The sequence below is a fragment of the Apteryx mantelli genome, chromosome 2 (genome assembly GCF_036417845.1).
Source record: "Apteryx mantelli isolate bAptMan1 chromosome 2, bAptMan1.hap1, whole genome shotgun sequence".
Classification (NCBI taxonomy): Eukaryota; Metazoa; Chordata; class Aves; order Apterygiformes; family Apterygidae; genus Apteryx; species Apteryx mantelli.
Window position 1 is genome coordinate 156,783,568 of NC_089979.1, and position 122,393 is coordinate 156,905,960.

Consider the following 122,393-nt stretch of genomic DNA (forward strand, 5'->3'; position numbering starts at 1 on the left):
AAAATGAATAGGAATTGGCTAATCCCTCTGCACTACTTTGCAAATCCAAACTTCCCTTTCCTCCCACCTTTAAATGCTTATAATTTCATAAATCAAAGAAGCATCTTCCTTGAAACTTTCTTTTTAATCCACAGTGACTAGATTTTTGGATTTGGTCATATCCTTTAAAGTTGTTCATAATCTGTATTACACCAGAATATTTCTGTGAGGTACTCTAGTTTAGGCTCTACATTTCCTTCTTTCTCCTTCAAAGGTGCTTAATTAAATCTACCAAAAGCCCCAAGATCACGGGTCACTTCCCACATCAGTTATAAACAATCACAGCCGCCGGGAGAGGGAGGCGTAAAGGCTCAGCCCCTTAGTGTGCATTTCTTGTCGAGTCCCTCGGCAGGCAGGAACAAGTATTAGGTGTAGAGGTAAGGGGGCTGCCCCTGCCTCGTACCAGCCTGCAGTCTCAGTCCATGGGCTCTATAAAATGACCACTTGATATTTCTATATTAAGCTCCTCCTGAGAAATGCAAGGAAACACTTCCGACTTCAATACTGTAAGTGAAGACCACTTCTCCTCATAGGAACATCAGAACTGCTGTGACCTTTTTGCAGTCTTTTGCAGTCCTTTTCCAGGGAATCACGAAATGTAGATGCTTCACATGACATATGAGAAACATTATAATCCCTGTCACACAGAGTCCACAGTCATGACAGACAGAGATTGTTATAAACCCATGCCATGAAGTTTATTAAATCTTTCACAGTGTATATTAGCATTCACTATTGTAAATGGAGATTTTCTTGGGAACTATATAAACATCCAGCTACCTTTTAATCTCACTAGGTCTTCAGCCTTAACAACACCCTTTGCCAGAAGTTTTAATATTTACCTGTTCTGTAACAACAATATATTTCTTTTTATCTGTTTTGAATTTGCTACCTTTTAATTTCATCAAAAGTCTCCATATTCTTGTGTTATGAGACAGGGAGAACAGATGCTCCTGATCTACCTCTTCTATACTGTTTATTATTTTGCATATTTTTATCACATTCTCCTATTTGTCTTTTTTATCCCAGTGTTTTCAATTTCTCTTATATGAGTTTTTCCATTGCTCTATTCATTGTATACCAGAAGGTGAAAAATTAAATAATTTTAAAATAGTTAAATCAGATAAAATGGCTAAGGCTTACAAAAAAATAAAATGAAAAAGTTAAAAAAAACCCCACTGCAGTGAGGCCAAGAATAGAAAATATTAGTAACAAAATATATTATTTGAGAAAGGCTCCAGTAAAGAAAATGAATAGCTAAAAAATATGAGTAGCTAAAAAAACCCTTATTATATACATTTATATTTATATATATACAGATAAAAATGCAAATACTCACATATGCAGACCTATATATATACCCACATACATGCACATACAATAATGACTTATTTTGGGATATTCTGAGTCCTATGGCCATAGGTCACTGAAACAGTTAAGTTAGAAATGTAGCTACAAAGATTTGACAATTCATGGTAGCATCTCAGCACGTTCTAGAAACCAAAATTGATTTGCCATATTGTTTTAATAGAGTGAGCATTACTTAAAATAAAGTTTTCACAGTATAGAACAAGCAAGATGGTGCCTATATGTCTGTTCTGTTACCAAGGAAATTAAGGATAGGTCTTACACCAACTGCTGAACCCAGTCTTGCAAATATACACAAATAAGTAACTTTACTCAAGTGCATACATTTTGGCTACGTTAGCTCTCTCATCTTTAATCTAGATTCTGCTTCATCTGATTTATTGCAATAGTTTCCCTCTTAAATCACAGCCTGAAAAGCCTTTTTGAGTTGAAATAGATAAATATTCTAGTTTCTTACAAGTAATGCCATATATTTAGTTATTTTTTTACTCTGGAGTTGTCCTTTTACATTATAAACGACAGTGAATGCACTGTATTTGAACAGTGAAACTGTAATTCAGCAGAGACAGCTTCCATACAAAACATGGATCTACGTTTTATGGATATATGATTTACGTATGTATATCTGTCTATATTTGATCAACATAAGCAAAACATGATAGCTGAGATACAACAACTATTTGCTGAAACTTTCTATAAGCATGTCCAGTTCATTCTGCACTTCAAACAGACAGAAGCGAAACTGGGAGTGAGAAACATAATCTCACATCTGTTGATCTCAGTTTCGATTACCTTTCAGCAACACACTCGGTGTCAGAGCACCCACCGAGTTTTACCAAGGTCTCGTTGGCTGGAGCAGAAAGGAGCTGAGGCACTGCAGCGAGCACACAACCCGGGACCGACTGCGGTGTTTGGACACAACCCGGGGAGCGAGCGTTCAGGAGGAACAGAGGAACAAGGAACTTCCTTAAGGAAGACAAGGGAAGACCATATTTGTCCTATCTAAACTGAAGGATGGGCTAAAAGCTTCTGCCTGTTTTGAGCCATTTGGCCATTCCTCCCTCCAGCCAGGGCATGAATACTGTATGTAATCTGCTGAAGTCAGGGCATCGTCTGCCGGAGAAGGAACACTCTTTCATCTCATGCTCTATTCACCTCTGCTTGAATCAGCGCAGTCTGACTACCTGTCAGTGTCTATCCAGGGGCTGTCCACATAATAACCCACCACAATAGCTTTGACTGGGAAAAGACGCATATGATCCTCCTACGGCCAATGCCACTGGGGATAGGGCAATTTCTTAAAACCACTAGCAAAGAACAATGCAAAACTGGTGCCTTTCTATCCTTGCATTGCAGCAACATTTCCTTGGCACATACAGCTTATTCTCCAAAGTCTGCTGTAATGCGTACGGAGTTCCTGTCCATAGTTATACAAGACCTAAGAAATAACAGAGCTGCAAGGCAAAAAAACTGACAGTACTATACAAATTCTGAAGATTTCCAGTTTAGATCTGAAAATTTTTCTTTCCATTACAGGGCAGAAAGTCAAAATTTTGGCAATTCTTAGGAATAAAGCAGCTGGACAAATTTAATTATTTAAGTTTAATTATTTAAACAACTGAAACAATTGTTTCATTTAGTTTTAAAAATGTTACAGCAGGATATTTAAACATTTTTAAAAGTTCATATTTCTTCAAAATGGGAAATACCCTCAAAGTGATTCTTTCTGCTATTTCAGTTTTAAATAAAAAAATGATGAAAATTTCACTTCGAGTTCTAGAGATGAGAAGAGTGACCTTTAAGAGAGTATTGGTGACATTTTTGAAATCCAGTGCAATGTTTCAAATAAACCTTTGTATCACATTAGCCTTAACTGATAAGAATTCTTGAAATTACAGGTCTAGCCTATAGTTATATTTACCTTTTCACTGTTCTTTTAGTGCCAAATACTTCTACTTGTGCAAGGAAAGTAGCTGTTTGATTGTGTGCAAGGAAACGGTGTATGCATATTCCCCAAAGACCAATTTTCACACGAAGCCAAGTTGTGACTAATACAGTTCAGTATGGGAGAAGCTGTAGATACAGTCAAATATATCTTTCCTTGCAGATTTGTGGGCTGCAAGCTCAAATTATGTTCAGACCCACTGGCAAGGGTCTTGCCAACTGCAGTAGCAGAAAGTTTGTTTTTGCATATATGACATAACGAAGAAAGCACTGCTCTTAAAAGACGGTATTTGTGTAGTCATTTCAGAGGAACTTCTCACATTGAGAATCTGCAGCAAAATAGCCTCGTAGCGAGGAGTTAATTCTAATTTGACTCACCCACTCCCTTCCACAGAAGCTCAGCAGAAGGACTATTTGAAGGTCTGCTGGAAGCTCAGGGTCTGATCCAGAGCCCATTAAAGTCAGCAGGCCTTCAGGCCCCCAAATCAGAATGAAACATCCATCCTGCAGCATTTTCACACTTACGAGTTTGCTCAGCTGGTATCAACTAATCAAGACAAGAAGCTAAATATTTATCACACGTAATTCCACCCAGACTGACTGCTTGGTTCAGTAATATGTCTGTGCTGCATAAAGAAAATGCTAAACCCCGAAAAATTATTCAAATTCAGGTTTTCTCTAATTCTAAGCTAAAACTGTTGGCAACTGTTATAATAAAACCTGACAAGATGTCACTCTGTCTACAACGAAGAGCGGAAAGCTGGGGTTTTATGTAAGGACCTGTTTGAAACAAAGAAAACAAATATTGAAAGTGCATATTTAAGAGGTTGCAACAAAGACCGAGTCGGTAATTAAAAGAAATATCTCAATTCAACAAATGATATCACTTTGAGCTTTGTTGTCAGCTGTTAAAATTCCTGAGAGAGACATTTTTAATAGTGAATTTTAGTGCTTTTTTAAGTGGCAGAGACCAAAGCACATGAACAGCACAAGCAACATCAGTGCTTGTTTCCTTTAATGCCCTGCTCTCTCTTGACCAGGGCAGACAGAGGACTAGAGACGAGAGCCTCCATGCCTATCCCACTCCTGGTCTCACTGTCTGCTGACATTGCCAGAGGGTCATTTTCAGATAGAGACAAGGGTGCAACACAAATGCATAAACATGTCAAAACTAGACTGTTTAAAACTCTGTTTTATTACACTGGAGCTTGCAGCAGTGATCTGGAATGAGTGATGAGTCTGGGTTTCGGTTTGAGGATGGCCAAGTTTCCATTAATTTACATCATTTCTGGCCTTGACCATTTACTGGTGTGTTTTTTAACTTTTTTGCTGGCACAGCCCTGATTGGTTCCCATCCAACTACCAATCTCAAAATAGGTTTACCTCATGCTTTTTAGGAGAGTTTTTATTAGCATTGCCTAGTAGTCAGAGAGAAAAGCTCAAAGAGTCCAGTTTAGCTTTTAGTCAGAGAATGCCATGTCTCTGATGTATTAAAAATTGCTGCAGTAAGTCAACAGAACAAAATGGGAGGAAAATAAGAAATAATAGTGATAAAAATAAGGCATGAAGGAGTATATTCTTTGATAATTAATAGATTACAGAGCTCTTCACTATTAATTCAGTTCAGATACCTCTGTATTCTGGACCTTCTTATTCTATGTTTGCAATTGTTTTTCATTGTTAGCTGCTCCATCGTATCTTTATTTAGATGCTTTCTGTCATGGACCTGTCTTACTCTGTGTCCTATATGAAACACTTGCACATTTTAGGTGCTGAACAGTTAATGAAGTGAAGTCACCCATTAAGGAAGTGAAGTCATCCATTAAGGGTTTCGGGTCCACTCTGACATAAAGGTACTCAGTATTTAGCACAGAAGTGGCTCAAGGACATAGATGCCACATTACTGAAGCCCTTCCAGTAGGATATACAGTCCTGACTGGCTACATTTTTGATAATAAACTGCATTTTCCCATCTGCTTTGTGAAAGTCGCATTCCTGCAGGTACCTCTTTGTGTTGCCTATAGGCTGCCTGTGCTCCCTGCCAACTTAGGCAAATTCCACAGACAATCTGAAAAACAGTCCCTTAATCAGGATTTATTTCATAGCCAAAAGGGAAGAAAGCAACTTGACCTTTTACAAAGAAAGAAACCTGTTCCTTTCCTCAGGCTGATGGTTCAGCATTTTGGGTCCTCTTCTGCTAATGTCATTCTAAGGCGTTTTTCCAGAGTGCTATGCCCTTAACCCTTTTTCCTCCTCCTGGTCTGGACCCTTTTTAAGCTAATCAGCTGGAAAGTTTGTTTTGTCATAGAGCCAGCTGCTCTCCAGAGTCCTTAAAAGACCCATATGCTGTGTTACAAACTCCAGACAGAAAGCTCAGCTATGCAGGAAAATGGGAAAAGGAGATTCCAGAACCACTACCCTTTCATTGGCAGATGCATTTTAATGTTTAACATCAAATCAAATATTTCAGCAAACTGAATGGACTTATTTTCACTTGGGAATGTCAAGATTTATACTTTAGACTACTGAGAGATGTTGTATTCTGCGGAAAATTTTAACTATAATTATGATCACAATTTCAGATTAAAAAAAGGTTGAAACACAGGAGTTTCCCAGAAGAAGGTATGTCTAATCTTCATTTAATTCTAACTCCAAGGTTCACAATTAAACATCAAGAGATTTCTATCTGGCATCTGAGTCTTTGTAAAGTCTTATTACCGGATCATGTATTGTTGGCTTTTAACTGATTACAAGAATTAAAAACAGCTGACACTATTGCTAGGCTAGTGGCTCTTTGCTTTATAACAGAAACAGTGTATATCACTGTAGACTGAGAACATGATTGAAGAAAGAAAGTAAATGTACTTAGAATTTCAATTCATATTCAGAAAAACACTTAAGTATGTGCCTAGCTTTCAGCAGGATAAGGCATGAATTTTAAGCTAAATTTTGCTAATATGCTTTCCCAAACAGAGATAACTTTCTGTATCAGGTTGTTATCGAACAAACAGTAAGTGAGACATTTTTTTCCTACAAGTACGAATGTATGATGATAATTTCAGAGCAGCGTGTAATAAAACTAAGAAAATCTACTATGAAATGTTATACAAAAATAACAGATTGTTCTGCATTTGATTCTCCAAATGATCTCATTTAAATGTAAATTTTAACTAAGTTATGCTTCCCTCGGTGGTATTACTGTTTAAACTAATTGCTAGCTGTTAGAACTCAAAATCATGTGTGTATGCAGCTGTGAATAATGAATTTCCATCATCTCACTAAAAAGCACAGGTTTTTCTCTCTTGATATCTCTTTGTCTTCATGGTATCTATCAGAACTACTTTTTACCCCAAAAGAAGTTAGAAAAAAAAGTAACCTTCTAAGAAATCTTTAAAATAGATTTTGTAAGAGATTAGGTGGATCTCTTCTGAGGGAAACATTGGTAAACTTGCAAAATTTGACTTAAAAGTCAATATAAGATCATTTAGTTCTTTCAGCACAGAACGACCTCCTACTAATCTTTGCTGCCTTGCTTTAATTTCTGTATCCTTTTTTCAATCTCTCATCATTGCTGTTCATTTTTGTAATAGCAGGCACAATTTGTACTGTGAGGTGCAGAATCAAACCTATAGATTATTGATAAATGGTATTATTATGATATATTTCATGACCATGACTTTTTCTCACAGATTCCCTTTAATTTGTAGATGGGGAATACTGCACATTCATGGCCTCATTCAGATCCTTAGTTGTGTTTGTGTCTTACAGATGTGGCCACGTGCTAAAGAAAGTATGTAACCCCAGACTAATACCCAGGTAGGCACACTCCCTTTTGTGGCTCCCAGAACCGCGTGTTCCACTTTTCCTCAGGGCTTCACTTTCTCTCCCAAATATCTACACAATGGTTCAGTAAGATGGCTACAGTCTACAGCCTTCTCTCCTCTTTCCTTCTTGGAGCCACCTAGATGGTCAGATGAGTATAGCCTCAGCCCAGTGTCAGATCCAGATTCATCTGCTGTCTGCACATTAAGACATGAGGTTAACTGGATGATCTAATAGGATGGGAAAAGCGTGAATACACATGGTACACCAAGCTTCCTCTAGGCAGTTTGAATGGATCAAGCAGAGATGCAGCTAAGCATGATGGAGAAATCATGGTCTCATTTTTTTCAACAGCACAGTGATTTTTTTCCAAAGAAAACAGTATCTATTACCAGGCAGTAGATTTGACTGGACAGGGCGGTTGATCGAAATAACAGTTTGGATCCACTAAATGGGGCCTTCACCCCATACTTGTCCTTCTGTGTACCAAAAACATGCTGCTGTCCAGATTGACCTTGGAAGCTCTTCTGAGCATCTGGGCATGAGACTGATTCCCCATTGTCTGCCCTCCAGTCCTTTCCCTTTTACCGTGCATTTGAAACTTACCTTGATGTTACAGTCCTCTGAGCTCAGAAAACCTCTCAGCAATAATCTTCGTTCCTCATATTTGACTATTCTGCCCTCATTTTCTCTCTTCTGCTTATAAATAAATACAGCCTGGAAGGACCAGCTGTTTGTCCATCACTAACTTCTAAAAGGGTTCCTGTTGTATTGGAGAAAGAAAAAAAGAAGAATCAAATTCAATAAATCATTTGATGTAGGCAATGACATATGATATAGGCAGTGGGTGGCAGACGATATAATCTTTTTTAAATCTATGGTTTCACAATAGATTGCATGGGTGACCTTGGAGATTTTTTTCTTTATATTCCAATATTCTACTTGCAAAATTCAGAAAATATTTCTAATAGTTGTGCTGTAAGTATAAAATTAAACTTGTGAGATGATTAGATACTATGGTCATACACACATACACACACACACACACACACAAAACTCTAGTATGGAAATGCAGACAGATAAAGCTTCAACAAGAGTACAGTCAGAAGGCAAAATGTGAATTCAGGCTACTTCTGAGAAGCAGAACATTTCGCAAAAACCTTGTCACTTCCAAAACCAGATGAATGAACTGGAACCCAATGTACAGTTTGCATGCATTATTTAAAAGCCAGGCTACTTAAAAACACAGCCTTCTTTGAAGAGTCTCCTGCCAGCAAAACTGAAATATTTTACTTTGTCCAGTTCCCATTTTTCTGCCAAGGCTACAAAATAAATTAATTCATTCCTCCTGCTGCCACTTGGCTTTAAATTAAGTTTCTAAATATTCATTTAACTTAAAATATAAGCTGATGATGATATGTATAACACAGAGGTGGGAACTTTAATAATTTAGGAAAACAGTAACTGGGCAGAATCTTTCAACTTCGATTACCAGTTCAAACCTAATCAAATTGTAACCACTTATGGGCTGGTTATGAAATCCATTGGCACCCTGTGCCTCATTTCTTGAACAGGAAACGCCTTTGTAAGGGGCACTTACTGGCAGACGTGTTGGCAATCTGAACAGGAGGAGTTCAGACTTAAGAGGTTTGGAAACCGAGCAGCCCTCTAATCCTGTCGAAGTGTCGAAGAGCGCAGGAGGTCCCACGGCTGCTGTGTTTGATGGGCTCAGCCTACAAGCTGGAAACTCTGGGAGCTTTTCCGCTTCCCATGTGGGCTTCGGCTCACAAGCAAAAGCTTAACTTTAACTTCTCTTGGCAGCTGCTCTGGGACTGTTAACAACAATAGCATTATTACCTTATCACCGTAGTTGGTAGCTGGCTGTAGGTGTGTTTTAAGACTCCTGCACATAGTGCTAGGATAATACTAACATGTAGTAAAAACGGACCCTCCCTCAAATGGTATGAGCTTTATGGCTGCCAGGCTCAAAACACCCACAGATGGCCAAGTTATGCTCCAGTATTTCCCAGGTCACCATTTAGCTTCAACAAACTTAAATTACTACATCCTTTTTGATATAAGCCCATGTTCCCCCACACTCAGAGAACAAAAAAAGCATAATATTCTGCAGTAACATTTGGAAAACAGTGATTTCTAATAGCTGCTGCTGGAACTTGAATTACAATCTTGTAATCAATAAAGCTATATTTGAGTTAAAGCATGATTTTATGCTCAAAACAAATCAGAACACTTCAATAACCATACATTTCTCTCTGTCTTCTAGTCTTCTAAAACAAATGGAAATGACATGAAAATATATCACAAAGATATAATAAGAGTTTGGAAATGAATCAGGAAACATAAAATTATGGTTCTGACCATAGCTATTATATTTTCCACACTGCATAACGTTGTTGCAACATAACTTATATTACTCATTTTAAATCAGGGTTAAGGCAGCTTAGACTGAAATTCTATGTATGTTAAATTAAAAGATTCCATTGACTTGAGTGGCCTGGGAGACCTGTAAGACCTAGGGCTTGGGACCTACAAGAGATTTTACTTTTTTGTTCTTTCTTGTCCTTCTCTGGAAGTGAAATTCAATAATTCTGATTAAAATATAGGCTCTATCTTTGTCTAAGGAGAAAGATAGCATTTGATACTTTGCAGTATTGTCTCCATTGAATCAGATTTATCAGGAGAGCCAATAATCTTTATTTTGTAAAATTAGAAAAAAAACATAGAAAATTTTTTGAAGAACATAAAGCAGAATATGTAGTGGGGAAACTGTAAACCTCAGCCATCCTTTGGAGAATTGCTTGAACACTCTCCATAAATTCTGGCTGAATATCTTTTTTATTTGCTGTCATGGACTGCCTATGCAGCTATGGAACATTAGTTAAATTGAACCAATATAGATATATCATTTTGTATTATTGAAGGCAATTTTCTTTAATTAGCATAACAAGAGGAAAATTACATGTCTTAAGTAAGGGCCACTTGTGTCATTTCCCTGTATATGCAGGTCTTTCTGACTGCTTGTTTTCAATCAGCTTGGAAAGCACTATGAACAAAGCTGCTGGAAGGCAGCAGTCCTGGTTCCAGCATTATTCATTTCATACATGACATATTTTCAAACATGGTTTCTGAGATCCAGACCACATGAAAGGCTTTTTTCTGACTGTTGCAAAAAGTTTGTGGTTTATCTTATGATGACTTACAGTCATCATGGAAAGACTTATTCAACGACTGTATTTTTTTAGTGTTTTTTTTTTCTTTTCCATCTTGTGAGTGAAGATGAAAGAAGAATGTAATTACTCTAGGATTAATCTTCTTTATATGAAGGACATTTCTCTGTGACTTTGAACATTAATATCGCTAGAAAATAGAGACAATAATTCTCATTTACTGTACAGGTTCAGATGATGCAATGTGCTGAATGAAAGGGTGTGAAACTATAATTATATATGTACGGCTTGTCAGAAAGTAAAAGGAATTTTATAATAGGTGCTAATTAACCATTACAGTGTGAGCAAAGTTGGTTAGCTATTTTGAATTATGAGAAAGTGAAAAACTATACATTTTCTGAACTGCCAAAAAAAAAAAAAAAAGATATGAGCCCTTTTACCCAGAGAGATCATTCAAAAAACTGTTGTATCTGAAACTTGGCATGTCAGTTATGACTAGTGATCATGTTCTTTGATGTACTGTAAAAGATTTGGTTGTCAAATACCATACAGCAAGCATCAGCTATGGAGGCATAGCTCTGAACTTTTAAAAATGTACATATTGTCGCATATACACAGTAAAAGTAAATCTCCTGAGGATCTGTCATTGAAAATGTTTTTGACAGTATTGGCTTTCAATTATTATGGAATTTTGGGGGGTTTCAACAAAAAACTTCATTTTTATTAAACATGAGAGAGCAAACAGCTTAAAGAAAATAAAATCATTTTTAAAAGAATCTAGAAATTGTAAAAATGAAAGTTTGCTTGAAAATATTTTCAGTTTATCAAAAGACTGTTTTGCAAAAAAATGTTTTTCATTTCCATAGTTCCTTTCCTTTTGTGTAATTGAAAATAAATTATATTTCTCAATCAATTGCATAGAAAATAGAGGAACTTCTGACTTATACATTTTTAACATACATTCACTGTTGACCAGTCATGATTCACATGTTTTCAACAGTAGAAACATAGGACAACCACATGAAGACAAGTAGCCATGTAACTCTATCTTTGGCTAAAAACTCTCCTGTAGACAAGCCCTAATTATTCACCAAGAGCCAGACAGATATTTTTATCTATGGTGACCAGCAAACACCCAGTTTCACAAGAATTCTTATGAAGACACTGGAGGAGAGCTGACTGAAAAGAAAAATAATGTTCCTTGGAATATGAATTCAATCAAAACCTGTATGTATTACAGTGTGCATTCATTTTGAGGAATCTTAAATTAGAAGAAAACTGAAAGAAAAGTCCTATCTATATCAGAAAGTATTGCCCAATGTTTCAAAGCAAAATACTGATTTTTATTTTACACTGACCTTTAATAATAATAAATATAATAATAAATAAGTAAATATTAACAAGTAAATATATAAGTAAATCATAATAAAAATTAAAAATTAAAAAGACAGATTGTCATTAAAAAAATCTTGATCCAGTGAAATTTCCATTTCCAGAGAATTTTATCAATTAAAATTTTTCATCTGTTCTCAAATGAAGCCAAATTTTCAAAACTCAAAACCCTTTTTTCATTCTTGATCCTTCCTGCTTTCACATAAAGGAGATCACTCGTTGAGACTGGCATCACGGGGTCTTCTAATTTTCCACAGTTCAAGCAAAGTAGTTTTCCTCTTGGCACAAAAACATGCAGGATGCATCATGGCTTTGCCCTGTACTAAAGCAGTCATGACACAAAGCCCAGCATATATATGTTAACCATACTGCTTATGTACGTGTAATTCTGAAGTATGATGTCTGCACTGCATTTGAGCCAAGTCTTTCTGATTATTCAGTATTTGGCTTTCCGTTCAAACCAGCACAAATGTAAGGTTTTAGCATTTGAGGTGACAGATGTTATTTGCTTTTTATAATAACCAATATCAACATCATCTCAAAATTGTATCCTTGACATAAGAGGCTTGCAAGGAACAAATAAATATCACGTTATGCTTCATAAATTAGCATTTCTTTTGCCATGACCAAAGGCAAGGTCATGAGGAATCTGAAGGAAGCTGTTTTTGTAAGTTGTGCAAACTCAGTGCCAGTACTTTTCCAAGCAAATCAAACCCAAACTGTTTTTCACCCAGATTTTTTAAATGTGAATTACTCAAAAAAGGCTTCTGTAGCTTTGATTCACCATTTGGATTACCTACAATTGCTTGCAAGTACTTGGATGCAAATACGTACCATTTGCTTTCAAGATCAAAGATTTATTGGACGTCAGATTTTATCTCTGACAATCAGCACGCTATATGCATAAGCCTAATGCTGTATGTTCTTACATTCAGATTCTCATGTTCACTGTGTTAAACAGAAAGTAGGTCATTGCCACATAGCAAGTGAATGAGCATAACAGTATAAGAAATCTATAATTCTCTCTTGAGGGTTCAACAAGGGAAGTAGGGAAAGAGATTGGATTAATTCTACTGAAACAGTGTGGTTAGTCATTATTCTTTATGTGGATCAATATGAATTGAGTCTGGGCTATTCTAAAACATACTGTTACTTTCCAGAAGGCAGTGAGCTATTTTGGTGGTGTGCTCAAACCATAATAGTTACATTGTCAGATTATCCATTATACCTCACATCTCCATAAAAATTCTCAGCACTCAGATGTCCTGTTGAAATCATCCTGGGTACTTTTACTTGGAGGTAAGATAATATATTTGGCCTATTTTGGGTCATTTTTTAATGATCAACCCTTCTTAAAAAAAAAAAAAAAAAGTGAGGACAATCTGGTCATAATTATCCCTAGCCATTTTGGTTATTTAAAAAATTCATTTACTGTCTAATCTAACAAAGTGCTGAATGACTTCAATGTGAGAGGAGAACATCAGAATATGGCAGGATTAGACCTTTAAATATTAGATGCCATTTTATTATTATTAAAAAAGTAGTTGCAGCTCAGGTTTTTCTCCCTCCTGAAATTACACAGATTTATTTATTAGCACCAGAATTCCTACAGATAACCAAGTTTTAAGAAATCCCAGCTGTCCATTGGGAATACACTTCATGGTGCTGTCGATGTCTATGGATTCAATCCTGTAAAGGGCTGGACAACTTCTGGAAGTGTTGAGTTCCTTCTTCTGAAGGACTAGGACTTTTGTTGGTGTAAACTGTCACTGAAGTAAACAGAACGACTCCAGTGGAGCTATGATAATTTAAATCACCTAATGTTTTGTTCCCACTTTCATGATTTCAGAAGGAGTTGAGGCCTTTCAGCACCTTATTACAGGATGGAGCCATGAAGAATAGAAGATAAAAATCCCCTTACAATCTCTAGCATAAGAACTATGTGCTCAGAATGTATATTCAAGAAACGTTTTAGAGCTGCATAATGTATGTCATGTAAATGTCCTTCCTCCTCTTGACATTGGCACAGTTTGTCTCAACTCTTTGCAGAATTCTTCCTGCTTATAGCTAACTTCCTTATGTCTAACCTCACTGCATATAACGGTCCCGGGTGCAATGTGCAGCCATTCGGACCAAAGCAGTGCGCGTATATGCATTGCCACTGAATGGTGTCAGGGAATGAAACAAGGATGTCCAGAAGCAAAGGAGAAGGACTGCAATAAAGACATGGAGAACACTGAAAAGTCAGCTTTTTAAAGGGAATGAGCAAGGAGATTATTGTAATAATCTTTACACAAAGATAGAGAGTTTGACCTTTATTTTCATTGCAGAATTTAAAGGGCAGATGAAATGTTTTGTTTTTTAATTCAAAAGACAAGAAATACAATGTGTAAAAAAAATACCTATTTTCAGTCCTAGGACCTATATCAGGAAAGTAAAATCTATTTTTTCATACAATGTTTAGTAGGATCTGCTGCTCAGTAGCTGTCAGTCAAAATGAGTGAAGAGTTGTGAACAGTGGCTAAAAATCCTTTCTTTTCTCATTTGTTCAGATTTCAGCCTTTTTTCTCTTGAGATGTCATAATTTCATTGTATCTCCAGTTACCATAGAGTCTTTCAAGATGGACAAGAGCTGAATGCACATAAAAAAAGAACAAATGAATGAATGAGCAAAAGAAAAGCCAGGTTTCCTCTTTTTCAAGATCACAGTTAAATGAGATTTTTGTTCCTCAGAAAATAAACACAACGGATTAAGTTAAAGCAATGTTGACATTGTGACATGAAAATACAAGGTCATTATTCATTTATTATACCCTGTTGAGTCATAGAATTTTGAGAAACATGCACTATCTCAGAGCATATTACCTGTAGTCCTCGATCCTGCTAACATGCACATTAAACACGGAAGTAATTTCATGTGACTATGATGGAAAAACTGGCATGCTTAAAGTCAAGCAGCTGCACAACCCTTTATGGGATGGAAACCTAGACACACAAGTCAGCTGATTTGAACAGAGAAATTAATCTGAATTTTCATATATTAACCATGGAGAGATAAACATAAAGTTTTCTTCCACTAGAATGATAGCTTAATTTTCCCTTGTGGCTATTATTACACAACAGGAATACAAGGAGATTAAAACAATTTGAGAAGTCAAGCCTTTTGAAGTAAAGAAATTCGAGGAATAATGTTGCCTAAGTGTAGTGTTACAGACTTCCTCAAAGTATTTGCACTAAATCAACAGGGAGTTGATTTAGCAACCACACAAAATTTCTGTGAATCAGGTCAGTCATTTAGGTGACTAAACGTGGATTTGGGATTAGGATTTTCAAACAAATGAAAAGGAGTCGGAGCACTCTTCTGCAATACTGTCTTCAAACCTAAGTGACTAAATGATTTAATTGCCTGAATCTTATTGTCCTTTCCTTCGGCCTTCTGAAAATTCCAGCCTAGCACTGAAATCCTGGTCCCACTGAAGTCAGTAACTAAACATCCATTTGATTTCAACAATGTCAGGATTTCATCTGGGCTTTCTAGCTTTGCCCACTCAAGAATGAGCGTTCTCTAGATTTGGAGCTTGTTTCTGCCCCCACGAATGATTTTAATTGGAGCTAGATCAGGCCACAGGAGATTAGCATGACTTCAATCCAATTTAAAGGGAACAACCACATGACCAGACTGTGGCCTGAACAAAATAGCCACCGATAAAAATTGCAAATTTCTGCAAGGAGGTCATGGGACTTTTATTATTTCTTCAATGGGCAGAAGCCAGTATTGCTGATCTAGGCTGCCACCCTGTGTCATCCAGCACTCCAACTGTCTCGCTGTTTCAGTTGCTTGCACATGGAATATTTGCTGTGCAGCTCAAAATTGCTTACAATATTGGCTCCTTCTCCCCTTCCTTTGTATTGAACTTATCCCATAGCAAACACTTCACACTAGATTTCCATTCAATGAGCGTAATATATATTCTGATTGAAAGTATTCGGTATCAGTCTGATTCCAAACACGCCTATGTCTCAATGGCAAAGTTGGGGGGGGGGGGAGGAGAAAAAGCTTTCATCATAACAAAGTCAAACTGATATTTATTTACCACTAGGGACAGACATCATTGCATGCTAATTATCAAATAGGTTATGCCCTGATTTAATTGGAAAACCACAATTGAAAATGATGGATAATGTTTTCATTATGTTTATTTCAAAGCACTGCTTAATCATACTTATAGTTCATGATGGGGAAATATTTTAACTGGATTTCACTTGGCCAGTCCAGGGACATAGACTCTCCTTTCATTTTCATGTGAAGTCCTTCAGGCAAGAAGATTCTGATCTTTGATCATGGCCTTTAAACACAAGTATATATAATAAATATATAGTTTACATATATATTTATTACTGTAAATGATAACTTTTAATTCTGTACAGATGTGCAAGAGCTTGAATGGACATGGGAAAACCTAGCTGGCTCTTCTTCATAGAAGAATTAGTGTTTCCCTCTGCTGAAAAGCCCAAGGGTCCAAAGGGTAGAAGCATTCTTTCCTTTCAACCACAAGGCTCCATTTCTTCAAGAAAATATTGTAACAGACTGTTTGTTAAAATAAGCTACCAGCCCAACCGTATTGTGCCTTCTCACTCGCCAGACAGGAAGAATTTTAACTAAAGTTTCATTTTTGCACTGGGCAGTATTCGCTGATCAGTGAACTCCTAAATTATGTTTTTTTACATCTGAACTTGTGAGCTTTCTGATTGCTTCTGGTTGTGGTTCCCTTCAGATCTGTAGAAGCCAAAGCAGGTGGCTTTTCAGAGCCCCTGCAACTTTGCCTTTGACTCTTCAAGTCATTTCTTCTTAATCCAGTTAGCTTCCTTGTGAATTGCCTCTTTCTCAGATTTCAGAATAGCATTTCTCATAGGTCCTGTCTCCATTAGAGAAATATTCACTAACTATCTATCTTTACATTATATTCCAAAAAAACTAATTTAAGAGATTGTTAATTGTTACACAAAATCAAACACACAAAAATTAGAAAATAGGAGACTTTAAGTTTTGTTAGCTATGTCTTAATCAAGAACCCAGTGCATAGGAATTAATGAATACTGTCTTTGATCACATATTATTTTTTCCACAGTATTGTTCAGTGTGGAGAATAGATAGTACTCAGTAAACTGGTATTCCTAGTAATCCTGGTTTTGTTTACTGCATGCCATTTAAACCCTTGAGGGTACACAGGATTCTTAATCTCTTCATAGGCTTTTCTGTGCTACTCTTCATATTAATAGCTCAGTTTTTCACAGATATTAACTCTGGGTATATCTGCACCAAGCACTACAGTGCTGGACAAGCTAGTCAAAAAACTAGAAACAATATAGATGCAACAGTGTCACATTGCAACTAGTCTTAGTGAGGGTTTTCTGCTATGGTAAGGTGATCACATTTTTTCTGTAAGTCAAACTAGTATCTCTGAATGGTAACACACTCCGCTTTTTAGCCATACTAAATTACTTGAAGCTAGCAGAGGAATCTGGAACACGGTATTGTCTTATATCACAAACACATGTCCTTATCTTCACTATCCTGTGAAAAGGTAGATACTGCTCTTCTTGTTTTAGGAAAGAGACTATCCATTTTCATTCCTATCTTGAAATACCTTCAGCCCAATTTTTCTGTGTAGTCAGCATTTTATGGCATTTTAAAGCGTAGTTCCTTTGGCCCCATTTGCAAACCCACCACATTTTGCTTTAAGTTTCAAGTTAAGATAATCTCACTTCAAAGCTCTGTCATAGTATAGCTAGTTTTGTGGAAAGGTAAACAACAAAAACCCAACCTAGACCGCATATTATGAATTTTGCATGATTTTAGTGGAAATCCATGTCTCAACCCAGATCCTTTAAAAAGCATTATAAAATGCACATGCCACAACTGTACTCAGTTTTCAGCAAAGACAGTGAATAATATTGGAGAAGTTATATCATTTTGCAGTGTCAAATTTTAGCTTAACAATATAATCCTACCTACCTAATGAGACATAGGTGTGCAGCTTGTCTCACCTCCAACTATGTGAACAGAAATTTCCCTTTGGTCAGAAGCAGAGCCAACAAGGTGATCTGAACGGTAAAATGAAGGAAGCTAAAACCAGCAGTGTGACCAACAAGGAAGCAATGGTTAAGCTGAGGCTTTGCCATAAGAAGGGGTAATAGCATCAGTTTGAAATGAGACAAGGGTAAAAGCTATACTGTAATATAGAACAAAATACCGCTTCTATGATGACACTTTATGATACAACGGGGAGCACTCGCCCTCTAGAGGATTAGTGACCAACAGCTAGCTCTGCTCTTTCAAACTAAAACAGATCCTTAGTGTAGCTTGTGGATGGTGCTAAACAGCTCAAGTTATTGAAATTCCCTCTGTCGCCCTTTCTCTTTCCTGACTTGAATCCTGCTATGCTCCCATGACTGTGGAAAAGTCAGAGTAGTAGGTGGCTAAACACTATTTGCTTTCCCAGAAGCTGTCGTAGATAAAACTATCAGTCTAAACAGCAGAGCTGTCTGGAAAATGATTCATCCATTTCTGGAGCTATAAGCCCGAAAATTGCGACTTTACTGGAAAAAAAAATAGACGGTAGGCGTCACTTCTCAATATAGTTCCTTGAATAAAAATTCTGTCATTCTCCTTCTCCTTGTTTAAAACTGATGTTATCATCCTTTCTCATGACATTGCCTCAGCTTACCTTATTCTCCTGTCCATTATTTGGCTGGCTTTAACTTCCTCAGCATAACTCTAAGCATTAATATTCACATCTGTTCTTTTCCCCACAGCCCAAGCAAGGATCCCTGATGGGCACTGCAGAACTCTAGATGGACAGATTATTTCTCATGCAGTACCACAGGAGAGCTTCTTTGCTGCCAGAAATTTAACCTCAATGTCCTTCCCACAGGTGGAACAGGTCTCCACCTGCTTTCTGTTGCATTCTGTAGTTTTCCTTCTACCCTCTCCACTTAGGAAATCTCAAAGGACCTGGAAGCTGGAGGAATTTATGAATCTTTCATTAATCCAACATCTGCCATCATGCAGACTTGAAATTCTCCACTGCCAATATCAGCTCCCTAAAAGGTGAGACATTCACACATGTGAAGAAAGCAAAATTTGCCATCTGAGGAGTATTCAACCAGCCATTTCCCACAGTTTTTTCCCGGCATGTGCTGCGCATAATAAAACCTAAGTCTGGTTGTGTAGAACAAAGCATTCTTTGATAATTCAAAGGTCAATAATCTAAAACAGTATTCCTAAGATCCTGAAGTAAGGCTAAACTGATCATTTAAGAGAAAACACTTCAAAAAATGCCTGGCATGTAATGGCAGTTCAGATCTAGTTACTATTTTTATTTTTGAAATACAAGTAAATTTGACCAGGGCCCTCTAAGGCCTAACTTTAAGACTCAGTTGAATTTTAATTGCTTACTAACCAAATTATGCAATTTTCTTACTAATCTTCTCTCAAAACAAGCTTTCCTATGAGATATTATTCCAAAGCCTCTTTGTGTAAAATTGATATTTTTGGGAAAAAAAACAAACAAACATGATTTGGTTCCTGGAGTAACCTCTTCTGTCCTGAACGATGCGTTAAATGGATTTGGAAAAGGTTCCTGTCAAATTCTGCAAACAAATGTAGCCCTTCTTGTGATTTCAAGCCTCCCTCTGAAAATTGTCACTATACCAAAAGAAGGTTTGGGGCCAACATTAGCATCTATAACCTAAAACAGGATGTGTTCTTTGCAGTTTGGGTATTTTTTTTAAGTTGTTTAGACAAAGATGGGTGCTTGAAACATTACATAACACACAAGTAACTATTTTTTCTTAGATAAACACAATTAACTGATGGCAAATGTGTGTTTGGTGAGCTGTATCACCACTAGATAAACTGTTAAACAAAGAAAAGGGATCTGTGAGTATACCTGGAGCATATACAGAGAGCAATTTTTGTATGTACAGTGATTTTCTAATGTTCATATGTGACATTCAGTGTATGCATCATTCTGGTTATTGAAAGCTTTGCTGGTTCTTTTTGAATGGCAAAATGCATATGCTTGAATTACCACAATGAAAGAGCTCATAACAATAACGTAACACGAAGTGCAAGAAGGCAAGCGCTTCGGCCCCAGCAGCTCTTCAGGTCCTTTCGCCAAGGTTAGACATTGTCTCATCTGAGTGCAATGGCACCCTCCAGTAAAACTTATGTTTAAGAGTTGAATAAGTCAAAGTTATTATTATGCTCACTTTTATGCTCAGCTGTCACTCTAGGGATATGGCCTCCTGTCACTTACATGCTGCCTGGCTCTAGTTTTTGTATAATGTATCCTTTTTATAGGGTCAATTAGAAAATGGTATTTGCCACTCTGGAAACAGAGTGCCTCTTTCAGACCTTGCTAAGCACAGAAAGGTGAAATATGGGGAAAATGAAAAATATTATATGTATTTTATTGACAATAAGTGATGGAGCTAACCTGAGGCATCCAGGATCCAACATCCAAAGCTACACATTTTCAATTACAGTCTTTTAATTTCCTTTTAATTCCCGTTTGTCATAGACTCACAGCTACATGCTGGAATTTTTCTAAGTTTTCTATTTGTGACTACATGTCATTTAGTCATGATGTTATCCAGTTCTAGGTATGATTTCTTCTGCTAAAATGAGAGGAAATGCCAGCATACAAGTCCTACTTACAGAATGGTCCTTCAAGCACACTTGATCATCCACTTTCACATCCTCTTCATTTTCCTTCTGTTTGTGAAATGACCTTCCAGATAAAAAGCTGAGCGACCTACAGATTTCCCATATATGGATAGAAGCCATAGCAAAATAGGACATTTTTTGTTGTGTTTTAACGATGTACAAGACAGAAGCTAAAATGTTAATTTCATGAACTCCTTGTACAAAATTTTTACTATGATTTTCATCAAAAATCAACAAAAATCTTTTTTTTTTTTTTTGTATTCCCTATGCAGGTCATCTAGCTTGAGAAGTGGTGATAATGGAAAATGTAAAGAATTTGCTGATCCTGTGACAGAGTTACCACTTAGTTAGCTTTCACACTCCCAGAAAACTAAGTTAAAAAAAGCGTTCAGGTGTGTAACACCACCCAGGTGAACACTTCTGAATGAGAAGAGGCCTTCATTCAAACCTAGATCTATTTGCTCAGAAAACCCATTTATCCAAAATAAATATTTTTGTGGAAATTATCTTGTTTTGAAATTCATAATGAAGGATTAAAAGAAACATATATTTGAATTTCAAATACATACAAATAAATTTGCATTTCAGTAAAATGCATCTCAATTCTACATGAGTTTCAGAAGAGGTTTCACCCAGATATGTCAGGGGAGGATTCATCACACAAATGCTAAGTGATTCTTACAAAGAAAGGAAACTTGTTACAGCATCCCATTGATTAATCAACGGAGTTCTGTTAACTTATCTGTAAAATACATAATAATAGCAATCTTAACTCATGAATTCTTCATGAAACTGAAAGACCTGATGACTGAAGTAGAGATTATAGCGACAGAGAAGTTATCGTTAACCTTAGCAAGGCCAGGTTTTCTTTTTGTAAATCAGTGGCAGAGCTAGAGCATTCTCGGAGTCATGACATAACTGTCTTCAGTTTTAATAACAACTAAAGCCATCAGAAATAATAACTTGATTCTTTTTCATATTATTGGTGCGGGCAGCAGTCCAACACTAAGCTTCTGCAGTAGACTGCCTTCAATTATTAAGCAGTAAAAGGTGGCAGGTCCTTATCAGGAACAGAGATGAAAGAGAATACTTCGCTTTAATGCAAGATGGGAAGGACATGTTGCTGAACATAATGAACTGTATACTATGTGGAATACATCATAATGCCTCTTTATTTGGGTTACATGTGGAAGATGAAACAAATACGTTCATACATTCCGGAGACATCTTTTCAAAACTTCAAACCATCTCATTTCATTCACTTTGGATAATATTTTACATCTGACAAAGCTTAAGATCATTCAGCAGAGTAGGTCACATTGTCTATTTGAAAACTTTATGGATTATTCAAAGGAGAGTGTCTTATATTTCCTGAAAATTCTAAGTAAAAGCAAAATGTGCATGATAAAAATTCTGGCTCTGTTCTGCAATCTTACTTAGGTAAATTTCCCAGTGACAAGGAGCAGAAAGCCACCACTGCAAGACGGAAAGCTATATATATCCTTCCAGAAATGCAAGGTTTACACAAGATGCAACTGTCCTTAAGCAGGTATGCTTTTCTGCCTTTCTGTGAGTACAGAGTGGCGTTAATGGCATTTGTGCACCTCCCTTTCCAGACAGGTATCATTATAACTATAGCTAAGTAAAAGACACCAAAAAAAGGAAAAGCTTCGGGCAATTAGTCACTGAAGTTTACTTCTTCCAATGCTATATACTTCAATATGGCTGACTACACCATATGCAAATTAGCAGACTTTTTTTTGGCCCATGACAGGCCAAAGATTAACCAAAAACAAGGTTATTCATCAAATGAAGATTTATGTACTGTCTTCAAAATTACTGAAGTGTTTTGATTTTCAATCTTCAAAACAATGGCCTTCATTTTAAAGTTTAACTTCATTGATACAAAATGATGGCACAAAATGCAGATATCTAACAAGTCTAACAATTGCATTTCATGTCTAGAATGTGATTATAAGAGTTGACCAACTGCAGCAACAGATAGACATTAACAGTGTAAGATACAGATGGTTTCTGCTTAACATTTGTTTATAATAATGAAGTGTAAGTCAAGTTGCATTTTGTGCTGCATTTTAAACAGCTGTGAAGAGCCAGTAAAAAATCTAAAACCAAGTATGACTTAAAACAGAACACTGCTTTGCTTTTCTCAAAAACAGCAAGTGGAGAATGTTTTGATTACATCATTTGTACATTTTTTTTATCTTGGTTTTCTAAGAAAATTAGCCTTACAGCTTATGTTTTTCATGTCTATCATTTAGTTCCCCTCTCCTCCACCAATTAATTAATGGCAATGGAATCTGACAACATCTCAGGGATATTCCACGTTTTGTTAAAAGAAGCAGATGAGCAGAAGAAAAAGACTTAACCAGTGCCCAGATGGGAGAAAAGCAGGAAAAGCTCATCCATTTTGTGTTCAGTTTGCTGAACAACCTGTCCATGCATCGCTCCAGATCAGCTACAGCATACGGTTTTACACTGCCACCACAGAAAATAGAAAGTGAGAGTAGGCACGAGGGGTTCCTGAGGGCATTGCAATAAGGGAACAGATAATGGGGAGCTGGGTTACTGCAATGTAAGGAATGTAGCCTACAAGAAACAAGATTTGGTATATCTGCTGCTCACAGAACAACTTGTCTAAATAAACATCTGCCCCTTCACATTCCAACCTTCCAGTTCCTGAACTGGCCGCAGATGCAAATATGGCATTTTTACTCTCACTGCTCTTTGAGCATGTCAGAATATATCCACTTGAGTACACTAAGTGTTAAAAAAAAGCATTCAAATAAGGAAAGACAAAGATTAATAAAGAATAGCCTCTCTGGCAATGGGACTACAGACCCTGGCTACACACACATCATCCTATACCTGAACTTCCACTCACAGGTTCTGTTCCCCTAATGGTTCACGTAAATATTAGTTCACTCTCAAGCTCTCTTTTGGAGTGAGCAAACTAGTCCTGAAACAGAATCTGAGTGAGATTTGGGGGATAGTTTGCTCAAAGACACCTCCCAAAAGGCAGAGGGGGACAAGCCTTTACCAGGTTAGGCTGCAACACAGCCTAACCTTTCACAATCCTCATACTTTGTCCTGGGGTTTTGCACCCTCAGATATCTTCAGTGCCGTAATCCCACACACTGGGGGATGCAGTACAGTTTCAGGTTAGAAAAACACTATTCCAGTCAGCTGTATTACAGCCTCTCACTACTTCAGGCAATTTAAACTGAAATTCCTCCCCCCACAGCTACGTCTTAGGCGACACAGGGACCACATGGCCAAGCGTGGCACTTAAATTTTTATGAACCTGCTCTGACATTACATTTAGAAGATAGAGGTGCCCTGCTATTCTGAAAATTAACTATGTAAAAAATGCAGTAAATCTGAAGGTTAATATTTATTCTCTCCCTTTCCTCACCTCCCCCCCCCCAAAAAAAAAGAGAAATATGAAGAAGAAATATTTCTAGCATGTGGCAGCTGAAACGTAAATAGATCTGGAGTGATTTTCCAACAGCATCAGATAATAAATGAGGTACCACCTCCTCCAAAAACATGTTTCACTTGTACCACATCAAGGCATACATTTCATTTTTTCCATTACTGCAGCCCTACAGGATCTGGCATGTGGTTTTGCAGATCCAGGCAGTGAGTTCACTTAAATGAACTCTTTAACTTTGCATAAGGCCCGCAACTCCTTTATGCAGATGTTCTCTTCCCCACACACGGACTACAATTTGGCCCTGTCTGCACTATATGTTTATCTGCACTGTTAATGACTTAATAAAGGCTCCCTGCAAACAGGGTGACAGAGTAGCAAGACTGAGGTACCTTGATGGAGCTGTGTGAGAGACTATATCTGCACAGTATTAATATCTATTCTGGCTTGTCTCACTCTGGTGCAACAAAGAAGAAAGGAAACAGAATCCAACCAGGCCTAAAACAAATTTCATAAAACATGGATCACTCCACAGTATCAAGAACAGGGAAGATGGCAGAGTTTTCAGATTGTTTATCCTCTTCTTGGTGTTGCAGATTATAGTTTATGATTGGGTCTAAGAGGACAGCAGTGGAATTTATCAGTAATGAGGCTTTTGCTTCTCTTCTAGTGGCAAAGATGGTCTCTATAATGTAATTCATGATTATCTCTGTTACTGCTGTCTTCCTACAGCAAGTACCTTTACTAATGGTTAAAGTGGAGCTATAACCAAAGTGCTTGTAAAAGGATAAATGAAAAGATTGATAAAAAGGTGTAAGCCACACAGCTGAGTATTTCTGGGTGTTATAAGCAACCAGTAAAGGAAGGTCCTTCCAGACAGACTCACCCTTAGAAAACAAAAGTCCTTGTAAGTTACTCATTTTTAAACCATACTCTTTAAGGAGTAAAATGCTGCCACTTTGCTAATTCATTGCTATTTTTTATTATCCCTAAGATTCATATCCTCCAGCTGTCACTGTTAATAAGTAACTTATGCAGAGTTTGAATATAGCGTTAAATTGCAATTTGGGCACAGCACAGAGTTAAGTTGGGCATGAAGTTCTGCTCAAACCCTGAGAAACTGAGTTGTTGAGCAACTTTCTACTCCTACATTTTTGATATTCTATATTAAAGCTTTTCACAGTCAGTGATAATCCTTTGTAATATCTTTTTTTCTACAAATAATGATGCTGGTGTGACTCTATCTTTTCCCACTTAGGTGTATGCATAATGATATAGATGGTACATGATACTATTGAACATAATTTTTGTCAGCCTTGCCCTAACCTGCACCTAACCTCTGTCTCCCTCCTCTAACTTAACTCCTCTGTCATGCTGCCTATTTGTCATCAGGAGAAGCAATTAAAATATTTCAATACACACAGAAGCACTTCTGACATACTGTATTACCCCAGATTTTGACAAGATACTTTCCTTCTCTCAAATCATTGTTTGGGAACTCGTCTGTCCCTAACGCTGTAGCAATGGGAGGTATTCTGTCCTCTGGCAGCACCACACCAAGTGGTTACTGCAAGTTCCAGCCTCAGTCCTGCACAGTATTTGCCCCCCTTGGAATTCTCATGAAAGTGAGACATGGAATCAATTATTCACTTAAAGCCTAATAATTGCATCGCATTAATTTGAAAAATGGACGGAATAAAAGCCTAGGCATGGGAGCACAATGACTTTACTAGTGGGCACAATGCTGTCCAGTGACTCTTCGCTGGGGTCCCTGTTACGACACTAACCAGGACAAGCACATCCACGCTTCTGCCGGCTTCTTTATCTAAAAAGTGCCATTGCCACATGGCGTGCCCTGTGCAATGGATAAGAGTGTGCACGCACAGGCACCAATGCAGCATTAACACCTGGTTTAGTTTCCTGCTTGGTAGTTTTGCCCGTTTTCCTCACAAAAAACGCTTCATAAAAATATTAAGACATACTGGCAAGAAGAGATGCAGTCCTTGACACACAATTACATTTACCTCTGCCTTCTTCTAATTTGAAGAAGCGAACAGCAAGCTCTGCTCAAAAGCCATTCCCTTGACAACGAGCACAGCCTTGGAGCTTCTTGAGAACTTCCTGAACACATGAAAACATTTTCAAGAGTTTTTTTTTTTTGTCCAAATTCAACCCTTGCCAAGAAGACACAGCAATTTTATTCCTCCCCCCCCAGCTGATAACTGGAAAAGCAGAGTGAGGTGGAAACAGGAGTGAAATACTTCTGGGCGTCCCTGCCGCGGCTGGCTCCCAAGCGCAGCCTCACACCAACCCCAGCGTCACACGAAGGTAGCCAGAAAGCGCCCGCCGCCATTTGAGCTAGGGGGGACCCCGCCGCCATTTGAGCGAAGGCCGCCCCGCCCCGCCCCGCCCCGCCTCGCCCCGCCCCGCCTCGCCTCGCCCCGCCCCGCCTGACCGCGGCCCCGGCCTTGGGCTCCACCCGCCAGAGCCGCGGCAGCACCGGGTGACCCCGAGGCGGCCCCAGGCCCCCTCCCGCCGCCGCGGCGCGGGGCGGAGCCTCCCGCCGCCAATGCGGACGGTAGCCGCGGCGCGGCGCCTGCGTCGGCGCGGCCGGGTATTGCGTCGCCTCCCGTTCCCGTTGCGTCCCGTCCTGTCCCGCTGCGGAGGCGCCGAGCCATGTGGAGCCGCTACCGGACAGCGGGGCGGCTGCTGAGCATCAGCCGGTGAGGAGGAGGGGGCGGCGGGGCTCGGGCTCCCGCCTCTCTCTGAGACCTTCCGCGGCGCGGCCCGCTCCTCCGGCCCTGGTCGCTCCTCTCCCTGCGGCGGCTCCCGCTCCGCTGCCCTGGGCCGGGCCCCGCGCGGCGGCGGCGGCCTCCCCCGCCGCGGGCCTCCCCCGCCGCGGGCCTGGCGCGGCGGCCGCGAGCCGGCAGGAGCCCGGCTGGGTGGGTGCCCGCCGCCGGCGTCCGGCCCCGGCCCAGGTGTGTGCGGCACGAGGCGGAAAGCGGGGCTGACCCCTGGCCTTTTGCCTGGATACCCTGGACGGGCGGAAAGGCTTTTATGAGAGTTTGAGAGAAATGTTGTTTCAGGTCCTTGAATCGGAAGTCATGGCGGTGGACGAGCGTTTCCGCTCACGAAAGAGCGCTGCGGTGCACGGTAGGGGAGCAGATCCACGGCTTCACGGTCACTCAGGTAGGCAGGGGCTTCGCACCCGCCTTTTTTGGGCGCTTGTACGGATAAGATGCATTTCGCCTTGGTGGGAAAGCTCGTGCGAGAAAGTCAGTGGAAGTCTACACACTGTGTAAGCATTTACACAGCAAATTCAAGCAAGTTGCTTGTAGTTATCCTTCTTCAAAGAATATTAATGCATGTTCTTAAAGGGTGTTAATTCTTCCAGAATAAATGACACGCCATGGGAGTTTGTGCATCTGCTGTAGACACTGAGTATTCAGTTCAGTCTTCTTAAAAGTACGGACTGAGAGTTGGACCATGTGCTGTTTTCTGCTAAGCTGCTTTTAATAGGTTTGTTAAGAACTTGCAGTGGGAATTACATGCAGAATTTCTTTACTTTTTTAAAGAAAGCAGAAGCAGAGAGCTCAGGAAACTTGCAAAAATGGTTACTAGTGACAGAGCCAGTACTAGAACCGGGTTCCGAGCTTTTTTCCCTTCTGCCGCCCTAACTGCTGATACTTGAATGTGTGCCTTCTCTTTGAATTTGTTATCAAACTTTTCTGGTGTCGTTATCTGTAACAGAAGAGTACAGTTTTCTGGTTATAGTATAGTGTTTTGGTTTTTTTTTAACTGTTATTGTGTGTAACTGGAAAATAAACATTCTGTTTGTACAAAACATAGGAATGAATAACGTATTTAGGACGGCCTCTTTTTGTGCAGGAAAGGCAAACTGATTATTGTCATATCATTCTTAGTTTATGTGACCTAGTAACAGTCACATTGTAATACAGATGTTTTCTTCCAATGCAGGTGACAGCTGTTCCTGAGCTGTTCCTGACTGCAGTGAAGCTTAGTCATGATAATACAGGAGCCAGATATTTACATGTGGCTCGAGAGGACTCCAATAATCTCTTCAGGTAAAATGTTAATGTGTGTATAGCACATTCCATCTCAGCATCAACTTGTGGTTTCTAAATTGTAATCCAGATTCATAACAGGATTTTTCTGTGTTATCAAAGACGGATTGCTACTTAGTAGAACTTGCATAGAATAAATCAGGTTGGAAGAGACATCATGAGGGCTCTTGTTCAAATTGCTGCTCAAAACAAGGTCAACGCTGAATTCAGATGAGATTGCTTAGAGATTTATTGAGTCAGCCTTTGAAAACTTCCAAAGACAGAGATTCTACAACCTCTCTGGGCAACCTGTTCCCAATGCTTGACTGTCTGTATGGTGAATTTTTTTTTTTTCTTTAATGTCAAGTTAGAAACCTCCCTTGCTTCAATTTATGACCATTGTCTCTTGTCCTTCCATCATGTGTGCCCATGCAAAGGGCTCATCTCCGTCCATAACCTCCTTTAAGGTATTGGAAGGCAGCTACTGGGTCCCCCTATGGCTTTTCTTCTCCAGGCTAAATAAGCCCAGTTTGCTCAGGCTTTTTTCACAGGACATGTGCTCCAGCCCCTGGCTATCTTTATAGTTCTCCACTGAACTAATTGAAGTTTATCATTGCCTCTCCTGTATTGGTGGGCCCAAAACTGGGCTTTCTGATAAAGTGCCTTATGGTTGCAAAATGTAAAACTTTTTTTTTTTAACCGTAAGTCTTCATAAACTTCTTTCTGAGCCATTTTTGTTATAAAAGAAAAATCTGTTTTTTTCAGTTAATGAACTGAATAGTAGCGGGGAAAGGATTCTATTGCCCAGTAAGATGTAAATTTGAACGTTGATACTAGCTACTGTTGCAGTTTTATCAATCGCTTTAGTTACACAGGTTGTCAGCTGAGCCGTCTCTGATGCTAGTGCTTAGTGCTAGACGCACTGAAAAATTCTATACCTTCTCCAAAACCAGAAGTCCTTCCATTAGAGGTGGCTGAGCAGTCAACTAAGAGTCTTTCTTATGAACTTGATAGCTCTGCGTCCTGCTGTATCTTGGCAGTTATTGGACAGTCATACTGTTCCTATAAAGCTAAGCTACATTTAGCAGGTGGGCTTACTTCTGGTCCCAAATAAGCGTGTTGCTTTCTCTGCTGTCTGTCTTACAGTATACAATTCCGTACCACTCCAATGGACAGCACTGGAGTCCCACATATCCTTGAACACACTGTGTTGTGTGGTTCTCAAAAGTATCCTTGCAGAGATCCGTTCTTTAAAATGTTAAACAGATCTCTGTCCACTTTCATGAATGCATTCACAGGTGAGTACAAAGCAAATAATACCACTTAAAATGCATGAGACTTTATTGCAATAAAGCTTGCTGTTAGATCTCCTTGATTTCCCTTTAGAAATCTATTAAGTGTGAATGTTGTGACTCAGATTAAAAAGCTAACCAAATATATCTTGCTTATTTGGCACTTACAGATTAATGTTCCAATAGAGGTGGATCTTCATGGTATACAAGACATTTAATTATTTACGTATTTGGCAAAAGAAAAGTTTTCATGATAAAATAATTGCAGTGTTAAATTTCCATGTATTTCTCAGTGAAAATATATGTCAATTAGTAAATTTCTTTTCTTCCAGGTACTCATATAGATGAGAGATTAAAAATAAATATATATCATAGATCTTCTAAAATTCTTATTTATTTTACATTTATTTATATGCAGCTAGTGATTACACACTCTATCCATTTTCAACACAAAATCCCAAGGATTTTCAGAATCTCCTTTCAGTGTACTTGGATGCAGTGTTCTTTCCATGCTTGCGGCAACTAGATTTCTGGTAAGATGCAGACAGCTGAGAAATACGCAAACTTAAAAACAAACAAACAAACAAAACCTCCCTCCCCCAAGAAACACTTCCTGTTATTAATTTTCCCAGGCAAGAAGGTTGGAGGTTAGAACATGAGAACCCAACAGATCCTGAGACACCTCTAGTCTTCAAAGGAGTTGTTTTTAATGAAATGAAAGGGGCATTTGTAAGTTTTGTGGATTTTTATTTTAAGATCTTACACAATGTGAATTATTGAAGTGGTTTAAGTTGCAGATTAACAATGGTATTGCACCAGAGATTTCCATTCCTCCTTTGTGAAATTTAAGTTCTCAGTAAAGTCAGCGAGCTGTTACACAGTTATTCTTTATGTTAGCCTGTTAGAAAGTTTGCTTACATAGGAAAGAGCAGCTTGTTAACGGATTTTATTGTAGGACTTTTCTTGAAAATTGATGTGATAACATAGCTAGTTTTATAAAAGTAGGTGGAGACTACAGAAAAAATGCTTATTTGAGGCAGAGTTCTTGTGTAAATTAGAATTCTAAGGTCTTATTATTGAGTATTTTTTTAATTTTAAAATGTTTTTGTCACTTTTACTGAAACAGTGTTTTTTTCTTAAGACAGATAATGAGAGGCTATTTGCACAGCACCTGCAGAATAAACTCCTTCCTGATCACACTTATGGTGTAATATCTGGTGGAGATCCATTAAGTATTCCTGATCTTACATGGGAGCAGCTTAGACAGTTCCATGCCACACATTATCATCCAAGCAATTCCAGGTATCTAAAATCTGTGACTAACTTCCTAGGGTATATAATGAGTTATCGCTGTGTTCATATTTCTGTGGGGGAAAAATGGAGATACTTGCACTATTTCCATACATGTGGCCAGCAGTGTAGATGACCTGTACCTTCCAGCAGCTAGCACACCATCAAATCAAGGAAGCTGTTTTAGGGAGAGAAGCACAGGGTGAACTGGAGGAAGGGGCTACTGAAAGAGCTGGCTGATGGAAGGGAGTTCCTAGAGTACATGTGCCTGCTTGATTATAAGGATTTGAGGTTTTTTGGTGCTTTTCTTTTCCTTGTTTGTTTACAGATCATTCACCATGAACTCACATGGGTGAGGCAAATAGAACATGCAAGTGTTTAGCGGTAACATTAGGAAGATATGGTAAAAGTAGTTCAAATGATTCTGGGGGTTCCTGTCCTCCTTCAGGTCAGTCCAGATTAAAGTTTCCCCAAAAAGTTACAAATTAATGGCTCTTCAGTCACTCCTTAGTCACACATTACTGTATTGAATTCTAAATAATGGATATTCATTTTAGTCAAATACTAGCCCTGTTGGTACTGATAAGGTCTTTAAGCTAAAAGTCAAATTCAAAAGTGATATGAAGGAAATACGCAGTGTTATTGTTTCTTCTGTACTAATTTTGTGGTCAATCTGATTAGCTCATTGATGGAAAATCAGCTTTTGTCATGATGGTGACTTCGCCATCCTTTGTTTCTTTCATCATCCTAAGTATTCTAACATACCTGAGTTTAGATTTTAATCAAGGAATATCATTTACCTAAGAATTGCCTCATGCTCATGTTTAATTCACTGGAAATCATCAGTGTTTCTGATAGGTGTGGATGTCTGCTTCAGTAGACTGACCTGTAAAACCTAGTTATGTTTTATGGATAAGTTGAGACACGGATCATTGTGTTGCCTACATTGCGTATGAGAATCATAAAAATCTTATTTGCCTTCTCAAACTGGGGTTCTGGCTTCAAGTACTATGGTTTTTTTTCCTTAGAATATTGCATAATGCTGGAACAAACTGAATTGCAGGTTTTTTGTTTATTTCAAAACATAAAACAGGAGATGAAAAATGATGTGAAATTTTATTTCAAATACCCCTTAAATATTTCTGTGGATTTTGTATGTGGAAACTGTGGTGGGTCTTGAATCTAGGGGCTTACGAAACATTCATTTCTAGATGCAACTAAATCACTGGAAATGACATGATATTCAGAATATAAAAAAGCTGGCTACTGCAAGTTTCACGTAACTAAAATCTAAAGCGTAAAATCTAACAACTCAAAATCTGAAAGTTAATTCCCAGCTTTTGTTTAAAATGCAGGTTTTTCACTTATGGTAATTTTCCACTGGAGCAACATTTGAAACAAATTCATGAGGAAGCACTGGTAAAATTTCAAAGAATTGAATCAAATACTGACATCCCAAAACAGAAACTCTGGAAAAATCCTGTAAGTAAAAGAACAAACAAACAAACAAAAATACCAGTGCACATCCAATCTTGCAATTGCAGTAACTAAGTACAGCAGGTTCTAATATTTTAGTCCAGGCTGCTGGGGTTATTTTGTTTGTTTAGGTGTGTGTTTGTGTGTAAATGACATGATGCTTTTTTTTTTCTTCTGTTTTTTGGTTAAAGGTTGGGGGTGAAAAACTATGTTTGTTTGAGTTTCACTATTATAATGATTGCATGCAGTGTTTTTTTTTTTGTTCCCCCCCCCCCCCCTTTCAATTTTCAAGTCCCTTAGCATCTGGAGAACTGAAGTGTTGTTGTAAAGCATCTAGAGCTACCAATGTAAATATTGATAATCGGGAGGTACCAGTTTAGTTAGTGTCAGGAAAGGTACCTAAACTTTCAGACATTGGTGTCAAAATACCTTTTCAGGTCCTGGGTTTTTTTTGGTTTGTGGGTGTTTTTTTTTTTTTTTTTTTCTTTTTTTTCCCTCCCTGGCTTGTCCATAATTTTAAGCTTTTCTTTTAAACCCAATTTTGAATGTAAATTATGGCAAACTGTCTTAATTCTCTCCTCTTCTAAAAATGGTAATACCAGTCATCTTTCAAGAGATACTAAGTAAATATACTGTGTTTGTGAATTTAGTCATGAATATTGGATTTACTCAAGAGTATCTGTAAAATTCTTTGAAATCTTTGAAAGGAAGATGTTATAAAGATGCAAACAGTTTTTTGTTATTTGTAACTCTGCTTTGAATTTAGTCTAAATTGTATGTTTTTAATTACACATTACAGAGAGAACACTGTATAAAATGTGGCTTAGACTCATTTGCTGCAGATCCTTCTAAGCAGACAACTGTCAGTGTCAGCTACCTGTTGACAGAGTGAGTGTATCATAATGAAATTCTGAACTAAAGACTCATGTTAGAACTTTAAGCAAGATGTGGAGTTTTTTTCATTTAAAAAAAATCCTTTTTCGTACACATCATCTTTAAGTTAAATAATGCCATGAGAGAACTAGAAAAATCCTCCTTACATTAAATGAAAATTTAAGTACTAATTGGAATTTTTCCTGTCTTTCTCTTTAGCAGACAGAAGTAAGGAAAAGTGCCACTGTCTTACAGAAATACTTAGTGGATAGGCTTTTGGGAACATTGGCTGCCTTGTGCAAGCTCCTCTGTATGACCCCACTAACTTCATCTACGCTTAGAGCCTAATTTGACCTGCAGACATTTACTGCTGGTTATAATGAATGAAAGACCAAGAACTCTCTTAGTTCCCAGAGTTTGGGGGCAGTGTGCATAGCTGACAATTATTTCTCCCTTAGCCCTCCTGAATTCTTTTACAGAAGTAATTCTGAAAAAACTCGGTGATATTGGGTGTCACATATACGTAGCTTAATGATATATGAATATAAGGCTATAAGACCTATTCCTTTTTCTTCAGTATTACAGATACTTTTGAAACCTTCACACTAAGTCTGTTGTCTTCCCTGTTGGTTGATGGGCCTAATTCTCCTTTTTATAAAGCCTTAATTGAGTCTGGTGTTGGTACAGACTTTTCTCCTGATGTTGGGTAAGTGTTACAGTTTATACTTCATCACTATAAGCAATATTATTAAAGTTTAATTTAGAAAAGTTATAAACCGATAACAAGTTGGGAAAAGTCATCTCTTATACAAGCAGCTAATGCTGAAAGACTCTTACTGTAATTTTAAAATATCTTAGAGTTTGTACTGATGAACTATAAAGCATCTTCAAGTGTACCTTTTGGCTTGTCAAAATATGTGATAGAAGCTGTATTTGGTGAGATTAAGTTGTATTGTTTAATGCTTATCAACAAGAAAAATACATACGTAAGAACATGATATACCTTCAGTATCCTAATTTACTGGGGTGGGGGTTCATCTTGTGTGTTTTATCATCACTCAAGAAGAGGTAGCAAACTAGCTTTGGTATTCTTCTATTTACTCTGTTACTTTTTCTTTTTTTTTTTTTCTTTGCATTAGTCCTGTGATTTAGTAGTAGGCAGGTTTGGCACAAATGTGCTTTTGTATGATTAGGTGCCATCAGCTTGCCATAGCCACAATATGAAAGTATGTGTCTGCCAACACTTACTTATTCAAGCTGTAGCTTGTACTGCTAGTCTTCTGAACTAGCTCTGCATGGCAGACTGGGTGGGATTCTTCTCACCTAACTATGGGCATCTGTATGGTAGATGCTGTTGTCTCAGCTGCTCATCATAGATTCCCCTTATTGTCAGCAGAGGAAAAGGCATTTTTAGAGCATGATTCTTTTGACTGATTTAGACTTTAGGATCACAAAAGTCATGCCTCTGTCTCCACTGATTAGCTCAGATGTTCGTGTGGGACACTTAAACATACTAATCTAATACCATTTTAATGCCCTAAAGCCAGTACTCTGCCTGGCTTAAATTGTTACTACCTGAAGGCAGTGAGTCCAGTGTCATGAATGCTACTGCTATGTGGATGTTTTGAGTATCATGGGGTCTGGTGCTGAATACCTGTGTTTAGACACCAAAGGCGTGATTCTGTGTCTGTGTTTTTCCAGCTAAGCCCTTTCTCTTGTAACTGTTTTAATTTGGTGTTGAATCATAGGGCAGTGTTGCTTTTGGTGTGCCTTAGTCACTGTGCTGACAAATCAAATCTAGAAGAGTAGCTGAGTGCAGAGATCAGTATGCCAGTTTTTCCACCTGAGTGTGCCATCAAATTCTTTCTGTGGTCTTTAGCCGTGGAGTAATGGGTGTTTAGAGTTGATGAACACCTATCACTTTTCACTTTTTTGCCTTAGATTCGAACTGCTAAGCGTTTCTTATTTCTGCAAGTATGAATTTACGTCTCTAAAATGTTCTTACGGTTTACTATGCCTAACAGCTTAGATTTTTCGTATTTTTACCTTTTTTTTTTTTTTAACTAATATTGACAATAACCGCAACAAACACAGAACACTTCACCTTCACCACTTGCTTTACAAAGACAGCAGTCTTGCTGTAAAAGAACTAATTTGAAGTACTGTTCCACTCACTAGCATTAGTAGAATGTATGTGTTTGGCTTTACAGCCAGCTTAAATTTTCATCTTAACTAAAGAGACTTTTTTTACCTGAAAATATTTACAGATGAATTGAAAAATGAACAAAAAAGACACAGCTTTGATTCTGTATTTGTTTTTCCTTCTCTGATATCAGCTATGCCATATACTTTCTTAACAGTATGCTACTACTACTGAAACTGAACAAAAAATGATTTTAAATTCTATTTCTTGCCTCCTTGGTAATTATTTTTCTTCTTTCTTCCTGTCTAGCTTTTAAAATCCTGTGTGTATGTATGTGGAGGTGGTGGTTTGGTTTTCTTTTTTTCCTTTTCTGCCTTTGCTGGCAGGCTTCACGCTTAAGTTCTTATACTTGTCACTGAGTTGAATATGTTTTATTCTAGGTTTAATGGCTCAACAAGAGAAGCTTATTTCAGTGTGGGTCTACAGGGTATTGCTGAGAGAGATGTTGATGCTGTGAAACAGATTATTGCTAGAACAGTTGATGAAGTTATTGCGTGAGTAATGTTAAAATTTTGAGAATATTGGAGCCTTTCCTTCCTACCTTAAGAATTTAGTTTTATAAAAAACTGCACCAAAGAAGTAGTTTTAAGACTATTGAACAATAAAACTGCTACAGAACAATAAAAAAAATGCTACTTTCTCTGTTGTAGCTTACTCATCAGCATAACATTCAAACATTTAATATTAGTGCTGTTTCACTAAATGACACAGTATAATAAGCTTATATCATTTTTAAATCACTCTGGAAGATGTTGTGTTCTTTTGCTTGCTTTATCAATGTTAATAATTCATTTTCATAGCTTCACTGAGAGTGATTAGTGTTAATGGATATGATTTCCTTCTCTCCTCACCCCTTCCCAAAGGAAAGGGTTTGAAGAAGATAGGATTGAAGCTCTGCTTCACAAAATTGAAATCCAGCTGAAGCATCAGTCTACAAGTTTTGGACTTGCTCTGACATCTGTAAGTGTGCATGTGTGTGGACATATGTGGTGGTATTTCCCACATCTTCCCAAAATATCATTTTGTAGACTTTTCATATGTAAATTTTTCACTAAAAGACTTTTCCTTTGTTGTCTCGTGTATATCTTTTTTTCCTTGTTTTCAGTAGCCTTCTAACTACGACTGTACTTCACACTATATGACTTTGTATCAGGTGGTGAGCCGTTTACCTTTCTCTGAATAGTAGCTTTGATTTCAGCAGAACTGCTGAGCTGTGGGGGAGGAATACTGTATTGGCTTCTGGAATCGTATGTTTTGGCCAGGGGCCTATATGCTTGTAAATATGAAATAGAAAAACTGTATTTTTCTATTTAATTTAATTGTGCTGCTATAACTAAATTGCAAGATTCACATATGAAAATTTACACTAATTTAATCTTTGGCTTAAAATTTTGCTACCAAAGCTATTACAGAAAGGGGTTTCCATAGTGGAATGTGGTGTCTGCAAGTCCCTGTGAACTTGAGAACCAGTGAGCTGTAGTATTTACAGTCGCTTTGCAAATTGAGACCTCTGCTGCCTCCTGTTTTCCCGTATCCTCTGTTTTTTCTGAACTGCACCAACCTCATTTGCTTAATCTCCTACCTCTCTTTTGCATTCTGTTTCACAAGTGTTGCATCTTCTTCAGGAATACTCCTCCTCCCCTTTCCCTATGGGAAGTTAGGACAAGAAGCAAATCCCTGGATTAGCATGAATCTTGTCAGTGGGAAAACAGCACCAAAAGTTGTTTCAGATCAGACTGCCATACAGCAAAATAGACAAATTGTGGGTATTTAATTTACTGGCATGTTTCGTAGTAGGATCTGGCAACATGTGCCTGACTTTGGTAACGAGTACTTTCTAGCATGTCTTCGAAAGGTGTGAATACTTCTGTCTGAAATATTTGTGCAATTATTTTCTCTTTCAATTTCTGAGACTCAAAGTTGATTCAAGTATTAGGATTTAATTTTGGAAGAGAATATTCTTAAGATTCTTGCTTTAAAAGCTCACAAGGTCATGCAACATTTGGTGTTAATCCCTCCATAGAGAAGAATTGTATTTCAGCTCACTTGCCCAAGGTCATGTTTTAGAGGTAGACCTAGAAAAGAGGGCTGGAAGGGACCCCATTATAACTAAAATAATGTGTGATAGATGACAGTCTCTGTGACCTGAAATGTCCTGTGGTGAAGATTCTCTAATTTCCATGCTGTATTCTAGTGCTTTGCTAGCCTTACCGTTTGGAGGACTTTGCTCTGTGTGGTTTAGTTGTTTAAAATTCAGATAAGAGAATTCAGTAACTAACTAATCAGCTTTTCTTTGTATCCTGTAGGTTTCTATTTGTTTCTAAAGTGATTAAAACAGCAGAAGTTATGTTCTAGGATCATGGTCTGTGACAGCTTGCTTAATTTTTTTCTGTACAACTGTTTAAAAACAACCAAACGGCCTCTCCCTCCCTATACCAGAGCCTCCTCTTTTCTCTTCCAGTGCTTAATTTTTCAGATAGGCTCTTTTCTGTGAAGAGCTTAGTGAGAATCAGCACTGACTTGTTATGATGACACATTAAAAGCCTCAAATAGGGAGTGACTATCTTTATTTCAAGAGAATTAACTTGAGCTTATTCTTTAAACATACCAGGAAATTTTCACAAAAATATTAGATATTACTGAAAAAGTTTGATAGGTTTATGATACCTACTTGTAATTAAAGGGTTAAGATGGTTTTGGCACTTCTCAGACATTTGTTTTCTATGTGCTTTTAAAGGCTGTTTCTTTCAAATATCTTGGGATTGTTTCGTTTTGTTTTTTTCACCATTCACACAAAACAGAAATAAGGAGAAGGCTTTAATAACTAGCTGTGTGGTGTGTTTGAAGAACTTTCAGTAGCATCTCACAACAATTCATGTGAGCAAACTTAATAGTCTCAAACTCTAAGGAGTAGAAATCTTTCCAAAAGAAATGCCCTGGGAGTATTTCTCGTTATCCAACATCTTCTTTCTACAGTGTCCCATCTATATTACATGCTTAAGTTTCTTTATTATAAATCACTTCAACTGACAGAATAACATAAATGAGGAGAATGTAATACTACTGTACTGCTTTGTTTCCATCTCCTGTTCCTTTCTTCCTTCTTTATTGGGTTGATAAATCCATTTATTTTAAATGGGGGAAAGAGAGAATTTTACAGTAGATTTCCAGAATACAGACATAAACACCACACAAAAAGGAAGAAAAAAATAGTGAACTACTCATTAGGTATTATATGTTTGTATTCCATTAAATTATAAATAATAAGGTGGTTTTGGACCACAGATGCTGCTAGTTGTATATATACATATAGATTGTCCTGCCTACCTGATTATTCTTACCCATTCAGTATATAGCATCCTGCTGGAATCAAGATGGGGATCCAGTGGAGCTTCTGAAGATTGCAGATAAAGTCTCTCGGTTCAGGCAGTGCCTTAAAGAGAATCCCAGATTTCTTCAGGAAAAAGTTGAAACTTATTTTAAGGTAGGAAAACTTACAGAAAAATATCTGATATTTATTTTTAAATCAGTTTTGGATTTAAAATTAAATTCAAGGCTTATTTCTCATAACTGTATTATCCATGTAGATGAACAGCAGCACATTTGAATGGAACATACTAGTTTAAAATGGTTGAAGTGAAATCTTTTCAAAACTGAAAAAATCAGCTGCTTAGACATTTGGAAATACATGTTTTAGAGTGTTGATAAAATGCTGATGTTTTACTGAACTGTGATATCTGATGCTATAGCTAGGGAGAGAGTGTTTGCTCAGGGCAGCAGAAGCTGCAGGAACAGTGCTCTCTGCAGTGCTGTTTACCATCCGTTCATCACTTGGAATGGGGAACCTGTGTGGCATGTGCAGGGCTCCTTTCTGAACTTCGTACTCAGGTTTCCTTCACGTGGAAACTGGGAAGTAGAAGAGGAGGAAGGGCAGATGGGCGATGGCATTTTCCCAGAAAGAAGCTAAGGCATGGCCAGAGAATTATGGACCTAGTTATAGGTTTCTTAGTGTAGACATAACAAGATGTATCTCATAGCAAGATGTATCTGTTATCCTTTGAGAAGAATTTGGTTATGAGTAAGATTGCGCTGGTGCTTTACCTGTTCATTGAACTGCTGTCTGAATTTTGCCATCAGTGCTCGTTGCTTTCTGTTCATTTTGGTTTCCTCTCTATTCCTTACACTGGAGTGCTTGAAGATTTGAGAACATTTAAGGCGTTGTGACACTGAATAGTTTTGAAGCCCTGTGTTAGCTAATGCCAGAAAAAAAGTAGTATCCAGTGATAGCAGTGTGAAAGTGGTTTGTGGTTTGTTTTTTGTTTGTTTTTTAATTGAACTGTTAATGCTGTTTTGAAGGGCAGATCTATTGTAGGTGACTGTCAACCTGATTTAATAATGGGTAAATGTTGGTTCTCAAAGGCAACAGGAGACTCTTAGGTCAGTTGAACTTTGCTTTCCTAAAGGTGTTATTAGTGTCTGAAAGTGGTAGGGTGCTATTAAGCTTTTGGCTTTTGTAGTGAAGAAATATAGTACAGTGTTTTTGAGAATGTCCTTAACAACGTAGTTCTGCTGAGGAGGTTAAGACAAAAACACAACTCGGGATAAAAAGTGATGAGAATAGTTGGATGTTCTTATATCAGAAAATTATCTATCATTGTACATTGTGCCTGGAGGTTAATAAAGCAGAAAGGCTAGAAGCAAGGGAGAGAATGCTGTTTACTCTGTCTGTTCAACTGTGCTTTGCTAATAGTGGGTTTCACTCCTCACTCTGTAGTCAGCTGGATTTTTGTAGCCTTTCCGTATAACCACAGGGGGGAGAAACTCTTTAAAATAGGGAATTCAATTTCTTCATCCCGAATTATAGGCAGTCTCTCTGTGACAGGTGTTGCTGAAACTCTTTTTGACTCCTACTTTGAAATGGGCAACTATCACTGTCCTTAGCCTCTCAGTATTATAAAAAAATGGAAGCTGCTTGAGTAATTTTGTGATTAAAATTCCATGGTGCAGTCTAAACAGAGAAATTTAACAGCTGTTGCAGCACTTGCATAATGCATGGAGCTCTCTGGCAGCAAAACTGGTGTAAAGTGTTTCTGAGCAGGATAAGGCACGCACACTTTACATCACATGGGATATCTGTGCACTCAAGCTTGGGCAAGTTGAGAGAGTTGTTTAATGAATTCCTCCTGCATTTTACCAGAATCCCCATCTTAGAACATTATCCAGATAAAAATTCTGGCATGCTGCTCTACAGCCTTATACGCAATTGTTTAACTTTGATTTAATTAAACTAATGAGTGCTGTGTTCTGTTAAGGGATTCTGACTCTACTAAAATTTCACTGAAGGTTGTTAATGCTTGTTCTTGTGGCTAGCTGCCTCCCGCCCATACCCTAGCAGAAGACTGTTCTGTATTAAATTAAGAGTTTAAATTGCTTCTTTGATAATATGCAAGGCAAATGTATGGGCTGTTTTTATCTGCCTGATGAAACAATCACAGGAGAAGAAGAAGGAGGTAGCTCTCAATAATGGTTTGTTTTGGGATATATGTCTGTAGGATAATCCACACAGATTGACTCTGTCGATGACTCCAGAGGAAACCTACTGTGACAAACAAGCAAAAATGGAAGCAGAAAAACTGAAACAGAGGATCAGTGCTCTTTCTGGAGAAGAGAAAAAACAAATCTTTGAAAAAGGTTAACACCTTTTTTTTTTTTCTTTTTTTTACTTTTAATTTGGATAACTGTTTAAAATTTTATCCAGTTATATAGCTGGTGATCAAAGAATATTTTATATTCTTTGATATATCAGGCATTTTCCAGCATTTGTTCTGAAGGGGATAGAGAGAGAATTTGGAAAGATAATATGTTGTGTTTGCTTTTATAGCATAATGATCTGCAGAATTCGTTTCAGTAAATTATTTGAAAGAACTGTTAAAGATAAATGCTAAATTTTAACCTCTTGTGTTTTTTCTGATCTGTGTTGCCTCAGTAGGTTTTGACAGCATTTTCACTAAAAGCTAAATATGTACAAGCAGTCTGCTTTCCTTATTAGGTTTGGAATTAATTGCTCTTCAAAGCAAGTCTGAGGATACCTCTTGTCTCCCAGCTTTAAAAGTGTCTGACATTGAGCCCAAAATCCCATTCACTCTGCTGGAGACAACACTTGCAGGTTGGTGTAACCAGTATTTCTCCCCAAAGGGAGAAGCGCTGTTGGATTGTTATCCATCTATTTGCCCAGTTTTTCCTCTTTTTAGCAGACTGTAACATAGTGTATGTACATGCCAAGTTGTGAATAAACACACTGTGAGGCACAACAGTAAACAATGAAGAAAAGAGTTTGCGGGAAAGCAAAACTTACATTATGGACTTGTCAGTAATTTTGGCCTGAGCTGGTTGTATTTGCATATTTGTCAAAGCTGAGGGTGCTCTGACAAGCTAAATACAATACCCAGAACAACTGTGATCGCACTGTGTGTCTACTGGAAGCCCTCACCACCTAGGCTCCCTTCCTTGGTCTCAAAGCCTGTCAAAGACAAGCCAGCTTCCAGTTTCTAAAGCCATCTTTTATTACGCTTCAGAATTATAGATTGGAATAAAATAATGTTTTAAACACACCTAGAATCCTTTGGGCGAGATTAGATAAAAAGATCCAAAAGTGAAACCCTGCTCAGCTTGTTGTCCTTGGTGATGGTCCTTTTCCTCTAGGCCACCACCTCGGCAGTGTGGGGTTTGCTATGGATCTGTAGACACTTCCTGCCGTCGCCTCTGAGGGGCGATGTGGGGCTGGTCTCGGCTGCAGACCAGCTGCCTGCTCTTCGCCGGAGCCTTGTAGTAGCCCTCCTGACGCAAGCTCCCTGCCGCCTGCTTTCTCACTGCCTGCCCTGCCCTGCAGCCGGAGCTGTCTCGCGGGTGGTACGCTCAGCTGCACTTGAGCAATCTCCAGACCTTCCAAAGACTTCATCTTTATCCAGGGCGCAGCACTCTTGGCAGCTTATACAGGGAGCTGTTGTTATTGCTGGCCATCCCTATGTATTTTAACAGAATATGACGTGCAGGAGCTGGGAAAAATAATCTGGCATCCATCATAACTTTAGTGAAATTCTCCCTGCTTAGCCAATGTCTGTTTTCTGGATTGATGGGATACAAGAAATTGTAGCTCTTGATTTTGTTAAAGTTCTGGCAAAATCTTGCAGACAGTATTACTCTGTAAGATACTTTAAGGTAGATTACAATACTGTAAGACACTTTAAGGTAGATAACAGGCACTTTTCTGCAAAAGTTACCAACAAGTCTCAAGTACTGTCTAATTTTGATGCTAAAATGACCTGTTTCTGTGAATATTCTAATATCCTATGTTAGAACAGGATGTACAGTGCAGGAATCCTCTTTTCTCAACTTTGAGATGAAGGAGAAAAAATAAGACAAACTTCTTCAGTTGTTCAAAAACAAATTATCATTTCATTATTTGAATATTACCTCTTTAAAATCTAAAACATGTCCTCAATCAACAGAATTTTTTCTTTAAACTGTCCAGTTATCCATTACTTTACCATGGATGAAAAACAAAAAACCTTCAGTCTAGCATTCAGTACAATATCCAAAGTTTAATCATGAAGTGGCATTAAAATGCCCACAAAAAGTAACTCTAATATGAAGCTCTTTTGAGGACTGGTTTTGCTTTTATGTGCTTCTAATAGGAAACTGTTGTTTGTTCTTTTGCTTATTTATTTTTATTTGTAGCTGATGAAATTCCTGTCCAGTACTGTGCTCAGCCAACCAACGGGGTGGTGTATTTCAGAGCTGTTTCCAGCTTGAACACACTTCCAGAGGAGCTCAAACCATATGTGCCACTTTTTTGCAATGTCATTACAAAGTGAGTGGTTTACTTTGCTGGAAGCTACAGCAATAGGATGTAATACAGCTTTCTGAAATAATATTGATGGAGAATACTTTAGTGGACTATTGCTTATAAAGATTTCAGTAACTGTTTTTATTGCAGAAAGGGAATGCTGAGGCCCCAATGTCCTGCAGATCTGATAAAACAACACTTCTTTCTCCTCACTACCTTCAGCTGCCCAACTCCTTCCACTTTCTCCTTCATTCTCCGTAGTGCCTTGTTCCTCTGTGTCAAAACATATATTCCCCAAATAGATTGAGAAATTGGTCTGAATGAAAAATAACCTGGCAGAAATTAAAGTTTTTTCACTTGGGTTGGTTTCTGGTTGGATTTTACCACATAGTCACAGAAATGCCTGCCCTGTAAGAGGGGACATAGGGGAGAACAAGTGACCTGGGCCAGGAGGAAAGTGAATCTGTTATTTCTGGTGGTGATAATAGCTTATGTGATGGTATTACTCTAGTGCCACATGGATGTACAGGTAGCAAGCCTGTACATAAAGTATACTTTCTAATATGCCATTTTGAATTAACAGTTTTAATTGAATAGCTTTGTATATTTCCTGGCTTTTTTCTTTTTATAAATTATGAAGTATTATATTTTCTTGATAATGTGCCAAATTATTTAGTTGTTAAATTAATACTGGCCTATACAGTGGCAAAACCAGGACCCATATACTATTTGCAATACACTGAAAATGAAAATATAACTCTAATTATTTTTCACAGGATGGGATGTGGAGCCCTTGATTACAGGGAACAAGCCCAGAAAATAGAGCTAAAAACAGGTGGGATGTCTGTCAGCCCGCATATCATTCCAGATGATTCACACCTGGATGTGTATGAACAGGTAAATTAATCATAAAATTCATGCTGTTGCACTGCAATAACAACTCTGTAGCTAAGGGTCAGTCACAGCTTTCAGGTAGAGGATTAGATAATGTGCATTGAAAACATAATGCATGAAAGGGGTCATTTTTTTTTTGTGGAAAATAAAGATTTGACAGTTACAGTAACTTAATATTAGATTTTAAAGGGAGTGATTCACATATTTATCCTTTTTAAGGCAATGTTTTACAAGCATCTGTTACCATAGCTTTGAGAACCCCAAAAAACTTTGGGGAAAAAAAGGGGGACAGGACAGAATAGTATAGCTTTATACATAAATGTGCCTTAATAGCAATCTCTTTTGTCACTGTTAATGTGGTTCAGAAACGTTCAATGTTTGCAGGATTGTTAGATCCTAGTATTGGGCAGAACAGTCCTAGCAATCTCTCCAAGGTTGTTTTTTTTTTTTCTAACTTGCTGGGGTCTGCTACTGCTGTGGTTTGTTCCCCGTGGAATCTGGAATTGGATTAAGGGGACTCCTTTGCAGAAAGTCTACATCCCCAGAACAGTTTTTTGTTTTGTTTTGTTTTGTTTGGGGGGGGGGGGGGTGTTAATACTGTATGTGAAAAGTGAGAAAGCCTCTTCCTGGGCCGATACTAACACTTGGGAAGGAGGAATTGGCAGGCTTTGTTTGTGTGATGCTCAACTACGTTTTTTGTTTGCTCTGGTTTCAGCAGCACAGCCTGAATTAAAGTGGTTCTTTGATGTGAAGCATTAGATTGGCACCATAGGATCACTTTCATAACAAGTTGTTGTGCATTTCTCAGGCCATTGCTTTAGTTGTCTTATCTGTGAAGGGATTTTTGTGTGTGTTTTGTTTTTCCTTTAGGGTGTGCTCTTTTCATCTCTCTGCTTGGACAGAAATCTGCCAGACATGATGCATTTATGGAGTGAAATATTTAACAAGTACAGTACATCGGATTTCTTTGATTTTGTGAATGTGTCTTGGGACTCTGTTTTTCCTTCTCCCTCAACTGTTCACCCCTTCTTAGAGATCCTACTTTGAGGAATTTTTTTGTATAACTATATCTTTGAGTGTCTCATGGTTTCTAAACCTAAATATTCCAACCTTTGCATGACTATATTAAGTGGAGAATTGACTGTCTAAAGCTGCTTATAGAATTGGTGTGCTTTTGTATGAGACCTGGGGAAACTTGTTATTCTCTGCATTACTAAGAATCTGTTCTATAGCAATAAATGAATTATTCCTACTCCTTTTCAGCCCCCGGTTTGAGGAGGAAGAACATTTTAGAGTACTGGTTAAGAAGACTGCCCAGGAGCTGTCGAATGGAATTCCTGATTGTGGGCATTTATATGCATCTATTAGAGCCAGCAAAAACCTTACGCCTTCTGGAGAACTACAAGAAATGTTCAGTGGGATGGATCAGGTAAAAAAGTAAATGGCATCTTTTAAATGAGGCCCACATCATCCACTCTGGAGTTACTGTGCTCATTTTTGCTAATTTCATCTAATGGCTTCATCTTTGTTTTTTCTGCCTTTCCCTTGCACACAGGTGAAACTGATGAAGAGAATAGCAGAAATGTCTGATATTAAACCAGTACTACGCAAACTACCACGCATTAAGAAGTATTTATTAAATAGCGACAATATCAGGTAAGTTCCACCTAAGTAGAAAAGGGGCATTTTCATCAGAGAGGCCTTGGCCTGTGCAGGGGCATTTCTCAGTGTGCTTCTTCAAGCCCTGGGGTCTTGTGAAATGGGAGACAGTGATCTGTGGAACAACTATCAAATGTTATTAATTCACAGTCTCCTTGCTTAAGGAGTTGGTGGTAGCTATGGTTTATTTTATTTGTTTGATTTTAACAAGAAACTTATGGCTAATTTCAGATGTAGTGGTTGTACTAAAAGCTCAAAAGATGTCCTGTGAAATTTGGCAAAAGATTTTGTCAATGCTCTGCCTTCCTCCCTACCCTGCCCCCTGCCTTTAAGGTGTCCAAGAGAGAAATACTGTTGTAAAACAGTTGAGTGTAGTTTGTTTTGGATGTTTTTTGCTCCTGAAAGGAAAATAGTGGCATTCTGAAGTTTGCTTTATGCGTATATTAGAAAAAGTAAGAGGGTGCTTTAGTGCTTAGTATCAGACACATTATTTCCAGAAATAGTTTTGTTTGAAGTGAAGCAAGTTAAGTTACAAGGTATTGTTTTGCAAAGAATAAAATGATGGAATAAATTGATGAATAAAATTATTTGAATATCTGTACTGTTCAAAACTGTGGTAGGTCTGCCTGCAAAGACAGAATATAGAGGAGGACATTACAGTTTCTTTGAGACATTTACAGTTTTCACAACTGATTTATCTGCTTAGGACAGGACTGTATGATTGAAGTTACTGCAAAAGTTTTGGTCTGAAGTCATTTTGAAGCAAGCAAAAGAAAACGAATTGGACTGTGGTGGGGTTTTTTTGTTGTTGTTTTTTTTGGTTTTTTTCCTTTGTCATGTCAGATAGTGGCTTGTGAATATTTTGCTGCTTTATTCATTAATTATGGTTATTAGTGATCATAGATCTGACACTTGGATGATTTAATAGAAAGTGTTCGGGAAGGCAAAGTGGTACATATTATAATGGTCTGTCCCAAAACACAAAAAACTATCAAAAAATTCAATATGTATTTTTAACAGATGTTCAGTAAATGCTGCACCTCAACAGATATCAGAAGCATCTAAAGAAGTAGAGAAATTCGTAAAGGGCATAACTAAAAGTAAAAAAGAGAGAAAGCCTGTCCGTCCCCATGTGATTGAGGTAGGAAATTACTTCATTTGTGACTAATGTGATAAGTAAAGTTGAATTTGATAATACTGTTGTGTAAAGACCACTGTGTAATCAGGAGAAACTCATTTAAACTCGAACACCTTATCCATACAAAGATGTCTGAAGAAATTTGCAAAAGTCAGCTCTGTAATAAGGTGCTGTATGTTTTGCCCTAGAGGTTTCTTTCACCCTGTAAAATAGACAAGAACCTTGTAGATCAGCTGTCAAGCCTTGCTTTGAGGTGACTGCTTTTGCATGGGTTGAGGAAAAGGAAATTCTGCCTTTCTCTGTTGCTTAAACCTGTAATTTCTTCATTAGCTGAGTTTTTCCTTGAAATGTTGGCCAAAGGGAAATAGTGCATAATGTAGTTCCTCAGTTGTACAGGAATTGTTAAATCATGTTTTAACACAAGGGCTGTGTCTCTTGTAGAAATCTTCGGATGTCAGACCTGTGGGACATGAAATGCTTAATTCTTTGCAGATCACGAGGAAACTAATTAATGTAAGTGTAGTTTGGGTATATTGATATTACTGGGTTGTTATTGATATTAATGGTCGATCTTCAGCTATTGCAAATTCTGTGTTTAGAAGCATGCTGCTGAAACATAATGTACTCTGTAGTTCTATGCTTTTACTGAATTGTTTCTCAAAACTATCCATCAAACTTCATTCTTCTATGTGATCTTTTGGTTATCTTCCCTTCAGTTCTGGTTTGAAGATCATTTAGCTAACTTCACATCCATGCATGCAGACAAATATATGCTTAATGCTGTCTCTTGTAAGTGATGCTTATTTTGTTTTTATCCCGGTTTCTTCCAGAACTACACTTGTGTAGTGTCATTCCCAGTTCTTCTCCTCTTTTCCTTCCATTTCTCCCTACATTATTTTGAATTTTAATGACATCTGACAGGAAATCATCAGTGATAATTAAATTCTGTGAAAATTTGTATTTGGCTACAGGAGAGTAACCTAGTATAGTGTACCCTGAGCTTCCCACTGAGGAGCAAATGGGGGGAGCTCAGCCCAAGGTTTTTCTTGCTGATCAGTCACGCAGATGCTACTGTCCTTGGCCCAGTCAGCCAGATATGTCAGGAGCTGGGTGCTGGGGAGCGTGTCTCTGAAGTTAGGAAAGAGCTTGGAAGCGTTGAGATGGAGTCATAAAAGATATTAGAGATGTCCAAGGCTGTGCTCACGCTTAAGCAAGCAAACACAAGCATGTGTGTGTGTGAGAGAGAGAGACAGGGAGGAGGGGTGCTGCAGGGGCCTGGAGATAAGAGAAAGACTGGAAATACTGAAGTGGGACTGTAAGGAGGAAGTAAGTGTATTGCAGGGGATATTTGAGCTGAAATTCATTCAGCTACTGCTGTTCATAAAACAACTGTATTTTTTGTGGGTTTCAGTTTCTGAATTTGGTTTCAGTATCTAAAATTGAGTCAATGGACTCAAATATGATGTGGTGACCATGTACTTATGGGGCTGTAGAAATGGGGATTTAGGAATACACAGTCCATTCAAAGTAAAGATATTGCAAGAGAATCAAACTCTTTGTCTGGTAATAGTAAGAACTGCACAACTGAGAAGCTGGTGTACGAGGATGGGTTGCTGATGTACAGTATCCATGAACTTTAATTTCCCAAGACAGTTACATGTTCATATTTGATTTATACAGGATTACCAATATGGGCACATGCTAAATGTCACTGGTTGCAATATTGATCACTGCTTAAGCAGTTGTTTCCTGTGTGTCTGTATGTTTGGCATAATTTCATGGTTCTCAAAAAAGCCAAAGTTATCAAATGGACAGATTGCCACAGTTATCAGAGATGAGACAATAATGTGCTTTTCTCCTAGGATCCTACTTTCAAACCATGCCAGATGAAGACCCATTTTGTACTTCCCTTCCCGGTCAACTATATTGGGGAATGCATTCGAACAGTTCCCTACACAGCTGCAGACTACGCAAGGTAGGAAGCAGAATCAGCAGGCAGCTACTGTATAAGTTGTATAGCACAACACAGAATTGTAAGTCATAAGCTGAACGCTGAAAACGTTGTGTCAGTAGAAAATAATTTGCAGTGTATTTGTGACAAATTCTTTACAGAGCAATCTTTGCATGGCTAGGTCTAGAAGTGTCCGTTTTTTAGTAAGTGTTGCCACTAAGTAACTAGGGTTTACTATCCCCTGGCTTCCGAGTAACGGCCTGCCTACTCACCTCTGTAGGAGCTGATCGTGCTATTGCGTGTAACAAAGTTTAGGTGGCTGATTTTGTATTTTGTTGAGAAAGGTGAAATAAATGTAAATAAGTGTTCCAAAGCAGTGCTACTCTTAGAATGGTGTTACATTATTCAACTATTATTAAATGTAGTGATGTTATCGTTATTATTGTAGATTACAGGAAGGAATGCATTTTGAGTGAGGATCTTTGCAAACTTTAGAGGAAGTTGAGAATATTACTGCCATCCAATTCATTTAACAGCTTTGCTAATGATGTTTCTGTCACTACAGCCTTCGAATTCTTGCGCGGTTGATGACTGCTAAATTTCTGCATAGAGAAATCAGAGAGAAAGGAGGGGCTTATGGTGGAGGTGCTAAACTCGGTCACAACGGCATATTCACTTTCTACTCCTACAGGTAACAGTAGGTTCATTGTTTCCTGTTCATGTCGGAGGGGATCACTGACTCTACTTGCATGTATATTTTTTTACTTAGTTGTATCTTTCTTTCAAGATTAAGTGAAATAAAAAGAAGAATGTTAATCACAAAAAGTGAATCAGTGCTGATGGTGCCAAGATTAATTGCTATGGGTACACCAGTTTTGTTAATAACCCCCTTCTTGCTTCCTCTGTTTTATATCCTTAGGAAAGCCTAACTTCGGTGTTATCTCTGCTGATGGCAACCGTTGCTGTGCCTCTGTGACTAGACTTTTTACTGGCTCAGTACCAGATTTATGCAAGACTGGCTTTCATTTGCTTCTTCCTGGGCTGAAGAGGCCCTAGCAAAAAAGGGTCTCTTTTCTTTGTCTTCCAAAGTGGTCTTTCAAAAGTACTTTGTTACAAAAGCAGGTGCTTTCAGGTGAAATTTGAACTGGAAGTACTAAAGACTTACTGTAATCAAATCTCACTAAAAGTGTGGTCAGAGTCCTGGCTTAAATCATTTTCCTGGACCAAAGGTAGCCTAGCACAGCAGGCTTCCTGGCTAAAATTTGAGCAGCTTTGCAGCTCTATGAAGCTTTAACATGGTATGACTTGTCCTGGTTACCATTTCAGTAGTTGTCAACCTGTTGCGCCTGTTTTACAGAAAGCAAAAAGAGGTGTAGCAGGAGAAGCAACTCAGAGGAAGATATGGTTTATCATAAATATTACTGTTGTTGATATTAATGGAAATTAGGCTTACAAAGCTGTTGCAGCAAATTGATAGCATGTTGTAAAGAGGTTTGTTTTACCATCTTTTAAATACCAGTTCTCTTCATGCTGCCTTGGAACTACTTTAGGCTATTGAACTTGCTTGCTGCACTTGTGTATCTAAAATTTGAAAAAAGCCTGGTTTATAACACTTCTTTATTCTAAAAAAAAGTCTTCTTGTAAACCAATAGGAAGTTTCCCATTTGGCTTTAATCCTCATACAGATAGTAAGCTCGGAATGAAATGAAATATGAATAAGAACAAAGGAATTACAGTACTTACAAGACTAAAATGGTTAATTTTACCTTCCTTTTTTCTTCTTTTTAGAGACCCAAATTCTTTAGCCACCTTGAAAACATTTGAAAAAGCAGTTGAATGGGCCAAATCTGGAGAATTCACACAACAAGATATTGATGAAGCTAAATTAGCAGTGTTTGCTGCTGTTGATGCACCAATAGCTCCGTCAGACAAAGGTACATTCCCATCAGCCTCCCAGCACAGGGAGCCTGTACATACATACATACCTATGAATGTATATTTTTTTAAATGAATACATATTTTGTTTGTTTGTCTAGGCTTAAAGAGAAGGAAATAATTTCCTACTTTGCTAATCTCTATCATCTCTTCTTAGCAGATTTAACAAACAATCGCAGTTTCAAAAAAACCAGTAATTTCCTGAATTCCTGTTGCTCCCCATCAAACACACCACCCGCGTTCATTCTCCACTGAAGTGGTGTTATTGCCGCTTGAGGTCAGGGCAATATAGTTAGAAGATGGAGGTAGATTAAAGAAATAATTTTAGGCTTGGAAGGGGTGTTAATTGTTAGTAAACAAAAAGGAATGTGGGTCTTCTGATTCAAAAAGGTTGAAGAATTATTTTCCTGACATAAATATACATTTTGACCATGAATTTCTTTAACCTTTTGTGCATCTTTGTAAGAAAGTTAAAGCATTAAAATATATGTCTGCAGTGGAGAGTGTTAGCTTTTTTAAAATACCTTTTTATGATGACTAGTAGTATATACATCTTTCCTAACTTTTCCCTCCCTCACTCAATTCTTAGATTGCAAGCTTTGGATTAGACTTAAAGTTAGAATACATTTTTTTTTTTTTTTTTTTAAAGGAAAAAAAAGTCTAAGGTTAAAATTAGTGTTGCTCTAAAATGTGCTTGTATTAACACTAGCTTATTAAACAAGATAACTTCAAAGAGTGAGATCAGCTTCACTTTATACTGAACTTTGACTTTGACCTGGGCAACAAAAGAAACTGGAAATAATTTTTAATCAGTTTTAGGTGCATATGTGAGTAAATGTTTGCATATTGGATGTTAGTATTTATCAGAGAACAATGACTTTCATTCTTTGATATTTGAGCACACATCTTAACTGGGAATTTTAATGAAACATTGAAAAGGGCATTACTGAAGAGACCTGGATGTTGTTGCAGAGACAAATACCTGTCTCTTCATACTACTTTCAATTTGATCAGTAGGCCCTGTATAAGATCCTGAACAACCTTATCTAACTTGGAAGTTACCCTGCTTGGAGTGGAAGGTTGACCTCCAGACATCTTCCCAAACCATATCTTTTTCTACGGTTATTTAATTGCATATGAGTTCTCTGGTTGTTTACTGACCTACGACTTAATATTAAAATATTATAGATAAGTATTCCAACAAAAGCATTAAAAATTTGTTTGCAGATTTCTGTATGTAGAACAGCAAAAGGTGATCAAACCTTTGCCTTGCATGTATATTACAACTAAATGCAAATTTGAAGATTTTCTTGTTTTAAAGCACAATAGAAATAGAAACTTCATGAAATCCAATTTGACTGAAACTTTGTTGGAAAGTACTGAGACTCTTTAGAATGAATCATTTTAGGGTTTTTATTTTTGGACCAGAATTATGTTTAGATTTTTGACAAAATAAATCACTTTTCAGGATATGATGTTTTATTTATTCTTTTTTCCTAAATAGGAAAAGAAACTCTTACTACCTTAGAAACTAAATTTCTTTATTCAGTTGTAGCCTTTGGCACTTGATGATTTACAGTTATATTTAGTGACAAGTCTCAGAACAATGGCCTGATTACAGTCTGTGTTCTTCCTTTCCAACACACGTGCCTATCTCAGTTTGCACTCCTGCATCCACACAGTTGGTTGTTGAGATCCCTATATATCTATATCTATTATTATTTTTTTTTTTAAGGAATGGATCATTTTTTATATGGGATTTCAGATGAAATGAAGCAGTCACACAGGGAACGGCTTTTTGCTGTCAACAGTGATAAACTGGTTGATGTATCAAACAAGTAAGTCTGTGTTTGTTTACTTGAAAAAACTGAACAAATACCTAATCTGAAAGAGAAAACACTTTGTAAAAGTTGTCATAATGAATTGAGTTGTCATAATGGCCTTTGAGAATAATCACTAGAATGTAATGCTTTCACTATTTGTTTTTGTAACCTAGAGAGAGAGATGTTTATTGGGTTTATTGCATTTTAGCAGATATGACTCCCTGCTACATCCTAAATTTACTGGTAACTCTTTACTTTTGAATGGACTAGGAAGTGTTCTGGTTTTTTTCTTCTTTCACCTTAGCCAAAGAAAGACTACATTAGACTTCCAGTTCCTGGCACTGTGAGCTGGTTCTTCTAAACTCCTAACATTTTGTGCTTCTTTAGACTTCTGAACTACTTGAATTCCACTACTTAGCAGTATCTGGCTAAGGAGATATGTTGTATTGTGATGATTGGGAAGAAAACAGTGCAAATCCAAAACATACTGTAAAAGCAAAAACATTCACAGAACACATTCAGCAGATACGAAACTGTATTTTTCCCTGGGAATATTTTTAACATGCATGAAGCAGTTACTGAAATAACTGAATGCAATAGCTTCTGATTTGTTTCTTCTTGCAGGTATCTTGCAGTTGGAAAGAGCACTCATGGTCTGGCTGTTCTTGGCCCAGAAAATACAGATATCACCAAAGATCCCTCGTGGGTCAAAAGATAAATTGCTGAACGTCCAAGTTACTATAAAACAAGCTAGTCTGTGTGACTATATAATTACTTTTTAATTAACTTTTAACCCTGGTATGGTCCAACTTTAAATGGTCAAGCAAGTTGAGCAAACCAGTCAAAGCTGCCCTTCTTGAAATAACTATGTGAAAACTCTTCCAACCATATAGTATTTGAGAGCAAGAATAGTCTGCCTTGTTAGGGCAAAGAAAAATCTTAATATTTTATTGAAGACTCACTCCTCCAATCACAAGTGGAAGCTATATAAATTAAATATTTTTGTATATGTGAAACTCCAGAGTTTGAAATGGTGTTTGTTTGAAATTGTGTCTGCTGTTGGATATGTAAAGAACTATGAATCTTATCCTGAATGATATTCATTCTTTGTTGGTATGATAATTCTAACTCCCTTTGTGTAAGGCACCTACAGGTAGTTTTGTGACAGTACACCTCACATCAAGTCAAGCTTGTAGTGGATAACAGTGTAGCGGGCAGGTCACTAATAAATCTGGTATGGGTAAATGGGTATAAGGTCAGTATTTTCCCTTTGGGCAACATTTATAAACTAGTATTTTAATAGGACACTGTCTTGTAACTTAACTAGACTTTGACAAAAAGTTAACAGATAAGCACAACCATAAAAGTTTCCTTATGACAGTTTGCTAGCCTAATTTTAATAACTACAGTTCTGCTGTTTTCCCTAGTTCAGGGCTTTTTTTATTCCCTTGAAATGGGAAGCTGAGTCAAAGGAAACACCATGCAAGGACCAGGTTAATCCCTTTTGAATCTGAAGCTGTTATAGCTTCTTTTTCCCCCAAATATATATAATTTTTTTCTCATCTCTGTGCAAGGAACTCACTAGTCTTAGTCTGAAGAAGTGACAAAAGACAACTTGCCCTCCTGCAGTACTTCCTCTATGGTTATGGAAAGAAAAGAGCAGTTGCTGTCTTCCTTCACTGGAGGAAGTGAAGTGGAATGTACTTCACTGGAGTGTACAGAGGTTCCTTCATGAAGCGTTATTCTCCAGCTTGTTTGAAAACAGGTGAATATAACTGACACACAGATCAGTCACGATGTTTGCAACAATACTTTATTTCACTTCAGATACATAAACACATCCTGTAACTCAACACAAAGCTAGCCCTCTACGTTTATTTTTGTGTGTAAGTACTCTGAAACAAAGTGCAGTAAATGAGTAACTTACAGAGTGCATAGAACTGTGCTGCACTTACTGTTAAAGGGTAATATTGGTAAACAGTGCCTATTCATTAGATGCAGGGTTTATTTCAAACCTAACACAAATACAGGACAAAAATCTGTGTGACAGCTGAATGTTTCACATACATAAAGTGCTGGTACAATAATTTAAATGTTACAAAACAAAGCTGTAACAATTCTAAAGCATTGTTACTCACAATGTGTATCTATTACAACTTTATCTAAAATGATCTTTTTAGATGGCTCCAGTTTCTGCTTCTTTTGGGCTGTGCATAGCAACATGCTCCAGCTGGCCTGAGTCTGAAACATCGTAGCTGGTCTTGTACTTGGCCAGAATTTTCATCAGTGGTCGCAGCTTCAGCCACCATTGCTCCTTGGGAATCCTGTGTCTGTGTAAGAGATGTGAGGGGAAAAGAGAGAAGGTGATTTACTCAGTAGCCAAGACAAATGTATTCTGTAACTCATTTGACACTACTACTAATGGCCTTCGTTATTGATATCTGGGAGAAAAGGGGGAGAAATTAGGACAGAAAACTGAAGGAAGGAAAAGATTTTACAGGAGGGTGGTGGTTAGAGACAAGAAACCATAGTGGGCACAAAAATGCACACTAAACTGAAGTTCAGTAATTCTATTAGAGTAAAAATGATTATGAAAGTTACCTAAAAGGGTAGTGGACATTCAGAATTCATCATGAGAGATTTCCAAGTTTAAGGATAATGAAGAGAAAACATGAAGGAAGTTATTTGAAAAGACAAGTGAACAAAGTGAATCACTGGCTGAATGCAGGCCAAAGACAAAAGTGCAATAAAAAGGTTGGCAAAAGCTCTGTGTCAGCACTGTGGAGAAGAGGTTCTTTTGATGTGGCAAAGGAAGCCTGTGCCGAGATGTTTAAAATGTTAGCGTTCTCTACTTACACAAAGTCCGTTTCATTCTTAAGCTCAGCCACTGGTTGGAAAACAAGGTTGCGTCTACGCATTCCCAGCAAACAGACTGAGTCATCAGTATTGGCAAATACTTTTCCTAAAAAGAGTGAATAATTCAGTATCTATTTTGTTCATACTTGTTTGGGCAAATGTTCCATTTTTGTAATTAAATTGAATAGGGAGCTTATAGTGGAATTCTTAACAGTAAAATATCAATTAGTACTTTAATAGGGTTAGGACAACTTCACTTTCTTAATTTCATTTTTGTAGTTAGAGTGAAAATGCAGTGTAATTAATCAATGATAAGACTGAATTTTAACATCCAGTTTTAAATTAGATTTCTTTTAGTAAAGTAAAATTCTTTTACAAAAATTCCCAAAGAAGACATATTACCTTCTTCTGTCTCCCATGTAGCCACCATGAAACAAAAAGGAAGAACAGATGTAACTATATAACCATCAATTCCTGCATGCATGAAAAACTGCAATTATACTAGCATTTTATATATTAAAAAAAGGGTGATAAGACAACAGCTATATAAAGCATCAACCTTGCTTGAGAAGAAATTTTCTTACAGCTGGAAGCACAGCAAGATACTACTGAATAATAAAAATTTAATCAAGATGGAAAGAAGTATGTTAACTAACAAACTAATATACTTCTATATATTTATGGAGCCCTGCTTAAATACAGTAGAGTAGGCTTACATAGTAATAGCTAACCGAAAACTAATGAGAGATAGCACTAAATATTTCTGCACCTTTTCGGTATGTTTCTTTCAGCTTTTTGGAGATCCACTGCATAGCTTTTGCAGAAATTTTTGTCCCAAAGTTTCTATCAAATGGCGAAGGTGCACCACCCTGTGTAAATATATAACTGTGGGTTAGTTTAAGTATCATACCCAGTATCCATGTCTTTTCCTTTTATCAGTCATCTTTGATGTTGGCCTGCTCTATCTCTTATTTCCCTCTCTGCCACTTAGAAAAAAAAAAAGGGGGGGTGGAAATCCCTACAAACCAAACTAAAACATTTAAAACTTTTAATGCTCTTGGAATTCTCATGGAATCAACAGGATTTTACACTCAGAGAAATGGAAGGCAGTGTCTTCCCTTTCTTCTACTTCCCCTGGGTGCTGACTGTAAAGCACTGCCTTGCTCTCACACTGCCACAGGGCAACCCTGGTTTCAGCAAAACAGGAAACTGTTGAAGGAGAAGGTGTCAGAATGAGCGTAAGAAATGTAAGTGCTGAGTGTAATCCAGGAAGCCTGGAAAGCATAGCTCGTCCTGCAGCTGGAATGAGGAAGGCTGGACTACTGTATATGAACTTAAATTGAAGCAACCAGGCTAGCACTTCTTAGACTAGTAATTGCAGTTTTTATGGCAACTTTCATTCCAAATATTAGAGCAGAGACTTTACATAGCTCTGGGAACAAAAGTGATTAATAAAAAAAAAAATCTGTATGTATTATATAAAGTAAAGTATGACTTTTGTGTCCATTTTCTTTGTAGCAGATGAGACAAACAGTATGTGAAACAATTTCACATAGTTCCAAATAGAAAACTGTTGAATCAAGGCTGGTCTTGACCTTTAAAATAGCTAAATTTTAAACAGAAAGTGCCAAACTTTGTATTGAATAATCTAAAAATAAAAAAATAAGTGGAATATACACTGAAATATACACTGAATCTGAAATGATTTTTACTCTTAGCACTTGAGAAATTTGGCTCAACATGTACTCCTGACTCCACCTCAGTCTTAGTGGTTAATGTAACCAAATCAGAAATTCACTGCTTGCCCATTAATAAGCAGTACAGTGAGATAAAGAGAGGGAGGGTACAAAGACTGCAAGGAGAAGCTTTTAGAAGGGCAAAGATGATCACAGTGAAAATAATTAGCTAACTTCTCTCTTCTAGCATCTGCAATCCATCTGCATGTATTTATTTTATTAACCAAATTTCATCTCTTCCAGCACTCATAAGCTAGATACATTACTGATGGTCAGATAGGTGTGTTCTATGAATGCATTATAATAATAATAAAATAGCTGTAGTATTTATTAAGAAAGTTTCATTGTTTATTAATATATAGAGGGGGAGGAATAAAAATGAAAATCATGAAGAATCTAAGATTTTTTTCCTCTTTTTAAGAGGAAATTGCAATAAAATTTAATGCTAACAAATACTTGTGAGTTACCTACAAACAAAAATCCACATACTTATTTCTTTTTTCATCCTGAGTCAGACTTGCTTGACATTCTTGAAGAGTGTGTGCTCTTTGTACACATTGAGCTAAGCTTGTCTGCAATTTTAAGGTCATTTTTACCTGCTGCATGTGTCCTAATACATTTTTTCGACAGTCAAAAACTCCTTTTCCTTCTTCAGAATACAGCTGATAAATGAAGTCAGTTGTATAATTCTCATTGGAGTTCTCATTTCTGTAATAATTCAGGCCAGATACAGTTAAATTAATTATAAAGTAGTGGATGTCTTTCTTTATAGCTGTTACAATAAACATTTTCCCATTTTCTTGATACCAGTAGTCAACACTCATCACACAGGTTCATTTTCGTGTAACGTGTTTGCACTTTCTAGCCTGTATTACTTTTACTACAGTGACATCACTGGCAGGTCAGCTGGCATCCATTGTTGTACAGGGTAGTGAAAAATACCATTTTATGTCCGACAAGGTCATTATACAGAGGAAAAAATGCATAAAACCAGACGTTATATACATCCAGTGTCATCACTTTGTCCTTTATAAAATGGGCATAATGAATAGTACCTTCTGATGCCTCTTGTCAGATATTTTTTCACCCTAATCACATAACTTGATGCTCTCACTTTCTAAGCCCTGTAAAAAGCTAGCAGAATCTGAACATACACGATGATTTCTTCATACAATTCGATGTGGATTTCATTTTTCATCACTTCACTACTTGGCAGACTGAAAATAAATGCTCATGAAAGACAGTGTGAAGCTGCAGACTTATTCAGACTGCCTAAGGAAAAGGTGTAGTTTAAAAGCATGCTAATCAACAAGTTTTAAAGGTTCTGATTTCTTTGAAACGTGTTTTATCCTGTGATATCTGGCAAAATACGAGTAGGACTTTTATCATAAGGGCTATGGTACATGTGTGCATGTGCATAACTTTACACTATCCTTAAGAAAAGGAGTTATGGTAAAAGACAAAACCAATGAGAAAATAGGCTGAAAAATATCTACTATTAGAGCACATGTATTTACATAAGGAGGAAGTTTTCGGACTTCAGATTCCAGACAGCTCCCTGGCTTGCCTTCTGGAGCAACAGCTTTATTAACAATCATCTCATGCTAAGGGAATAATCAAGGTATATATACTTTGGAGTGTCTTCCCAAGAGGCCAAACAGCTTACTTGTCTGGAAAAGCTCAGCATCACTTTTGGAATCTATTAAACCTACATTTGCTTACCTCAGCACTAGACCACGCTGAATACTGGTTTTCATTTTTTCAGTCAAGTGTTCCACGTTAGCCTAGAAGCAACAAGAACATTTTTAACAAAACTCCTGCAGAACTCTTTAAAAATAACTGTAATGAGCCTATATTGCCTTATCCTGAAAAATTCTGTAAAGGATCCACATCAAGTATTATGTGCAAATTCAAATAACCAATTGATTTTCAGAAATCCAGGATGATTTCTTCTGTGTGGCTATTCATCTTGGATTAAAACTAACTTCCTCCTCCACATCATCCATAACTGATTTTAATGACCACATACTGTTTTTCTGTATGCTATACTGGCAGAGCACATAGTTGAATAACTTTGATATATGTTGAAATATAGAAACTGCTATAGAAGATCATATCTTGCTCTTACTCCCAGTACTTACAATACTCTTGTTATGGATAGGGTAAGATATTGCTGTGTTGGCACTCTCATATATGATATGAAGAGTGCATGCCACTGAGGAAGGAGCAGTGAGGAATTACAATTCATCTGGCACATCATCTTTTTTCTTTCAGGAAATCTGCATCTGTTTAACCTTGTATTTTGTCCATGACAGCAACTAGCACCAACTACCTCAGAAGTGTAAAAGCCTCACAGCAGACGAGTTTTGCATCTGCTTAGACCCTATGCAAAGTCATGTCCTAATCTGTAATCATTAAAGCCTGAGATTTTTATTTTAATAACCCTTCCAAACATCCTTTGAATGATTTTGCTATCAATCAATCAAAGTCAGTATCTATTCCACTTCAGATCCTGCTAAAATCCTGACCTGAATAGCCTTCTGCAACAATGAGCTGAGGCACATTCATACTGAAAAAGGTTATTTCTTTTTATCCTATTTTGTTTTTCTTTTAAATCAGCTCAGCTCTGTTCATTCACATGTAACTTGAGTTTCAATCAGATGAATATAAATGTAACAATTGACATAATAGTGTTTAGCAGCTAATACAATAATTTTGCCAGTTAACTGAACATGATGCCAAAAATAACTGGGTAGATGTTCCTCAGTATAACAGGATTTAAAAACTGTCATATGAATGTGAAACTCTGAGAAGTGCAGCTTTTAGCTACATTCTAAAATATCTTTTTCTGTAACATTAACCATCTACTTAGAATATACAGCATGCTATATATGCACAGTAGTTTTAGGATCTACTTAAAAATTAGGAAAATAATGTCACATACCTGGAGCTCTCGAATATCAAACTGTTCTTCAAAGATATAAGCAGCATCAGCTCCTGCCGCAAGGGCCCCCATATTGGCCAGGTAACCACAGTAACCACCCATGGTCTCAATGATGAATACACGACGCTTGGTGCCACTGGCTGACTGTTTGATGCGATCACATGTCTGATCAAAAACAGGACATTCAATAAGAAAAAATACATATATTTCTTGTGTCATACAATTGCATCTCACATTTTGGTAATACGGTCCAGAGAATTTATAAAAAATATATTTTTAAAATTCCAAGACATCGTAACTCATTTAATTATCAAAATTATCACCAGAGAAAGTATTTCTTATGAATTATACATGGACCACCACAGTCAAAACAAAATGCTTTACTAGTATCAAACCATGTTTGTTTCCTGCAAATACTAAAATAATAATTAATCTCACTTTGTGCCTTTCACAACTTAAAAGTTATGATAGTTTTCTAACAGAGATATAAAGATATAATAGAGCTTTTCAGCATTTCTGGTCTGAGTAAGTTTATTTCTTCTTTGCTTTAATTCTACGCATTACTGAAAGTTTTTTTTTTTTTTTTTTTTAATTTCACTGCATTCTCAACTACGCTTAACAGTAACAATTTCTTAAAATTAAATCCTAGGCACATATTGCCCTATGGTTTACTTTCTAATAACTATATCCACACAAATATCATTCTTTCAAGCACTACTGGAGCTATTTTTGTTTTTGTTTATATATAGATACTTACTATAAGACTGAAATCTCCACTTGCATCTTACCCAGACCAGCATAAGAAACATCCTCTGCAAAGAGGTCTATGTTTACATAGCACCAGTTAACATCAATATTTACTAGAGCTGCCTAAGAGATTTAGAAAAGAGTAACAGAGAAAACCTTCAATGTAGTAGGACCCAGGGAAATTATATTACTAAGTATCTTCAGGTTTAAATAATCAAAAAGCTCTTGACAACCTGAAATGAAAATATTTCTACAGCAACCTTTCAATGTTCTGTTAAAGTTATCAAACAGACAATGCATCTTCCTTTCATGAAGGGAGTAAGGGAGAGAAAGAGATTATTATTTCTTTTTTTTCTCCAGAATAAATAAATAGAAATTATACTGGGCTTAGACATGAGAAGAGTTTTTCAAAACTGATCTACTGTCCCCTACACAGTTCTGTTTAATAAAAATTAAAGAAATGGAACAATATGTAAAGTTCATCATCTTGAAACTTGAATTATGATAACATCAAAAAAATTCCCATACCTTACTCATTTTCTGAATAGCTACAGATCCTGTAATATTTGAGGCATTTTTGCCTATCTTTCCATGACAGATTTTTATAACCAGAACCAACATTCAGATAACTGAATATACAGGACTTCAAGCTGAAATTAAGATTGCAAGCAATATTGTCTTCAGAAATATATCCAAGAAACCATATGCATTTACTTGGGTCCAACTACCAAAAGATACATATAGTTTCATTTATGCGTTTTATACATTTATACGTGTGTGTGTGTGTGCACATGTGCACAATTCACATGAGTGCATTCACAATATGGATTAGCATGTTCTGTTGCTCTGCCTGTGAAACCTCTCCATAGCAAACTATGTCACAAAAGGCTAGGTTGAACTTTATCTGTTCTTCAAAATGACACATTCTTTCTACCTGTCCTGGGTTTTATAGTGTCCTCAAGCACTCTACTTTCCTCTTCCAGGCGTGACTCCATGAGAATTATTGCAGAATACTGGCATTTGTTTTATGATAAACAATAACACACTTATAAAAATCCCTATTACTTTTATTAGGACTTAGCACTGCACCAATTTTAACCCTCTTAAAACAAGCTGCCTGAAACTGGATGATACTACATGCTTAGCTTATGATATAAAAATTCTTTGCTTTAGATACTGAAGAAATAAATACACATGCCAAGATTTCCTTCATTTGAGAGACCTAAACATTGACAATCTCCAAGCTTTGTAAAAAATAAGACCTTTTTAAGACATCTCAAATTGAGCAGCTAGAAATCCTGGTACCTTGAGTCACCAACATCTGTTTAAGGACTAGACAAAGCTGCAGATTATTTAATATGCCTGCAACCAGAGCACCGTATCATCTTTGTTTCCATTTGTGGTATGCATCCCTTCCTTTCTTTCTTTCCCCCCTCCTTCCCATCTCTCTTCTCTCCCTTTTCTTTCCAGAACCCTAGAAAACAGAGTAGAATAGTTAGGGACTGCTGGGAAGCTGGATGCTGCTTCCAGCAGGCTTTTGCCAAGAGGAAGGGCAGAATCTATGGTTCCCAAGTTATCATGCTACACTGCAACAGAGGGTGGAAAGAGAAAGGAATCTGGATGGGTTTGGGATAAACTAAAAGGATATCCCCCCCCAAACACTCTCCCTCCACTAACAGCATACTCAAACACCAAACAAGCTCAAACAACATGGAGTTGTTTTGGTATTACTGACCTTAGGGTTTGGGGTTTTTTTTCTAAAAAGGATTTCTATTATTGACTATAAGGCAGAGATACAGTCTTCTGTCTACTATTCTTCCTCTCCCAGCATGATTATGACAAAAATACCCAAATACAAAAATGGCACTGATTAAATTCAAAGAATCTTGGGCAGTAAAATAGCAGATACAATATAAGGTTTCTTACTCAAACAGCAGCTTGATGTAAAAATTACAGGATGAGATTATAGGACCCAAGATACAGGAAATATTAGATCAATATGGGGTCTTTTTTAGCTTTAATAACCATAGGTTTTGTTTGTTTGTTTGTTTTTTATGGTTAGTGGTAGTCTTCTGCAGCCTAGCAGCAACATGTTTGTGTTCATCTATATGCCTACAATATACTATCTTTAAAAATTCATACTATACTATTTAGTTTCAGCTTATCTAAACTTTACAGTACCAGTTACCACAAAGGCAAGTTGTGGTATCACATACTAAAAACAGAAGTAAATTCCTAAAAAAAAAAAAAAAAAAAGTCTTGAATGTTTTTACTGTATTAATTTATGGATTCTCATTACCATTACTTTATCTTGTCTCATTGCTGTCTCCTTGCATCTTACTATTTTCATATGACAGTTAGAATTTCACAGCATTACTTCTACTATTTGTGATGAAAAAGGTATTTTGCTTTTCACAGTCAAGTTGGATTTCTTGCTGACGAGCTCTTCGTAGCGTGACACTTGCTTTAGAAGAGCTGCCAGTAACGATAATCTATGTGTAAATACAGGTAGATTGTCTTTAGTGGCAGTTCTTTTATACCAATCTATACAAAGATGGGTTTTGTGCAGTCATGCACAAAATTAAAGTTAAGTTATCCCAGGAACAGCAAAAAAATCTAATTCTTCCTATTAAACTTCATTCTTCAGAGAAAATAAAAGTTGGATTTTGGAGGCAATAAAACACCTGATTAACTGTGCTCATGTAGGCAACAGAAGATTATTTCTGTCCATATCATCAATTTAGGAAAGAAATATTTACAGAATTATTTACAGCATTAAGCTATTTTCAGGAAAAAAATGTGCAGCTGGTATAAAAGTAGAAATTCTTAATTCACGGTTATGGGAACAGCTTTCAAGAAGCTGAGGCTATAATGAGAAAGACTGTTGCTGTCAGAAGGTGGTAGCAGCCCTTTGCGGCTTGTCCATATGCCACTAGCCTTCGTGAAACTTTGCAGTGAGTTGGATCAGGTAACTGATTTGGATTTCAAATTATTCTCTTTTCTTTTTCTCCTCCCAGTGCCCTCTTCTGTCTCCTAAATAAGTTTCCCCTCCTTCCAGTTCCACAAAATATGTTCTGACAATTTTCCTGATGGACTTAAGAAATCAATTATATCCAAATATGCAAAATAACACCCTTCAAAAAGATTAGAGACCACAATACCAGATTTAATAGTAAAATGGTGCTACCTGCAAACAGAACTGTTACAGGCAGTGTGAACTTAACAGAATAATAATATTTGTATACATTTTAACTTGCCTTCTATGAGAAAATGGCAGCAGCCATTTGTTTGACTGATCTTCTCATGAAGAGACCACATTCAAAATAAAATTTTGCTTTGTAATTAAGTCCTGACCATGTCTTCTTGTTTGTTTCTTTCTTGTTTTTTTGTTTTTTTTTGTTTGTTTGTTTGTTTTCCAATTCATATCCTACTCCATAGGCTGGACAGGCCAAAGCTCAAAAGTTTTAGACATGCAGGCAAGGTTACTTAAAGCACTTTTTGGAATTCAATTGCTGATTGAGCCATCATATGAACTGAGCCAGCTTCCTTGAAAATCTGATATTCAAACCTCCTCCAAATTTATTCTATTTTTGGCTTAAACAAAACATCTTGATTTTAAGGAATTTAAATAGATATAGCCATTTTTATAGCCAGAGCATTATTAAAAGCTATACAAACTGTAATTAAAATAATAAAACAGTGAAATAAGAGGAAATAGCAATATGTGTACAACCACTTTCTTTTCTTTTTTCATACTGAACAGGTGAATCACTGTTACAGGCTTCTAGTGATATCATGCATACTGCTTAGAACATGACATTTGTAAGTAGGTGAGAGGGAAACAGATAATGAAGTGGTAAAAGTACTTGTGTCCTGCATATGACTGCATTACTGCTATTTACCCATTCTACATCTTGGTGGAATCAAGATGTTTTGGGATTGACATGTGATATTTCCCTGAAGACAACTGAAGTGAGAGCTTCAAGACTCTACCTTGCTCCTATCTGTGCTCAGGAGCTGCACCTGGGCTGCCTTCATCCCAGGGATGCTGTAATGCATCTCCCACTGATGAGGCCATGAGGTGTTGTGATATAGCTCTCTTTCAATCACTTAATGGAGCTTTTTCACTCTATATAAATAAATAATTCTGTATCACAGCAGGAAAGCAAATCTGCATTTCTCAAAGCCCTGACTCTGAAATCAGACTCTTTCTTGGCCAGTTCTTTGTAATTCTTTATATGAATGGAAGGTTAGGAAAAATCCCAAAGCTGATTGCATAGTGTAGGGGTTTACTCATTCATTTGCATTAGATCTCAATGGGACAGTAGATAATTTAGAGCTCATACAGCAGTTGCAGCTGAGGGAAAAAAGAGTTATGGAAGACTAAAATTAGAGGACTGAGATTGTTGTGACTGAAATGGAAGATTTAATTCACGGCAAGTTCTGGCCCAAAATTGTTTATAGGCATCAGTGACAGACTTCAATGCTTATACTACACTTCCATTCATATACATTTAATACACATTAAGACTAATGCAGTCTATGGAATTATTCATGTGTTTAGTGTTAGCCATGTACTTAAAATGCTCTGTTGCCCTGAGATCTAAGGCATTAGCCTGTTCAGTAAATGTGACATTTAAGACGTGCTTTCTTCTTTCACTTAAATAATGCTAGGGAACTACTTAAGATAAAAAACAAAATCAAAACGAGCAAAATCTTTTATTCTCAGTAACAGCAAATGCCCTAAGCACTAATGCATCAGTCTTGGATAACAAAACAGCCCCAAACTATAAACATCCAACATAATTTTAATTAGGTTAATCTTTAATCAGTCTAAAAATATATATATAATAAAACGTCAAAACTCCAGTGACAGTGAATTAATTATTTTAGAAAATTAGACATTTCAAGGTCTTTAGATACCCTGAAGTTACATATTTTATTGCCTTAATTTTTAAAAGATACACAGTCTTACCTCCACGATAGCATTCAGGGCAGTGTCAGCACCAATGCTAAAGTCTGTGCCTGGCACATTGTTGCTAATAGTAGCAGGCAACACACAGACAGGTACGCAAAACTCCTCAAAGCGGGAACGTGCCTCGTGTAATTGCAGACAACTTTCATAGGCCTGAAGCAGTGGTACAAGTATTAGCAATACATTCCTTGTCTTTGGATTGTTCTGCTAATGACTCCTTGCATGTGATGGGAAATTTGGCTGTCCGCTGGCCCAAATGAGTAAAATTAGTGAGATTCCCAGGGAGGAGGAAGAAAGAGATTCTGCACATCCCACAACAGTGCACTGGGGTTGCATTGGTGCAATACTCTTTGAGGAAATGCAAAAGATTAGTCCAGGTTAATACACAGTGAATATGAAGTGTGCACAGCATACAGATCTGAAGCAGTTGAGCAGAAATAGAAGAAATGTAGTTTGAAAGTCATTCTACAAAAAGCCACTTAAAGAACAAAGTTTGACACATGCTAAGGAATTGAGAAAGATTTAACTACGAAAACACCTACAATTTGAAGGCAATGCTTAGAGACATACTACTACAAGGAAAGCTGCTTTTTAAAAACTATGTTATCCCATAAGGTCAAGACGCGTCTATTTCCACTCAGATTAAAAAAGAAAAAAGTTACCCTATGCCTTTAAAGATTCTATAAAAAGCACATACCTACTCCCATGCCCATAAATTGGATTTATGCCCAGAAGAACCCAAGAACCTCACATGTGCACATGGATGAGTTAAAGTCTGCAAGTACATTTTAAAGACTCTTTGAGAAAACTAGCTATAGATTTTTGGGAGGATTCCAAACACTACAAAATAAATGCAGTATGTGAAGCGGATTAGATGTTCCTAACGGATGTCAAAAATACTACATAAGGGTTAAGATTGTACAGCTTGTTTTAAGTCAGTAACTGCGTTTTAGTTACATTATTCCAATTCTTCCAAATATAAACTAATCTTTACCAACTGTCATGATAGGATGTTTGAAAAATTGCCACATATGTAATGACTCTCCACAATAAAGCCTAATCACATAGTATATTCCCTTTCTGTCAATCTCTTTCTCCCAGAAAAGGCTGATGTTCACAGAAGTCCAACCTTCTCAAATTCTCAAAACAATTTAGAAAAGCAAATTACTGCAGATCAAATGACTGCCTCCTCACACAAGTATCTATAAGCAATAGAGAAAGACGGAAATGAGAGTTCTGCTTGTGGTTTTTTTCTGGGAAAGCGGATCTCATTCAGTGAGAGAACAGGCCATACAGGGGTAGGTGACCGAACTGAGTTTCAAAAATTCTGAAGTCTACTATCACTTATGTATTTTAGAAGTGCAATCTTCTAACAAACACAATGCTAGGATGCACTTCCAATTTAAAGTCTGAAACACAGTTTAGAAGGCTGCTGTCAGACCTGTAGCTCTGAGAAGCAGAGCAGCCAGAAAAGAGATAAACGGCGTTTTTCTTTTCATTCATCCAAAAAGCTTCATTGAGAAGCAGCAATTACCTAGCCCAACCCAGCTCAGTCAGGCTGCTTTGAAATTTTATTACTATTAAAAAAGTGCACCGAGTCATTGTGGTTTGGTAAAACTGCAAGGTTTCCTGGAGATCTGCAAAACACTGATGAGTTTCTCTGAAAAGGTTTCTACCGAGGTCTTAGCGAAATAGAGTTGAAGGGAGATTTAGAGCAATAACCAACACAATTAGTTAGTCTGCAGTGTAAGATATGTTCTCCTTGCATTAAATATTACCATTTCATTTGATGCAAGTGATTTTAGCAAACATATCCAAAGATTATACCTTCACCCAGCATAAGCATTAGATGATTATATGCAAAATCTTCACATCACTGCAGCAAAATAGGAAAACACTGTCAATGAAGGGTAGATTTAACAATTACAAAGGACAAGGAATTTATCAGTCGTTTTAAAAATTGTTTAATTTTTTTTTCCCTGAAGGCTGCATTAATATTAATTGCGATACAGTATCCCTTCATGATAATATGGATTAATCTTTTCACACCCTTTTATTATGTTATTATTAATAAAGTTATTGGTATAACCAAAAAGGCACTGTAAAAATCCCTGCAGTCAAGCACCAAATGCGTGTTGCTAACTTCATGTTGATTTGATAGCAAACTGCCATTGAAAGGGATGGATTAACTGCCCTAGCCCCACATCTAGCTGTCACCAAAACTGAACTGGATGAAAGTTTAACTGGTTGGTTAGTTTGTCTGGATTAATTTTGAACCAGTTCAGAACACCAGTCCAGATTAGTGTGTAGTTGTGTGTGCTAGTACCAGCGCTGGGAGGTTATAGGAGAGTGGGAACTTCCAAGGGAACTGTATGGAGACTGCATTAAGGCAATCTAACCGTAGCTTCCTTCGCTCCTCAATGAGAAAAGTCTTCTTGGGGCTGACTCTTTAGCTGTCAAACCAGTTGGTCAACTTGCACCCTTCCCTCTGAGGAAGGGAAAAGGCAGACTGTCAAAGGCACACATTTGGGATTTTTAGCTTCTTCTTTTCTTCAGTTCTCCCCCTCCCCCATCTCCAGCTGATACGTTTTCTATTTCCCCTTTACTTCTGCATCTCCTAAATCAAATCCATAGTCTTCCATACCTTGGTCTGGTTTATTCTTCCATCAGCATCTTCTAGCCCATCAGTAGACTTTGTTTTCCAATTAAATTTTTATCCATTCTCTTACCATGTTCTGTAGCTGAAAGAGTCTAATTATTTTTATACACTCTACTTAATTACAGAGTAGATTTCTGGTTTTGTTTTTAGTTCCACCAGTGCTAAATGCATTGCTAAACCTCCTTTCTGATGAAGGTTTGCATTAAATAAGCCAGCTTTCATTTAGGAAGAATTTCTTGCCTTCACAGTTATGTAAGGAAAAAGAAACAAAACAAAACAAAACCATTTCTTTTGTGTCACGTTCCGCAAGTCTAGCTGAAATAGTATTGTTATACACTTCACTAGATTAGCAACATGAAGTTGAGAATATTCATATTTTTATTATAGTAATTGTTTTACTGATGCTTCTTTTCACAGAAGTATTCAAGTTCATGTTCTTATTCTGCACTTCTGAATAATCTATTATGTCAGCCTAGACACAGAAGTCCTAAGTATATCCATTTCTAATACTGATACCTCCAGCTTTCCCCAGGTATTTTATATTGTGCAATTTTCATTGACAATTGTTTGCACTGACATTCTGAAAACTGAAGTGAAAATACAGCATACTGTAAATTTAAAACACTATTTGAAAGAAAAGTCAAATTCTACACTAACTTATTTCAAACCTACACTTTAACATAGAAATGGGAAAATGGAAAATTTCAAGACAGTCAGAGTCAGTCATAAAATCTACATTTAGTCATTAAGAACAGTATTATCCATAATCTATGATCAGGGCAAAGCGTGTTCTCACCTGATCTGTAATTCAGAAGTTCTGTATTTATGTAACTATTTACAGATAATATATGATCTTTGCTGATTCCACCAAGTAAGAAACAATTAATGCCAAACTGCAAGTACTATATCTATCTAAATGGAGCACTGTAACACATTGCATTTGCAAATATGACTTAGTCTCAAGGTACCATTACATGCTTGAACAAGTTGCAAACAGCCTAACACTGAAAAGTGTCTAGTAATGCCAAACTCTAAACAAGGCCTCATTGCCCAACAGGAAAGTATGTACTTACCTTACTGAAAATTGTCAAGAACACGGACACAGAAGTAAGAACAGTACCACAGCAAAACTGTGACAATGTGATGACATTTTGGTGTTTATAAGAGGTGATAACCTGATAGCATTGAAAACTATGGCAAATTATTCACCTAGTGCTGGCAATAGGAATAAAAATACTACAAACTAAATATGATGGACATTAATATCCATTTGCTACTTCTGTTTACCACAGTCAATTATATGACTTGTATTGAGGCTATCAGTCACATTTAATAGAGGGCAGTATCGCTACTGCCTGATCTGAATATATGACATAGGAATGAAAGGATCCAATTTTCATTATCAGTTTGAGTGGAACATGTTCAAAGAACCAAAGAGAAGATTACATACAAATATTTCCACAACAAAAAAAGTCTTTCCCCCTCTGCTGCTCCACCTCAAAAAGGAGTAAATCTTAATTTTCCATTGGTTTGAGTATAAATCTTGTAAAGCTATTACATTTAATATTTATTTCAGAGAAAAATCTGGGCAAAATAAAATGTAAGAACAGTACAAAAGTTTTTTTTAGTAAATACTATCAAATGGAAAACTGTTCAGCTACTGTATTAAAAATAAGGAGATACTGACAACTTGCTATCTAATGAAGTCAGAGGGTATCTAGAAACCTTCTAAGTATAAAGCAAAACACAACAGCAAAAAAAAAAAAAAAAACAGAACACTATTTTTGTTCTACGTGAAATAGCCTATAAAAAGAAGCCAGTTAGATAAACACGCAAAGCTTATGTAGAAGAGAAGAAAAGCAGGTGTTATGCACAATCATTTTATTTACTCACCTTAATTTGTGATCAGTCATTTTGGAGAGATATTTTTATTTACCAGAACTGGAAACAAGGTCAATTTCTATAACTTAAATTGTGTAAAAAGAACACCTTCAAGAAAAATTTTAGTTAGCTTACAGTCTTCTACAAAAGAATGGTGTTAGGGAAACTGGAATTTCATAATTAGAGGTTTATTATAACAAAGGTAAATATTTTTGTGTCAGTAAGGTAAGCAAAAGCAACAGGTGCAAAAATTATGTTAGTGCTCTTGAAGTTGATAGGATTTGAGGAATCTTTCAAACTGTCATAGTGACATAAGACCTGATGTTTCATTTTCAAAAGCAATGTGAAATTCTGTTCCCTCTCTGCATGAGCATCATGCTCATTGTTTTTCATTTCTTAGACTGTAGGTCAATATGTATTACCCAGGAGAAAAAAAAACACCCTACATTCTGGCTCCAACATAACTGGTGACAAAAATCAGGAAGTGGAACGTGCAGTTTTCTAACACCGTAATTCAGTAAGCATGCTATAGAGGAAGAAATGAAATTACTTCATAATTAAAAATGAAAATTCTATTTCAAAGGGAAATGCTTTATTAGACTTATTACTATTGATTAGTAAAATGCTTTATTATACTCCACAAATGTATCTGCAATATGTTTGTACCTACAGATTATGCTTCTTTCAAACTTTTCTTTTTAATATAACCTTACTGTGGTTACATCATGGACAAAACTTAGTCAGAATATATGGAAAAAGAATTGCTCCTCTTTGCAGAGGTATAATGAATTGCTGTTTCTTAAGCAATTCAGGTAATTGCAAATGTGCACGACAAAAATCAAATTTCATTTTGCATGGCAGTCAACAATGCTACTTCTTCCCAACTGAGGTTAGTATTAATTGATCTGTTTTTAATTTACATTATGTTACTGGGTATTTTTAATACTTCATAATATGTCTCCATTTTTTTTTTGTTACAACTGTTTTATTAGCAGAGCACAGCTATTTCTTATTATTAGAGAAATTGTTATATAAATAATGACCTCTTCCTGAACAGAAGAATGTTAACTCAGTGTTTGTTACAGCTGGGTGTACTAATATTTTATATAATAGAGATTTTTTTTTTTCTGTAGTGCATTAAATTATCATCAGGTCTTAGCTTTAGGTTCCTTTCCTCAATATACAGTTAATGTATGTCATCCTAATTAGTAGTTACAAACCCAAAAGCATTAAGGAACAAAAGTTATGAATAAATTGTTGCAATTTTAGAAGAAACCTAATAGAAGCAATCGAGACCATAAGACTTCTCTTTTTAATGGGTATCATAAAGGTGGTTGTATCAAGTAACTGCATTATTTTCTAGATTATGTTTCCAAAGTTCTGGTCTATAAAAATATCCAGTTCTAGCCAATTTAGTCAGTTTTAACCAGAACTGCTTTTTTAATAAGTGCACACACCAGAATAGACTTACATCAGTTATAGTGTTCAGAGCAGTATCTGCACCAATGCTGAAATCTGAACCCGGTACATTGTTGGATACAGTTGCAGGAACCATAACCATTGGAACACAGAATTCGTCATATTTCTCTCGGGCCGCTGACAATTCCAGAAGTCCGAGGTATGCCTGTTGGGCATGGGCATTGGGTAAAAAATTAGGATGAATAAAATAAGGGCAAGGTTGGAATGATAAAATAGGAAGGGCCACAGGGGGAGCCATTTCTACCACAGCACACTTCAGCAAGTCAAAGCATTAAGGAACCACTAAAATCTAACACACACACAAAAAAGAAAGCATTAAAAATAGATACAACTTTAAAAACAAACAATAAATAGAACTTTCATTTGCAAGGGAGTACATAATTTAGACATAACCAAGTGTTTTGTACAGCACAAAAATATACTGCAAACTAGTTCCCCAATCTTCAGGTACTGTTTCTTTCCTTTTAAAATCTTAATACTACTGAATTAGGGCCATACCTAACAAGATGGGTGGGGAAAGAAGGGGGTGGGGTGAGGGAAGCATGATACATTTGTCATCAAGTATTTAAGCATGTTCTTCCCTGGGGAAGAACTGCCCAAATACTTTCCTGAATTAAGATCTCATAAATAAAGAAATATTTAGGTAAAAATGGAAACACGTTTCCAGATTACTTATATTTTGAAATACAATACATGAAAATGAGTGGCTTAAATAAGGGACCAAAGTGCAATTATTACTAAAGCTTAAGAACTGCTAGAGGCATGTTCTAAGTATCATACAGTATCTGGAACTTGCACTGAAGAAGTAATTAAAAACTATTTTTTAACAAAATCTCACCTCACCTATCCATTTAACACACCTTGTTTTGCAGTTACTAGTGATTATCTGGAATGTCAGCTTTCCATATAAATCAGTGATTGACAAAATTTCTGATCCGAAAAGCTATTAATGTTGTTGCAGCATGTTAATGCTATTAACACCAAATACAGTAATAACCAAACACTTTACATAAAATTTGAGGGGAAAAAAAATAGTATATCCCTTTTGTTAGGAATTCTATTCTACTTAGACATGAGAAACTTCAATGTACCTCAAATCCACCAATAACCATAAGGGCATTAATGTTGTAAGTGCGCATCTGGTCAGCGATCTTCTCCAAATATTTTGCAGGAAGAGTACTAAAAATAATTAAACCAGAAGAAAGATAAAAATCTACAGACACTGCAGCAAACAAGAACTAACTACTAAGCTGAAAAGGTAAACTCTCGGAGGACAATGAAGTAGTTTTCATTTTACTTATCTATCAATACAACTACTTCTTCCTGATTGTCAGTAAGGAATCATGTCACTAGTGAAGAAAGTAAGTAAGTGTTAAGGACCCTAAGGAATTTTCAGTGGAGGTTCAGACTCCTGTTTCCACTCTCTTCAGAACTGATACTTTGATATCAAAATACATGATTTGAGCTTGATGACTTAAAAAAAAAAAAAATTAAAGATTTAAAGCATTCTGTGGAAGGAAAAGAACATGAAATCATATACAGTGTATACAGCATAATAGAATTCAACATAGCAATTGACCAAAATACTGACATTACCGTTTTGTACCAAGAATTGATCCTCCTTGACCAGTCCAGCCTCCAACATCTCCCCAGCTGATTTCCTTTATCTTTGAATTAAAGTAAAAAAAAAAAAAAAGTTTCTGTTAAATAATTATCCAATTATTACTTCTCTTGATATGCAGCAAGTACCAGGCACTGTTTAAGGTAAAGCTGTTGAAACAGGTATTGAGTGCTTTGGCAGCACCCATAAATGAACTTGGCAAAAAAACACACAGTACCAAGAGGTTAACTTAAGTTCTCTTGAATTTCTCCCTTCCCATTTTTGTCTATTTGTTCTTTCTTCCTCCAGGTCATGATGAAACAAGGAGGCAGGATGCATCTCATGATCCTGTTTTCACATTGTCTCTTACTGGAGATGAAACAAAAATCTAAAACTAGATCTTTGAGGTTAGTTTGGGGACTTATGGCTCCATCTAGGCAAACTAGGGAGTAGAAATGGCCAAGTCTTGTATCCATTTTCTCCTTAGAACACTGAGTGATGCACAGCATTTAAAGCAGAGGAACAGAAGAATCTAACTCATCTGGAAAAACACAAAAGCTCCCTCCTTTAAAAAGCACCACTGGAAAGTTACTCACAGCAAAGGAAAACAGATGCACCAACTCATTGCACAGAATCAGTGGTTCTTCTGTTATTCTGTGGAAAACCTACTATACTGTAAAATAGAACATTGACCAAATGCTGAGAGTGGGATTCTTCTGAACTAATTTTGTATCTCTAGAGCAAGTGATTAGCAACACTAAAAATAAACGAATCTATAAATTTGTAGAATTTAGAAATACAGTTACAATTCAGGTTGTGTATATTCTTGTGAAATAAAATCTCTAGAATCAGTTCCCCACAATGATGTCACGGAACATCCCTTCTAGGAAGATGACAGAGGTGGTGGTGTGGACAGGGACACATAGTACTATATTATCCACACTCATGTAATACTAACCTTCCCTCTAGCAAAACCTTCAAAACCATCAATGACAGCAAACATTTTATGGCCTTCAGTTATGCCAACTCTTACTGCAGCCCTCACTGCAGCATTCATTCCAGCTGCTGGAGCACCAACATTTAAAATTGCCACGTTAAAGTTAGTCTGCAAAAGGAAAAAAATAACAATTTTTATTAACACTTTCATTTGTACACCGTGCTTGATTTTTCCATAATATACAGAGGCTGAATACTGGAATGTACTAAAGCAGTTTTCAGAACCCCTGGAACCATGCAAAATTTAAGGTCAACTAGAAGGTGCATAAACCTGTTTGCTCCATTTGTGGAACACCACACAGAAACAAACAGTGAAGAAAAGACATTCTTTCTACTTTTGTTTGTTTAAGACTTTTCACCAGTTTCATCTGATTTGCAAGTCAAGTCATTCAGATTTTTATATTATAGCTCAGCTAGGTTCAAGAAACATGATCGAAATATCCTAAGTTATCCAACTGGTTTCATATTATCAAAGCAGTAGTTCGTTGCACCTGGAACAGCCAAGAAAAACATAGGAACCGATTTGATTCATTCAAGCAACATGCAGTTGAGCATATTTCATCGATTAACGCACAAAGCTGAACAATGATAATTTTTAAATTACAGCACCAGCCAGGTTTTTAGAGTGACTGGCAATATAGTAGTAAACAGGAGCACTCAGATCTTTCACAATGTTCATATATAATAAATGTTCAGATATTAGGCTGTGACAATTTTTAAAGCATTTCCTGCTGACTCAAATTAACTGTGTTTATATTGTCTCCCCTCCTGCAAACTTAATGTGCAACCCAGGTAAATGCTTTATATATGTTGCAATAACTCCAATGGAAAAGCCTGAGATATCAGATATACATTTGTAATTTAACCATAAATAGTTTAAGAGAAGGTTCTGTGTAAAATAAAACATGAAATAATAAATATTTTTGGTATATAATGTGCATTCTGTAGACATGCATTTAGTTCCTTTAGTTATCAGTTTTACTCAAGATAAAACAATTGTGTGAATGGATGCAAGCACTACAGTCTGGACACTCCAAGTGTCCATATTCACACATTGTAGCTACAAAATACTACTAAAAGTACTACCAAAATAGCTTTACATACTTTAAAATAGGTGTAAATACTGTAAAATATATACTATATGTGTAAATACTATAAAAATATAACTTGTTACAGGTATTTCATTGTAGTCCTTTTAAATGCTTTCGATAGGTTTTCTTTCATTTGTAATTAAGTTTCCACAACGTGTTATATAGTTTTTTTTCCAGTTAAAATGGCTAATTGTGATTATGTTATTAGCTATCCACAGAATTTCTGAATAGTTAACAGCTATTTAAATGAGCTTCTCCTATTTTCAGTGCAATTTTTCCCCTCAGTATGATATATATTATTAATCATTATTTAAATATTTAGTTGGGAAAATCCAAAAAAAAGATAATAGTAAAATAATCATGCAGTTGAGGTAACTAATAATCACAAACAACAATTAAAAAAGAAATTATCCAGTGAGGTAACATAGTCACAAACTATGATCAGAAAAACAAATTATTCAGTGAACCATTAATGAAAATGCAATATGGTTGAAATTTCTTTGTACATAATATTTAATGGCTACTTTCTAATAAATCCAAATTTCCCTCTTTATGTAACTTACAAACTACAGAGAAAAGAAGAGCTAAATGTCTCTTGTGACTTATTAGACAAGGTAAACATTATACATGTGTCTTCTCTATTCTATCCCATGAATTCCTGAACTTGCCCCAGTCTTGAGGAGTTTTGCCATTTGAAAGGAAGGGCTATAATTCTTCTATATGTCATGCTCCTGCCTTCTCCCAATACTCTTAAATATGGTCACATCATCTTTCCTTCTCTCCATGTTAAGAGCATAACAGAAATCATGAGCACCAGATACTATAGCAATTGGGGCCAAAGATACATCTAAGACAGGAAAGAAAAAAAAAAAAGTGTCTTGCATAAATTTTTCCTGTTAGAATTCTATCTATCTCACTTACAAAAAGTTAGTTATTAAAAAAATCAAGTTGTATGTTACAATCCTCTTTCTTCCATTATAATATATGATAAGTTATATAAAATATCCTATGGCATAGGTTGGGAGAGTGTTAAGGGAAAAAAAAAAAAAATATATATATATATATATAAAATATATATATATATATATATATATATATATATATATATAAAATATATATATATATATATATATATATATATATATATATATATATATAGTTCCAATACCCCAGGGAAGTCGTGTATTTCATCCTCAAAGAAACCTTACCTTTGGAAGCTCAGCATCTGGTCTTTTGTGAGACAGTAATTTGTAGGTGTTAAGGTTGTTTTCAAAGCTCCTAAATAAGTAATAATAATAATAATAATAATAATAATAATAATAGCAGCAGCAGCTTTCAACTCACAGTTATTTGAGAGAAACTACTGAATTTTTCAGAAACTGATAAAAAGCATTAGAGATGCTAATTTACAGAATAAACTTTTAAGATCTTAGATTTGTAAAAAATTAAGTCAACTCCCAGCTCCAGAAGCAATTTTCTGACTTTACAAAAAGAATTCAGAAAGAAACAAACAGCATTGTTTCCATTATGTTTTGTTACCAGAGTCACTGATGAATTTTTTGGAGGAACAAAGTTCTTTTAAAATCACAAATGATCCTTTGGAGGGAGCACCTCTCTTTTTTCAAATTGCATTTAGCCTTGAACTTGTCCAAATCCAAAGCAATGCTATGTCCAGAATATTCATCAATAAAACACTATTCCACTTTCTATGGCAGACCCGAAAGTTCATAAATAAGATGAATGAACATGCAAGGCTTGTCTGTTCCAAAAAAGGACCATTAGGATAAGAATTTTCATCTCTTCTATTGATGTGAGGACATGCTACCTATTTGAAATTACTGTATTTAGACAGTGAAAAAGGAAGTAAGTTGTAGAGGAAAAATGCCCTTCAATATATGATACTAAACCTGAGAGCAAATAATACCAAATGCAACAACTTCAGTTACAATACTGGATTTAAAAATTCTAATCTTCTTTCTGTGCAACTATTAGTAGATTACATTACTCTGTATAAATAACAACATCTTAACGAGTAAAACAGGTTTTTAAGGATGAAGACTGTATACTTGCTAAATGTTTAGCTGAAAATATTGCATCATGTGTAGTCTGTGATCAACCAACCCTAGCTCTAGCCAAATTAAAGCAATTTTTAAAAATAGTAATCTAAGGGCCAATATGTCATTACAGTTTTTACTGCTTTTTTTTTTTTAATATCTGAAAACAAGATAGAACACTGAAAAATGCCCATGCCTGAAAGATAACACTGTGAAAATATAAAATAACTATATAGAAGGCAAGTGAGTTTTATAGATTTGTGATGAAGTATTTTATTATTAAATGACTTGAAACAGAAAATGCTTTGTTAACACATAATACTGCAGAATGTTCCCTCCAACATTGCTTTGGAAAGCTACCAGCTATCTACAGACAGACTTATCTTACGTGGAAATGGCTTCAAAAATCTTGCATAAGCACACGCATGGTTGCTACCACTCTGCTCAAATATCACAGAGGCTCTTTTCTCAGTGTGCTAGAGTGTTATCCTAATAACAGTCACTAGAATTTGACACATTACTGAACCAGCGTTCTTATTTTTGTTCTTTTTTCTTATTCATACATGTAAAACTAAGAATTTCAATATTCTTTTTAAGCAACTCTTTCTGCAACACCTCTACTCCTGTTTCTCAAATACAATAAAAAAGTTCAAAAATGCAAAAAAAAAAAAAAAAAGAAATTAAATTATTTAGAGAGAAATATCAAGCATTAACAGAACGGCAAGCAGTTTACCCTCTGCTAGAACAAATACATTGGTATGAATTACGGGCCATACCTTCCACGAAGCCTCACAGCCTCAACAAATCTTCCTTCATCCATGGCTTTCTGTACTTCTTGAGTCTTAAAAGAAGAAGTTGATTATTTAATACATTTAAAAGAAAAATAAGTTAATCATTTAATACATTTCTGTAAATGGATCTTTCTGAACCAGCTTTCCAAAGTGAAAATAAAAAAATGCTACTATTTGATTAATGATGTTCTTATCATACCATAGATTATAGCAGATAGGAGAAAACCAGAGTAGGAACAGACACCTGAAGTCTCCCTGAAAGAGTAATATATTTATTTTGTATTTTCAGTTGTTTTTCTGTTTAAGCTGAATTAGTGTTGAATAATTTCAGTGAAGAAACATGACTGCTGTATGACACGCAAATGGATGTAATGCCTGAAGAATTTGTTGTAGAGATAAAAGGCAGATGATCTGAAGTGATAGTATTATTTATTTTTAAACAAATTTAAAAACAATATTTTCATTCTTGTTTGTCAGTAGTTTGCAAGTAAGTAATAACACATAGAGAACATGCTTAAAGTTCATTATTCCTAAATGCAGATAAGTGTTGCACACATTTCCATCAGTGTATTAACTACAAGAGACCATTGATTGTTGTGCACAGTGGTCTGTTGTAGTTGAACAAACTGGCTTTTTGCCAGTAACTCACCATCTGCACACACTCCATTAAAGGCAGACGGACTGCCTGGTTTCCAGACAGGGACACAACACAGGCAGGAGTATCTGGAGTAGCTTCTAGAAGGGCAAGTACAGCTTCCACACCCATACGGCTTGCCTGAAAACAGAAAGTGTTTCAGCGTTCAAGCAAGCACTCACAAGCAAATGGCTTTCAATCACAGAAATGGTCAAGATTCCTCTGTAAATCAAGTTGAAACCAGTTATTCCTTGGTAGCTGAAATCATAGCAGGTTGTTTAATACCCTATGATCCATAAAGAAAGCAAGATTGTTCTTTGCTTTTTAACCCTACTATAATTTCCTCTTGTGCAAAATGCTTCACTTTTCCAAACTTGAGCTCTTCAGCCAGTTAATTTGGGACAATAATTGTATTTGTCAAATTCAACAGGTGAAGAATATTATTCATTTGCAGGGCAGGGGGGCAGATCAAAACTCTAATGAAAAGTGCTAAGGAAGTAAAAGCAAACTGCTTAATTGTAGCATTTGGTGCTACATTGGTGCTACATTTGGTGTAGCATTGCAGGTTCACTCACCAAAATTCTGTCAAAAGCTGACGGGGTTCCACCTCTTTGCACATGACCCAAGATAGTCACTCTTGTGTCAAAACCGAGCCGCTGAACCACAAGCTGCAAATAATTTCAAAATATAGTAGTTTTGTTAGCACCATTATTTTATATATGCATACATTATCACTACTCTGCTCTAAATGCTATTGGAATAACGAAATTCTACATAATTCTACCTAGAATTAAACTCCAGGTTCCTAATCTAAAGGAACATTTTACTTAAAAATGCAATCATTAGATTGCAATGTTTTAACTGCAGAGAGTTATAATGGCTTCATTATGCACAGTCCTCAACCTTATAAAAACAGGCCTAAACATTCTAATTAGAAAACCTGGCAGAAGTTCAACTACAGTGGGTTTTATTTACTTTATGTTTCATCTATGTGCAACACTACATATCCTGAAAGATTCTATGAGTAGAACTTTAGTGAAGACTTTTAACCTTAATTTTACAAAGTTTTTAAAAAGTTTTGGGTTTTTTTGTTTGTCTTTTATTCCTTGTATTTATAAAGGTTTTTGTTGTTGTTGTTGTTTTTAACTGGCTGCAGTCTATAACAAGCAAGTAATACTTCTTCCATAAATGAGTAACAGCTATCTACCATATGTTCACTATAATGTAACATCACTATATGTAACACTATACAGTTCTAATGTGGACTTTGGAAAACTATAATTCTATATTAAGAGTCAAAGATAGTTCCATAATATTATTGGTATGGTAAAGTCTCAAACTGACAGCTATGGAAAAAAAAACTTTATGGCCACAGGACAGGAAAAGCCTATAGAAAGTCAAAGTTTTGTAACTCCTTCCTGCCAATGACTGTTTTTCAAATTCTCTTCCTAAAGGGACCACTTCCAAGAAAAATAAAATAATTTCAGGCGAAAAAATGTTTCCTGGTCACCAATAAAATTTCTGGCAATGCAACTGTTTAGGAAAAAAAAAAAAAAAGGCAACAAGACTTTCTATGACATAGACATTATTATTTCACTATGAGTGGGACAGATCATTACTTAAATTTCACAAGAAGCATAAACTAAAATCAGATTGTAATTACTAAATTGAGCAGATTTCATACTTCCTATATATTAAGGCACCCCTGAAGTGGATGTTTTGGACTGTTATCTTATTTTCCAAGAGAAAAGGTCCTAATCTGACCTGAAATAATTCTCATTTATTTTAGTGGGCTCTGTATTCAGACAATCAAACACAATTATAACATACAACTAGTAAAAGGTGTGAGAAGCTACTTTACAGGAACAGACTTACTTTACAGAAATTTTACTGTTAGTAACAAGCCCTAAATTAAGGACAAAACAGAAAGCACATCATAAAGATGTGGACACTTACATCCTTAACCTTCTCTGATGTTATAGGTTTGTTGTGACAATCAATAGCTCCTTCAGCTACAATAATAATATTCAGCCTTTTCTTTCGTGCACGATTCTATAATAAAAACAAAAGCACATCCATATTAAAAAAAGTCTGAAAAAGTCTTATAGCACAAATTTGAAAGCAATTGCTATATTTTAAACTGCATGGATTTGTAGAAATATTTCTTATGCTTGATTATTTTAGAGTTCTCTTACATTATACCTTCATAAAAGTGTTTTCATGGGTGAAGTGAAATGTCTTGCATCAAATTAATGGGGAAAGGTACATATTGGTTATATAGGAATAGTCTTACATAATCCCTACAGTACATCATATCATTCTTCAAACAATTGCAGAAGGCAGGAAAGGAACTTTTTTAAGATCAAACATCACCAAAAGCAAAGACTTGCTGAAAGGTCTGATCATGTTCTTAAAAATAAGTATATAGTGATTTAAACAAACATATGCATGGTATACATAAAATCCAAATCATAGGAATAGATTACCTCTGAAAGCTTAACACACATTGAATCCTCCCATCCTTCTTCTGGTGGGTATTCAGGAATAAATACCCAATCTGCACCACAGGCTAAGGCACTAACAAGAGCTAGATACCTAATAAACATAAGTAATTAGACGATTATGGTTCAAATTTCTTATTTTTTTCATAGTTTTATCTGTACTAAACGCAAACCGTTTATGACGGTACATACCCACAGTGTCTTCCCATAACCTCCAGGACAAATGTCCTCTGATGGCTGTAAAATTAGAAAACAAATTAACTCCAATACTGCAACTCAAAAATCCAATCCAAATTCCTGCAATCAGCAGTTTATATCAGAAAATATTCTGGGTTTACCATGCTTGTCACAGACAGACTTAATCATCAAAATAAAACGCAATGTTAAACATATATTCCTTCTTTACGGATCTTCCATAGCATAATTCATTTTCACTACTGCTTTCTTCTAAAACAAATAAGGGTAGTCAGGACAGAAAAGCTGAACATTCACTAGAAATATAACTCTGAGTCTGCATCATTTAAGAACTGCAATGATATAGTGTAACTTTTTACGTATTCAAAATATTTAATTGCTTGAATTTTACCTAGGGAAAGTTTATGCACAAATATATGCTACTTGATGCTATCACATCAAGATATAAATTCAAGTAGTGCCTGAATCTTTTCTAGAATAGTATGGCTGGGAAGCACTAAAAACAAACAAACAAAGTCTGTCCTATAGGCGATGCAGCCTCTGTGTTCAGATGTTTGAAGTACTGTCAGAACAGGAATGATGGAAAAGCAATTGCCAAAAAAGAAAAAAACAAAGAAAAAAAAAAAAACACCACACCACAGCTGAGACTGGTGAAAAATACAACCAAAAAGAACTTTTATTCACACCCTATAAATACCACGTATACCAGGTACCTGACTTTTATTTAAGATCAACATAAATCCTCAACTATCACACAGCAATAGGAAACTTAATATTTGAAACAAACAACTGTAAATTTGTTATAGCTTTCTATTACATGCACACTTTACCTCTGAGCAGTTGTCATGATGGCATCCACAACTTCAATGATTCTGTGCAAGGCTGAATCGGTACCTATGGTCATATCCGTGCCACAGAAGTCATTGTCTATGGATCCAACCATTCCCACAATGTTGAGGTAAGCATATTTTTTAACAGCCTCTTCATCAATCTTTCCTGTAAAGAAATATCCAGAAGAGAAGCTATAAGATGAAGCAATTCTCTTCCACATTTTAGGCATATTGCTGGAGCCCCCTGCTTTTATAAATTGAACGTACCTAATTGAACATCATTTAATGTTTAGATAGTAGGGTTAGTTAAAGCAAAAAAGAAAAGCCGGTCAAACAACCAAACATGAGAATCTTACATAGAACTCCTTACAGTAAGAAATGAAACAAGAGCTTTTCAGTCCATTTCAAAGTGATAAACAGATTATGAAGTTTTGTGATCAGTCTTAAAATTGATGTTTTACACTTAAAGAATAGCATTCAAATAATAGTCTTAGTGCATGGTGCGCAACAAAAAAGCAAAAAGATGCAAACTGAATGTGAGTGGGCATATTCAAACAATCAAAAAACCAAAAGAAATAAAAGGTTAGCATTGAATTTCTGAAAAAAATTCTGTTCTGCATTACTGAAAGGCTCTGATTTCACGATTAATAAGCAAACAGAGTAGAAAAGCTCCTATTCTAAATCTTAGCGTGAATCTCCTGGAACATCAGTGAAAATGCTGAATCACCCAAGAGTTCTAAAGGAACTCAAGGATGAAATACCTTAACTTTTAAAGCGCTTAAAACTACCTTAGCCTCTGTGGATGGGATGGTGGCAAATATAATGCCAATTTTTTAAAAAAGATTCTACTTACCAGTAAGCTTAATTTCTATACCAGAGAAGTTAGTAGAAATCATAATGAAAAAATAACACTAGTGTCCATACAGATAAATACAGCATACTGAAGAAGAGTCAAAAATGTTTTCTGTAAACGGAAATCCTTCATTACAAACCTTTAAGTTCCTTATGCGAGTTAATAATCAATGAATAAGGGATATCCGGTTGCCATAGTTTACCTGGATTTCCAAAAAGCCTTTGAAAAGATCTGTCCCCAAAGGTGTTTGGGGACACTAAGTAGCCATAACATAAGAGAGAGAATGCTTTCGCATGGAATAAATAATATGAAACAAAGGGTTACAGTAAATGGTAAGCTTAGGAAAGTTACCAATAGAGTTCTACAAGGATCTGCACTGTTCAGCATATTCAGTAACATCCTAGAAAAGGGAATGAACAGTAAGGTACTAAGTTTACCAATGAAACTTTTGATAAATTATTTGGGTAGTTAAGGTGTGGGCTGATTTAAGAACTGCAGAAGGATCTTGCAAGACACAGTAAGCAATAAAGTATCAGATGGAATTCAACGTAGATAAATGTAGATCAATACACATGAGAAAAGTATCCTAACGTCACAGACAAAATAATGCTTTAGTAAAGATTTTTAACCATTCAAGAGATAAATCCTAGTGTTAAAGAGATTGTTTCCATTAATAAATCAGCTTCAATACTCAGTAGCAGTCAAAAAAAACCCAAATCAAAATATTAGAAGATATTAGGAAAGAAATAGAGAACAAAACAAAGATTATTATACTACTGTGCAATCCACGGTTTGCCCTCATCTTGAATACTGGGTGCAGTCTGGTTCTCCCCACCTCAAAAAGGACATGGTAGAACTGGAAAAGGTTCAGAGACGTGGAAAGCTGATCAAAGGTACAGAACAACTTACATAAGGAACACCTAAGCAAGCTAGGACTCTTCCATCTAGAAAAGAGATGACGAAGGGAAAATAAGACAGCTGTAATGTCTTAAGTGGCATGCAGAGAGAAAGCAGGATCGATCATTTACTGTTCATTCTAACACAAATTAGAGGACATCAAATATAACTAGCAGCCAGCAGAATCAAAATAAACAGAAGGAAAAGATTCTTCACAGTCTTCATAATCCAGTTAAACTGTAGAACTCCTCGCTACACAATGTTTTCGTGCAAAAATTTATATGCATTCAAGGAGACAGCATATGTTCACGGAAGAGAAACCCTTTGAGGGCTGCTAACACTATCTGGCTCAGGAAATCCTGAAGACACAAATGGATGGAAGCTAGGAGGGTACTTACATACGCTGAACATCGTACAATCTCAATACAGCATTGTATAGGCTTGTCCTGTTCTTATACTCTTCCCTAAGCATTCTTTTGGCTGCTATCAAAGAAGGATATCAGGCTGGACACACCTTCAGCAACTGCCACTTACTGTTCTGAACTTAAACAAAAATGACGTATAGGCAGGAAAAGTAACAAAACAGCAACCAAAGCCTAACTTGTTGTAGCAAAGGAATTGCTATCTCAGATTGGATTTGGGGGCAAAGAGCTTTTCAAGCAGAAGTAGTGAAGAATGTTCAAAGTTCAGAACCTGAAAAAGATTCATACAGGGGAAAAAGGAGGGGGAAAAAAACCCACCAAAAATAACAACAACAAACAAAAACAAAAACAAAACAAAAAATCTTGTAGAACCAGATAAGCACTTTTGGAACCACAGACAGTTGCCTAGTAACTTATTTGATCTTTTTGAGCCTTTATGGTATATAGGAGAGGAAGTACAGAAATCAAGGACTAATACTTTACGGACAACTGTGTTATTTCATAGAATGTATGCATTTGATTTTTAAAGCTAAGAAATATGCTCTGAATATAGTTTGTGTATGTGTAGTTTTGCTATGCAATTTCTTCAGGAGTTGGACTAAAGGTGTAGAGGGTCTAAGAGCAGACTTACCTTTCTGTGCCAGTTCTTCTAGAAGTCCACTCCATTCTTCACGAAACAGATTGGCACCAGTTAAGCTACCATCTCCACCAATCACACAAAGATTAGTGATTCCTCTCTGAACCAAGTTGTAGGCTGCTTGCAGGCGGCCTTCCCGGGTACGAAAGGCTTTGCAGCGTGCACTGCCAATAACTGTACCTCCCTAGAAAAAGGAAGTATATCAGTTTTGTTTTATCTCATTCAGTATTTTATTGTGGTGTTTTTGACCGGATTAATTACTAATGGTTACTAATGGGCATAATCCCCATCTTTAATTTTACATTGAGTAAATAGCAATGAAAAATGAAGAATTATCAAATCTGTGGGAAATTATGTTCTCAAGAGTGGATATGCACACCAGAGAAAAAGGGAAGGATGCTTGAAGACAACTGATAATGAACTACTTTCGAAGGAAAATGTTGAGTGATTTAGGATTAATTTCAGTAGCATTCTAGTTAATTGACTATTTTTTACTTTTATATGATGACAGTAGTAAGAGCAATACAATACTATGTTGTCAAGTACATGTTGAAAGTATGTACAGAGATCCAAATGGACACCTTGCCTGTGTAATACAAGTACAAAAACAAAGCCACTGATATTACCTGAGATCTGGTGAACTGTACTGCAATTACTTCTAATGACTAGTTCTAAATTCCCTAAGAGAGGAAGCCAATAGTGTTTCATAAGAAAAATACTTGCCTTACAAAACACAGTTATTTCACACTTTGGCCCTATATTGTGGGTTTTATTATTATTATCTTATTAAACATAGGCTTGTCAATATGCATTTAGGAGACTAACAACTTGTGATTTTGAGAAACTGGAACAAAGTTTTCAAGATTGTGTCTGTGTATGCAATACAGGACACCACAGAGATCTTATTTTGAAAGTATCAAGCATTCATACTGTAAAAATCAGTGCTAAAAGTGGTAATTCTAATGCTGTGACTGGCATGTACATAATTATGGGTGAAATTGTTAGTCTGGATCTCAAGTTTTGGTTCATTATTTAAAGTGAGAGTGGGTTTTTTTTGTTTTTTTCCCTCCCTCCCCTAACACTTACCACTTGCAGGATACTTGAAACACTTTCCCATGAAACTTCAACAATATTATCACCTCCATCAACCATTCCTTGGTAACCCTGAAAAAGAAAAATATTTCAGAATTCTTATTGGAAAGCTTGTGTAATATTTCCACTGTAGTAATACTCACCTTGTATATTTTAATAATTACTTTAAAGTTATAAAAACACTGAATGAAAGATACTCATTTTAAATTTAAATGAAACAATCTGGTACCTGCTTGAAGATTTAGAGGAGAAGAAAAAAAAACCAAAACAAACAAACAAAAAAAAACAACAAAAAAAACCACTCTTCTTAAAACATCAGTTCCAAAGAACTTCAAGCTAAAGCAAGACACCCAAATACACAGATACTCGATAAATGGAATGGCAACATATTTTTCCTTTGCTACCAGTAAGTACTCAGTTACTTTTGAAAAAAACTGGGAAGACCAGAGGACTTTGAAAATCGTTATAAAATAAACTTTCTAAAGACATGATCCCAACTTGTTTAGAAAGTCTAGCTCAGAAATTTGTATACTTTCCCCCCTAAGATATATGAGCAAAACAAAAGAATGAACAACAAATGAAAATGTTTCATAAAGAAAGAAGAAATCAGGTCACACAAACTGTATTTTGGTTTTGGAGGCAGTTACACAATAAATAGATGAAAGAAATTTAGCAGAAAGAATGTAACTTGACTTTGGTGAAGTGTTTAAGAAATACCTTAATCTAAGTGATCTTAGAAAACAAACAAAAAAAAGGACTGTATACTGTAATATAGAACTACATTGATTTGAAAGAAGGAAAACTATCCAGTGAGCAGCTGCAGGGGTTGGCTATGCCTGGCTTTATTAACTCTGCATAAATATTAACAGAAAGATCATGACAATCACAGACTTTTTCATTAAGTGATATTGTGAACACTGAAAACAGGAAATACAATGAATTCTAACCTGAAAAAAGCTAACTGATAGAGACAGTGGGAAAAATAAAGTTGGAGGTACTATTCAACTTTCTGATATTCAAATCTAAATGGAAATGATACACTAGGTTGCGGGGGCAGGGGAAGTCTGTGCCTTCATTTTTAGATAACTGTATTTGTGGACAATCATGCTTAGGAACAAGGAATTCAACATTCTTCTGTATGCAGTGCTAGGAAGACTGAATATATTTAGTTTTAGGCTTCTCAACATTAAATTAAGTGGGAGCGGAAACAGAAGGGGTTTAGAAGACAGCAAAACTGACAATATAAACTGGAGGCACTTAACTTCGGTACAATCCAGACTGAAAGTAGGTTTCATTCAGTAAGCAGTAACTCAGAAATGTATTACATCTGAATTGGCTTTAAAAGCTATTCATATCATATGAATATTATATAAATATTATATAATATTTGAAGTCCTTCAAAAGCACAATAGGTAAGAATACCAAGAAGAAAAAAAAAACAGTATGCAAAAGTATGAGTTATTCAAACTAAACTTTCTAGGATTCAAGTGCAGATTCTAAGGGAAAGTGTTACTTCTGCTTAATGACATTTGACAAATGAACTTAGATCATGAAACAATCAAGGAATGGTAAAGAAATGGACTAAATAAAAAAAGACTTATGGCTCCAATTCCTGTTATTCAACAGACCTTTTCAGTATTTTGCCTACTCTCTAGATATCTTTAATATGTATCTAATGTATGCACATCCAAAAATAGGAGCCTTGAAGCTGAGACATTATTTGCACACTTCCTTCAAAATTGAAGGGCAACTATGAAAAAAAAAAATACTTATTTACTGAATTTCCTCTAGAATTTTTTTTTAAATCTTTCTCAGATAAAGTGCACCAAAGATCTTCACAGACAGAAACATTCCAGTAGATCTAACCTAAGCTTGATGAAGCTTGATAAATTAGTAAGTTGCCCCATTAGAGATTTTTTTTGTTTTTAAAGCAACAAATCCAGAGCGTTCCTTACATCACACAATAATGGATAGAAAGCTTTTCCTATTAGTGTTGCAACTACACTTAAACAGAAATTCATAGACAATAAAGGCTGAATGAATAGAGTTCACTCTAATTCCCCTTCTAACACAGACTATAGCAAGCTGCACTACAAACTGGAAAAAATACATGCACAGTTCACATATTTGCTCCAGTCACTCACTTCCATGGTGTGTTTTTGTGGGGGTTTTTTTTGGGGGGGAGGGAATGTGGGTGGGGATGGGAGATGTTTAAGAGTGCAGGAAAGTATTATATCAATAAAGGTGCATCATATGAGCCACATGACCAAAACGACTAATTAGCAACTCTAAATCACAGAAAGGACCAAATGGATGAACCGCTACTTGAAATTTCCTGGAAGATTTGAAATGCCTTACAGCTAGGCTAAGGATAAGCTATGACTGACTTCTACACAATGCATTTTTAACATACAAATAACTCATGCATTCTGATCAGTAATCCAAATAGATTCTTCTTTCTCTGTGTAGACAGATGATAACATGGGCTATATTAATAGTTCCTTTCACTAGAAGGTAAGGACAGGGAACTTTTGGAGCAGGCTTGATCCATTTTAGCTCTATTATATTAGCTTTTCTTAACTCAGTTCTGCTTGCCAAATGGTGCATGCACTGAACAATGCAGCTAGAATTTTAACTCTGTTCTTCCATGGCATTAGCAGATATAAACAAACAGAATTTAAAAAGTTTTCTAGAAAAAGCTATAGAGAAAGTGACCAAGTATAACTGAAATATTAATAATGACTGTGTTTTCTATTTACCATTTTAATTAGTAGTCTATTTATCATTTAAACACTGATGCTAACCTGGGGACTGGGCAACCCATTGTAAAGATGGGATTCAAATTGAAATATCTTCATCAAATATTTTAAACTAAATCTTAGATTCAGTACTGTTACGCTTGCTGATCACTGAAAATTACTGGTAGAAATAAATATAGACCTTAACAATAAAAAAGGGTGGGAGCCTGTCACTTTACATTTAAAAACAAACAAACAAACAAACCAAACACAAGAAAGCTTACTCAGATTCTAAAGACCGTAGTTTGGGTGCTAATATAGAACTACAGGGCAAGTACGGAAGAATAACAAACTGTCAGAAATACAGTTAGCACCATACTTAAACATCAACCCCTGTTTATGCTTCTTCCTTCTTCTGTCCAATACCTGAGAATTCAAAGAGCAAGAGGGAATCTGTGTCATGCATTCACAGGGTACATACATACACATCCTGTAACTCGTGGGGAGAGCAGCAGAGATGGCAAACCTTCTTGCCAATCTTAACTCTACAAACAAAAGAACAAGCCATCTTCTCATAAACTACATGAGACATTTGGGGGCTCAATAGTTATTTTTAATTACTGTGCTTTTTGGCTATTGCTAGTGCTCAACTACCTAAAGAATTAGCTGAGTGCTGAGTGCACACACCACCACATAAAAGACATGAAGTTTTCCTCACAGAAATCGGTGAGTGCATACCATCGCATTTCCAATGGTGGCCTCTTGTGAAAAAGACTCTTAATCAAGATGAAGAATCTAAAAGCTCCATAGCTTAGTGGTAAGAGCAAGCATCCACTGGGAACTATGTGCTTCAGTCCTGGAAAAAGCGGAAGTTATTTGTATAAACATTTTAAGACCTCAGTTTCTAAAATGAATTGTCCTAAATGAGAGGCTCCACGTTTTCCTCTCATTTGCAATAAAAATAAAAATAAAAAATAAAAAGAGAGAAAGACACACACACACACACACACACACACACACACAGACAATTGCCTCCAACTAGTGAATTAGTGATAAAACTTAAAATCTCTTGTATCAGCCTGGTACTTTTAGATGTACTTTCACCTCCTAGATTTTTACAGCATGAGTGAAATAAAACCATCAGCATTAAAATTTTATTGAAATAAAGATGGATTTGGGGAATAATGTGATGTTAGTCAATGAGGATGACTACAGATTAAATGTATTAAGTGAATTATATAGTGATAGAAGAGCTCATCTCTACCTTGCTTAGAAAGAGATATTTTACTCCATGACCGATATTGGCAAAGATGGTAATATTCAATAGGAATCAAATGGAAACTGTCTAGAGTAAGCATCATTTCCACAACTGAATAGCAGAATTTTCATGTGTGAAATGTGCTGATTTCAAAGAAATATATTTTTTAATTTTATAGACAATATTTGTTTTCACATAGGTTTCATATTTTCTTTTTGAGAATTATGTACAAATACCTTATGAATAAACTCCAAAATAAGTGTTTCTTTGATAAACCCAATTAAAAAAAAGAAACACACACAAAACACTATAAAATTACTTAGTCCTAGTTCACAACCAATTTGTATGCATTTATCTTGTTAATATATGTTACCTTAAAATGAAACACAGAAAATTAGAGTTTTATTTGGAACATGGAGTTAATTTTGTCTGCAGCTGCAGTAGATAAATGATTTTACAGTGTAAGAAGTTTTTATAAAAGAAACAAAGGTCATAGGAGAAAGTGTAGAACAACTAGAACAAAGTAGGCTCTTCAAATCTTAATTGAGGCCTTTAACTCTGTTTTTGACTCCAACTTAAAAAAAAAAAAAATCACTTTTAGGATGTTGGCAGTTCAGGCTTTTTCTTCGCTTTTTTAGAGCAACTTCAATACAGGTATCACTTCATTTTGACCGATACATGTATAGTTAAAATGCTTTCTCAAACTGTAGGCTAAAAGTGTGCTATTCTCTTTGCTTAACACACTGAATTCTACATTTGGTAAATTATAATTTAGAAAAATCCTATTAAAAGTATTAAATAAAACAACTCCAAGTATATGTGAAAATACAGCTCCTTTGCATACATCATGCAAAGACTTGTAATAGGGATCATTAGTGATAAGTCTTACCCTCAGATTTTATCATCACTACATTTATCACCTCCCTTTGTTTCCTATTTCAAAGTGCTGAAATTACACAATTATTTCATTTCAAAGCTTTAGAAGAACAGTGTTTCTCCAAGGTACTTATATGCGGTGCAAAAGAAAGCTGACTTAATATTTTAATCAACACACAGAGATGAAAAAGCTCAATATCCGCTACTTTCTGAGTATAGAACTGAATGAATTAATCTAGAAGCAAAGTTCTCATTCAGAGGTATTTCCCATACTTACAGTGGAACATGTGCATCTCTGTCCCAGACTACACAGTACAAACAAGACAGAATGACAATATGTGATGGAAAGCCAAATCTCCAAATATGGCTTGATTTTTATATCAATGTTCATTCCAAAATTTTTAGGACTTCATACTGGCAAATTTTAAACAATTAATAGAGGAGCATAATTACTTTAAATAACAGAATTTTGGTAAGTTCAGAAAAACAACAGCATTTCTCTGAAAACTTATCACTGAATACACTTTGCGATATAGACAGTTTTTAAAAGGTAACAAAAACAAACATACTAATAAGATGAAGATGATAATTCTTAAGTTAAATATAATTTTAAAAAAAATCAAAATTCTGGTCTTTAAGACAGGCAGCCAAAAAACTCCTTATTTCCACAGAAATATTTGACCCATTTCAGCAAGCCTACTAAGTAGCTGAACACAAAGAATTCTAGAGGTTGCCAATGTAATGAGCACACACTAAGTATTCAGAGCTACTTGTTGTAGCACAAAAGAATTTTTGAGCACAGTGGTCTGCTTGTTTGCATGTCAATATACTTCAGGTCTCTTTAGTAAATGAACTCTAGGAATAAGCAGATACAGAAAGAAAATGGGTAAATAGCTATCTTTTAAAAGTAAATTGTTGGTATTTTCGTATTTTGCATGTGCAAAACAAACCAGAGTACTTTCTAGTGCTTCTGTGAATTCTAGCACTCCGATTTGTTTATATTAAATATTAAAAATCACATTTTGCTAGGAATATTGCATACTGTGTTTTGCCCCTTATCAGAAGGTTATTATCATTTGTAGCCACCCAAAACTTATAAGCAGTTATATCAGAATTCTAGTGTAAACAGAAGTAAATGCTTTTTGCTAAAAGCATTTACTGCACTGTGCAATCCACATATTTTATACTAACTGAAAGTGATTTTCAGGTTAAAGTCTATCTACTAACATATTCTTTCAATAAAAGAATACTATAACATCTATATAAAATTTGTCTTCTAAATTTTCATGTCCAGTAATTATTACGTTACATAAGTTAACAGTCTTCATCTACATGCAATCATAAACTTCAACCACAGAATTCTGATGTCTGGACACACCTATTGATGAAGCTTCTTCTTCTTTTTTTTTTTTTTTTTCCTTGTTACAACCTTTCAATCTTTAAAGCAGGAAAGGTGACACCATCCTGACAGTTCCCTTGGTCAAAAAGAAGCTGTGCTATCTGTGAAACTGGGACAATGGCACAGATTTATCCTACCTTGGGAAAACAGACCAGGGATGGGGGGAGTCAAAGAGTTGAGAATTAGGGGTTTAACCATGTTTAGAGAGGCAATTATGCAGTACAATAATTGGGGCCAGACAGGTACAACAAATGCATAGCTCACTGCTAGGTGACAGCTACCTCTCGTTTTCTCAATATTTTCAAGTTTCTGCAGGTACATGAAGAATTCCATATATTTAAAGTACTGTATGTGAAAAGTACTTTCCATTAAAAAAATAAATAAATAAAATAAAATGTTGATATTATTAGAGGGAATAATATTCACAACTTTTTTAGTTTTACACTATTAACTTTATATGAGGATTCCACAGCAAAATGGTTCAAATATAGTCAAAAGATAAAAACAGAATGAATAAGACACAAAAACTAACCTCATAAACAAAATATACTTTGGCTTTAACATAGATTCCCATGCGTACTACTGCGCGCACAGCAGCATTCATACCTGGGAAAAGAAAACAAATCACATTGTTACAAGTCATCCAATTTTTCCTTTTATATACTGTAAATAGTGGTCAACAAGAAAGTCCGCAGCCCCAGATTTTCCCAGCCTCCTTAAAAAAGGAAATATTAACTCATTCCTAAAGACAATGATCAGCATCTATTAAAACAGAAATTGGCTTAATAATAGTGGAATCAGCCCATGAATATGAAGGGTGCAGGCCTATTTGTTTTGTTACAGTAATTATAGGGAAGCCAATAAGCATATTATTCAGTGATTAAATTGTCACTGATTATAATAAACAGCATTTTAGAAGTAACAGCTACTAAATCATACCCAGCAACAGAAAGTAAATTCATTTTGTTATAATGATTAGCTTTCAATCTGAAATGCAAAACACGAGAGCAGTCAAAATTTAGCTTTTTCAATGGAGAGATTATGCTGCAACAGCCCTTCTTCCTGAGCTCTCCAAAGCAACACAGTTGCAAACACAGTATACAGTGGGGAGCACAGCCAAAGCTTCTGATATCATCTGCCCCCTTAAAAAGAAAGGAGTAGCAAGTTAACACCAGCAATGCTACTTATTCTTATTTCACAGATGTGCTCAAGAAAAGCGCCTAAATGACATTTTGCTTTCCTGCACAACAAGCTCACCCTGGAATTCTCTGCTCACAGACACCTGACAAATTATAGTAACATAAAATCTTCCACTCAAGTCCTATGGATTAAACACTTTTGACCTCCTGAGGAAAATATATTTTTCTCAGAATCATTCATAGAAGTTCCACTGGTCCCCTACATGGTTCAAATGAATTTTGATCATAATGTCTGCCTTTTGATATACTGATGAAACTAACTCATTATTCAGGAAGTCACAATAAGCCATATACTAATTCTATACAGTTTAAACGGGTATGAGAGTATCAAAAGCCTGAGGACATAAGAAGTTTATACTGTAAGAAATAGCCTGAGCACATCAGTTGAAAAGGGATGCCAGAAATGCGATAGCCTAAAATACTGGGCAGCTGTTCTCTAAATCTGAATTCAGTAATATAAAAATTGCAAAGTAGATCAGCTCTGTTGTCAGTGTAGGTGTGACATATTCACCCATTTGGAGATATAAAAACAGGGTAACTAGACAAACAGGGTAAAAAAAGCCCACAACACAGGAAGCGGTAAAGACCTATCCTGAAGAACCCTACAATATCTATCATCACTAGAAAAAAATACTGAGCTAAAAAAGCTTACCTGTCTGAATAGAGGAATCACTGAGGCTGCAAATATCAATGAGACTGAAATTTTCTCAAAGATTTTTTACTTAGAAACGTACCAAAAAGTCACTGAGGTTACTGAACACAAAAATAAAATATTAAGGCTGACAAATACAAAAGTTACACCAATTGCTCTGTTGTTTGTATAGATGTCACTTAGCCTTAAGATTGCGGATGCCTGTACTGATGAAATAAAAAAAAAAAACATGAATAACTGTTTTCACATCAATTCTGTGCTAGGAAATAATTCCAAGAACAATATTAATATTTCTGTCACCATTTTCAGCTGATACTTCATCTACACTAATATATTTCCCACAATTCAAATGACAGAATCATGTTAAACAATCTGGAAGTTATGTGCAACTTATGCAAGCGTGTATCTCGCCTAGAGTCAGCCTTGCTGCAGAGCATAAAAAGGTTCTCAAAAGCCAAGACAGCTAAGGCTATAGCTGTAGACCATGATCTGGATGATGCCAAGGATGAGCAGAGAATCTAATCTGAGAGACCATACTGAAAAGAAAATCTGCTAAATCTCAGATTATAACTTCTACTACATAGAGCAAAGGTATCTCCTCAACAAGACAGCTTTCAAAAAAAAAAAAAAAAAATCACCCAAGAAGTCCTGACATTCAAGGCAATGGAGTGATATTCCCCTGAAAAGCAGAGACCAAGCACAATAACTGAACAACAAAGAAAATACCTCTAACTTTCTAAAAATTAACACAGGTCACAGCACTGCCACTTTCTGCAAACTGAGAAGACAACCACAAGTTATTCCTTCAATGAAAGCTCACAACATACTTCTCATAATGCACAGCAGTAAAGATTTTTTGTTTGTTCAACGATACAAACAACTTTTTTTTATTATCCATTTGGCTGCAAAATTCTAGAAGAGTATGCGAAAGCTGACCCTCTGCAGGAAAAAGGTTCACCCCCACTGGGTGAGGATTACTCAGAACTGCCCTTTAAGAACCTTCACAGTCTGTTCTTGGAGTTCAACTTCTTCATCCTCTTGTTTGGCAACTGAGAGGAATCTAAGACATTTTAGATATCTAATAAACATTCACCAATAAAGACTCTGGTGTCTCTTTCATCAGCAGTCTCTGTATTACAAGCATCTGAGTAAAATAACAAGAAATTGGCTGCAACTCAAACAAGCTAAAGTAGAACAATTTTGTCAGCCAAAAGAAGTATTTAATAAAATAGGAAGACATTAAATATAAACATTCACATACCTACTGAAGGCACATGCTTGTCTTTCATCAGTTTCTTACTCAGATTTCTGCTTTAATGGTCATGTACTCTAGCTTTAAGTGTTATCTTTAGCATGCATCTCTTTTAATCAGTGTATTTTAAAGAAGTGTAATTGTTCTGTCCTCATTCCAAATTCTCCATCTCTGTTATATCTGTTAACTATAGATTAGCCTACAAATGTTGATTGGGTTTAACATTTTTACTTCTTCTAAAACTGAGTAAGATGTAAGCTTTTATTTCTCAAAATGGCAAATTATCCATTCTTTCCATGGGAATATATTCACAGGAACACATTCACATACTATTCTAGTGAACACTTTCTACTTTCCATGTGCCTTATATGACAAATTTGCGAGACTCATAATTTACCTGCTGCAAGAAAGGGCAAAAGCCCAGCGGGGGGGTACACAACACAGGAATTAGACTGAAAGCACTTTCTCAATACCACCGCTGAAACTTTGTAAGTTTGCATTACACAGATTTGAATATTATTTGGTAATTCATATTTTACCTCTTTAAATATGAAGAAGACTTGCATGTCTATGGGCAAGGCCCTAAAGAAGTGGCTTACATTTCAGGAGGGCTGAGGACTGAAGGATGTTATAATTTGATACCTACAAAAATATAGCTAAAACATTGACACTGAGTGTGGCTTTAGACCTTTACACACTGGATAGTTAAATCTGAATACACTGCACTGCTTGCAGTGCATTCAAATACACCAGTACAGAGAACTTTGTGAAGTCTCTGCATAACTTGTGTAACAAAATGCTGTTCTATTTCATTAACTGCAGCCTCTTACAACGGTGCTTGTGAAATACCATAATATCTTTGAAATGTAATTCTATGCTTATTACCAAAAAATAGATGTGTCCAGTCAATCATGGATTTAGTCCTGAATAATACATAAGAGCACTGATAAACATACAGGACTAGAGCAGCTTTAAAAGTAAACCATGGGAAAACCAATAATTCTTAAAACATAAGAATTATTTGAAATCTTTCTCAATTACCACTTGCTTTTGCATTAAATGCTTTGGAAAAGGTTAAAATTAAGATTTATTTTGCTCTTTTGAACTCAGTGAAGACTAAGTAATTTGCAGCTACTTAGATGGCTTTATATAACGCCTGAAATTAATTTTTGAATTGATAATATACTCTCCTTCTTCTTGATACTGCCCATTCAGTTGTCTTTGGAAGTAATGCTAATTTTCACAGCAGGTTTACAAATAGTATTTTGGAAAACTAAGTTTTTTAAAAGCCACTCCTTTCCCCCCAGTGGCTTAATGGCTTAACACATATGTCTAAGTGCTGCCCTGAGTAAGGATACAGACTTAAACAAAAAGACTGTACAGCAAAATACACAAACTAAAGAAAATGTATTAACATAGCTAAACAGAAAGACTTTATTACAGGATAAGGAGCATAAATAACATAAATGGATATATCTTTAATGAAAAGGGGGGGGGGGGGAGTCCTCCAAGATTATAGTCATCAGAAAAAAAGATGAGAAGCAGCAATCAAATACAAAAACCCAACCAAACGAACAAACAAACCAAAAAAAAAGTGTAAAAATAATTAAGAAAACAGTTTGGGTTTATTCCATTTACTTCTATTTACATGACAGATTTCATTGCATATAATCTCAATACTGATTCTGGATACATGAAGGCAAATACTATATAAAATGCCATTTTCCTAAATATCAACACTGTATTAGATCAGAGCTTTCTACTGTGTGCAGACATAAAGATTAGCATAACATCTAGACTACATACACACCTCTTTCTTCAAAATTTAAAAACATCAAGAAATTAGTTTCAACCATAGAATTTCACTAAATGCAGAAGCAGATCCTCCAAAACATTAAGTGCATTGAAATAGTTATACTCGTCCATTACTAACCACATTCCTTAATTTTATATATATAAACATTAATTTATTAATATGTATTTTATACATATATATATACACACTCACAAACACAATTATATTTGCCGGAAAAGCTGATGTTATCTTTTTTTTTTCCTCTTTGCTAGAGTTCCAAAAAATCCATATGACTATCTTCAAACTACATCAGTGTTAACATAAAAACTCTATACTTGGAAGAACATAAGGGACTGTGTGTGTGTGTGGGGGGGGGGGGGGGGGCAGGGGGGTTATTCAGTGGCAGAATCTCTTTTTCCAATGTAAGGGATTAGGACAAAAGCAGAACAAATAGTGCACATCTACACTACATTAAGGATGTCTTGGAATATTCCTGGGATACATGTAATGCTTCAAACTTAAGAGATATGCAGCTCTTTACTTCCACAGTCATGGTGTTCCAGAACTGTGTAGTCCAGAAGGCCATTGTTTTTGTTTAGCAATGTTTCAAAGCTCAACATTTGCTGATTGCTTTTCTATACAAATTGAGAAAAATAAGTAAATCTCTCACCTTTATATACTTATGAGCTCTTCAGGATAGGAGATTAAAAAGGGAAAAAAAAAATAGAGAGAGCGCTATATAGGCCCAGAAAAAGTATCAAGATTTCATAAGTATATGTTTGACTCATTCCTGTTGTGAAAATCTGCATTTAAAATAGACATAAACACTTCCTTTGTGTGACAGTGAATAAGAGGTGGACATCTTATTTAGATAGGATACATATCTTAAGATGCCAAAACCCAATTAACCTACCAGTTTTCACACCAGAATTAGGACCAGCATTACTATGTAATCCATGTTTCCCTCACTCACGCCATCTTCCACAACACCGAACCTTGGAGACTATCTCAGTATTATGTGGTCACACTCAAATATAAAAACCCTGAGCCAGAGTAGCCACAAATTCATCATATCTCAACAGCGCAGGATTGCCTTCTGTAGGAAGTTTTCAGATGATATTGTTCCTGCTGCTGAGCCATACCTACCACGGTCCTAGAATAAGCAATCTGTTTGGATGCTGTACTAATGCATCAGTGAACTACGGCTGTCAAAATGGCCTGTGGCAGCCACTGGCAACCAGCGTAAAGTACAACCAATGTACTTCGTGACCTGGAGCAGATCATAGCCAATGAGTCACAGAAAGCAAAGACAGAAGTGTGACTTAAAAACCCATTTCTTAGTCCACCTTCCTGAGCTGCAACCACTACAATTTAAAAATAATCCAGAATCTAGACTACCTTGTAAATTTTGACAATAAATTGTCAAAGTTTCTTTTGCCTCTCAAGGTAGTTGTGAGTAAGACATAATATACTTGTTTTAGTTCCCTAATAACAGCTGGCTAGGCAAAGTGATGGATTGATAAGTTTAGTACCGTACATATTTTAATGTACGAAATACCCATCTCTTCCATGCAAAATAAATCCCCGAAAAATTCTTTAACTTCACCAAATGAAACAATATATCTGTATTTAAAATACGGCAACTAAATTATAATAATTCTAGTATGGCATGAATACATTATAGACCTTAATATTTCATAGTCTGTTAAAAGAGACAATAATAATTATATAAAAAAAAGCTTTCAAGGAAATACCTCAAATGTGGGGAAGTAATTTTAAACCTTAACATCTACTATAAATAGAGGCTTGTGTATTTTACATAATGCTACTTCTAAATTATTAAAATGTACAAAAGTAGCAACAGTAGTAACTTTTATTTCAAAATAATAACCAGCATGCTTCATTTTGGACTAAGATTTTACAGTCCACCTATCTAAAACAAGGCATCTACTGATATGAAGATGTTTATTGCAATAGGCTGTCCCATACAGTTTCCTGCTGAGTTTGGTTTGTATTACAGATATTCTAAAGATTTCTATCTAACAAATATAAGTTGGAGCAAACAGGTGATTGAAATTCTTAAAGCTAATAAAGAATACTAACTAAACAGCATTCGTAGAGCTTTGCCTGACCTACAGTTTTCTTGAATATATATTTTCAAACAGTTCGGCAGTAATAATTGTGCGTTTCCTTCTGCTTACAGTTCATCACTTCTCTCAGACATCTGCCCTATATAGGGCAAATGACCTTGAGAGGGCATGACTCATTTTGTCCCTTGTTGCAATCCTCAGTGTTCAAACAGAGTAGAGGTTGTGTATTTTATACTTCTGTACTGTTCTCAAGATAGGATTACAAACCTCAGCTGTGTTGCCATTCAGTCAAAAAGATCTTCAAGTTCTAAAACTGCATTTTTTCTTTTTTTTCTAAGTTAGGAAAACAATGCTGCCTACAAAATGCTTGGAAGACATCCAGTTCACTTTGTTTAGTCTTTGCGACAGCCTCACTGCTCAGACAGCAACTTTAATAAACTCTAACTTTTTACCCCCTCCACTACAATTTTGTAGTGTACAAATACACTACAACTGCAGTCGGACAATCAAGCCTTGGATCCTGGAAGTCCTTTAAATGCCTTAATTCACATAGTGGCAAGTGCAGATTAATACTTTATAAGAAGAGATAAATCTGCTGCTCTGACACTACATAATCGCCAGCCATGCGGAAGCTCAGCCTCTCCCTGAACACGCTACTGCTGCTTGGGGCGATGCCCTGTCATACTTTGAAATTAAAATGGCGATTTGGAGACTAGACCATTAAAACAGAGATGCCTTGATTCACAGTCCCTGGAAGTGATGAGTCTGAAGAACAAACTGTGGATAAAAACTTGCTAAAATGTAACCAAAATGACAGTGAAAGAGAAACCAAACTAAAGCAATCAGATTTCTTTTTCTCTGGAATAGCAACATTTTTCTCACTGATGGGTGCCAAATTCCTTCCACCCCTGAGTAGAAAGGGCTTCAGACAATCCCAGGTAAAACGAGGGGGCACCCCGTTACTCCTGCGTGGAGAGGGAGGGAGGGAAGGAGGGAGAGAGGAGGATGCTTCTTCCAGCCCAGATGACGCAAAGAGGCGGGATCCGCAGCGACTCGCAGCGGATCACGTACACACTAGAGGAGGGGAGGGAGCGCGGAGACACTGGTCCATGCAAACTAGTATCTCATGTACGCGCAGGGAACGTGAGTGGAGGAGAAACTTGCTCCCTTTTCCTACATACACGTTGGAAAATCAGACGAAACACCTCCACTGAAAAAGCAGGTTAGTGCCTGCACATTCTAATACAGAAAGCAGGGAAAACTGGTCATTATACTACTGAATCCACATAAAAAGGAAGAGATACATTTTTCATCTCTATCCTCTTCACTCCACAAATGAAAATATTACTTTTATTTACTTTAGGTGAAAGTACTTTCGAAGCACTCTCCGGGGAGGGGGGGGGGGGGAAGTAATTTAAAAGAAGCTAAAAACAATCATCATAGCTTTGCACATTAGCGAAACAACTCTCCTGGCAGAAGTGGATAGAGAATCCTCTCAAATACCATAAAGCACTGCACATTTAAAATTTTAACTGTTAAACTTCAAACTATTAATAAACAAGCGGTTTTCTGATACAAAAGGGGAAAAGAACATGTGAGAAAACATGCTTTTAATGACTGAAGTATACCGTGACCAAGCCTCTCTTCTTTCTGTTCCCTCTTTATGTCTATAGGTCTTTTGTTCCTCCTGTTCCTGTGGCTAGGACTCCCTCTACACGTAGCGATTTAAGGAGGTGAAACACGTTTCCAACATCCTCCTACCGGGCTGAGAGTAAACTACCATGTGAGCTTTCTAAATCATGTGTAGGAACATAAAAGTGTTTCTGGTGCCAAAATGAAGTGAAAAGCAGATGAGACGAGGACTGGCGGAGCCCCAGCAGCGAAGACAGCCTCCCACCCCTCGTGCAATGCAGCACGACCTCCTCCCCCGCGCGCATCAGCCAACCGCTCTCCCTCCTCACTCCCCTCTCCCCACCATTCCCTGAGAGGTGAGGACGTTTTGGTGATAAAAGTTAGTGGAGCGTTTCTATCTTCTTCCCTGCCGAAGGCAGGCTCAGAGAAGATCAGACGTTTGAAAATGCGATGAGAGAGGAAGAGAAGAGGAAGGATGAGGGTATGTTTTCAGCTCAGGCCGCGCAAAAATGAGTTTAAGTGCTCGCAAGAGAGCTCAGCCCGAAGACCAGCACGGCAGCAGGCACCCGAGGAGCACGGCATCCCATCCAGCCTCCTCTGCGTCCCACTCCGAGACCCCTTTCTCTCCACCCCCTCTCTGTACCCCTGCCGGAGCGGCTTCCCGCAGACACCGCAGGGCAGCCCATGCTTTCTCCTCGCAGGCGCTGCTACACCCGCCGGCTCCTTCCCCTGCCTCCCGCACCGGCGCATGCCTCCCGCATGGGCACCCTGCCAGCCTGGAAGGCCCTTCGCACTCTCCCCTCGAGGAGCTCCCCACCCTCCCCCTCCCCGTCAATTGCCCCCACTCCCCACCGTGTCCGCAGCTTCCCCTCGCCTCTCCATCTTCTGCCTGTCCTCCCCCCTCCCCGCTCCGCACGGCGTGCGCGGCTACCTTGGGCATCGCCGCCGCTGGTCAGCACGCCGATGGCTTTGCCGGTGCCCGAGAGGTTCTCGAAAAACTTCGGCTGGTGATCCATGGTGCTGCGCCGGCAGGCTGCGGGCGAGACGGAGCGAGGTCACTGAGGAAGCCCCTGGCCGCGGGGCTCTGCCCTGCCGCTCGAGCGCGGACACTCTGGGGTATTAAATATTTGGCTTCCGCGGGGGGGAGGAACAGCGTAGGCGTATATTTATGTATATTTCTATAGCAAAGGGGGGGGAAAGCCCGGGAAAAAAACGGGGAGGGAGAGAGAGCAAGCACACGAGGAAGAGATGCCGCTCTCACTCACATCCCAGCCCAACCACCCGCCTCTTCCCCCGCGCTCGCCGCTGCCGCTTCCTCCACCCGCTCCCTCTGACAGCGCCGCACGACGCGGCCCCACACCGCCCCCTCACTCCTTCCTCCCCCGCCCCTTCGGGAGCGGCGGTTGACGGGCGGGCCAAGGGGCCAATGAGCGGGCGGGCTGCCGCCTCGCGCCGCGGCCGTTACGCCGGGGCGGAGCCGTTGCAGTGTCTTTACGTTACGGGGGTACTCGCAGGTGGGGGAGGTGGCGCGAGGGCGAGGGAGCGGCGGAATGCGGGGGGAGGGGCTGCAGGCGGGGGCGGCGCCGGGCGGGCGGGCGCCCTTACCCCAGCGTCTCCAAGCCGCGCCGCGGCGGGGGGATGTGGGGAATGTGGCTGGCGCCTTGGCAGGGCAGGCGGTGGAGGGGGGAGGCGGGGAGAAGGAGCAGGGAGCACCATCGGCCAGGGTTAACTCATCCTCAGCCTGAGCTCTGAGTAACACTTTGCCTCCCCGTGGCGTTTGGAGGCGAGGGAGGGGGTGGGCGGGGAGCCTCTGCCTTGGGAGCTCCCGCCCTGGGGGTCGGGAAGCACCGCCGGGGGCTGCGGCGGGGGCTCGCACCTCGCGGCGAGCAGCCCCTCGGCCGTTAACCCGGCTGGGCCTGCCCGCTCCTGAGTGCCTCCCCCATCACCCCGCGGGAATCCGGGAAGCTGGGCGGGCGGCTGGGAGGGCTCGCCTCTTGATCCCACCCCTATCTGCTAGAGGCTCGGATAGGACGTCTTTCTTCAGTGTTTCCACTTACTGCCCTGTTCTCATACGGTTTGGCCTTCATTTTTGTGCTCACCTGTTGCTTTGAGGATGTTCAGTGAGTGATGAAAGCAGCTCGTGTTGTGAATGGAGAGGGAGTGAAGAGGGTTACTTTAACCGTCACAGGGCAGAGTTTATGTCTCATGGTCCGTGTCTGCCTTGTTGGGCTGTGGAACCCAAAGGGCTAAAGCCTCTTTCATTCGCTTTTGGCCTTTGCCATCCCTGCTCTGCTATGTCTTGTCACTGTGATATCTGGAAGCCGTAGCTGATGTTCAGGCACTATTCTGCTGCATAAGTAGAAAAAGGAAGTTATTTAAGTATTTACAGCTTAGAGACAAAGGTTGAGTCTGAGAACACAGTAGAGGTAAAACAGTTGAGATTCCTGTAGAAGTGCCCATTTTTCTGCTATCCCTTCTGTTCTCGTTCTGTTGTGCACTGGTGCTTTTTGCTGGGGAGTACTGATACAGTAGTGCTGTCTTAAACTCACATTATTATAATGCCACCTGCTATAATTCTGTTGATAATAGCAATGCACGTGGTCACAGAAGCAGCTTAACACTCTGATCTTTTTAATCTAACACAATATAGCTATGTTATCCCATATACAGTTCTTTGTACTTAGCATAAGTAAAAGTATTTGCAGAATCAGGGACCAAGTTACTTGCCCAAAATTCTAAAGCAAGTCAGGGAGAGAGTCAGGAACAGAAACAAGATGCTGACTCAGGTTTTATACTTTAATTGCTGTCATAATTATTGTTTTCATTCAACATCTACATCACATCTTAGACTTAATTCACATTCTAAAAATACATGTTCTCATCCTGTCAGCTTTCACACAGACACATGTAGAAGCACAGTCATTTGAGTAGTTAAGTCAAAATTACTCATAGATAACTGAAGAAACCCTACCAGCAAATAGATACCTACATTATTATGTAGGCAACTCATGTTTGTAAAGCTACTCACAGGCTAAAATGAGTGTTCATGATTTGACAACGTAAAAGGAAAATTCCCATTTTGCCCACCCCATTCCATGAACACTTTATCCATGTAAGTAGCTGCAATACTGACTCTATATGGAACTTACTGTATCCTTTCCTGATATCTGAAGAGAGCTCTAACTCAGATCTTATAAGTAAGGTGAACTTTTATTACAGAAATATATAAACCCCCATAAAGTTGTCCCATATATGTCTCTCATATTCTATTTTGAATCAGAATCACATTCGTTTCTTAAAGAGTAGCTTTACAGCTAAATTAAGGTCTCTGAATGATTCAAGGCTTGAGCCAAAGCCTGTAAAAGCAGTATCTTGGGCTAGTATTAACTATCATGACTCCTTGAGGGTAATAGATCAATGGTAATTTCTCATCTGAGCAACTCTTTGAGGAAGCTTTGCCTTGATTGTTTGTTTTGGTGTGGATACTTAGCCCTAATTTAGAATTGGCTTATTTTGTTTGTTTATTAGGCGTATTTAAATCATTTGCACTTTCTCTGGAAGTAGATTTGTCCCCTCTTGCTTCCAAATACACCCTTGATGATAAGGAGCTATTATTTTATGAAGTTTTTTTTTTTTCCTTTCCCCCCTCTCTCTCTCTGATTAGCTTATGGTACATAATGAACTCTGTTCTTATAAATGTTGTCTTTTTTTTCCTTCTCTAACTGGAAGACTGCCTATGATTTCACTGTTTTCATCATTTATTATAGCTACTGCTTGTTCTTTAGCAGAGCTCTCAAGAAAGAATTGTATTTTGTCTGTCTATGGCCTGATGGTCATTAGAATAGAGGTGGGAGTAAAGGAAAGGATGTGGAACTGTTTGTTCCTGAGGCTCTCTTAATATATTTACAGATCTTCCAGAATTACAATTGCCTATAATCTTAAAAGGAGTGAATTCTTGGCTTAAATATTGAAGACTGTTAGAGGAAGCAATCTTATTTAACCTTGTGGGTTATACTTGCAGTGCAATTAGGTACATGTGTGTAAATCATACTGACACTAAGAGAATAGGCGCTTCTGAGATATGTAAACTGATAACTAAAGAAACTGCATATCTGAATAAAACCTTAGGAGTTAATTTGCACACTACATTAGGTGCTCTAATCGTTTGCCTACTTAAATATTTAATAGGATCAGTTTACATGGGATGGGAACAAGATGAGTTTTGACTCTTCCCTGATATTGACTGTGGCAGTTGTTCTACTGCATCCTTTTCCCCTTGCCTATTCCCCATGCAATCTAGATCAAGGCTATCAGCCCATGCTTAAATTCTCTCACTACCTAAGAAATCCTAATTGTCCCTTTAAAAATCCTTTGTATTGTTTAACTTACTGTGCCAGTTTCCTTAAACATGTTTTGAACGCATTTTTGAACTACAGAACAATTCATTATTGTGGATGTAATATCACAGATGCATCCAGTACTTCATTTGACACAAAGTTTTCCATTGAAATTAAGTTAACCTGGGAAGAACAAGCCATTTCCAAAAAGGGCAAGGTTATTACATGAGTAACAGAGCTGAAAAATGGCTTCTGAATAGATTTCTGGCTTTTAGTACCTAAAAGTTGAAACTCAGGCTGAAGGTATTTTCTATTGCTAGAGCTCTCTTTCAAATGTGGATTCTCTAGCATCTAGTAATACATGAGCTCACAATACGTGTTTTTCTGAGGTATTTTAGGATCTGTCTCTTCTACGCAACTATCAGTTTTTAGTGAGACTTATGAATCATAAAGACAATTAACTTTTGCATATTAAACAGTGAGATGGAAGGATTTGTAAAAGTTTTGGTATTTTAAATTGAATCACGGAAGTCGTGAAATGCACAGGTGATCATGAAATGAGCAAGGAAGGAAAAAGTCATCAAGCTATCGTTTCTGGGCTGATGGTGACAGTGATTTCTGCTAAGGAGCTGATAACTTTCTTCCATTAATACTGCAAAATTCCCTGGCCCTACATATAGAATCACAGAATCGCTGAGGTTGGAAGGGACCTCTGGAGATCATCTAGTCCAACCCCCCTGCTCAAGCAGCGTCACCTAGAGCACGTTGCACAGGATCGCGTCCAGGCGCGTTTTGAATATCTCCAGAGAAGGAGACTCCACAACCTCTCTGGGCAACCTGTTCCAGTGCTCTGTCACCCTCACAGTGAAGAAGTTTTTCCTCATGTTCAGATGGAATTGTCTGTGTTTCAGTTTGTGCCCGTTGCCTTGCGTCCTGTCGCTGGGCACCACTGAAAAGAGTCTGGCTCCATCCTCTTGACACCCCCCCTTTAGATATTTGTACACATTGATGAGATCCCCTCTCAATTTTCTCTTCTCTAGGCTAAACAGGCCCAGCTCTCTCAGCCTTTCCTCATAGGGGAGATGCTCCAGTCCCCCGATGTTACATGTTGCATCTAACCTTTTGTGCTACTTAGTCTGTCTCTTTCTTATCTTGTTTCACCCTTCCATTTCGTCTAAACTGTGTATACTGTTATTGTGCAGGAATTGGATTCTACTGTTTATATATTCTTATATGTGACAGTCCTAGTGGCAGTGATGTTCACTAGGCTTTCTTTCATAGTGGAAATATACGGTATAAATGAGAGGAAGTCTAGAACTAGAACTAGCAGGGACAAGAGAGAGAAAAATCTGCAAGAGATTTAAAGATGGGAGGGATTTGCTATTACGAATGGGTGAGGAAGGAAGGGAGATGAGGGCAGAGGAAAACTAACACAGATTTGAGAAAGGGACATGATTGTATCCAGAATAGTGAGGTCTCTTACTAAATATTTAAACAAAATTTTCTAATGTATTTTTTATGTCTAACTCGTGCTGAATTTGTTAAGGAGAGAACTGCAAATAAAGCAGCCTTGGAAAGAAATTTACTTAAAACTCCAACAGATGCAGACATTATGGAACAAGTAATCAAAATATTAGCCTGTTACTTTCCAGTAATCATATAAAATGCAACAAAATCATTTTCAGTATCCAGATAGGTAATGTCCTGAATTACTGTAATATCAGCTTTTGACAGAGACAAGATCTGTATCACTCATCTATGAATATTCACATTTTATGCAGGGTCAAAAATGCTTACTAACATAGAATACCAAGTTTAAACCAGTTAAACTGCCCAAGTCAGCACAAGAAGTGGGAGAGGACAAAATATCATCTAGAAAAGGCTGTTATATTATTTTCAGTGAGGGAAGATAATATAAAAGTCACCATATTCCTCACGAAAGGAAGTCATTTATTGGACATCAGCTAGAACTTTTTCTTGATGTCGCATGAAAGGGAGGGACGGAAGGCCCTTCCTTATCTTTATAATTTACGTTTGCCTGCCAGAGCCCCCGTTTGAGGACTTTCCCTGAGTCAGTTTTGCAAAGTAAAAAGAATAAGATTTTATTAAAGTGACAGATACAACAGGTTTGGAATTGCCGTTGATAAATGCACTTGCTGCTACAAATTTTCTTTCTATGAGCTCAAACTAACAATTAAGCGCTTTCAATAACAATATATTTTCCCGGGTAACGTCCGACGTTTATCGGAGGTGCAAGTCTTACCAAAGAGGCGTCCCTGTTTGGGGGAGGGGAGAAGGAGGCTCGCTCGTCAGCAATCTCCAGTGAACAGGTCGGGGGTTCAATTTTCTTCCCTTCCAAAAACTTTAGTGAGCTATCCTCTGTTTTATAGTTGCTGAAGGTGGGATGTGGAAGTGCGGCAGACGTACTTCATTGGCCAGATTGCCATTTGCGCGGTTGTTGGGGGTATGCCCCCCTTATTTACATATCATTATGCAGCAAAGGGCATGATTTTTAATATGGTAAGCAGGGTTAATAAGGCTAGGGGTACTATACGTCACCAGTTAGTCTGTGAGCGGCAATTATTTTTCGGGATGCAACCCTCTGTGGCCAGGGGCGGACCATGATACCTCCATATCTCTCCCTCCTCTGCTGTGCAGCTGGAACAAACTGTCTGGCCTTCACCAGCTAGTTTGTTACTCATGTTGCAAAAGGGTGGTGTGTTTTGGCTGCCACATATTGTTTTTTCCTTTGTGCCCCCTTATCTTTCTCGCTGAATTCTCTCTTGATCCCACACTTGAATGCCAAATGGCTGTTGCTTTGAATTTGCAGTACCTGATTCTTCATTTGAGAGTTTAGGTACTAATGTAAGACATTAATGAAATTCCTGCTAAAATCAAATGGCAAGAGTTTTTAATGGTAGTTGAATAAGGCTTTGTATAAAAGAAAAGCACAAATCAAATCCCTGAGTTTAGCTAACTATAACTGTTCTTTAGAAGAAAAAGAAAATTGAAGAGGCAGTATTTTTCTAGAAATTATTTCCCCCATAATGCTTTTGCTTATGTCAGAATCTAAATGTAAACCGTGATAAACCCCTAAGAAACTCATTCCTAGAGAAAATATTTTTAATAGGAATGTTATTATATAATTTCAAACCCAAGAAGTATTGTTCAGCTCTTGGTAGGTTTGAAGCTTCCAGGTTTTTATGGAAACTTCTATAAATAGTTACATGGAAAATGCATTGGTGTGGTCTTCAGGCTTGAGAGTTATTTCTTCCACTATAAAGTGACATACCTTTTCTTGAATGATATGTACAAAAGGTTTCTAATCTGTTGTCAGCTGGTTTATTATGTAGTATTGTTTCTTTTCCTCCTGCTTCTAGATGCGAAATTCACTGTTCAGTACTACCATTGAACAAATAATTTTAACAGGTTATATGTTTCGTGGTTATCTAACTTTCAAACTTTTATTCTTGAAAAAACATCGTTCTAAGCCCCTTAAAAATACATCCTTCAGAGTTTTGACATGACCCATCAGTAACCCTGGAGTCCACATTTTAATTTAAAAGTATGTTTTTCTTGTCTTATTTTGTACCAAAATTCATGACTGAGCTGAGCACCTCCCAAAAATATTGCAGATCAAAGAGGAGCTGTGTTATTGTGAAAGATATCTTGTGTCAGATGTACTAGGCTTAGAATGATTGAGCCATGCTAGTCACACTTGTATCATAATTGCTCAGAGGCTTGAAAAAACTGCCCAAGCCACTTCATTAAAAGGAAACAATGTGTTAACTAAAGAGTTAATGAATCATACAGTGGACTAAATTATTTCTCCTTGTTTGCGGGGTGGAGGGGAAATATGTAAGTCTTTCTTTCTCATCTAGACAACTTCCACAGTGAGCCATCACTTGGTGCCGCAGGATAATTTGTGAGCTTTCAGTACTACAAAACACGAAATGTATGTGTCTGGTTGGGAGATGAGTAGGGCCATGTGTATATGTCTATAGTTTGCACTAAAAGGATAAAAACTACACTTAATTATGCTATTCTCAGAATGTTGTACTTCTGCAGCTTTCTCTTAAGAAGTACAAATGATCTCTAGATATCCAGGAGAATTTTTACTATTTATGTAATGTGCATTATAGGAATATGTATTTTATTGTTCAGTGTAAAAATATACAAACAATCCCTAGAATAGTATCTAGTGCAGAGCACTTTCTTGTTCTTGTATGAGTGCCCTAACTACTTGATTATTAAAGGGTATTAACTTTTGCACAATACTTCTGGATTATTGAATCCTTGTAACAGCTTCAGCAGGAGACATGGAGTGTCTTCATCCAAAAAATGGCCTCCTGACTGATACGGCAGATTGTGGAGGAAAGCTTCAACATACTTGGACAAGAGAGGGAACTGATCTCAAGAGTGTCACTTTCTGGGCATGTGCTGTATTTGTTAGGCTATTTTATATAACAGGTGAGCACTGTGAAATGTTATGTGGAGGTCACTTCTGTTGAAGAGTGGATATTAGGAGTTCTCTGAAAAATTTATTATATCACATTCCTCAGGAGAGTTTGTTTGGAATAATGCTTAGTCCGTTGTTTCCGACAGGGCACAAATACAAGAGGCATCAAGTTAAGTGCTTATGTGGATTGGGGCCAAAATGGATAATTGCTGTCACTCTTCCCCCAGTAGACTTGATGGAAATAACTGCAAGGAAAAAGAAATTCGGAAAGAACTAGGAGAGAGAGGAACTACATGATTTGTATAACTTAGGGTTGCTTAAGGAAAGAGTAGCCTCCTCCCTTATTTTATGACCTTGGGGTTCATTGAAAAAAAAAAAGCAGACATGTTTTGCTACTTAAAGCTATGTGCCCGTAATCATACTTCAAGAAATGACTACCATAAGTAATGATCTGATCTAATATAGATCAGGTAGTTTAGTGTAACTTTATTTCTTCCTTCATATAATCTCTCATGTCCTACAGTCACAATGGTTGCTTCCTTCCACAAAGGCTTGTGAAAGGATAATATAATCCTGAATTAACAGGACAGTATAATTTAAGGTAATGCAAATGTAGTTTACAATTAAACAAGTTAACTTGTTCTCCATTGCATTGTAACACTCAAGTTCCTACTTATTATATGTTTTCTTGTAAATTATAGTATTTGTATTGATTTTTATTAGATTGATCTACAATAGGTTTTTATGTAGTCCTCATGGGATTTTTTTTTTCCTTTGAAGCTGGATTTCACTCTTCTTCACAATAGAGATTATGTATATTTTCCTCACAAGAAAATGGAAACTCCAGCAATGCTAACATTAATTTAGGTGGTTGTGAAGACTTCAGACAGCCATTAGTGATGTATTTCATAAAGTTCAAAGAGATAATATGATATGACTGCATTTTTTATTGTAGCTGTTATGACAGTAATCCTTCAAAAGCTCTTACTGTGAAAAAACCTTTCTGCACTTAAGGTATAAACAAGAATTCATGGCATATGAATTTATGGTATAAATATCATTGCTTTACTTTCATATTCTAGTAGCAACTTGCAAATCCATATGCCATTTGGATTATTTCTCTGTATGAAATTCAGTATTTTATGCCAGTAAATACTGAATGCAGTATATATGTATACATATATAAATAAATTACTACTCTTGTGTTTACAGAATTGAAACCTACTTTATGTATAAACCCTTTATTAAGGAAATGTTCATCTAAGAAATGCTCACCAAGTGTACTGTTAAAAAGATCACAGGTGTCTGTTATTCAGTGTAGTGCCCTACTGTTGGATTGTAAAAGGTTTCAGTCTTCAAAAAGGCTGAATAAAAGGGAAACATTATTTGGCGGGGGGGGGGGGGGGGGGGAATAACTGGCCAGCATGTAAATGTATTCCAGAGTTAAAAATACAGGACATCTTTGTGTCCTCCACAAACTATTTGCAGACTACAGTGCCACAAAGTTGTCTTTCTGCAGAACAGAGGAGGTTAGAAAAGGAATTTTGGCAGTAGAGCGGATAGTGGGGTCTACATTAGAGCTTTTGTATTAGCAGCCAGCAGTTTTTGAGAGCGATTACAAGAGTACTTAAAGGAATAAAGTTAGGTATTCAGTCCAAATAATTTGCATTTGGAGAAGCAGTCTTTACCTTTGGTTTGTTTTTTTGTTGTTGTTGTTTTGGCTTTTTTTTTTTTTTTTTTTTTTTTTTTTTGCTATGATGTCATGAATAATATATTATAGCAAGGATTGGTTCTCCTAGTTTTTCCTCTTTCCTGGTCAATCAGTACTTACTGTTGTCTCACGTGTTCTTGCTCTCTCACTCTTTTTCCTCCCCACTCCAACTTTCCTTCCATGTATTTTTCTCCTAACTCTTTTCCTTTGTTCTTCCTTGCTTTCTCTACTTGCAGCTTCTTTCCCATCTCTTTCTTCCTCTTCCTTTCCTAACGCTGAAGATACAAAGAATGTAAGAGGAGTTGTTTTTTCACTCCCTGGCAATTTTAGTGTGTTGGTTAACTGGTACAAATTGCATATTTTTCCTTCTAAATATTTTTAATGACATTGCTCTGAGACCATAACTGATGATGAGAAACATGGAATGTTTCCATTGTGGAAGACAAAAATAGCTTTTAATGACTAGCAGAGCCATTTTCATTTGCAAGAAGCCAGTCTGGATTCCTTATGTGATGAAGACTGGAATTATGTTTTCCCTGCAAAGGGAATTTATAACATCTTCTCATTTATCTTTGTCTGTGAAATTTAAATAGTTAGCAGAGATGTATTTAATAATGATTTATTGTAAAAAAGCATTCATATGCATCTTTATCTCACAGTCGCATCAAAAGAAGTCTTATCTCACATTCTGTAGCACACACACAAAAAAAAAGTCATATGGCAGAACATACAGTTAAGGGATATCTTACCTGACATAGCTGAGGGGTGAAATAACAACATATCTGAACTATGGGAGACAACTGGGGAAAAGAAAAAACAGACTGGTTTTGTTTTCATTTACAGAGAGTTAATAATGTTGTAAACTTATGTGGGGTTTAGTATTTAAAAGTACACTCCAGTACTAAGTACATGTCAAATATTTAGACTTTTTAAATATTGATTATTTTTATCTGTAATGGTGTTATAATTCCTTGGAATTCCTTAGAATTCTAAGAAAGGAAAGAACTGATTTCTTAGACTGTTCATACAAATGACCAAAGTGCTTTTATGATACATTTGAATAATTCTATTTGGATCATTATGTCCAAATATTCAGTATATTGTAGACAAATGGAATGATGATTGTTGTAATCAGATGTGGACGGAGCTTATTTAATGTTTATAGTGGGGAACATCTAAAACTTCAATTATCTTTGTCTCATGTTTTCACTTCCAGGAAGGCAGTATTTCTTGTATGTTGAATGCCACTATTTGCTTCTGAGACTGAATGCCTCATCCAATCTCTTGCCTTTAAAAATATGAATGATGTGTATTAAATAGTTGCTTAAAAAAAAAACAAAACAACATAAAACAGTTATAAGAACAGGTGCAATGAAAATAGCTAACTAGAGACATTCAAAAGAAAATTCCTCCTATCAAGAAGCAAAATGAATATTCTACATAGATGCAAAATTAGTTCTTATTAATTAACACAACATAATCTATCATGGTATTGACTCTTTATTGCTTTAGTGGACTCAGAACTTGATTAGATTAAATTTTATTATCAAATGATGAAGAACAAAGTAGTTTGCATCAGCAGCAGAAAAACCTCAATGTTGTTATTTGCTGGAATGTATTCTAAGGGAGTAGACAGGACTAGGAGAGATCAGTGGGATCTTGGGGAATAATGGGGTGGTGGACTGGCAGGAGATCAGCTGACTGCTAGGGAAGGATGAGCCCTAGAAAATTAGTAGTATTTTAACTAATTGTGGGAAGCTATAGGTCAAGATCTTCTAGCCCTCCTCCTTAATATACTTGTCCATAGCCAGTCTAATTTCTCTGTGAGGTCAAGATCTGCTCCTGTGAAGCTTCATTCTGTTCTAGTGGCAAAAGGTAATGCTGGACAAGCATGAACCAGACATTTCTGGCAGAGTGTCCCCATTTTGCTGGGTGATTGAGACAGATAGGATTCCCCTTGCTCCCCTGAAACACTTCTGCTGCAATGCCATTGTCCTTATCTTGAGATCCAGGAGTACTTGCTGATCACACATGTACTGAATAAATTAGACACAGGAGGCAGGACCATTGTTATTTCCAGGCAGGTGGCTGCCTTAAGAAATCCTGATACTTACTTATGTCTAGAGCCAGACTAGGATGGGTAACTGCAAGACTAGAGGAATAGAGGAAAAATTAATTACCTAAGGATAAGGAGGAAAGGAATAGAGAACTGGCGATAAATATCTGTTGGAGAAAATGTGTTAATGCCTTCTTAACCATCATATTGCCACCAATAAATATAGTTTATCTAGAATCACAAAAGAGTCTGAACTGCTATGAGGAATATTCACTTTTCTTACAATTTCTACCTTGGAGAATTTCAAGACACAGTAGGACAAAGACCAGAAATCAGTGTTGACCCTGTCTTGAGAAAGAGGTTAACTAGATGATCTTGTGAGGTCCCTTCCAGCCTGAATTATTCTATGATTCTATAAAGCTTTGCAGAGCTTCATGCACTTCCTCTCTACCCATCTCTCCAGCCTGTCAAGGTTGCTCTGAATGGCAGCACAGCCTTCTGCTGTATCTTTCACTCCTACAGTTGTGGACTCTCAGTATCCTTTGACTCCTTCTCATATTCTTCCCTGTCACTGGCAGGATTGAGGAGAAAACCGCTTGGGTCCCTCTACCCCTGACCACTACCCACAGAGCTCTGTAGTCACATTTGATACTTTTCAAGTTGCCCTTGGCAGTATCATTGGTGTCCACATGGAAGAGCATCAGGGGGTAATAGCCAGACAGACAAGCTTCAGCAATCTCTCCACAGCATCCCAGATCCAAGCCCCCAGCAAACCTGTCTAGACAGCAGGTTAGGTCAGCAGATGGGTGCCTCTGTCCCCTGCAGCAGAGAGTCACCCACTACCATCACTCATCACTTCCTCCAGGTGCTCCTATGTGGCTCAGGGTCCATCAGCCCAATTGCTTCACTCAAAAGCACACCCAGCCCCTCATTTGAGGGCAGAGAATCTGTCAGAAGGAGCAGAAGCCTTCCTTCTGGTATGAGAAGTCACCAGCTTCCAGCCTTTGCCTTTCTCAGAGTTACCAATTACTGTCACACAAGGCACATACTCTGCCTGCATCTCCACTGCAGTTGGGGCTCTTGAAGCTGTAGAGTGTCTGAGAAGATCCTGTCTATCTCTTGCTTGTCATCTCTGATGATACATAGCCTGCCAGCTTCCTCCTGCAACTGTTTTACCTGGCAACACAGATCTTCAACAACAGCCACCTTCTGCAGGAGACAACTGTCAGCCCCAGCATCACAGAGAGGCCTCAGGCACTCCTTGCAGCCTGAGACTTGCAGAGCTGCATCCTCCATCAGAAGTTCTGTCTGGGTCAAAGCCTCAGACATGGCAAGGACAGCAACTCCAGCAGCTACTGGGGAACATGCCCTGTGATGTGTCACAACCGTATCTGAGAATGTGTATGCTGCTCTGAACAGAGGCAAGGACCCCTTCTTTGCCTCCTTCTGCTTAAACTGCTGCATCTGTTGGCTGTACCCTGGGAGCTGTGCTCTAGGCCTGGTTCTTATATAGGCTTCTCCCTAGCACTGGCTAAGAGGGTGTTTGACCCTCCCTAATCAAGGGTCAGCTGAAACAGAGGCTCCCTTTGACTGATCAACCAACAGAACTTGTTAGCAGCAGTTAGACTGTGCTAGAGCTTTCCAGGAGAACTTAAGGTGTCCTATAGCTGTCCATATCTAGCTCTCCTTAGCTGTCAGCAGCAAACACTCTCTAGTTCCTCAGAGGGTTCCCAGAAATCCCCCACAATCTCCAACAAGCTTCTCAGAAGATCTAAGTAGAGCCCAGAAACTGCTGCACAAACTGCTGCATCTCTTGGCTGCCTCTGTTAGCTGCACTCACACAGGACACCTAAGTACTGCTTTATGTCTGTAAGAGTTTGAAATCCGATTCTAATAGCTTCCCATAACAGTAATGTCTAGTGCAGTGGATCAGGTCCTGTATCACAATTCCTGTAAAATGGGGAAACCTTCACCAGAACAACATAGGAAGAGCTGTTCTCCTCTCTCCATGCATTGTCACAGATTCAAGGTAGTGAAATTCTGACTTTTTTTTTTAATGAGGGAGGGTTAGCACAGATCTTTTGACTTGCTTTTACAAGTGTTGTGGAACAGCTATCTTTAATTTGTTCCCTGGGAAATCTGAAGATTCCTGTTTCTAGTGTGGAAATGGCTGGCCTTTTCTGCTGTTCCTCAGTGTAGGATGTGACAATATTGGGGGGTATAGCAGCTTGCATGGAAAAGAAGGGTAGCATTTACAGGATAAAAGCATCTGAAGGAGGAAGCATCTGCTAGAATGACAGCTGAGTTGCAGCAGCTCTGAAAATGTTTTTGTTTTAAGAAAAAATCAGTGTAGCTTTAGAAGATAGAAATCCTTTCTGACAGGGGTACCTAGAAGCATGGAGAGTCCAAAATCATTGAAACTGCTGTCCTTTTACTTGTAATTGTAAGGCCCAGAATTTCTCTGGTGGCCAGGCACACTGGCAAGAGGCCATGGTCTGTGCTGCTGTGGATTGCATGATCAAATTATATGATATTGTTAAAGAGTCCAGATGGTAGAGGAAATGAAATTGAGAATAACTTGTAGAGTAGGTCTGACAGTATGGCAGCAAAGTCTGGAGCAGCAATGCCTTGCATGGTACCCTCTGGCTTCACTGAGTCAGCAAACACTTGGACAAGATGTAATAACAGTTCTTAATGGGAAAGACATAATATGGATCTTGGAAGGAGGGACAGCGGAGCAGGTGTCCAGCACAAGGCGAGCAGTAAAAGAGCATATGGGAGAGATTTGTACTCTGTTGCTTTTTAATGGAGCTGATTCAATTTTACAGCCATTCTGGCCTTGTAATGAGTTAGCACTGTCACGTTTGCAGCACAAGCTCTAATCTGATGTGTATTAGGATTTCAAGTTAAATTTCATGTAAAGTGTTTTTGTTTGAATATAATAACAGACAATTACTCAGAAGTTATAAAATGTTTCTTCTTATTCCTTTTCCCTTTGCTGTCCAAAACAAAAATGCAGTTTAGTAAGCTCATAAAAGTTTGAGAAAGAAATGGCTAGGCCACCTACCTATCTGTCATTTGATGATGCAAAATTATTTTCATACTTTATTTTCTGGTAACTTACTATTTCATTAACAATCAAGCTCAACTGTTAAAACTGAATGATAGTTATCTTTCCTCCTTATGGTTACTATTATTTTTAGTTTTTCTTCGGTCAAAATACTGTTGACATGCATTGGTTAGTGTCAGTGTGCTTGAAGGGTTCTTTGTATTGAATGGTAAGTGACATTGGTTAAGCCTTGGAGCTCAATAATTCCAGTGATTTGAGTCATTATATTTTGAAAAGCAGTGACTTTGGTAGCTATTGAAAATAATCTCTTTGAGAGTAAAGAAGAAAGCAGTATATGTCTGAATACATAGTAAAGCCCATGAATCAGGGGAAAAAATAGTCTTATAATTCATATTTTTATGGTGCATTAATTTATATGAAATATTCATACATTATTTTGGGAAAAAAACAATACACTTGTATTTATGGCTGAGAATGAAAGCTAAGAAAACACAGCCATGAAAAAGTATTAATTATGATTTAATTTTATTTGAAAGAGCTTTAGAAATTAGTGTAAAATACTAACTTCCGTACTGGTGTTGAATACTCAGCATTTTGTTATTTTATTTTTAAGGGGATATATGTTTTAGTTACTCTTTGAGCCATAAGATATCAATTGAGCGCAGTGAACAGAGGCAGCAGTTTGCGCAGAAGGGCGCGCGAAGGTACCTTCATTTCTGTTCCCTGTGGTGTACACTTCCTCAAGTATGGTCGTGACACGCCGCACAGCGCGTTCCCCAGCAGCTGTTGGAGTTGCTGTGTCAGAGGCTGGGACTCAGACCGACCCTCTAACAGTAGATGCGGCTCTACAGGTCTCAGGCTGCAGGGAGTGCTTGGGGCCTCTCCGGGAGGCCTGGGCTGGCAGCCAGCTCTCCTGCAGGAGGTGTGCTGCTGTTGGCGAGCTGTGTCGTCAGGTAAGGGAGTTACGGGAGGAGGTCAGTAGGCTGCGCAGCATCCGAGAAGCAGAGCAAGAGATAGACAGGGTATTCTCAGAAACTGTGCAGCTCCAGGAGTCCCAAACCCCTGCAGCAGTGGAGTTGCCAGAGGGCTCTGTGCCGTGTGAAACGGTACATCATAACATCACAGAAGAAGGCTGGAAATTGGTCACTGCTCGTGGGAGGAGAAAGGCTCCTACTCCTCCCGAAGACCTGAAGCTGAAGAACAGGTTTAGTGCCCTCCAGGATGAGGAGGAGATGGGCATGGCTGCCAGGGAAGTACCTGGGACAACAGACCCTGTGCCCTGCCGGAACGCCCGGAAAAAGCGGCGGGTGATTGTTGTGGGGGACTCCCTGCTGCAGGGGACGGAGGCATCTATCTGTCGACCTGACCTCTTGTCTAGAGAGGTTTGTGGCCTGCCGGGGGCTCGTGTGAGAGATGTCATGCAAAGACTGCCTAGGCTCATCCATTCTTCGGACTATTACCCACTGCTGCTCTTCCATGTGGGCGCCAATGACACCAAGGGCAAACTGGAGACCATCAAGCAGGATTTCAGAGCTCTGGGGATGGTGGTCAAGGGTCTGGGAGCCCAGGTCATCTTCTCCTCAATCCTGCCAGTGAGGGGGATGGATGAGAGGAGGAGGAGACGGACTTTCCAGGTTAACGACTGGCTGCGCCGCTGGTGTTGGCAACAGGGTTTTGGTTTCTACGACCATGGGACCCTGTTTGAAGATCGACAACTGATGGCAAGAGATGGGATCCACCTCACGAGGCGGGGCACACGGGTCTTTGCCAACAGGTTGGCCAACCTGGTAAGGAGGGCTTTAAACTAGGAAAGATGGGGGAAGGGGAGAGTTATAGTGCCAGGGTAGTTGGCAAAAGACTGCTCAAGTCAGGATGCCTCCACCAGGTGAATGCAGCCAGGGAAGTGTGCATGGGATGTGGCTATGGAGGATCCTCTTTTACCCCTCCTGGGAAACCTGCATGCTCGATCACCTCCCTGAAATGCCTGTACACCAATGCACGCAGCATGGGGAACAAACAGGAAGAACTAGAGATGTGTGTGCGGTCGCAGGGCCATGATCTCATTGCCATTACAGAGACATGGTGGGATAGCTCGCATGACTGGAGTGCTGTCATGGATGGCTATGTGCTTTTTAGGAAAGACAGGCCAGGAAAGCGTGGTGGTGGAGTTGCTCTTTATGTGAGAGAGCAACTGGAATGTATGGAGCTGTGCCTAGGGGTGGATGAAGAGCGAGTCGAGAGCTTATGGGTAAGGATTAAAGGGCAGGCTAGCATGGGTGACACTGTTGTGGGTGTTTACTACAGGCCACCTGATCAGGATGAGGAAGTCGATGAGGCCTTCTACAGACAGCTGGAAGTAGCCTCACGATCCCAGGCCCTGGTTCTCATGGGGGACTTCAACCACCCCGATATCTGCTGGAAAGACAACACAGCTAGGCACAAACGGTCCCGGAGGTTCCTGCAGAGCATTGGTGACAACTTCTTGACACAGGTGGTGGAGGAGCCAACAAGGAGAGGTGTGCTGCTGGACCTCGTACTAACAAACAAAGAAGGACTGGTGGAAGATGTGAAGGTTGGGGGCAGCCTTGGCTGCAGTGACCATGAGATGGTGGAGTTCAGGATCCTGCGAGGAGGCAGCAGGGCACTAAGTAGGATCGCAACCCTGGACTTCAGGAGAGCAAACTTTGGCTGCTTCAGGGACCTACTTGGAGGAATCCCATGGGTGAGGGCCCTAGAAGGAAGGGGTGTTCAAGAGAGCTGGTTAATATTCAAACATCGCTTCCTCCAGGCTCAAGAGCGGTGCATCCCTATGAGTAGGAAGTCAAGCAAAGGAGGCAGGAGACCTGCATGGATGAGCAAGGAGCTCCTGGCAAAACTCAACCAGAAGAAGGAAGTCTACAGAAAGTGGAAAGGGGGACAGGCCACTTGGGAGGAGTATAGGAACGTTGTCAGAGTATGCAGGGATGCGACGAGGAAGGCTAAGGCCCGTTTGGAATTAAATCTGGCTAGAGATGTCAAGGACAGCAAGAAGGGCTTCTTCAAATACATCAGCAGCAAGAGGAAGACTAGGGAAAATGTGGGCCCTTTGCTGAATGGGGTGGGTGCCCTGGTGACAAAGGATGCAGAGAAGGCAGAGTTACTGAATGCCTCCTTTGCTTCAGTCTTTACTGGTCAGGCCAGCCCTCAGGAGCCCCAGATCCTGGAGGCAAGAGAGAAAGTCTGGAGAAAGGAAGACTTTCCCTTGGTGGAGGAGGAGTGGGTTAGAGATCATTTAAGCAAACTTGACACCCACAAATCCATGGGCCCTGATGGGATGCACCCACGAGTGCTGAGGGAGCTGGCGGACATTATTGCTAAGCCACTCTCCATCATCTTTGAAAGGTCATGGAGAACAGGAGAGGTGCCTGAGGACTGGAAGAAAGCCAGTGTCACCCCAGTCTTCAAAAAGGGCAAGAAGGAGGACCCAGGGAACTACAGGCCAGTCAGCCTCACCTGCATCCCTGGAAAGGTGATGGAGCAGCTCATCCTGGAGGCCATCTCCAAGCATGTGGAGGACAAGAAGGTGATCAGGAGTAGTCAGCATGGCTTCACCAAGGGGAAATCATGCCTAACCAATCTGATAGCCTTCTATGATGGGATGACTGGCTGGGTAGATGAGGGGAGAGCAGTGGATGTTGTCTACCTTGACTTCAGCAAGGCTTTTGACACTGTCTCCCAGGACATCCTCATAGACAAGCTCAGGAAGTGTGGGTTAGATGAGTGGACAGTGAGGTGGATTGAGAACTGGCTGAATGGCAGAGCTCAGAGAGTTGTGATCAGTGGCACAGAGTCTAGTTGGAGGCCTGTAGCTAGCGGTGTCCCCCAGGGGTCAGTCCTGGGTCCAGTCTTGTTCAACTTCTTCATCAATGACCTGGATGAAGGGACAGAGTGCACCCTCAGCAAGTTTGTTGACGATACAAAACTGGGAGGAGTGGCCGATACACCAGAGGGCTGTGCTGCCATTCAGAGAGACCTGGACAGGCTGGAGAGGTGGGCAGAGAGGAACCTCATGAAGTTCAACAAAGGGAAGTGCAGGGTCCTGCACCTGGGGAGGAATAACCCCATGCACCAGTACAGGTTGGGGGTTGACCTGCTGGAGAGCAGCTCTGCTGAGAAGGACCTGGGAGTGCTGGTGGACACCAAGTTAAGCATGAGGCAGCAATGTGTCCTTGTGGCCAAGAAGGCCAATGGTATCCTGGGGTGCATCAGGAAGAGTGTTGCCAGTAGGTCAAGGGAGGTTATTCTCCCCCTCTACTCAGCCCTGGTGAGGCCACATCTGGAGTACTGCGTCCAGTTCTGGGCTCACCAGTACAAGAGGGATGTGGCACTACTGGAGCAAGTCCAGCAAAGGGCTACAAAGATGATTAGGGGACTGGAACATCTCTCTTATGAGGAAAGGCTGAGAGAGCTTGGCCTGTTTAGCCTGGAGAAGAGAAGGCTGAGAGGAGATCTTATCAACGTGTACAAGTATCTGAAGGGAGGGTGTCGAGAGGATGGGACCAGACTCTTTTCAGTGGTGCCGAGCGACAGGACGCGAGGCAACGGGCACAAACTGAAACACAGACGCTTCCATCTGAACATGAGGAAAATCTTTTTCACTGTGAGGGTGACAGAGCACTGGAACAGGTTGCCCAGAGAGGTTGTGGAGTCTCCTTCTCTGGAGATATTCAAAACGCGCCTGGATGCAATCCTGTGCAATGTGCTCTAGGTGACGCTGCTTGAGCAGGGGGGTTGGACTAGATGATCTCCAGAGGTCCCTTCCAACCTCAGCGATTCTGTGATTCTGTGATTCTGTGAATTAAACTTGGATTTATCAGATCAGATTTTTTTCCTTCAGTTGTGTCTGAATAATCCATTAAAATAAATCAAGGTGTATCTCATACATGAATTCAAGGCTGTTCTTAGCTGAAAACAAACAAGCTGTGTATCACAAAGCAGGTGTTATGTTATACTGAAAATATGGAGGCTTTAATTTTCAAGGAATATTTATCAGCCCTCTATCATATGGACAGGAGACTGCCAAGCATTACTTGAAAAATACCCTGATGAGGGTATCTCACTGCTTGAGAGAAACAGGTAGTGACAAAAAGTATTAATGTATTGCGATGTAATGAGGGCACTGTGCTGCATTTACCTTGGATATTGTGTTAAATGGTTTGGGGTTTTTTTTGTGGGGGGGGGTCTTTTATTACTGTTATGAGTGGACCATGTAAATTATTAATGAATCTTAAGCGATTCTGCTTAATAACTGCTGAGCTCTGACTTTCCTTTCTTTACATCTGAGTATGGACTCCTTCATTCTTAGCCAAAGTCCTGCTGAAGCAGATAGTAGACAATATCAGACTTTCATGAAAATGTTCAGGAGGCCTGAATGGGTGAACAAGGAGCTTCTGACAAAACTCAGACATAGAAAGGAAGTATACAGAAGGTGGAAGCAGCAGCAGGTAACCTGGGAGAAATACAGGAACATTGTCCAAGTATGCAGGGACGGGGCTAGGAAAGCCAAAGCTCATCTGGAGTTTAATCTGGGGAGGGATGTCAAGGACAACAAGAAGGACTTCTACAAATACATCAGTAACTA

General features: G+C 37.6%; 2 protein-coding genes across 6 annotated transcripts; one reads left to right on the forward strand and one right to left on the reverse strand.

The window, feature by feature from the left end:
* Nucleotides 1-26,485: 26,485 nt before the first annotated feature.
* On the forward strand, nt 26,486-53,466 carry PITRM1 (pitrilysin metallopeptidase 1). 2 transcript variants are annotated; one of them, XM_067291900.1, is made up of 27 exons: nt 26,486-26,658; nt 27,022-27,124; nt 27,914-28,020; nt 29,146-29,297; nt 29,710-29,824; nt 29,924-30,020; nt 30,433-30,593; nt 31,937-32,063; nt 32,857-32,945; nt 33,508-33,636; nt 35,514-35,627; nt 35,997-36,093; nt 38,483-38,617; nt 40,686-40,824; nt 41,183-41,299; nt 42,871-43,003; nt 43,756-43,876; nt 44,744-44,820; nt 45,137-45,302; nt 45,429-45,529; nt 46,553-46,673; nt 47,112-47,183; nt 48,533-48,645; nt 49,187-49,312; nt 50,410-50,555; nt 52,292-52,394; nt 53,004-53,466. In XM_067291900.1, the coding sequence occupies exons 1-27, from the start codon at nt 26,612-26,614 to the stop codon at nt 53,095-53,097; spliced, it is 3,102 nt and encodes a 1,033-aa protein (XP_067148001.1). In that variant the 5' UTR covers nt 26,486-26,611; the 3' UTR covers nt 53,098-53,466. The 2 variants fall into 2 exon arrangements, with proteins under 2 accessions (XP_067148001.1, XP_067148002.1); XM_067291901.1 differs by lacking the exons at nt 26,486-26,658; nt 27,022-27,124; nt 27,914-28,020; nt 29,146-29,297 and having other exon boundaries at nt 29,763-29,824; nt 29,896-30,020.
* A 709-nt stretch (nt 53,467-54,175) lies between these two features.
* Nucleotides 54,176-102,463, reverse strand: PFKP (phosphofructokinase, platelet). 4 transcript variants are annotated; one of them, XM_067291903.1, is made up of 23 exons: nt 102,406-102,421; nt 102,072-102,173; nt 93,053-93,126; nt 86,244-86,321; nt 85,152-85,341; nt 82,349-82,514; nt 81,516-81,560; nt 81,309-81,417; nt 80,779-80,874; nt 79,398-79,490; nt 78,838-78,963; nt 78,174-78,238; nt 76,552-76,621; nt 74,215-74,361; nt 73,253-73,323; nt 72,748-72,835; nt 71,649-71,801; nt 59,916-60,080; nt 58,694-58,755; nt 57,568-57,679; nt 56,005-56,104; nt 55,236-55,341; nt 54,176-54,709 (listed from the first exon to the last, which is right to left on the reverse strand). In XM_067291903.1, the coding sequence occupies exons 2-23, from the start codon at nt 102,154-102,156 to the stop codon at nt 54,556-54,558; spliced, it is 2,355 nt and encodes a 784-aa protein (XP_067148004.1). In that variant the 5' UTR covers nt 102,157-102,173; nt 102,406-102,421; the 3' UTR covers nt 54,176-54,555. The 4 variants fall into 4 exon arrangements, 3 of the variants coding, with proteins under 3 accessions (XP_067148004.1, XP_013804718.2, XP_067148005.1); XM_013949264.2 differs by lacking the exon at nt 71,649-71,801 and adding an exon at nt 65,638-65,790 and having other exon boundaries at nt 102,072-102,456; XM_067291904.1 differs by lacking the exon at nt 81,516-81,560 and having other exon boundaries at nt 102,072-102,455.
* Between the last annotated feature and the right edge of the window lie 19,930 nt (nt 102,464-122,393).

Bases quoted from the DNA above. Each gene is read 5' to 3' on its own strand.
- PFKP (XM_013949264.2), bottom strand. From the start codon at position 102,156: ATGGATCACCAGCCGAAGTTTTTCGAGAACCTCTCGGGCACCGGCAAA. The intron at 82,515-85,151 runs GTAAGTCTGCTC...ATTTCTTTACAG, and splicing joins AGAAGAACTGGCACAGAAAG to GAAAGATTGATGAAGAGGCT. The intron at 81,561-82,348 runs GTAAAGTGTGCA...CTAATTTTACAG, and splicing joins ATCATGACAACTGCTCAGAG to CCATCAGAGGACATTTGTCC.
- PITRM1 (XM_067291900.1), top strand. From the start codon at position 26,612: ATGTGGAGCCGCTACCGGACAGCGGGGCGGCTGCTGAGCATCAGCCG. The intron at 32,946-33,507 runs GTGAGTGTATCA...CTTTTTCTTCAG, and splicing joins GTCAGCTACCTGTTGACAGA to TATTACAGATACTTTTGAAA. The intron at 47,184-48,532 runs GTAAGTGTAGTT...CTTTTCTCCTAG, and splicing joins TCACGAGGAAACTAATTAAT to GATCCTACTTTCAAACCATG.